The sequence below is a fragment of the Phalangium opilio genome, unplaced genomic scaffold (genome assembly GCF_054372755.1).
Source record: "Phalangium opilio isolate 3A_F unplaced genomic scaffold, DU_Popi_V2 ptg000061l_1, whole genome shotgun sequence".
NCBI classification, from domain to species: Eukaryota; Metazoa; Arthropoda; class Arachnida; order Opiliones; family Phalangiidae; genus Phalangium; species Phalangium opilio.
Window position 1 is genome coordinate 4,040,604 of NW_028324178.1, and position 131,267 is coordinate 4,171,870.

Sequence of the window (131,267 nt, forward strand, 5' to 3'; positions counted from 1 at the left end):
GACGTTTTATAAATTACATCTCTTCCAGTTAATTTCATAAAACATATCGTGTCAGAAGTGGGATTCGAACCCACGCTCTCATACGAGGACCAGAATACACAGATTCACGTTGCGAACGATGGAAACTGAGTCCCTTGAGTCTGGCGCCTTAGACTGCTCGGCCACCCCGACTAGGATTCATTCTATTGGGACGTTTTATAAATTACATCTCTTCCAGTTAATTTCATAAAACATATCGTGTCAGAAGTGGGATTCGAACCCATGCCCTCATACGAGGACCAGAATACACAGATTCACGTTGCGAACGAAGGAAACTGAGCCCCTTGAGTCTGGCGCCTTAGACCGCACGGCCACCCTGACTTGGATTCATTCAATTGGGACGTTTTATAAATTACATCTCATCCAGTTAATTTCATAAAACATAACGTGTCAGAAGTGAGATCGAACCCAGGCCCTCATACGAGGACCAGAATACACAGATTCACGTTGTGAACGAAGGAAACTTAGCCCCTTGAGTCTGGCGCCTTAGACCGCTCGGCCACCCTGACTTGGATTCATTCAATTGGGACGTTTTATAAATTACATCTATTCTAGTTAATTTCATAAAACATATCGTGTCAGAAGTGGGATTCGAACCCACGCTCTCATACGAGGACCAGAATACACAGATTCACGTTGCGAACGATGGAAACTGAGTCCCTTGTGTCTGGCGCCTTAGACCGCTCGGCCACCCCGACTAGGATTCATTCTATTGGGACGTTTTATAAATTACATCTCTTCCAGTTAATTTCATAAAACATAACGTGTCAGAAGTGGGATTCGAACCCAGGCCCTCATACGAGGACCAGAATACACAGATTCACGTTGTGAACGAAGGAAACTGAGCCCCTTGAGTCTGGCGCCTTAGACCGCTCGGCCACCCTGACTTGGATTCATTCAATTGGGACGTTTTATAAATTACATCTCTTCCAGTTAATTTCGTAAAACATATCGTGTCAGAAGCGGGATTCGAACCCAGGCCCTCATACGAGGACCAGAATACACAGATTCACGTTGTGAACGAAGGAAACTGAGCCCCTTGAGTCTGGCGCCTTAGACCGCTCGGCCACCCCGACTTGGCTTCATTCAATTGGGACGTTTTATAAATTACATCTGTTCCAGTTAATTTCATAAAACATATCGTGTCAGAAGTGGGATTCGAACCCAGGCCCTCATACGAGGACCAGAATACACAGATTCACGTTGTGAACGAAGGAAACTGAGCCATTTGAGTCTGGCGCCTTAGACCGCTCGGCCACCCTGACTTGGATTCATTCAATTGGGACGTTTTATAAATTACATCTATTCTAGTTAATTTCATAAAACATATCGTGTCAGAAGTGGGATTCGAACCCACGCTCTCATACGAGGACCAGAATACACAGATTCACGTTGCGAACGATGGAATCTGAGTCCCTTGAGTCTGGCGCCTTAGACCGCTCGGCCACCCCGACTAGGATTCATTCTATTGGGACGTTTTATAAATTACATCTCTTCCAGTTAATTTCATATAACATATCGTGTCAGAAGTGGGATTCGCACCCAGGCTCTCAAACGAGGACCAGAATACACAGATTCACGTTGTGAACGAAGGAAACTTAGCCCCTTGAGTCTGGCGCCTTAGACCGCTCGGCCACCCTAACTTGGATTCAATCAATTGGGATGTTTTATAAATTACATCTCTTCCAGTTAATTTCATAAAACATATCGTGTCAGAAGTGGGATTCGAACCCACGCCCTCATACGAGGAGCGGAATACACAGATTCACGTTAAGAACGAAGGAAACTGAGCCCCTTGAGTCTGGCGCCTTAGACCGCTCGGCCACCCTGACTTGGATTCATTCAATTGGGACGTTTTATAAATTACATCTCTTCCAGTTAATTTCATAAAACATATCGTGTCAGAAGTGGGATTCGAACCCAGGCCCTCATACGAGGACCAGAATACACAGATTCACGTTGTGAACGAAGGAAACTGAGCCATTTGAGTCTGGCGCCTTAGACCGCTCGGCCACCCTGACTTGGATTCATTCAATTGGGACGTTTTATAAATTACATCTATTCTAGTTAATTTCATAAAACATATCGTGTCAGAAGTGGGATTCGAACCCATGCCCTCATACGAGGACCTGAATACACAGAATTACGTTGCGAACGAAGGAAACTGAGCCCTTTGAGTCTGGCGCCTTAGACCGCACGGCCACCCTGACTTGGATTCATTCAATTGGGACGTTTTATAAATTACATCTCTTCCAGTTAATTTCATAAAACATAACGTGTCAGAAGTGGGATTCGAACCCAGGCCCTCATACGAGGACCAGAATACACAGATTCACGTTGTGAACGAAGGAAACTGAGCCCCTTGAGTCTGGCGCCTTAGACCGCTCGGCCACCCTGACTTGGATTCATTCAATTGGGACGTTTTATAAATTACATCTCTTCCAGTTAATTTCATAAAACATATCGTGTCAGAAGTGGGATTCGAACCCACGCTCTCATACGAGGACCAGAATACACAGATTCACGTTGCGAACGATGGAAACTGAGTCCCTTGAGTCTGGCGCCTTAGACTGCTCGGCCACCCCGTCTAGGATTCATTCTATTGGGACGTTTTATAAATTACATCTCTTCCAGTTAATTTCATAAAACATATCGTGTCAGAAGTGGGATTCGAACCCATGCCCTCATACGAGGACCAGAATACACAGATTCACGTTGCGAACGAAGGAAACTGAGCCCCTTGAGTCTGGCGCCTTAGACCGCACGGCCACCCTGACTTGGATTCATTCAATTGGGACGTTTTATAAATTACATCTCATCCAGTTAATTTCATAAAACATAACGTGTCAGAAGTGAGATCGAACCCAGGCCCTCATACGAGGACCAGAATACACAGATTCACGTTGTGAACGAAGGAAACTGAGCCCCTTGAGTCTGGCGCCTTAGACCGCTCGGCCACCCTGACTTGGATTCATTCAATTGGGACGTTTTATAAATTACATCTATTCTAGTTAATTTCATAAAACATATCGTGTCAGAAGTGGGATTCGAACCCACGCTCTCATACGAGGACCAGAATACACAGATTCACGTTGCGAACGATGGAAACTGAGTCCCTTGTGTCTGGCGCCTTAGACCGCTCGGCCACCCCGACTAGGATTCATTCTATTGGGACGTTTTATAAATTACATCTCTTCCAGTTAATTTCATAAAACATATCGTGTCAGAAGTGGGATTCGCACCCAGGCTCTCAAACGAGGACCAGAATACACAGATTCACGTTGTGAACGAAGGAAACTTAGCCCCTTGAGTCTGGCGCCTTAGACCGCTCGGCCACCCTAACTTGGATTCAATCAATTGGGATGTTTTATAAATTACATCTCTTCCAGTTAATTTCATAAAACATATCGTGTCAGAAGTGGGATTCGAACCCACGCCCTCATACGAGGAGCAGAATACACAGATTCACGTTAAGAACGAAGGAAACTGAGCCCCTTGAGTCTGGCGCCTTAGACCGCTCGGCCACCCTGACTTGGATTCATTCAATTGGGACGTTTTATAAATTACATCTCTTCCAGTTAATTTCATAAAACATATCGTGTCAGAAGTGGGATTCGAACCCAGGCCCTTATACGAGGACCAGAATTCACAGATTCACGTTGTGAACGAAGGAAACTGAGCCATTTGAGTCTGGCGCCTTAGACCGCTCGGCCACTCTGACTTGGATTCATTCAATTGGGACGTTTTATAAATTACATCTATTCTAGTTAATTTCATAAAACATATCGTGTCAGAAGTGGGATTCGAACCCATGCCCTCATACGAGGACCAGAATACACAGATTCACGTTGCGAACGAAGGAAACTGAGCCCCTTGAGACTGGCGCCTTAGACCGCACGGCCACCCTGACTTGGATTCATTCAATTGGGACGTTTTATAAATTACATCTCTTCCAGTTAATTTCATAAAACATAACGTGTCAGAAGTGGGATTCGAACCCAGGCCCTCATACGAGGACCAGAATACACAGATTCACGTTGTGAACGAAGGAAACTGAGCCCCTTGAGTCTGGCGCCTTAGACCGCTCGGCCACCCTGACTTGGATTCATTCAATTGGGACGTTTTATAAATTACATCTCTTCCAGTTAATTTCATAAAACATATCGTGTCAGAAGCGGGATCCGAACCCAGGCCCTCATACGAGGACCAGAATACACAGATTCACGTTGTGAACGAAGGAAACTGAGCCCCTTGAGTCTGGCGCCTTAGACCGCTCGGCCACCCCAACTTGGCTTCATTCAATTGGGACGTTTTATAAATTACATCTGTTCCAGTTAATTTCATAAAACATATCGTGTCAGAAGTGGGATTCGAACCCAGGCCCTCATACGAGGACCAGAATACACAGATTCACGTTGTGAACGAAGGAAACTGAGCCATTTGAGTCTGGCGCCTTAGACCGCTCGGCCACCCTGACTTGGATTCATTCAATTGGGACGTTTTATAAATTACATCTATTCTAGTTAATTTCATAAAACATATCGTGTCAGAAGTGGGATTCGAACCCACGCTCTCATACGAGGACCAGAATACACAGATTCACGTTGCGAACGATGGAAACTGAGTCCCTTGAGTCTGGCGCCTTAGACCGCTCGGCCACCCCGACTAGGATTCATTCTATTGGGACGTTTTATAAATTACATCTCTTCCAGTTAATTTCATAAAACATATCGTGTCAGAAGTGGGATTCGCACCCAGGCTCTCAAACGAGGACCAGAATACACAGATTCACGTTGTGAACGAAGGAAACTTAGCCCCTTGAGTCTGGCGCCTTAGACCGCTCGGCCACCCTAACTTGGATTCAATCAATTAGGATGTTTTATAAATTACATCTCTTCCAGTTAATTTCATAAAACATATCGTGTCAGAAGTGGGATTCGAACCCACGCCCTCATACGAGGAGCAGAATACACAGATTCACGTTAAGAACGAAGGAAACTGAGCCCTAGAGTCTGGTGCCTTAGACCGCTCGGCCACCCTGACTTGAATTCATTCAATTGGGACGTTTTATAAATTACATCTCTTCCAGTTAATTTCATAAAACATATCGTGTCAGAAGTGGGATTCGAACCCAGGCCCTCAAACGAGGACCAGAATACACAGATTCACGTTGTGAACGAGGGAAACTGAGCCATTTGAGTCTGCCACCTTAGACCGCTCGGCCACCCTGACTTGGATTCATTCAATTGAGACGTTTTATAAATTACATCTATTCTAGTTAATTTCATAAAACATATCGTGTCAGAAGTGGGATTCGAACCCATGCCCTCATACGAGGACCAGAATACACAGATTCACGTTGCGAACGATGGAAACTGAGTCCCTTGAGTCTGGCGCCTTAGACCGCTCGGCCACACCGACTAGGATTCATTCTATTGGGACGTTTTATAAATTACATCTCTTCCAGTTAATTTCATAAAACATATCGTGTCAGAAGTGGGATTCGAACCCAGGCCCTTATACGAGGACCAGAATTCACAGATTCACGTTGTGAACGAAGGAAACTTAGCCCCTTGAGTCTGGCGCCTTAGACCGCTCGGCCACCCTAACTTGGATTCAATCAATTGGGATGTTTTATAAATTTCATCTCTTCCAGTTAATTTCATAAAACATATCGTGTCAGAAGTGGGATTCGAACCCACGCCCTCATACGAGGAGCAGAATACACAGATTCACGTTAAGAACGAAGGAAACTGAGCCCCTTGAGTCTGGCGCCTTAGACCGCGGGGACGTTTTATAAATTACATCTCTTCCAGTTAATTTCATAAAACATATCGTGTCAGAAGTGGGATTCGAACCCAGGCCCTCAAACGAGGACCAGAATACACAGATTCACGTTGTGAACGAAGGAAACTGAGCCATTTGAGTCTGCCACCTTAGACCGCTCGGCCACCCTGACTTGGATTCATTCAATTGGGACGTTTTATAAATTACATCTCTTCCAGTTAATTTCATAAAACATATCGTCTCAGAAGTGGGATTCGAACCCAGGCCCTCATACGAGGACCAGAATACACAGATTCACATTGTGAACGAAGGAAACTGAGCCCCTTGAGTCTGGCGCCTTAGACCGCTCGGCCACCCTGACTTGGATTCATTCAATTGGGACGTTTTATAAATTACATCTCTTCCAGTTAATTTCATAAAACATATCGTGTCAGAAGCGGGATTCGAACCCAGGCCCTCATACGAGGACCAGAATACACAGATTCACGTTGTGAACGAAGGAAACTGAGCCCCTTGAGTCTGGCGCCTTAGACCGCTCGGCCACCCTGACTTGGATTCATTCAATTGGGTCGTTTTATAAATTACATCTGTTCCAGTTAATTTCATAAAACATATCGTGTCAGAAGTGGGATTCGAACCCAGGCCCTCAAACGAGGACCAGAATACACAGATTCACGTTGTGAACGAAGGAAACTGAGCCATTTGAGTCTGCCACCTTAGACCGCTCGGCCACCCTGACTTGGATTCATTCAATTGGGACGTTTTATAAATTACATCTATTCTAGTTAATTTCATAAAACATATCGTGTCAGAAGTGGGATTCGAACCCATGCCCTCATACGAGGACCAGAATACACAGATTCACGTTGCGAACGAAGGAAACTGAGCCCCTTGAGTCTGGCGCCTTAGACCGCACGGCCACCCTGTCTTGGATTCATTCAATTGGGACGTTTTATAAATTACATCTCTTCCAGTTAATTTCATAAAACATATCTTGTCAGAAGTGGGATTCGAACCCAGGCCCTCATACGAGGACCAGAATACACAGATTAACGTTGTGAACGAAGGAAACTAGGTCCCTTGAGTCTGGCGCCTTAGACCGCTCCGCCATCCTGACGTGGTCACTTCTAATTTGGACCTTTTATAAATTAAATCTCTTCCAGTTAATTTCATAAAACATATCGTGTCAGAAGTGGGATTCGAACCCAGGCCCTCATACGAGGACCAGAATACACAGATTCACATTGTGAACGAAGGAAACTGAGCCCCTTGAGTCTGGCGCCTTAGACCGCTCGGCCACCCTGACTTGGATTCATTCAATTGGGACGTTTTATAAATTACATCTCTTCCAGTTAATTTCATAAAACATATCGTGTCAGAAGTGGGATTCGAACCCAGGCCCTCAAACGAGGACCAGAATACACAGATTCACGTTGTGAACGAGGGAAACTGAGATATTTGAGTCTGCCACCTTAGACCGCTCGGCCACCCTGACTTGGATTCATTCAATTGGGACGTTTTATAAATTACATCTATTCTAGTTAATTTCATAAAACATATCGTGTCAGAAGTGGGATTCGAACCCATGCCCTCATACGAGGACCAGAATACACAGATTCACGTTGCGAACGAAGGAAACTGAGCCCCTTGAGTCTGGCGCCTTAGACCGCACGGCCACCCTGACTTGGATTCATTCAATTGGGACGTTTTATAAATTACATCTCTTCCAGTTAATTTCATAAAACATAACGTGTCAGAAGTGGGATTCGAACCCAGGCCCTCATACGAGGACCAGAATACACAGATTAACGTTGTGAACGAAGGAAACTTAGCCCCTTGAGTCTGGCGCCTTAGACCGCTCGGCCACCCTGACTTGGATTCATTCAATTGGGACGTTTTATAAATTACATCTCTTCCAGTTAATTTCATAAAACATATCGTGTCAGAAGCGGGATTCGAACCCAGGCCCTCATACGAGGACTAGAATACACAGATTCACGTTGTGAACGAAGGAAACTGAGCCCCTTGAGTCTGGCGCCTTAAACCGCTCCGCCATCCTGGCGTGGTCACTTCTAATTTGGACGTTTTATAAATTACATCTCTTCCAGTTAATTTCATAAAACATATCTTGTCAGAAGTGGGATTCGAACCCACGCCCTCATATGAGGAGCAGAATACACTGATTCACGTTGAGAATGAAAGAAACTAGGTCCCTTGAGTCTGGCGCCTTAGACCGCTCCGCCATCCTGACGTGGTCACTTCTAATTTGGACCTTTTATAAATTAAATCTCTTCCAGTTAATTTCATAAAACATATCGTGTCAGAAGTGGGATTCGAACCCAGGCCCTCATACGAGGACCAGAATACACAGATTCACATTGTGAACGAAGGAAACTGAGCCCCTTGAGTCTGGCGCCTTAGACCGCTCGGCCACCCTGACTTGGATTCATTCAATTGGGACGTTTTATAAATTACATCTCTTCCAGTTAATTTCATAAAACATATCGTGTCAGAAGTGGGATTCGAACCCAGGCCCTCATACGAGGACCAGAATACACAGATTCACGTTGCGAACGAAGGAAACTGAGCCCCTTGAGTCTGGCGCCTTAGACCGCACGGCCACCCTGACTTGGATTCATTCAATTGGGACGTTTTATAAATTACATCTCTTCCAGTTAATTTCATAAAACATAACGTGTCAGAAGTGGGATTCGAACCCAGGCCCTCATACGAGGACCAGAATACAGAAGATTAACGTTGTGAACGAAGGAAACTTAGCCCCTTGAGTCTGGCGCCTTAGACCGCTCGGCCACCCTGACTTGGATTCATTCAATTGGGACGTTTTATAAATTACATCTCTTCCAGTTAATTTCATAAAACATATCGTGTCAGAAGCGGGATTCGAACCCAGGCCCTCATACGAGGACTAGAATACACAGATTCACGTTGTGAACGAAGGAAACTGAGCCCCTTGAGTCTGGCGCCTTAAACCGCTCCGCCATCCTGGCGTGGTCACTTCTAATTTGGACGTTTTATAAATTACATCTCTTCCAGTTAATTTCATAAAACATATCTTGTCAGAAGTGGGATTCGAACCCACGCCCTCATATGAGGAGCAGAATACACTGATTCACGTTGAGAATGAAAGAAACTAGGTCCCTTGAGTCTGGCGCCTTAGACCGCTCCGCCATCCTGACGTGGTCACTTCTAATTTGGACCTTTTATAAATTAAATCTCTTCCAGTTAATTTCATAAAACATATCGTGTCAGAAGTGGGATTCGAACCCAGGCCCTCATACGAGGACCAGAATACACAGATTCACATTGTGAACGAAGGAAACTGAGCCCCTTGAGTCTGGCGCCTTAGACCGCTCGGCCACCCTGACTTGGATTCATTCAATTGGGACGTTTTATAAATTACATCTCTTCCAGTTAATTTCATAAAACATATCGTGTCAGAAGTGGGATTCGAACCCAGGCCCTCATACGAGGACCAGAATACACAGATTCACGTTGCGAACGAAGGAAACTGAGCCCCTTGAGTCTGGCGCCTTAGACCGCACGGCCACCCTGACTTGGATTCATTCAATTGGGACGTTTTATAAATTACATCTCTTCCAGTTAATTTCATAAAACATAACGTGTCAGAAGTGGGATTCGAACCCAGGCCCTCATACGAGGACCAGAATACACAGATTAACGTTGTGAACGAAGGAAACTTAGCCCCTTGAGTCTGGCGCCTTAGACCGCTCGGCCACCCTGACTTGGATTCATTCAATTGGGACGTTTTATAAATTACATCTCTTCCAGTTAATTTCATAAAACATATCGTGTCAGAAGCGGGATTCGAACCCAGGCCCTCATACGAGGACTAGAATAAACAGATTCACGTTGTGAACGAAGGAAACTGAGCCCCTTGAGTCTGGCGCCTTAAACCGCTCCGCCATCCTGGCGTGGTCACTTCTAATTTGGACGTTTTATAAATTACATCTCTTCCAGTTAATTTCATAAAACATAGCTTGTCAGAAGTGGGATTCGAACCCACGCCCTCATATGAGGAGCAGAATACACTGATTCACGTTGAGAATGATAGAAACTAGGTCCCTTGAGTCTGGCGCCTTAGACCGCTCCGCCATCCTGACGTGGTCACTTCTAATTTGGACCTTTTATAAATTAAATCTCTTCCAGTTAATTTCATAAAACATATCGTGTCAGAAGTGGGATTCGAACCCAGGCCCTCATACGAGGACCAGAATACAAAGATTCACATTGTGAACGAAGGAAACTGAGCCCCTTTAGTCTGGCGCCTTAGACCGCTCGGCCACCCTGACTTGGATTCATTCAATTGGGACGTTTTATAAATTACATCTCTTCCAGTTAATTTCATAAAACATATCGTGTCAGAAGTGGGATTCGAACCCAGGCCCTCATACGAGGACCAGAATACACAGATTCACGTTGCGAACGAAGGAAACTGAGCCCCTTGAGTCTGGCGCTTTAGACCGCACGGCCACCCTGACTTGGATTCATTCAATTGGGACGTTTTATAAATTACATCTCTTCCAGTTAATTTCATAAAACATAACGTGTCAGAAGTGGGATTCGAACCCAGGCCCTCATACGAAGACCAGAATGCACAGATTCACGTTGTGAACGAAGGAAACAGAGCCCCTTGAGTCTGGCGCCTTAGACCGCTCGGCCACCCTGACTTGGATTCATTCAATTGGGACGTTTTATAAATTACATCTCTTCCAGTTAATTTCATAAAACATATCGTGTCAGAAGCGGGATTCGAACCCAGGCCCTCATATGAGGAGCAGAATACACTGATTCACGTTGAGAATGAAAGAAACTAGGTCCCTTGAGTCTGGCTTCTTAGACCGCTCCGCCATCCTGACGTGGTCACTTCTAATTTGGACCTTTTATAAATTAAATCTCTTCCAGTTAATTTCATAAAACATATCGTGTCAGAAGTGGGATTCGAACCCAGGCCCTCATACGAGGACCAGAATACACAGATTCACATTGTGAACGAAGGAAACTGAGCCCCTTGAGTCTGGCGCCTTAGACCGCTCGGCCACCCTGACTTGGATTCGTTCAATTGGGACGTTTTATAAATTACATCTCTTCCAGTTAATTTCATAAAACATATCGTGTCAGAAGCGGGATTCGAACCCAGGCCCTCATACGAGGACCAGAATACACAGATTCACGTTGTGAACGAAGGAAACTGAGCCCCTTGAATCTGGCGCCTTATACCGCTCGGCCACCCTGACTTGGATTCATTCAATTGGGTCGTTTTATAAATTACATCTCTTCCAGTTAATTTCATAAAACATATCATGTCAGAAGTGGGATTCGAACCCAGACCCTCATACGAGGACCAGAATGCACAGATTCACGTTGTGAACGAAGGAAACTGAGCCATTTGAGTCTGGCGCCTTAGACCGCTCGGCCACCCTGACTTGGATTCATTCAATTGGGACGTTTTATAAATTACATCTATTCTAGTTAATTTCATAAAACATATCGTGTCAGAAGTGGGATTCGAACCCACGCTCTCATACGAGGACCAGAATACACAAATTCACGTTGCAAACGATGGAAACTGAGTCCCTTGAGTCTGGCGCCTTAGACCGCTCGGCCACCCCGACTAGGATTCAATCTATTGGGACGTTTTATAAATTACATCTCTTCCAGTTAATTTCATAAAACATATCGTGTCAGAAGTGGGATTCGCACCCAGGCTCTCAAACGAGGACCAGAATACACAGATTCACGTTGTGAACGAAGGAAACTTAGCCCCTTGAGTCTGGCGCCTTAGACCGCTCGGCCACCCTAACTTGGATTCAATCAATTGGGATGTTTTATAAATTACATCTCTTCCAGTTAATTTCATAAAACATATCGTGTCAGAAGTGGGAATCGAACCCACGCCCTCATACGAGGACCAGAATACACATATTCACGTTGTGAACGAAGGAAACTGAGCCCCTTGAGTCTGGCGCCTTAGACCGCTCGGCCACCCTGACATGGATTCTTTCAATAGGGACGTTTTATAAATTACATCTATTCTAGTTAATTTCATAAAACATTTCGTGTCAGAAGTGGGATTCGAACCCACGCCCTCATACGAGGACCAAAATACACAGATTCACATTGCGAACGAAGGAAACTGAGCCCCTTGAGTCTGGCGCCTTAGACCGCTCGGCCACCCCGACTTGGATTCATTCAATTGGGACGTTTTATAAATTACATCTCTTCCAGTTAATTTCATAAAACATATCGTGTCACAAGTGGTATTCGAACCCAGGCCCTCATACGAGGACCAGAATACACAGATTCACGTTGCGAAGGAAGGAAACTGAGCCCCTTAGACCGCTCGGCAATCCTGACTTGGATTCATTCAATTGGGATGTTTTATAAATTACATCTCTTCCAGTTATTTTCATAAAACATATCGTGTCAGAAGTGGGATTCGAACCCAGGCCCTCATCCGAGGACCAGAATACACAGATTCACATTGTGAACGAAGGAAACTGAGCCCCTTGAGTCTGGCGCCTTAGACCGCTCGGCCACCCTGACTTGGATTCATTCAATTGGGACGTTTTATAAATTACATCTCTTCCAGTCAATTTCATAAAACATAACGTGTCAGAAGTGGGATTCGAACCCAGGCCCTCATACGAGGACCAGAATACACAGATTCACGTTGTGAACGAAGGAAACAGAGCCCCTTGAGTCTGGCGCCTTAGACCGCTCGGCCACCCTGACTTGGATTCATTCAATTGGGACGTTTTATAAATTACATCTCTTCCAGTTAATTTCATAAAACATATCGTGTCAGAAGCGGGATTCGAACCTAGGCCCTCATACGAGGACCAGAATACACAGATTCACGTTGTGAACGAAGGAAACTGAGCCCCTTGAGTCTGGCGCCTTAGACCGCTCGGCCACCCCGACTTGGCTTCATTCAATTGGGACGTTTTATAAATTACATCTGTTCCAGTTAATTTCATAAAACATATCGTGTCAGAAGTGGGATTCGAACCCAGGCCCTCATACGAGGACCAGAATACACAGATTCACGTTGTGAACGAAGGAAACTGAGCCCCTTGAGTCTGGCGCCTTATACCGCTCGGCCACCCTGACTTGGATTCATTCAATTGGGTCGTTTTATAAATTACATCTCTTCCAGTTAATTTCATAAAACATATCATGTCAGAAGTGGGATTCGAACCCAGACCCTCATACGAGGACCAGAATGCACAGATTCACGTTGTGAACGAAGGAAACTGAGCCATTTGAGTCTGGCGCCTTAGACCGCTCGGCCACCCTGACTTGGATTCATTCAATTGGGACGTTTTATAAATTACATCTATTCTAGTTAATTTCATAAAACATATCGTGTCAGAAGTGGGATTCGAACCCACGCTCTCATACGAGGACCAGAATACACAAATTCACGTTGCAAACGATGGAAACTGAGTCCCTTGAGTCTAGCGCCTTAGACCGCTCGGCCACCCCGACTAGGATTCAATCTATTGGGACGTTTTATAAATTACATCTCTTCCAGTTAATTTCATAAAACATATCGTGTCAGAAGTGGGATTCGCACCCAGGCTCTCAAACGAGGACCAGAATACACAGATTCACGTTGTGAACGAAGGAAACAGAGCCCCTTGAGTCTGGCGCCTTAGACCGCTCGGCCACCCTGACTTGGATTCATTCAATTGGGACGTTTTATAAATTACATCTCTTCCAGTTAATTTCATAAAACATATCGTGTCAGAAGCGGGATTCGAACCTAGGCCCTCATACGAGGACCAGAATACACAGATTCACGTTGTGAACGAAGGAAACTGAGCCCCTTGAGTCTGGCGCCTTAGACCGCTCGGCCACCCCGACTTGGCTTCATTCAATTGGGACGTTTTATAAATTACATCTGTTCCAGTTAATTTCATAAAACATATCGTGTCAGAAGTGGGATTCGAACCCAGGCCCTCATACGAGGACCAGAATACACAGATTCACGTTGTGAACGAAGGAAACTGAGCCCCTTGAGTCTGGCGCCTTATACCGCTCGGCCACCCTGACTTGGATTCATTCAATTGGGTCGTTTTATAAATTACATCTCTTCCAGTTAATTTCATAAAACATATCATGTCAGAAGTGGGATTCGAACCCAGACCCTCATACGAGGACCAGAATGCACAGATTCACGTTGTGAACGAAGGAAACTGAGCCATTTGAGTCTGGCGCCTTAGACCGCTCGGCCACCCTGACTTGGATTCATTCAATTGGGACGTTTTATAAATTACATCTATTCTAGTTAATTTCATAAAACATATCGTGTCAGAAGTGGGATTCGAACCCACGCTCTCATACGAGGACCAGAATACACAAATTCACGTTGCAAACGATGGAAACTGAGTCCCTTGAGTCTAGCGCCTTAGACCGCTCGGCCACCCCGACTAGGATTCAATCTATTGGGACGTTTTATAAATTACATCTCTTCCAGTTAATTTCATAAAACATATCGTGTCAGAAGTGGGATTCGCACCCAGGCTCTCAAACGAGGACCAGAATACACAGATTCACGTTGTGAACGAAGGAAACTTAGCCCCTTGAGTCTGGCGCCTTAGACCGCTTGGCCACCCTAACTTGGATTCAATCAATTGGGATGTTTTATAAATTACATCTCTTCCAGTTAATTTCATAAAACATATCGTGTCAGAAGTGGGAATCGAACCCACGCCCTCATACGAGGACCAGAATACACATATTCACGTTGTGAACGAAGGAAACTGAGCCCCTTGAGTCTGGCGCCTTAGACCACTCGGCCACCCCGACTTGGATTCATTCAATTGGAACGTTTTATAAATTACATCTCTTCCAGTTAATTTCATAAAACAAATCGTGTCAGAAGTGGGATTCGAACCCACGCTCTCATACGAGGACCAGAATACACAGATTCACGTTGCGAAGGAAGGAAACTGAGCCCCTTAGACCGCTCGGCAATCCTGACTTGGATTCATTCAATTGGGATGTTTTATAAATTACATCTCTTCCAGTTATTTTCAAAAAACATATCGTATCAGAAGTGGGATTCGAACCCACGCCCTCATACGAGGAGCAGAATACACAGATTCACGTCGTGAACGAAAGAAACTAAGCCCCTTGAGTCTTGCGCCTTAGACCGCTCGGCCATCCTGACTTGGATTTATTCAATTGGAACGTTTTATAAATTACATCTCTTCCAGTTAATTTCTTAAAACATATCGTGTCAGAAGTTGGATTCGAACCCACGCCCTCATACGAGGACCAGCATACACAGATTCACGTTGCGAACGATGGAAACTGAGTCCCTTGAGTCTCGCGCCCTAGACCGCTCGGCCACCCAGACCTGGATTCATTTAATTGGGATGTTTTATAAATTACATCTCTTCCAGTTAATTTCATAAAACATATCGTGTCAGAAGTGGGATTCGAACCCAGGCCCTCATACGAGGACCAGAATACACAGATTCACATTGCGAACGAAGGAATCTGAGCCCCTTGAGTCTGGCGCCTTAGACCGCTCGGCCACCCCGACTTAGATTCATTCAATTGGGACGTTTTATAAATTACATCTCTTCCAGTTAATTTCATAAAACATATCGTGTCAGAAGTGGGATTCGAACCCAGGCCCTCATACGAGGACCAGAATACACAGATTCACGTTGTGAACGAATGAAACTGAGCGCCTTGAGTTGGCGACTTAGACCGCTCAGCCACCCTGACTTGGATTCATAAAATTGGGACGTTTTATAAATTAAATCTCTTCCAGTTAATTTCATAAAACATATCGTGACAGAAGTGGGATTCGAACCCACGCCCTCATACTAGGACCAGCATACACATATTCACGTTGTGAACGAAGGAAACTTAGCCCTTTGAGTCTGGCGCCTTAGACCGCTCGGCCACCCTAACTTGGATTCATTCAATTGGGATGTTTTCTAAATTACATCTCTTCCAGTTAATTTCATAAAACATATCGTGTCAGAAGTGGGATTCGAACCCACGCCCTCATACGAGGAGCAGAATACACAGATTCACGTTAAGAACGAAGGAAACTGAGCCCCTTGAGTCTGGCGCCGTAGACCGTTCGGCCACCCCGACTTGGATTCATTCAATTGGGACGTTTTATAAATTACATCTCTTCCAGTTAATTTCATAAAACATATCGTGTCAGAAGTGGGATTCGAACCCAGGCCCTCATACGAGGACCAGAATACACAGATTCACGTTGTGAACGAAGGAAACTGAGCCTCTTGAGTCTGGCGCCTTAGACCACTCGGCCACCCCGACTTGGATTCATTCAATTGGAACGTTTTATAAATTACATCTCTTCCAGTTAATTTCATTAAACAAATCGTGTCAGAAGTGGGATTCGAACCCACGCTCTCATACGAGGACCAGAATACACAGATTCACGTTGCGAAGGAAGGAAACTGAGCCCCTTAGACCGCTCGGCAATCCTGACTTGGATTCATTCAATTGGGATGTTTTATAAATTACATCTCTTCCAGTTATTTTCAAAAAACATATCGTATCAGAAGTGGGATTCGAACCCACGCCCTCATACGAGGAGCAGAATACACAGATTCACGTCGTGAACGAAAGAAACTAAGCCCCTTGAGTCTTGCGCCTTAGACCGCTCGGCCATCCTGACTTGGATTTATTCAATTGGAACGTTTTATAAATTACATCTCTTCCAGTTAATTTCTTAAAACATATCGTGTCAGAAGTTGGATTCGAACCCACGCCCTCATACGAGGACCAGCATACACAGATTCACGTTGCGAACGATGGAAACTGAGTCCCTTGAGTCTCGCGCCCTAGACCGCTCGGCCACCCAGACCTGGATTCATTTAATTGGGATGTTTTATAAATTACATCTCTTCCAGTTAATTTCATAAAACATATCGTGTCAGAAGTGGGATTCGAACCCAGGCCCTCATACGAGGACCAGAATACACAGATTCACATTGCGAACGAAGGAATCTGAGCCCCTTGAGTCTGGCGCCTTAGACCGCTCGGCCACCCCGACTTAGATTCATTCAATTGGGACGTTTTATAAATTACATCTCTTCCAGTTAATTTCATAAAACATATCGTGTCAGAAGTGGGATTCGAACCCAGGCCCTCATACGAGGACCAGAATACACAGATTCACGTTGTGAACGAATGAAACTGAGCGCCTTGAGTTGGCGACTTAGACCGCTCGGCCACCCTGACTTGGATTCATAAAATTGGGACGTTTTATAAATTAAATCTCTTCCAGTTAATTTCATAAAACATATCGTGACAGAAGTGGGATTCGAACCCACGCCCTCATACTAGGACCAGCATACACATATTCACGTTGTGAACGAAGGAAACTTAGCCCTTTGAGTCTGGCGCCTTAGACCGCTCGGCCACCCTAACTTGGATTCATTCAATTGGGATGTTTTCTAAATTACATCTCTTCCAGTTAATTTCATAAAACATATCGTGTCAGAAGTGGGATTCGAACCCACGCCCTCATACGAGGAGCAGAATACACAGATTCACGTTAAGAACGAAGGAAACTGAGCCCCTTGAGTCTGGCGCCGTAGACCGTTCGGCCACCCCGACTTGGATTCATTCAATTGGGACGTTTTATAAATTACATCTCTTCCAGTTAATTTCATAAAACATATCGTGTCAGAAGTGGGATTCGAACCCAGGCCCTCATACGAGGACCAGAATACACAGATTCACGTTGTGAACGAAGGAAACTGAGCCTCTTGAGTCTGGCGCCTTAGACCACTCGGCCACCCCGACTTGGATTCATTCAATTGGAACGTTTTATAAATTACATCTCTTCCAGTTAATTTCATTAAACAAATCGTGTCAGAAGTGGGATTCGAACCCACGCCCTCAAAAGAGGACCAGAATACACAGATTCACGTTGTGAACGAAGGAAACTGAGCCCCTTGTGTCTGGCGCCTTAGACCGCTCGGCCATCCTGACATGGATTCTTTCAATTGGGACGTTTTATAAATTACATTTATTCTAGTTAATTTCATAAAACATATCGTGTCAGAAGTGGGATTCGAACCCACGCCCTCAAACGAGGAGCAGAATACACAGATTCACGTTAAGAACGAAGGAAACTGAGCCCCTTGAGTCTGGCGCCTTAGACCATTCGGCCACCCCGACTTGGATTCATTCAATTGGGACGTTTCATAAATTACATCTCTTCCAGTTAATTTCATAAAACATCGTGTCAGAAGTGGGATTCGAACCCACGCCCTCATACGAGGACCAGCATACACATATTCACGTTGTGAACGAAGGAAACTGAGCCCCTTGAGTCTGGCGCCTTAGACCACTCGGCCACCCCGACTTGGATTCATTCAATTGGGACGTTTTATAAATTACATCTCTTCCAGTTAATTTCATAAAACAAATCGTGTCAGAAGTGGGATTCGAACCCACGCCCTCAAACGAGGACCAGAATACACAGATTCACGTTGTGAACGAAGGAAACTGAGCCCCTTGTGTCTGGCGCCTTAGACCGCTCGGCCATCCTGACATGGATTCTTTCAATTGGGACGTTTTATAAATTACATTTATTCTAGTTAATTTCATAAAACATATCGTGTCAGAAGTGGGATTCGAACCCACGCCCTCATACGAGGACCAGAATACATAGATTCACATTGCGAACGAAGGAATCTGAGCCCCTTGAGTCTGGCGCCTTAGACCACTCGGCCACCCCGACTTGGATTCATTCAATTGGGACGTTTTATAAATTACATCTCTTCCAGTTAATTTCATAAAACATATCGTGTCAGAAGTGGGATTCGAACCCAGGCCCTCATTCGAGGGCCAGAATACACAGATTCACGTTAAGAACGAAGGAAACTGAGCCCCTTGAGTCTGACGCCGTAGACCGTTCGGCCACCCCGACTTGGTTTCATTCAATTGGGACGTTTTATAAATTACATCTCTTCCAGTTAATTTCATAAAACATATCGTGTCAGAAGTGGGATTCGAACCCACACCCTCAAACGAGGACCAGAATACACAGATTCACGTTGTGAACGAAGGAAACTGAGCCCCTTGAGTCTGGCGCCTTAGACCACTCGGCCACCCCGACTTGGATTCATTCAATTGGGACGTTTTATAAATTACATCTCTTCCAGTTAATTTCATAAAACATATCGTGTCAGAAGTGGGATTCGAACCCAGGCCCTCATTCGAGGGCCAGAATACACAGATTCACGTTGTGAACGATGGAAACTGAGCCCCTTAAGTCTGGCGCCTTAGACCACTCGGCCACCCTAACTTGGATTCGTTCAATTGGGATGTTTTATAAATTACATCTCTTCCAGTTAATTTCATAAAACATATCGTGTGAGAAGTGGGATTCGAACCCACGCCCTCATACGAGGACCAGCATACACATATTCACGTTGTGAACGAAGGAAACTTAGCTCTTTGAGTCTGGCGCCTTAGACCGCTCGGCCACCCTAACTTGGATTCATTCAATTGGGATGTTTTCTAAATTACATCTCTTCCAGTTAATTTCATAAAACATATCGTGTCAGAAGTGGGATTCGAACCCACGCCCTCATACGAGGAGCAGAATACACAGATTCACGTTAAGAACGAAGGACACTGAGCCCCTTGAGTCTGACGCCGTAGACCGTTCGGCCACCCCGACTTGGATTCATTCAATTGGGACGTTTTATAAATTACATCTCTTCCAGTTAATTTCATAAAACATATCGTGTCAGAAGTGGGATTCGAACCCACGCCCTCAAACGAGGACCAGAATACACAGATTCACGTTGTGAACGAAGGAAACTGAGCCCCTTGAGTCTGGCGCCTTAGACCACTCGGCCACCCCGACTTGGATTCGTCCAATTGGGACGTTTCATAAATTACATCTATTCTAGTTAATTTCATAAAACATATCGTGTCAGAAGTGGGATTCGAACCCACGCCCTCATACGAGGACCAGCATACACATATTCACGTTGTGAACGAAGGAAACTTAGCCCTTTGAGTCTGGCGCCTTAGACCGCTCGGCCACCCTAACTTGGATTCATTCAATTGGGATGTTTTCTAAATTACATCTCTTCCAATTAATTTCATAAAACATATCGTGTCAGTAGTGGGATTCGAACCCACGCCCTCATACGAGGACCAGAATACACAGATTCACGTTGTGAACGAAGGAAACTGAGCCCCTTGTGTCTGGCGCCTTAGACCGCTCGGCCATCCTGACATGGATTCTTTCAATTGGGACGTTTCATAAATTACATCTATTCTAGTTAATTTCATAAAACATATCGTGTCAGAAGTGGGATTCGAACCCACGCCCTCATACGAGGACCAGCATACACATATTCACGTTGTGAACGAAGGAAACTTAGCCCTTTGAGTCTGGCGCCTTAGACCGCTCGGCCACCCTAACTTGGATTCTTTCAATTGGGACGTTTTATAAATTACATCTCTTCCAGTTAATTTCATAAAACATATCGTGTCAGAAGTGGGATTCGAACCCACGCCCTCATACGAGGACCAGCATACACATATTCACGTTGTGAACGAAGGAAACTTAGCCCTTTGAGTCTGGCGCCTTAGACCGCTCGGCCACCCTAACTTGGATTCATTCAATTGGGATGTTTTCTAAATTACATCTCTTCCAGTTAATTTCATAAAACATATCGTGTCAGAAGTGGGATTCGAACCCACGCCCTCATACGAGGAGCAGAATACACAGATTCACATTGCGAACGAAGGAAACTGAGCCCCTTGTGTCTGGCGCCTTAGACCGCTCGGCCATCCTGACATGGATTCTTTCAATTGGGACGTTTTATAAATTACATTTATTCTAGTTAATTTCATAAAACATATCGTGTCAGAAGTGGGATTCGAACCCACGCCCTCATACGAGGACCAGAATACATAGATTCACATTGCGAACGAAGGAATCTGAGCCCCTTGAGTCTGGCGCCTTAGACCACTCGGCCACCCCGACTTGGATTCATTCAATTGGGACGTTTTATAAATTACATCTCTTCCAGTTAATTTCATAAAACATATCGTGTCAGAAGTGGGATTCGAACCCAGGCCCTCATTCGAGGGCCAGAATACACAGATTCACGTTGTGAACGATGGAAACTGAGCCCCTTAAGTCTGGCGCCTTAGACCACTCGGCCACCCTAACTTGGATTCGTTCAATTGGGATGTTTTATAAATTACATCTCTTCCAGTTAATTTCATAAAACATATCGTGTGAGAAGTGGGATTCGAACCCACGCCCTCATACGAGGACCAGCATACACATATTCACGTTGTGAACGAAGGAAACTTAGCCCTTTGAGTCTGGCGCCTTAGACCGCTCGGCCACCCTAACTTGGATTCATTCAATTGGGATGTTTTCTAAATTACATCTCTTCCAGTTAATTTCATAAAACATATCGTGTCAGAAGTGGGATTCGAACCCACGCCCTCATACGAGGAGCAGAATACACAGATTCACGTTAAGAACGAAGGACACTGAGCCCCTTGAGTCTGACGCCGTAGACCGTTCGGCCACCCCGACTTGGATTCATTCAATTGGGACGTTTTATAAATTACATCTCTTCCAGTTAATTTCATAAAACATATCGTGTCAGAAGTGGGATTCGAACCCACGCCCTCAAACGAGGACCAGAATACACAGATTCACGTTGTGAACGAAGGAAACTGAGCCCCTTGAGTCTGGCGCCTTAGACCACTCGGCCACCCCGACTTGGATTCGTCCAATTGGGATGTTTTATAAATTACATCTCTTCCAGTTAATTTCATAAAACATATCGTGTCAGAAGTGGGATTCGAACCCACGCCCTCATACGAGGACCAGAATACACAGATTCACGTTGTGAACGAAGGAAACTGAGCCCCTTGAGTCTGGTGCCTTAGACCGCTCGGGCATCCTGACATGGATTCTTTCAATTGGGACGTTTCATAAATTACATCTATTCTAGTTAATTTCATAAAACATATCGTGTCAGAAGTGGGATTCGAACCCACGCCCTCATACGAGGACCAGCATACACATATTCACGTTGTGAACGAAGGAAACTTAGCCCTTTGAGTCTGGCGCCTTAGACCGCTCGGCCACCCTAACTTGGATTCATTCAATTGGGATGTTTTCTAAATTACATCTCTTCCAGTTAATTTCATAAAACATATCGTGTCAGTAGTGGGATTCGAACCCACGCCCTCATACGAGGACCAGAATACACAGATTCACGTTGTGAACGAAGGAAACTGAGCCCCTTGTGTCTGGCGCCTTAGACCGCTCGGCCATCCTGACATGGATTCTTTCAATTGGGACGTTTCATAAATTACATCTATTCTAGTTAATTTCATAAAACATATCGTGTCAGAAGTGGGATTCGAACCCACGCCCTCATACGAGGACCAGCATACACATATTCACGTTGTGAACGAAGGAAACTTAGCCCTTTGAGTCTGGCGCCTTAGACCGCTCGGCCACCCTAACTTGGATTCTCTCAATTGGGACGTTTTATAAATTACATCTCTTCCAGTTAATTTCATAAAACATATCGTGTCAGAAGTGGGATTCGAACCCACGCCCTCATACGAGGACCAGCATACACATATTCACGTTGTGAACGAAGGAAACTTAGCCCTTTGAGTCTGGCGCCTTAGACCGCTCGGCCACCCTAACTTGGATTCATTCAATTGGGATGTTTTCTAAATTACATCTCTTCCAGTTAATTTCATAAAACATATCGTGTCAGAAGTGGGATTCGAACCCACGCCCTCATACGAGGAGCAGAATACACAGATTCACGTTAAGAACGAAGGACACTGAGCCCCTTGAGTCTGACGCCGTAGACCGTTCGGCCACCCCGACTTGGATTCATTCAATTGGGACGTTTTATAAATTACATCTCTTCCAGTTAATTTCATAAAACATATCGTGTCAGAAGTGGGATTCGAACCCACGCCCTCAAACGAGGACCAGAATACACAGATTCACGTTGTGAACGAAGGAAACTGAGCCCCTTGAGTCTGGCGCCTTAGACCACTCGGCCACCCCGACTCGGATTCGTCCAATTGGGATGTTTTATAAATTACATCTCTTCCAGTTAATTTCATAAAACATATCGTGTCAGAAGTGGGATTCGATCCCACGCCCTCATACGAGGACCAGAATACACAGATTCACGTTGTGAACGAAGGAAACTGAGCCCCTTGAGTCTGGTGCCTTAGACCGCTCGGGCATCCTGACATGGATTCTTTCAATTGGGACGTTTCATAAATTACATCTATTCTAGTTAATTTCATAAAACATATCGTGTCAGAAGTGGGATTCGAACCCACGCCCTCATACGAGGACCAGCATACACATATTCACGTTGTGAACGAAGGAAACTTAGCCCTTTGAGTCTGGCGCCTTAGACCGCTCGGCCACCCTAACTTGGATTCATTCAATTGGGATGTTTTCTAAATTACATCTCTTCCAGTTAATTTCATAAAACATATCGTGTCAGTAGTGGGATTCGAACCCACGCCCTCATACGAGGACCAGAATACACAGATTCACGTTGTGAACGAAGGAAACTGAGCCCCTTGTGTCTGGCGCCTTAGACCGCTCGGCCATCCTGACATGGATTCTTTCAATTGGGACGTTTCATAAATTACATCTATTCTAGTTAATTTCATAAAACATATCGTGTCAGAAGTGGGATTCGAACCCACGCCCTCATACGAGGACCAGCATACACATATTCACGTTGTGAACGAAGGAAACTTAGCCCTTTGAGTCTGGCGCCTTAGACCGCTCGGCCACCCTAACTTGGATTCTTTCAATTGGGACGTTTTATAAATTACATCTCTTCCAGTTAATTTCATAAAACATATCGTGTCAGAAGTGGGATTCGAACCCACGCCCTCATACGAGGACCAGCATACACATATTCACGTTGTGAACGAAGGAAACTTAGCCCTTTGAGTCTGGCGCCTTAGACCGCTCGGCCACCCTAACTTGGATTCATTCAATTGGGATGTTTTCTAAATTACATCTCTTCCAGTTAATTTCATAAAACATATCGTGTCAGAAGTGGGATTCGAACCCACGCCCTCATACGAGGAGCAGAATACACAGATTCACGTTAAGAACGAAGGACACTGAGCCCCTTGAGTCTGACGCCGTAGACCGTTCGGCCACCCCGACTTGGATTCATTCAATTGGGACGTTTTATAAATTACATCTCTTCCAGTTAATTTCATAAAACATATCGTGTCAGAAGTGGGATTCGAACCCACGCCCTCAAACGAGGACCAGAATACACAGATTCACGTTGTGAACGAAGGAAACTGAGCCCCTTGAGTCTGGCGCCTTAGACCACTCGGCCACCCCGACTTGGATTCGTCCAATTGGGATGTTTTATAAATTACATCTCTTCCAGTTAATTTCATAAAACATATCGTGTCAGAAGTGGGATTCGAACCCACGCCCTCATACGAGGACCAGAATACACAGATTCACGTTGTGAACGAAGGAAACTGAGCCCCTTGAGTCTGGTGCCTTAGACCGCTCGGGCATCCTGACATGGATTCTTTCAATTGGGACGTTTCATAAATTACATCTATTCTAGTTAATTTCATAAAACATATCGTGTCAGAAGTGGGATTCGAACCCACGCCCTCATACGAGGACCAGCATACACATATTCACGTTGTGAACGAAGGAAACTTAGCCCTTTGAGTCTGGCGCCTTAGACCGCTCGGCCACCCTAACTTGGATTCATTCAATTGGGATGTTTTCTAAATTACATCTCTTCCAGTTAATTTCATAAAACATATCGTGTCAGTAGTGGGATTCGAACCCACGCCCTCATACGAGGACCAGAATACACAGATTCTCGTTGTGAACGAAGGAAACTGAGCCCCTTGTGTCTGGCGCCTTAGACCGCTCGGCCATCCTGACATGGATTCTTTCAATTGGGACGTTTCATAAATTACATCTATTCTAGTTAATTTCATAAAACATATCGTGTCAGAAGTGGGATTCGAACCCACGCCCTCATACGAGGACCAGCATACACATATTCACGTTGTGAACGAAGGAAACTTAGCCCTTTGAGTCTGGCGCCTTAGACCGCTCGGCCACCCTAACTTGGATTCGTTCAATTGGGATGTTTTATAAATTACATCTCTTCCAGTTAATTTCATAAAACATATCGTGTCAGAAGTGGGATTCGAACCCACGCCCTCGTACGAGGACCAGAATACACAGATTCACGTTGTGAACGAAGGAAACTGAGCCCCTTGAGTCTGGTGCCTTAGACCGCTCGGGCATCCTGACATGGATTCTTTCAATTGGGACGTTTCATAAATTACATCTATTCTAGTTAATTTCATAAAACATATCGTGTCAGAAGTGGGATTCGAACCCACGCCCTCATACGAGGACCAGCATACACATATTCACGTTGTGAACGAAGGAAACTTAGCCCTTTGAGTCTGGCGCCTTAGACCGCTCGGCCACCCTAACTTGGATTCATTCAATTGGGATGTTTTCTAAATTACATCTCTTCCAGTTAATTTCATAAAACATATCGTGTCAGAAGTGGGATTCGAACCCACGCCCTCATACGAGGAGCAGAATACACAGATTCACGTTAAGAACGAAGGACACTGAGCCCCTTGAGTCTGACGCCGTAGACCGTTCGGCCACCCCGACTTGCATTCATTCAATTGGGACGTTTTATAAATTACATCTCTTCCAGTTAATTTCATAAAACATATCGTGTCAGAAGTGGGATTCGAACCCACGCCCTCAAACGAGGACCAGAATACACAGATTCACGTTGTGAACGAAGGAAACTGAGCCCCTTGAGTCTGGCGCCTTAGACCACTCGGCCACCCCGACTTGGATTCGTTCAATTGGGATGTTTTATAAATTACATCTCTTCCAGTTAATTTCATAAAACATATCGTGTCAGAAGTGGGATTCGAACCCACGCCCTCGTACGAGGACCAGAATACACAGATTCACGTTGTGAACGAAGGAAACTGAGCCCCTTGAGTCTGGTGCCTTAGACCGCTCGGGCATCCTGACATGGATTCTTTCAATAAGGTGGGGTGGCGTAGCGGTTAGCGCTTTCGCCTCGCAGCAAGAGGATCCCGGGTTCGATCCCGGACTGTGGCACCGGGTGAAAATCTGGGAGCAAATCCTTCTGCGTAGAGTTTGCAAGTTCTCTCCCCGCTTGTTAAAAGGAGTTTTCCTCCGCGGTCTAACCCGGTTTCTCCTTTCCATCAAAACTTGCAGAGGTTAACGGTAATAGTTAGTATAGGGCGCTGTAGGTTAGCTGTGGCATAGGGGCTAGCCACCACCCCTCTATGCATTGTAAAGGGACCCACCTGTAAATAAGCCACTGGCTTAGTGTGGAAATCCCTTCGTAGACAAAGCTTAGATTATTATTATTATTATTATAATTGGGACGTTTCATAAATTACATCTATTCTAGTTAATTTCATAAAACATATCGTGTCAGAAGTGGGATTCGAACCCACGCCCTCATACGAGGACCAGCATACACATATTCACGTTGTGAACGAAGGAAACTTAGCCCTTTGAGTCTGGCGCCTTAGACCGCTCGGCCACCCTAACTTGGATTCATTCAATTGGGATGTTTTCTAAATTACATCTCTTCCAGTTAATTTCATAAAACATATCGTGTCAGTAGTGGGATTCGAACCCACGCCCTCATACGAGGACCAGAATACACAGATTCTCGTTGTGAACGAAGGAAACTGAGCCCCTTGTGTCTGGCGCCTTAGACCGCTCGGCCATCCTGACATGGATTCTTTCAATTGGGACGTTTCATAAATTACATCTATTCTAGTTAATTTCATAAAACATATCGTGTCAGAAGTGGGATTCGAACCCACGCCCTCATACGAGGACCAGCATACACATATTCACGTTGTGAACGAAGGAAACTTAGCCCTTTGAGTCTGGCGCCTTAGACCGCTCGGCCACCCTAACTTGGATTCGTTCAATTGGGATGTTTTATAAATTACATCTCTTCCAGTTAATTTCATAAAACATATCGTGTCAGAAGTGGGATTCGAACCCACGCCCTCGTACGAGGACCAGAATACACAGATTCACGTTGTGAACGAAGGAAACTGAGCCCCTTGAGTCTGGTGCCTTAGACCGCTCGGGCATCCTGACATGGATTCTTTCAATTGGGACGTTTCATAAATTACATCTATTCTAGTTAATTTCATAAAACATATCGTGTCAGAAGTGGGATTCGAACCCACGCCCTCATACGAGGACCAGCATACACATATTCACGTTGTGAACGAAGGAAACTTAGCCCTTTGAGTCTGGCGCCTTAGACCGCTCGGCCACCCTAACTTGGATTCATTCAATTGGGATGTTTTCTAAATTACATCTCTTCCAGTTAATTTCATAAAACATATCGTGTCAGTAGTGGGATTCGAACCCACGCCCTCATACGAGGACCAGAATACACAGATTCACGTTGTGAACGAAGGAAACTGAGCCCCTTGTGTCTGGCGCCTTAGACCGCTCGGCCATCCTGACATGGATTCTTTCAATTGGGACGTTTCATAAATTACATCTATTCTAGTTAATTTCATAAAACATATCGTGTCAGAAGTGGGATTCGAACCCACGCCCTCATACGAGGACCAGCATACACATATTCACGTTGTGAACGAAGGAAACTTAGCCCTTTGAGTCTGGCGCCTTAGACCGCTCGGCCACCCTAACTTGGATTCATTCAATTGGGATGTTTTCTAAATTACATCTCTTCCAGTTAATTTCATAAAACATATCGTGTCAGTAGTGGGATTCGAACCCACGCCCTCATACGAGGACCAGAATACACAGATTCTCGTTGTGAACGAAGGAAACTGAGCCCCTTGTGTCTGGCGCCTTAGACCGCTCGGCCATCCTGACATGGATTCTTTCAATTGGGACGTTTCATAAATTACATCTATTCTAGTTAATTTCATAAAACATATCGTGTCAGAAGTGGGATTCGAACCCACGCCCTCATACGAGGACCAGCATACACATATTCACGTTGTGAACGAAGGAAACTTAGCCCTTTGAGTCTGGCGCCTTAGACCGCTCGGCCACCCTAACTTGGATTCGTTCAATTGGGATGTTTTATAAATTACATCTCTTCCAGTTAATTTCATAAAACATATCGTGTCAGAAGTGGGATTCGAACCCACGCCCTCGTACGAGGACCAGAATACACAGATTCACGTTGTGAACGAAGGAAACTGAGCCCCTTGAGTCTGGTGCCTTAGACCGCTCGGGCATCCTGACATGGATTCTTTCAATTGGGACGTTTCATAAATTACATCTATTCTAGTTAATTTCATAAAACATATCGTGTCAGAAGTGGGATTCGAACCCACGCCCTCATACGAGGACCAGCATACACATATTCACGTTGTGAACGAAGGAAACTTAGCCCTTTGAGTCTGGCGCCTTAGACCGCTCGGCCACCCTAACTTGGATTCATTCAATTGGGATGTTTTCTAAATTACATCTCTTCCAGTTAATTTCATAAAACATATCGTGTCAGTAGTGGGATTCGAACCCACGCCCTCATACGAGGACCAGAATACACAGATTCACGTTGTGAACGAAGGAAACTGAGCCCCTTGTGTCTGGCGCCTTAGACCGCTCGGCCATCCTGACATGGATTCTTTCAATTGGGACGTTTCATAAATTACATCTATTCTAGTTAATTTCATAAAACATATCGTGTCAGAAGTGGGATTCGAACCCACGCCCTCATACGAGGACCAGCATACACATATTCACGTTGTGAACGAAGGAAACTTAGCCCTTTGAGTCTGGCGCCTTAGACCGCTCGGCCACCCTAACTTGGATTCTTTCAATTGGGACGTTTTATAAATTACATCTCTTCCAGTTAATTTCATAAAACAAATCGTGTCAGAAGTGGGATTCGAACCCACGCCCTCAAACGAGGACCAGAATACACAGATTCACGTTGTGAACGAAGGAAACTGAGCCCCTTGTGTCTGGCGCCTTAGACCGCTCGGCCATCCTGACATGGATTCTTTCAATTGGGACGTTTTATAAATTACATTTATTCTAGTTAATTTCATAAAACATATCGTGTCAGAAGTGGGATTCGAACCCACGCCCTCATACGAGGACCAGAATACATAGATTCACATTGCGAACGAAGGAATCTGAGCCCCTTGAGTCTGGCGCCTTAGACCACTCGGCCACCCCGACTTGGATTCATTCAATTGGGACGTTTTATAAATTACATCTCTTCCAGTTAATTTCATAAAACATATCGTGTCAGAAGTGGGATTCGAACCCAGGCCCTCATTCGAGGGCCAGAATACACAGATTCACGTTGTGAACGATGGAAACTGAGCCCCTTAAGTCTGGCGCCTTAGACCACTCGGCCACCCTAACTTGGATTCGTTCAATTGGGATGTTTTATAAATTACATCTCTTCCAGTTAATTTCATAAAACATATCGTGTCAGAAGTGGGATTCTAACCCACGCCCTCATACGAGGACCAGCATACACATATTCACGTTGTGAACGAAGGAAACTTAGCCCTTTGAGTCTGGCGCCTTAGACCGCTCGGCCACCCTAACTTGGATTCATTCAATTGGGATGTTTTCTAAATTACATCTCTTCCAGTTAATTTCATAAAACATATCGTGTCAGAAGTGGGATTCGAACCCACGCCCTCATACGAGGAGCAGAATACACAGATTCACGTTAAGAACGAAGGACACTGAGCCCCTTGAGTCTGACGCCGTAGACCGTTCGGCCACCCCGACTTGGATTCATTCAATTGGGACGTTTTATAAATTACATCTCTTCCAGTTAATTTCATAAAACATATCGTGTCAGAAGTGGGATTCGAACCCACGCCCTCAAACGAGGACCAGAATACACAGATTCACGTTGTGAACGAAGGAAACTGAGCCCCTTGAGTCTGGCGCCTTAGACCACTCGGCCACCCCGACTTGGATTCGTCCAATTGGGATGTTTTATAAATTACATCTCTTCCAGTTAATTTCATAAAACATATCGTGTCAGAAGTGGGATTCGAACCCACGCCCTCATACGAGGACCAGAATACACAGATTCACGTTGTGAACGAAGGAAACTGAGCCCCTTGAGTCTGGTGCCTTAGACCGCTCGGGCATCCTGACATGGATTCTTTCAATTGGGACGTTTCATAAATTACATCTATTCTAGTTAATTTCATAAAACATATCGTGTCAGAAGTGGGATTCGAACCCACGCCCTCATACGAGGACCAGCATACACATATTCACGTTGTGAACGAAGGAAACTTAGCCCTTTGAGTCTGGCGCCTTAGACCGCTCGGCCACCCTAACTTGGATTCATTCAATTGGGATGTTTTCTAAATTACATCTCTTCCAGTTAATTTCATAAAACATATCGTGTCAGAAGTGGGATTCGAACCCACGCCCTCATACGAGGAGCAGAATACACAGATTCACGTTAAGAACGAAGGACACTGAGCCCCTTGAGTCTGACGCCGTAGACCGTTCGGCCACCCCGACTTGGATTCATTCAATTGGGACGTTTTATAAATTACATCTCTTCCAGTTAATTTCATAAAACATATCGTGTCAGAAGTGGGATTCGAACCCACGCCCTCAAACGAGGACCAGAATACACAGATTCACGTTGTGAACGAAGGAAACTGAGCCCCTTGAGTCTGGCGCCTTAGACCACTCGGCCACCCCGACTTGGATTCGTCCAATTGGGATGTTTTATAAATTACATCTCTTCCAGTTAATTTCATAAAACATATCGTGTCAGAAGTGGGATTCGAACCCACGCCCTCATACGAGGACCAGAATACACAGATTCACGTTGTGAACGAAGGAAACTGATCCCCTTGAGTCTGGTGCCTTAGACCGCTCGGGCATCCTGACATGGATTCTTTCAATTGGGACGTTTCATAAATTACATCTATTCTAGTTAATTTCATAAAACATATCGTGTCAGAAGTGGGATTCGAACCCACGCCCTCATACGAGGACCAGCATACACATATTCACGTTGTGAACGAAGGAAACTTAGCCCTTTGAGTCTGGCGCCTTAGACCGCTCGGCCACCCTAACTTGGATTCATTCAATTGGGATGTTTTCTAAATTACATCTCTTCCAGTTAATTTCATAAAACATATCGTGTCAGTAGTGGGATTCGAACCCACGCCCTCATACGAGGACCAGAATACACAGATTCACGTTGTGAACGAAGGAAACTGAGCCCCTTGTGTCTGGCGCCTTAGACCGCTCGGCCATCCTGACATGGATTCTTTCAATTGGGACGTTTCATAAATTACATCTATTCTAGTTAATTTCATAAAACATATCGTGTCAGAAGTGGGATTCGAACCCACGCCCTCATACGAGGACCAGCATACACATATTCACGTTGTGAACGAAGGAAACTTAGCCCTTTGAGTCTGGCGCCTTAGACCGCTCGGCCACCCTAACTTGGATTCTTTCAATTGGGACGTTTTATAAATTACATCTCTTCCAGTTAATTTCATAAAACATATCGTGTCAGAAGTGGGATTCGAACCCACGCCCTCATACGAGGACCAGCATACACATATTCACGTTGTGAACGAAGGAAACTTAGCCCTTTGAGTCTGGCGCCTTAGACCGCTCGGCCACCCTAACTTGGATTCATTCAATTGGGATGTTTTCTAAATTACATCTCTCCCAGTTAATTTCATAAAACATATCGTGTCAGAAGTGGGATTCGAACCCACGCCCTCATACGAGGAGCAGAATACACAGATTCACGTTAAGAACGAAGGACACTGAGCCCCTTGAGTCTGACGCCGTAGACCGTTCGGCCACCCCGACTTGCATTCATTCAATTGGGACGTTTTATAAATTACATCTCTTCCAGTTAATTTCATAAAACATATCGTGTCAGAAGTGGGATTCGAACCCACGCCCTCAAACGAGGACCAGAATACACAGATTCACGTTGTGAACGAAGGAAACTGAGCCCCTTGAGTCTGGCGCCTTAGACCACTCGGCCACCCCGACTTGGATTCGTTCAATTGGGATGTTTTATAAATTACATCTCTTCCAGTTAATTTCATAAAACATATCGTGTCAGAAGTGGGATTCGAACCCACGCCCTCATACGAGGACCAGAATACACAGATTCACGTTGTGAACGAAGGAAACTGAGCCCCTTGAGTCTGGTGCCTTAGACCGCTCGGGCATCCTGACATGGATTCTTTCAATTGGGACGTTTCATAAATTACATCTATTCTAGTTAATTTCATAAAACATATCGTGTCAGAAGTGGGATTCGAACCCACGCCCTCATACGAGGACCAGCATACACATATTCACGTTGTGAACGAAGGAAACTTAGCCCTTTGAGTCTGGCGCCTTAGACCGCTCGGCCACCCTAACTTGGATTCATTCAATTGGGATGTTTTCTAAATTACATCTCTTCCAGTTAATTTCATAAAACATATCGTGTCAGTAGTGGGATTCGAACCCACGCCCTCATACGAGGACCAGAATACACAGATTCACGTTGTGAACGAAGGAAACTGAGCCCCTTGTGTCTGGCGCCTTAGACCGCTCGGCCATCCTGACATGGATTCTTTCAATTGGGACGTTTCATAAATTACATCTATTCTAGTTAATTTCATAAAACATATCGTGTCAGAAGTGGGATTCGAACCCACGCCCTCATACGAGGACCAGCATACACATATTCACGTTGTGAACGAAGGAAACTTAGCCCTTTGAGTCTGGCGCCTTAGACCGCTCGGCCACCCTAACTTGGATTCTTTCAATTGGGACGTTTTATAAATTACATCTCTTCCAGTTAATTTCATAAAACATATCGTGTCAGAAGTGGGATTCGAACCCACGCCCTCATACGAGGACCAGCATACACATATTCACGTTGTGAACGAAGGAAACTTAGCCCTTTGAGTCTGGCGCCTTAGACCGCTCGGCCACCCTAACTTGGATTCATTCAATTGGGATGTTTTCTAAATTACATCTCTCCCAGTTAATTTCATAAAACATATCGTGTCAGAAGTGGGATTCGAACCCACGCCCTCATACGAGGAGCAGAATACACAGATTCACGTTAAGAACGAAGGACACTGAGCCCCTTGAGTCTGACGCCGTAGACCGTTCGGCCACCCCGACTTGCATTCATTCAATTGGGACGTTTTATAAATTACATCTCTTCCAGTTAATTTCATAAAACATATCGTGTCAGAAGTGGGATTCGAACCCACGCCCTCAAACGAGGACCAGAATACACAGATTCACGTTGTGAACGAAGGAAACTGAGCCCCTTGAGTCTGGCGCCTTAGACCACTCGGCCACCCCGACTTGGATTCGTTCAATTGGGATGTTTTATAAATTACATCTCTTCCAGTTAATTTCATAAAACATATCGTGTCAGAAGTGGGATTCGAACCCACGCCCTCATACGAGGACCAGAATACACAGATTCACGTTGTGAACGAAGGAAACTGAGCCCCTTGAGTCTGGTGCCTTAGACCGCTCGGGCATCCTGACATGGATTCTTTCAATTGGGACGTTTCATAAATTACATCTATTCTAGTTAATTTCATAAAACATATCGTGTCAGAAGTGGGATTCGAACCCACGCCCTCATACGAGGACCAGCATACACATATTCACGTTGTGAACGAAGGAAACTTAGCCCTTTGAGTCTGGCGCCTTAGACCGCTCGGCCACCCTAACTTGGATTCATTCAATTGGGATGTTTTCTAAATTACATCTCTTCCAGTTAATTTCATAAAACATATCGTGTCAGTAGTGGGATTCGAACCCACGCCCTCATACGAGGACCAGAATACACAGATTCACGTTGTGAACGAAGGAAACTGAGCCCCTTGTGTCTGGCGCCTTAGACCGCTCGGCCATCCTGACATGGATTCTTTCAATTGGGACGTTTCATAAATTACATCTATTCTAGTTAATTTCATAAAACATATCGTGTCAGAAGTGGGATTCGAACCCACGCCCTCATACGAGGACCAGCATACACATATTCACGTTGTGAACGAAGGAAACTTAGCCCTTTGAGTCTGGCGCCTTAGACCGCTCGGCCACCCTAACTTGGATTCTTTCAATTGGGACGTTTTATAAATTACATCTCTTCCAGTTAATTTCATAAAACAAATCGTGTCAGAAGTGGGATTCGAACCCACGCCCTCAAACGAGGACCAGAATACACAGATTCACGTTGTGAACGAAGGAAACTGAGCCCCTTGTGTCTGGCGCCTTAGACCGCTCGGCCATCCTGACATGGATTCTTTCAATTGGGACGTTTTATAAATTACATTTATTCTAGTTAATTTCATAAAACATATCGTGTCAGAAGTGGGATTCGAACCCACGCCCTCATACGAGGACCAGAATACATAGATTCACATTGCGAACGAAGGAATCTGAGCCCCTTGAGTCTGGCGCCTTAGACCACTCGGCCACCCCGACTTGGATTCATTCAATTGGGACGTTTTATAAATTACATCTCTTCCAGTTAATTTCATAAAACACATCGTGTCAGAAGTGGGATTCGAACCCAGGCCCTCATTCGAGGGCCAGAATACACAGATTCACGTTGTGAACGATGGAAACTGAGCCCCTTAAGTCTGGCGCCTTAGACCACTCGGCCACCCTAACTTGGATTCGTTCAATTGGGATGTTTTATAAATTACATCTCTTCCAGTTAATTTCATAAAACATATCGTGTCAGTAGTGGGATTCGAACCCACGCCCTCATACGAGGAGCAGAATACACAGATTCACGTTAAGAACGAAGGAAACTGAGCCCCTTGAGTCTGGCGCCGTAGACCGTTCGGCCACCCCGACTTGGATTCATTCAATTGGGACGTTTTATAAATTACATCTCTTCCAGTTAATTTCATAAAACATATCGTGTCAGAAGTGGGATTCGAACCGAGGCCCTCATACGAGGACCAGAATACACAGATTCACGTTGTGAACGAAGGAAACTGAGCTCCTTGAGTCTGGCGCCTTAGACCACTCGGCCACCCCGACTTGGATTCAATCAATTGGGACGTTTTTTAAATTACATCTCTTCCAGTTAATTTCATAAAACAAATCGTGTCAGAAGTGGGATTCGAACCCACGCCCTCAAACGAGGACCAGAATACACAGATTCACGTTGTGAACGAAGGAAACTGAGCCCCTTGTGCCTGGCGCCTTAGACCGCTCGGCCATCCTGACATGGATTCTTTCAATTGGGACGTTTTATAAATTACATTTATTCTAGTTAATTTCATAAAACATATCGTGTCAGAAGTGGGATTCGAACCCACGCCCTCATACGAGGACCAGAATACACAGATTCACATTGCGAACGAAGGAATCTGAGCCCCTTGAGTCTGGCGCCTTAGACCACTCGGCCACCCCGACTTGGATTCATTCAATTGGGACGTTTTATAAATTACATCTCTTCCAGTTAATTTCATAAAACATATCGTGTCAGAAGTGGGATTCGAACCCAGGCCCTCATTCGAGGGCCAGAATACACAGATTCACGTTGTGAACGATGGAAACTGAGCCCCTTGAGTCTGGCGCCTTAGACCACTCGGCCACCCTAACTTGGATTCGTTCAATTGGGATGTTTTATAAATTACATCTCTTCCAGTTAATTTCATAAAACATATCGTGTCAGAAGTGGGATTCGAACCCACGCCCTCATACGAGGACCAGAATACACAGATTCACGTTGTGAACGAAGGAAACTGAGCCCCTTGAGTCTGGTGCCTTAGACCGCTCGGGCATCCTGACATGGATTCTTTCAATTGGGACGTTTTATAAATTACATCTATTCTAGTTAATTTCATAAAACATATCGTGTCAGAAGTGGGATTCGAACCCACGCTCTCATACGAGGACCAGAATACACATATTCACGTTGCGAACGATGGAAACTGAGTCCCTTGAGTCTGGCGCCTTAGACCGCTCGGCCACCCCGACTTGGATTCATTCTATTGGGACGTTTTATAAATTACATCTCTTCCAGTTTATTTCATAAAACATATCGTGTCAGAAGTGGGATTCGAACCCAGGCCCTCATTCGAGGGCCAGAATACACAGATTCACGTTGTGAACGAAGGAAACTGAGCCCCTTGAGTCTGGCGCCTTAGACCATTCGGCCACCCTAACTTGGATTCATTCAATTGGGATGTTTTATAAATTACATCTCTTCCGGTTAATTTCATAAAACATATCGTGTCAGAAGTGGGATTCGAACCCAGGCCCTCATTCGAGGGCCAGAATACACAGATACACATCGAGAAGGAATGAAATTAAGCCTTTCGAGTCTGGCGCATTAGACCACTCGGCCATCCTGACATAGTTATATCTAGTTAGGACGTTTTAAATTACATCTCTTCCAGATATTTTCATAAAACATATCGTGTCAGAAGTGGGATTCGAACCCACGCCCTCATACGAGGAGCAGAATACACAGATTCACGTTAAGAACGAAGGAAACTGAGCCCCTTGAGTCTGGCGCCTTAGACCACTCGGCCACCCCGACTTGGATTCATTCAATTGGGACGTTTTATAAATTACATCTCTTCCAGTTAATTTCATAAAACATATCGTGTCAGAAGTGGGATTCGAACCCACGCTCTAATACGAGGACAAGAATACACAGATTCACGTTGCGAACGATGGAAACTGAGCCCCTTGAGTCTGGCGCCTTAGACCGCTCGGCCATCCTGACATGGATTCTTTCAATTGGGACGTTTTATAAATTAAATCTATTCTAGTTAATTTCATAAAACATATCGTGTCAGAAGTGGGATTTGAACCCACGCTCTCATACGAGAACCAGAATACACAGATACACATCGGGAAGGAGTGAAACTAAGCCTTTCGAGTCTGGCGCATTAGACCACTCGGCCATCCTGACATGGTTATATCTAGTTAGGACGTTTTAAATTACATCTCTTCCAGTTATTTTCATAAAACATATCGTGTCAGAAATGGGATTCGAACCCACGCCCTCATACGAGGACCAGAATACACAGATTCACGTTGTGAACGAAGGAAACAGAGCCCCTTGAGTCTGGCGTCTTAGACCGCTCGGCCATCCTGACATGGATTCTTTCAATTGGGACGTTTTATAAATTACATCTATTCTAGTTAATTTCATAAAACATATCGTGTCAGAAGTAGTATTCGAACCCACGCTCTCATACGAGGACCAGAATACACAGATTCACGTTGCGAACGATGGAAACTGAGTCCCTTGAGTCTGGCGACTTAGACCGCTCGGCCACTCCGACTTGGATTCATTCTATTGGGACGTTTTATAAATTACATCTCTTCCAGTTAATTTCATAAAACATATCGTGTCAGAAGTGGGACTCGAACCCACGCCCTCATTCGAGGGCCAGAATACACAGATTCACGTTGTGAACGATGGAAACTGAGCCCCTTGAGTCTGGCGCCTTAGACCACTCGGCCATCCTGACATGGTTATATCTAGTTAGGACGTTTTAAATTACATCTCTTCCAGTTATTTTCATAAAACATATCGTGTCAGAAATGGGATTCGAACCCACGCCCTCATACGAGGACCAGAATACACAGATTCACGTTGTGAACGAAGGAAACAGAGCCCCTTGAGTCTGGCGTCTTAGACCGCTCGGCCATCCTGACATGGATTCTTTCAATTGGGACGTTTTATAAATAACATCTATTCTAGTTAATTTCATAAAACATATCGTGTCAGAAGTGGGATTCGAACCCACGCTCTCATACGAGGACCAGAATACACAGATTCACGTTGCGAACGATGGAAACTGAGTCCCTTGAGTCTGGCGACTTAGACCGCTCGGCCACTCCGACTTGGATTCGTTCAATTGGGATGTTTTATAAATTACATTTCTTCCAGTTAATTTCATAAAACATATCGTATCAGAAGTGGGACTCGAACCCACGCCCTCATACGAGGACCAGAATACACAGATACACATCGGGAAGGAATGAAACTAAGCCTTTCGAGTCTGGCGCATTAGACCACTCGGCCATCCTGACATGGTTATATCTAGTTAGGACGTTTTAAATTACATCTCTTCCAGTTATTTTCATAAAACATATCGTGTCAGAAATGGGATTCGAACCCACGCCCTCATACGAGGACCAGAATACACAGATTCACGTTGTGAACGAAGGAAACAGAGCCCCTTGAGTCTGGCGTCTTAGACCGCTCGGCCATCCTGACATGGATTCTTTCAATTGGGACGTTTTATAAATAACATCTATTCTAGTTAATTTCATAAAACATATCGTGTCAGAAGTGGGATTCGAACCCACGCTCTCATACGAGGACCAGAATACACAGATTCACGTTGCGAACGATGGAAACTGAGTCCCTTGAGTCTGGCGACTTAGACCGCTCGGCCACTCCGACTTGGATTCATTCTATTGGGACGTTTTATAAATTACATCTCTTCCAGTTAATTTCATAAAACATATCGTGTCAGAAGCGGGATTCGAACCCAGACCCTCATTCGAGGTCCAGAATACACAGATACACATCGGGAAGGAATGAAACTAAGCCCCTTGAGTCTGGCGCCTTAGACCGCTCGGCCACCCTGACTTGGATTCATTCAATTGGGACGTTTTACAAATTACATCTCTTCCAGTTAATTTCATAAAACTTATCGTGTCAGAAGTGGGATTCGAACCCACGCCCTCATACGAGGACTAGAATACACAGACTCACGTTGTGAACGAAGGAAACTGAGCCCCTTGAGTCTGGCGCCTTAGACCGCCCGGCCACCCTGACTTGGATTCATTCAATTGGGACGTTTTATAAATTACATCTCTTCCAGTTAATTTCATAAAACATATCGTGTCAGAAGTGGGATTCGAACCCACGCTCTAATACGAGGACAAGAATACACAGATTCACGTTGCGAACGATGGAAACTGAGCCCCTTGAGTCTGGCGCCTTAGACCGCTCGGCCATCCTGACATGGATTCTTTCAATTGGGACGTTTTATAAATTAAATCTATTCTAGTTAATTTCATAAAACATATCGTGCCAGAAGTGGGATTTGAACCCACGCTCTCATACGAGGACCAGAATACACAGATACACATCGGGAAGGAGTGAAACTAAGCCTTTCGAGTCTGGCGCATTAGACCACTCGGCCATCCTGACATGGTTATATCTAGTTAGGACGTTTTAAATTACATCTCTTCCAGTTATTTTCATAAAACATATCGTGTCAGAAATGGGATTCGAACCCACGCCCTCATACGAGGACCAGAATACACAGATTCACGTTGTGAACGAAGGAAACAGAGCCCCTTGAGTCTGGCGTCTTAGACCGCTCGGCCATCCTGACATGGATTCTTTCAATTGGGACGTTTTATAAATTACATCTATTCTAGTTAATTTCATAAAACATATCGTGTCAGAAGTAGTATTCGAACCCACGCTCTCATACGAGGACCAGAATACACAGATTCACGTTGCGAACGATGGAAACTGAGTCCCTTTAGTCTGGCGACTTAGACCGCTCGGCCACTCCGACTTGGATTCATTCTATTGGGACGTTTTATAAATTACATCTCTTCCAGTTAATTTCATAAAACATATCGTGTCAGAAGTGGGACTCGAACCCACGCCCTCATTCGAGGGCCAGAATACACAGATTCACGTTGTGAACGATGGAAACTGAGCCCCTTGAGTCTGGCGCCTTAGACCACTCGGCCACCCTAACTTGGATTCGTTCAATTGGGATGTTTTATAAATTACATTTCTTCCAGTTAATTTCATAAAACATATCGTATCAGAAGTGGGACTCGAACCCACGCCCTCATACGAGGACCAGAATACACAGATACACATCGGGAAGGAATGAAACTAAGCCTTTCGAGTCTGGCGCATTAGACCACTCGGCCATCCTGACATGGTTATATCTAGTTAGGACGTTTTAAATTACATCTCTTCCAGTTATTTTCATAAAACATATCGTGTCAGAAATGGGATTCGAACCCACGCCCTCATACGAGGACCAGAATACACAGATTCACGTTGTGAACGAAGGAAACAGAGCCCCTTGAGTCTGGCGTCTTAGACCGCTCGGCCACTCCGACTTGGATTCATTCTATTGGGACGTTTTATAAATTACATCTCTTCCAGTTAATTTCATAAAACATATCGTGTCAGAAGCGGGATTCGAACCCAGACCCTCATTCAAGGTCCAGTATACACAGATACACATCGGGAAGGAATGAAACTAAGCCCCTTGAGTCTGGCGCCTTAGACCGCTCGGCCACCCTGACTTGGATTCATTCAATTGGGACGTTTTACAAATTACATCTCTTCCAGTTAATTTCATAAAACTTATCGTGTCAGAAGTGGGATTCGAACCCACGCCCTCATACGAGGACTAGAATACACAGACTCACGTTGTGAACGAAGGAAACTGAGCCCCTTGAGTCTGGCGCCTTAGACCGCTCGGCCAACCCGACTTGGATTCATTCTATTGGGACGTTTTATAAATTACATCTCTTCCAGTTAATTTCATAAAACATATCGTGTCAGAAGTGGGATTCGAACCCAGGCCTTCATTCAAGGACCAGAATACACAGATTCACGTTGCGAACGATGGAAACTGAGTCCCTTGAGTCTGGCGCCTTAGACCGCTCGGCCACCCCGACTTGGATTCATTCAATTGGAACGTTTTATAAATTACATCTCTTCCAGTTAATTTCATAAAACATATCGTGTCAGAAGTGGAATTCGAACCCAGGCCCTCATTCGAGGGCCAGAATACACAGATTCACGTTGTGAACGAAGGAAACTTAGCCCTTTGAGTCTGGCGCCTTAGACCGCTCGGCCACCCTAACTTGGATTCATTCAATTGGGATGTTTTATAAATTACATTTCTTCCAGTTAATTTCATAAAACATATCGTGTCAGAAGTGGGACTCGAACCCACGCCCTCATACGAGGACCAGAATACACAGATTCACGTTGTGAACGAAGGAAACTGAGCCCCTTGAGTCTGGCGCCTTAGACCGCTCGGCCATCCTGACATGGATTCTTTCAATTGGGACGTTTTATAAATTAAATCTATTCTAGTTAATTTCATAAAACATATCGTGTCAGAAGTGGGATTCGAACCCACGCTCTCATACGAGGACCAGAATACACAGATACACATCGGGAAGGAATGAAACTAAGCCTTTCGAGTCTGGCGCATTAGACCACTCGGCCATCCTGACATGGTTATATCTAGTTAGGACGTTTTAAATTACATCTCTTCCAGTTATTTTCATAAAACATATCGTGTCAGAAATGGGATTCGAACCCACGCCCTCATACGAGGACCAGAATACACAGATTCACGTTGTGAACGAAGGAAACAGAGCCCCTTGAGTCTGGCGTCTTAGACCGCTCGGCCATCCTGACATGGATTCTTTCAATTGGGACGTTTTATAAATTACATCTATTCTTGTTAATTTCATAAAACATATAGTGTCAGAAGTGGGATTCGAACCCACGCTCTCATACGAGGACCAGAATACACAGATTCACGTTGCGAACGATGGAAACTGAGTCCCTTGAGTCTGGCGACTTAGACCGCTCGGCCACTCCGACTTGCATTCATTCTATTGGGACGTTTTATAAATTACATCTCTTCCAGTTAATTTCATAAAACATATCGTGTCAGAAGCGGGATTCGAACCCAGACCCTCATTCGAGGTCCAGAATACACAGATACACATCGGGAAGGAATGAAACTAATCCCCTTGAGTCTGGCGCCTTAGACCGCTCGGCCACCCTGACTTGGATTCATTCAATTGGGACGTTTTACAAATTACATCTCTTCCAGCTAATTTCATAAAACCTATCGTGTCAGAAGTGGGATTCAAACCCACGCCCTCATACGAGAACTAGAATACACAGACTCACGTTGTGAACGAAGGAAACTGAGCCCCTTGAGTCTGGCGCCTTAGACCGCTCGGCCAACCCGACTTGGATTCATTCTATTGGGACGTTTTATAAATTACATCTCTTCCAGTTAATTTCATAAAACATATCGTGTCAGAAGTGGGATTCGAACCCAGGCCCTCATTCAAGGACCAGAATACACAGATTCACGTTGCGAACGATGGAAACTGAGTCCCTTGAGTCTGGCGCCTTAGACCGCTCGGCCACCCCGACTTGGATTCATTCAATTGGGACGTTTTATAAATTACATCTCTTCCAGTTAATTTCATAAAACATATCGTGTCAGAAGTGGGATTCGAACCCAGGCCCTCATTCGAGGGCCAGAATACACAGATTCACGTTGTGAACGAAGGAAACTTAGCCCTTTGAGTCTGGCGCCTTAGACCGCTCGGCCACCCTAACTTGGATTCATTCAATTGGGATGTTTTATAAATTACATTTCTTCCAGTTAATTTCATAAAACATATCGTGTCAGAAGTGGGACTCGAACCCACGCCCTCATACGAGGACCAGAATACACAGATTCACGTTGTGAACGAAGGAAACTGAGCCCCTTGAGTCTGGCGCCTTAGACCGCGGGGCCATCCTGACATGGATTCTTTCAATTGGGACGTTTTATAAATTAAATCTATTCTAGTTAATTTCATAAAACATGTCGTGTCAGAAGTGGGATTCGAACCCACGCCCTCATACGAGGACCAGAATACACAGATACACATCGGGAAGGAATGAAACTAAGCCTTTCGAGTCTGGCGCATTAGACCACTCGGCCATCCTGACATGGTTATATCTAGTTAGGACGTTTTAAATTACATCTCTTCAAGTTGTTTTCATAAAACATATCGTGTCAGAAATGGGATTCGAACCCACGCCCTCATACGAGGACCAGAATACACAGATTCACGTTGTGAACGAAGGAAACAGAGCCCCTTGAGTCTGGCGTCTTAGACCGCTCGGCCATCCTGACATGGATTCTTTCAATTGGGACGTTTTATAAATAACATCTATTCTAGTTAATTTCATAAAACATATCGTGTCAGAAGTGGGATTCGAACCCACGCTCTCATACGAGGACCACAATACACAGATTCACGTTGCGAACGATGGAAACTGAGTCCCTTGAGTCTGGCGACTTAGACCGCTCGGCCACTCCGACTTGGATTCATTCTATTGGGACGTTTTATAAATTACATCTCTTCCAGTTAATTTCATAAAACATATCGTGTCAGAAGTGGGATTCGAACCCAGGCCCTCATTCGAGGGCCAGAATACACAGATTCACGTTCTGAACGAAGGAAACTTAGCCCTTTGAGTCTGGCGCCTTAGACCGCTCGGCCACCCTAACTTGGATTCATTCAATTGGGATGTTTTATAAATTACATTTCTTCCAGTTAATTTCATAAAACATATCGTGTCAGAAGTGGGACTCGAACCCACGCCCTCATACGAGGACCAGAATACACAGATTCACGTTGTGAACGAAGGAAACTGAGCCCCTTGAGTCTGGCGCCTTAGACCGCTCGGCCATCCTGACATGGATTCTTTCAATTGGGACGTTTTATAAATTAAATCTATTCTAGTTAATTTCATAAAACATATCGTGTCAGAAGTGGGATTCGAACCCACGCTCTCATACGAGGACCAGAATACACAGATACACATCGGGAAGGAATGAAACTAAGCCTTTCGAGTCTGGCGCATTAGACCACTCGGCCATCCTGACATGGTTATATCTAGTTAGGACGTTTTAAATTACATCTCTTCCAGTTTATTTTCATAAAACATATCGTGTCAGAAATGGGATTCGAACCCACGCCCTCATACGAGGACCAGAATACACAGATTCACGTTGTGAACGAAGGAAACAGAGCCCCTTGAGTCTGGCGTCTTAGACCGCTCGGCCATCCTGACATGGATTCTTTCAATTGGGACGTTTTATAAATTACATCTATTCTTGTTAATTTCATAAAACATATAGTGTCAGAAGTGGGATTCGAACCCACGCTCTCATACGATGACCAGAATACACAGATTCACGTTGCGAACGATGGAAACTGAGTCCCTTGAGTCTGGCGACTTAGACCGCTCGGCCACTCCGACTTGCATTCATTCTATTGGGACGTTTTATAAATTACATCTCTTCCAGTTAATTTCATAAAACATATCGTGTCAGAAGCGGGATTCGAACCCAGACCCTCATTCGAGGTCCAGAATACACAGTTACACATCGGGAAGGAATGAAACTAAGCCCCTTGAGTCTGGCGCCTTAGACCGCTCGGCCACCCTGACTTGGATTCATTCAATTGGGACGTTTTACAAATTACATCTCTTCCAGCTAATTTCATAAAACTTATCGTGTCAGAAGTGGGATTCAAACCCACGCCCTCATACGAGATCTAGAATACACAGACTCACGTTGTGAACGAAGGAAACTGAGCCCCTTGAGTCTGGCGCCTTAGACCGCTCGGCCAACCCGACTTGGATTCATTCTATTGGGACGTTTTATAAATTACATCTCTTCCAGTTAATTTCATAAAACATATCGTGTCAGAAGTGGGATTCGAACCCAGGCCCTCATTCAAGGACCAGAATACACAGATTCACGTTGCGAACGATGGAAACTGAGTCCCTTGAGTCTGGCGCCTTAGACCGCTCGGCCACCCCGACTTGGATTCATTCAATTGGGACGTTTTATAAATTACATCTCTTCCAGTTAATTTCATAAAACATATCGTGTCAGAAGTGGGATTCGAACCCAGGCCCTCATTCGAGGGCCAGAATACACAGATTCACGTTGTGAACGAAGGAAACTTAGCCCTTTGAGTCTGGCGCCTTAGACCGCTCGGCCACCCTAACTTGGATTCATTCAATTGGGATGTTTTATAAATTACATTTCTTCCAGTTAATTTCATAAAACATATCGTGTCAGAAGTGGGACTCGAACCCACGCCCTCATACGAGGACCAGAATACACAGATTCACGTTGTGAACGAAGGAAACTGAGCCCCTTGAGTCTGGCGCCTTAGACCGCTCGGCCATCCTGACATGGATTCTTTCAATTGGGACGTTTTATAAATTAAATCTATTCTAGTTAATTTCATAAAACATATCGTGTCAGAAGTGGGATTCGAACCCACGCTCTCATACGAGGACCAGAATACACAGATACACATCGGGAAGGAATGAAACTAAGCCTTTCGAGTCTGGCGCATTAGACCACTCGGCCATCCTGACATGGTTATATCTAGTTAGGACGTTTTAAATTACATCTCTTCCAGTTATTTTCATAAAACATATCGTGTCAGAAATGGGATTCGAACCCACGCCCTCATACGAGGACCAGAATACACAGATTCACGTTGTGAACGAAGGAAACAGAGCCCCTTGAGTCTGGCGTCTTAGACCGCTCGGCCATCCTGACATGGATTCTTTCAATTGGGACGTTTTATAAATTACATCTATTCTTGTTAATTTCATAAAACATATAGTGTCAGAAGTGGGATTCGAACCCACGCTCTCATACGAGGACCAGAATACACAGATTCACGTTGCGAACGATGGAAACTGAGTCCCTTGAGTCTGGCGACTTAGACCGCTCGGCCACTCCGACTTGGATTCATTCTATTGGGACGTTTTATAAATTACATCTCTTCCAGTTAATTTCATAAAACATATCGTGTCAGAAGTGGGATTCGAACCCAGGCCCTCATTCGAGGGCCAGAATACACAGATTCACGTTCTGAACGAAGGAAACTTAGCCCTTTGAGTCTGGCGCCTTAGACCGCTCGGCCACCCTAACTTGGATTCATTCAATTGGGATGTTTTATAAATTACATTTCTTCCAGTTAATTTCATAAAACATATCGTGTCAGAAGTGGGACTCGAACCCACGCCCTCATACGAGGACCAGAATACACAGATTCACGTTGTGAACGAAGGAAACTGAGCCCCTTGAGTCTGGCGCCTTAGACCGCTCGGCCATCCTGACATGGATTCTTTCAATTGGGACGTTTTATAAATTAAATCTATTCTAGTTAATTTCATAAAACATATCGTGTCAGAAGTGGGATTCGAACCCACGCTCTCATACGAGGACCAGAATACACAGATACACATCGGGAAGGAATGAAACTAAGCCTTTCGAGTCTGGCGCATTAGACCACTCGGCCATCCTGACATGGTTATATCTAGTTAGGACGTTTTAAATTACATCTCTTCCAGTTTATTTTCATAAAACATATCGTGTCAGAAATGGGATTCGAACCCACGCCCTCATACGAGGACCAGAATACACAGATTCACGTTGTGAACGAAGGAAACAGAGCCCCTTGAGTCTGGCGTCTTAGACCGCTCGGCCATCCTGACATGGATTCTTTCAATTGGGACGTTTTATAAATTACATCTATTCTTGTTAATTTCATAAAACATATAGTGTCAGAAGTGGGATTCGAACCCACGCTCTCATACGATGACCAGAATACACAGATTCACGTTGCGAACGATGGAAACTGAGTCCCTTGAGTCTGGCGACTTAGACCGCTCGGCCACTCCGACTTGCATTCATTCTATTGGGACGTTTTATAAATTACATCTCTTCCAGTTAATTTCATAAAACATATCGTGTCAGAAGCGGGATTCGAACCCAGACCCTCATTCGAGGTCCAGAATACACAGTTACACATCGGGAAGGAATGAAACTAAGCCCCTTGAGTCTGGCGCCTTAGACCGCTCGGCCACCCTGACTTGGATTCATTCAATTGGGACGTTTTACAAATTACATCTCTTCCAGCTAATTTCATAAAACTTATCGTGTCAGAAGTGGGATTCAAACCCACGCCCTCATACGAGAACTAGAATACACAGACTCACGTTGTGAACGAAGGAAACTGAGCCCCTTGAGTCTGGCGCCTTAGACCGCTCGGCCAACCCGACTTGGATTCATTCTATTGGGACGTTTTATAAATTACATCTCTTCCAGTTAATTTCATAAAACATATCGTGTCAGAAGTGGGATTCGAACCCAGGCCCTCATTCAAGGACCAGAATACACAGATTCACGTTGCGAACGATGGAAACTGAGTCCCTTGAGTCTGGCGCCTTAGACCGCTCGGCCACCCCGACTTGGATTCATTCAATTGGGACGTTTTATAAATTACATCTCTTCCAGTTAATTTCATAAAACATATCGTGTCAGAAGTGGGATTCGAACCCAGGCCCTCATTCGAGGGCCAGAATACACAGATTCACGTTGTGAACGAAGGAAACTTAGCCCTTTGAGTCTGGCGCCTTAGACCGCTCGGCCACCCTAACTTGGATTCATTCAATTGGGATGTTTTATAAATTACATTTCTTCCAGTTAATTTCATAAAACATATCGTGTCAGAAGTGGGACTCGAACCCACGCCCTCATACGAGGACCAGAATACACAGATTCACGTTGTGAACAAAGGAAACTGAGCCCCTTGAGTCTGGCGCCTTAGACCGCTCGGCCATCCTGACATGGATTCTTTCAATTGGGACGTTTTATAAATTAAATCTATTCTAGTTAATTTCATAAAACATATCGTGTCAGAAGTGGGATTCGAACCCACGCTCTCATACGAGGACCAGAATACACAGATACACATCGGGAAGGAATGAAACTAAGCCTTTCGAGTCTGGCGCATTAGACCACTCGGCCATCCTGACATGGTTATATCTAGTTAGGACGTTTTAAATTACATCTCTTCCAGTTATTTTCATAAAACATATCGTGTCAGAAATGGGATTCGAACCCACGCCCTCATACGAGGACCAGAATACACAGATTCACGTTGTGAACGAAGGAAACAGAGCCCCTTGAGTCTGGCGTCTTAGACCGCTCGGCCATCCTGACATGGATTCTTTCAATTGGGACGTTTTATAAATTACATCTATTCTTGTTAATTTCATAAAACATATAGTGTCAGAAGTGGGATTCGAACCCACGCTCTCATACGAGGACCAGAATACACAGATTCACGTTGCGAACGATGGAAACTGAGTCCCTTGAGTCTGGCGACTTAGACCGCTCGGCCACTCCGACTTGCATTCATTCTATTGGGACGTTTTATAAATTACATCTCTTCCAGTTAATTTCATAAAACATATCGTGTCAGAAGCGGGATTCGAACCCAGACCCTCATTCGAGGTCCAGAATACACAGATACACATCGGGAAGGAATGAAACTAAGCCCCTTGAGTCTGGCGCCTTAGACCGCTCGGCCACCCTGACTTGGATTCATTCAATTGGGACGTTTTACAAATTACATCTCTTCCAGCTAATTTCATAAAACTTATCGTGTCAGAAGTGGGATTCGAACCCACGCCCTCATACGAGAACTAGAATACACAGTCTCACGTTGTGAACGAAGGAAACTGAGCCCCTTGAGTCTGGCGCCTTAGACCGCTCGGCCAGCCCGACTTGGATTCATTCTATTGGGACGTTTTATAAATTACATCTCTTCCAGTTAATTTCATAAAACATATCGTGTCAGAAGTGGGATTCGAATCCAGGCCCTCATTCAAGGACCAGAATACACAGATTCACGTTGCGAACGATGGAAACTGAGTCCCTTGAGTCTGGCGCCTTAGACCGCTCGGCCACCCCGACTTGGATTCATTCAATTGGGACGTTTTATAAATTACATCTCTTCCAGTTAATTTCATAAAACATATCGTGTCAGAAGTGGGATTCGAACCCACGCCCTCATACGAGGACTAGAATACACAGACTCACGTTGTGAACGAAGGTAACTGAGCCCCTTGAGTCTGGCGCCTTAGACCGCCCGGCCACCCTGACTTGGATTCATTCAATTGGGACGTTTTATAAATTACATCTCTTCCAGTTAATTTCATAAAACATATCGTGTCAGAAGTGGGATTCGAACCCACGCTCTAATACGAGGACAAGAATACACAGATTCACGTTGCGAACGATGGAAACTGAGTCCCTTGAGTCTGGCGCCTTAGACCGCTCGGCCACCCCGACTTGGATTCATTCTATTGGGACGTTTTATAAATTACATCTCTTCCAGTTAATTTCATAAAACATATCGTGTCAGAAGTGGGATTCGAACCCAGGCCCTCATTCGAGGACCAGAATACACAGATTCACGTTGCGAACGATGGAAACTGAGTCCCTTGAGTCTGGCGACTTAGACCGCTCGGCCACTCCGACTTGGATTCATTCTTTAGGGACGTTTTATAAATTACATCTCTTCCAGTTAATTTCATAAAACATATCGTGTCAGAAGCGGGGTTCGAACCCAGACCCTCATTCGAGGTCCAGAATACACAGATACACATCGGGAAGGAATGAAACTAAGCCCCTTGAGTCTGGCGCCTTAGACCGCTCGGCCACCCTGACTTGGATTCATTCAATTGGGACGTTTTACAAATTACATCTCTTCCAGTTAATTTCATAAAACTTATCGTGTCAGAAGTGGGATTCGAACCCACGCCCTCATACGAGGACTAGAATACACAGACTCACGTTGTGAACGAAGGAAACTGAGCCCCTTGAGTCTGGCGCCTTAGACCGCTCGGCCACCCCGACTTGGATTCATTCTATAGGGACGTGTTATAAATTACATCTCTTCCAGTTAATTTCATAAAACATATCGTGTCAGAAGTGGGATTCGAACCCAGGCCCTCATTCAAGGACCAGAATACACAGATTCACGTTGCGAACGATGGAAACTGAGTCCCTTGAGTCTGGCGCCTTAGACCGCTCGGCCACCCCGACTTGGATTCATTCAATTGGGACGTTTTATAAATTACATCTCTTCCAGTTAATTTCATAAAACATATCGTGTCAGAAGTGGGATTCGAACCCAGGCCCTCATTCGAGGGCCAGAATACACAGATTCACGTTGTGAACGAAGGAAACTTAGCCTTTTGAGTCTGGCGCCTTAGACCGCTCGGCCACACTAACTTGGATTCATTCAATTGGGATGTTTTATAAATTACATCTCTTCCAGTTAATTTCATAAAACATATCGTGTCAGAAGCGGGGTTCGAACCCAGACCCTCATTCGAGGTCCAGAATACACAGATACACATCGGGAAGGAATGAAACTAAGCCCCTTGAGTCTGGCGCCTTAGACCGCTCGGCCACCCTGACTTGGATTCATTCAATTGGGACGTTTTACAAATTACATCTCTTCCAGTTAATTTCATAAAACTTATCGTGTCAGAAGTGGGATTCGAACCCACGCCCTCATACGAGGACTAGAATACACAGACTCACGTTGTGAACGAAGGAAACTGAGCCCCTTGAGTCTGGCGCCTTAGACCGCTCGGCCACCCCGACTTGGATTCATTCTATTGGGACGTGTTATAAATTACATCTCTTCCAGTTAATTTCATAAAACATATCGTGTCAGAAGTGGGATTCGAACCCAGGCCCTCATTCAAGGACCAGAATACACAGATTCACGTTGCGAACGATGGAAACTGAGTCCCTTGAGTCTGGCGCCTTAGACCGCTCGGCCACCCCGACTTGGATTCATTCAATTGGGACGTTTTATAAATTACATCTCTTCCAGTTAATTTCATAAAACATATCGTGTCAGAAGCGGGATTCGAACCCAGACCCTCATTCGAGGTCCAGAATACACAGATACACATCGGGAAGGAATGAAACTAAGCCCCTTGAGTCTGGCGCCTTAGACCGCTCGGCCACCCTGACTTGGATTCATTCAATTGGGACGTTTTACAAATTACATCTCTTCCAGCTAATTTCATAAAACTTATCGTGTCAGAAGTGGGATTCGAACCCACGCCCTCATACGAGAACTAGAATACACAGACTCACGTTGTGAACGAAGGAAACTGAGCCCCTTGAGTCTGGCGCCTTAGACCGCTCGGCCAGCCCGACTTGGATTCATTCTATTGGGACGTTTTATAAATTACATCTCTTCCAGTTAATTTCATAAAACATATCGTGTCAGAAGTGGGATTCGAATCCAGGCCCTCATTCAAGGACCAGAATACACAGATTCACGTTGCGAACGATGGAAACTGAGTCCCTTGAGTCTGGCGCCTTAGACCGCTCGGCCACCCCGACTTGGATTCATTCAATTGGGACGTTTTATAAATTACATCTCTTCCAGTTAATTTCATAAAACATATCGTGTCAGAAGTGGGATTCGAACCCACGCCCTCATACGAGGACTAGAATACACAGACTCACGTTGTGAACGAAGGTAACTGAGCCCCTTGAGTCTGGCGCCTTAGACCGCCCGGCCACCCTGACTTGGATTCATTCAATTGGGACGTTTTATAAATTACATCTCTTCCAGTTAATTTCATAAAACATATCGTGTCAGAAGTGGGATTCGAACCCACGCTCTAATACGAGGACAAGAATACACAGATTCACGTTGCGAACGATGGAAACTGAGTCCCTTGAGTCTGGCGCCTTAGACCGCTCGGCCACCCCGACTTGGATTCATTCTATTGGGACGTTTTATAAATTACATCTCTTCCAGTTAATTTCATAAAACATATCGTGTCAGAAGTGGGATTCGAACCCAGGCCCTCATTCGAGGACCAGAATACACAGATTCACGTTGCGAACGATGGAAACTGAGTCCCTTGAGTCTGGCGACTTAGACCGCTCGGCCACTCCGACTTGGATTCATTCTTTAGGGACGTTTTATAAATTACATCTCTTCCAGTTAATTTCATAAAACATATCGTGTCAGAAGCGGGGTTCGAACCCAGACCCTCATTCGAGGTCCAGAATACACAGATACACATCGGGAAGGAATGAAACTAAGCCCCTTGAGTCTGGCGCCTTAGACCGCTCGGCCACCCTGACTTGGATTCATTCAATTGGGACGTTTTACAAATTACATCTCTTCCAGTTAATTTCATAAAACTTATCGTGTCAGAAGTGGGATTCGAACCCACGCCCTCATACGAGGACTAGAATACACAGACTCACGTTGTGAACGAAGGAAACTGAGCCCCTTGAGTCTGGCGCCTTAGACCGCTCGGCCACCCCGACTTGGATTCATTCTATAGGGACGTGTTATAAATTACATCTCTTCCAGTTAATTTCATAAAACATATCGTGTCAGAAGTGGGATTCGAACCCAGGCCCTCATTCAAGGACCAGAATACACAGATTCACGTTGCGAACGATGGAAACTGAGTCCCTTGAGTCTGGCGCCTTAGACCGCTCGGCCACCCCGACTTGGATTCATTCAATTGGGACGTTTTATAAATTACATCTCTTCCAGTTAATTTCATAAAACATATCGTGTCAGAAGTGGGATTCGAACCCAGGCCCTCATTCGAGGGCCAGAATACACAGATTCACGTTGTGAACGAAGGAAACTTAGCCTTTTGAGTCTGGCGCCTTAGACCGCTCGGCCACACTAACTTGGATTCATTCAATTGGGATGTTTTATAAATTACATCTCTTCCAGTTAATTTCATAAAACATATCGTGTCAGAAGCGGGGTTCGAACCCAGACCCTCATTCGAGGTCCAGAATACACAGATACACATCGGGAAGGAATGAAACTAAGCCCCTTGAGTCTGGCGCCTTAGACCGCTCGGCCACCCTGACTTGGATTCATTCAATTGGGACGTTTTACAAATTACATCTCTTCCAGTTAATTTCATAAAACTTATCGTGTCAGAAGTGGGATTCGAACCCACGCCCTCATACGAGGACTAGAATACACAGACTCACGTTGTGAACGAAGGAAACTGAGCCCCTTGAGTCTGGCGCCTTAGACCGCTCGGCCACCCCGACTTGGATTCATTCTATTGGGACGTGTTATAAATTACATCTCTTCCAGTTAATTTCATAAAACATATCGTGTCAGAAGTGGGATTCGAACCCAGGCCCTCATTCAAGGACCAGAATACACAGATTCACGTTGCGAACGATGGAAACTGAGTCCCTTGAGTCTGGCGCCTTAGACCGCTCGGCCACCCCGACTTGGATTCATTCAATTGGGACGTTTTATAAATTACATCTCTTCCAGTTAATTTCATAAAACATATCGTGTCAGAAGTGGGATTCGAACCCAGGCCCTCATTCGAGGGCCAGAATACACAGATTCACGTTGTGAACGAAGGAAACTTAGCCTTTTGAGTCTGGCGCCTTAGACCGCTCGGCCACACTAACTTGGATTCATTCAATTGGGATGTTTTATAAATTACATCTCTTCCAGTTAATTTCATAAAACATATCGTGTCAGAAGCGGGATTCGAACCCAGACCCTCATTCGAGGTCCAGAATACACAGATACACATCGGGAAGGAATGAAACTAAGCCCCTTGAGTCTGGCGCCTTAGACCGCTCGGCCACCCTGACTTGGATTCATTCAATTGGGACGTTTTACAAATTACATCTCTTCCAGCTAATTTCATAAAACTTATCGTGTCAGAAGTGGGATTCGAACCCACGCCCTCATACGAGAACTAGAATACACAGACTCACGTTGTGAACGAAGGAAACTGAGCCCCTTGAGTCTGGCGCCTTAGACCGCTCGGCCAGCCCGACTTGGATTCATTCTATTGGGACGTTTTATAAATTACATCTCTTCCAGTTAATTTCATAAAACATATCGTGTCAGAAGTGGGATTCGAATCCAGGCCCTCATTCAAGGACCAGAATACACAGATTCACGTTGCGAACGATGGAAACTGAGTCCCTTGAGTCTGGCGCCTTAGACCGCTCGGCCACCCCGACTTGGATTCATTCAATTGGGACGTTTTATAAATTACATCTCTTCCAGTTAATTTCATAAAACATATCGTGTCAGAAGTGGGATTCGAACCCACGCCCTCATACGAGGACTAGAATACACAGACTCACGTTGTGAACGAAGGTAACTGAGCCCCTTGAGTCTGGCGCCTTAGACCGCCCGGCCACCCTGACTTGGATTCATTCAATTGGGACGTTTTATAAATTACATCTCTTCCAGTTAATTTCATAAAACATATCGTGTCAGAAGTGGGATTCGAACCCACGCTCTAATACGAGGACAAGAATACACAGATTCACGTTGCGAACGATGGAAACTGAGTCCCTTGAGTCTGGCGCCTTAGACCGCTCGGCCACCCCGACTTGGATTCATTCTATTGGGACGTTTTATAAATTACATCTCTTCCAGTTAATTTCATAAAACATATCGTGTCAGAAGTGGGATTCGAACCCAGGCCCTCATTCGAGGACCAGAATACACAGATTCACGTTGCGAACGATGGAAACTGAGTCCCTTGAGTCTGGCGACTTAGACCGCTCGGCCACTCCGACTTGGATTCATTCTTTAGGGACGTTTTATAAATTACATCTCTTCCAGTTAATTTCATAAAACATATCGTGTCAGAAGCGGGGTTCGAACCCAGACCCTCATTCGAGGTCCAGAATACACAGATACACATCGGGAAGGAATGAAACTAAGCCCCTTGAGTCTGGCGCCTTAGACCGCTCGGCCACCCTGACTTGGATTCATTCAATTGGGACGTTTTACAAATTACATCTCTTCCAGTTAATTTCATAAAACTTATCGTGTCAGAAGTGGGATTCGAACCCACGCCCTCATACGAGGACTAGAATACACAGACTCACGTTGTGAACGAAGGAAACTGAGCCCCTTGAGTCTGGCGCCTTAGACCGCTCGGCCACCCCGACTTGGATTCATTCTATAGGGACGTGTTATAAATTACATCTCTTCCAGTTAATTTCATAAAACATATCGTGTCAGAAGTGGGATTCGAACCCAGGCCCTCATTCAAGGACCAGAATACACAGATTCACGTTGCGAACGATGGAAACTGAGTCCCTTGAGTCTGGCGCCTTAGACCGCTCGGCCACCCCGACTTGGATTCATTCAATTGGGACGTTTTATAAATTACATCTCTTCCAGTTAATTTCATAAAACATATCGTGTCAGAAGTGGGATTCGAACCCAGGCCCTCATTCGAGGGCCAGAATACACAGATTCACGTTGTGAACGAAGGAAACTTAGCCTTTTGAGTCTGGCGCCTTAGACCGCTCGGCCACACTAACTTGGATTCATTCAATTGGGATGTTTTATAAATTACATCTCTTCCAGTTAATTTCATAAAACATATCGTGTCAGAAGCGGGGTTCGAACCCAGACCCTCATTCGAGGTCCAGAATACACAGATACACATCGGGAAGGAATGAAACTAAGCCCCTTGAGTCTGGCGCCTTAGACCGCTCGGCCACCCTGACTTGGATTCATTCAATTGGGACGTTTTACAAATTACATCTCTTCCAGTTAATTTCATAAAACTTATCGTGTCAGAAGTGGGATTCGAACCCACGCCCTCATACGAGGACTAGAATACACAGACTCACGTTGTGAACGAAGGAAACTGAGCCCCTTGAGTCTGGCGCCTTAGACCGCTCGGCCACCCCGACTTGGATTCATTCTATTGGGACGTGTTATAAATTACATCTCTTCCAGTTAATTTCATAAAACATATCGTGTCAGAAGTGGGATTCGAACCCAGGCCCTCATTCAAGGACCAGAATACACAGATTCACGTTGCGAACGATGGAAACTGAGTCCCTTGAGTCTGGCGCCTTAGACCGCTCGGCCACCCCGACTTGGATTCATTCAATTGGGACGTTTTATAAATTACATCTCTTCCAGTTAATTTCATAAAACATATCGTGTCAGAAGTGGGATTCGAACCCAGGCCCTCATTCGAGGGCCAGAATACACAGATTCACGTTGTGAACGAAGGAAACTTAGCCTTTTGAGTCTGGCGCCTTAGACCGCTCGGCCACACTAACTTGGATTCATTCAATTGGGATGTTTTATAAATTACATCTCTTCCAGTTAATTTCATAAAACATATCGTGTCAGAAGCGGGGTTCGAACCCAGACCCTCATTCGAGGTCCAGAATACACAGATACACATCGGGAAGGAATGAAACTAAGCCCCTTGAGTCTGGCGCCTTAGACCGCTCGGCCACCCTGACTTGGATTCATTCAATTGGGACGTTTTACAAATTACATCTCTTCCAGTTAATTTCATAAAACTTATCGTGTCAGAAGTGGGATTCGAACCCACGCCCTCATACGAGGACTAGAATACACAGACTCACGTTGTGAACGAAGGAAACTGAGCCCCTTGAGTCTGGCGCCTTAGACCGCTCGGCCACCCCGACTTGGATTCATTCTATTGGGACGTGTTATAAATTACATCTCTTCCAGTTAATTTCATAAAACATATCGTGTCAGAAGTGGGATTCGAACCCAGGCCCTCATTCAAGGACCAGAATACACAGATTCACGTTGCGAACGATGGAAACTGAGTCCCTTGAGTCTGGCGCCTTAGACCGCTCGGCCACCCCGACTTGGATTCATTCAATTGGGACGTTTTATAAATTACATCTCTTCCAGTTAATTTCATAAAACATATCGTGTCAGAAGTGGGATTCGAACCCAGGCCCTCATTCGAGGGCCAGAATACACAGATTCACGTTGTGAACGAAGGAAACTTAGCCTTTTGAGTCTGGCGCCTTAGACCGCTCGGCCACACTAACTTGGATTCATTCAATTGGGATGTTTTATAAATTACATTTCTTCCAGTTAATTTCATAAAACATATCGTGTCAGAAGTGGGACTCGAACCCACGCCCTCATACGAGGACCAGAATAGTAGTGATAGCTACCTAGATATGCAGAGATCCAAGATGGCCGCCACCCCAAGATGGCCGCCCTCTCCCCATCCACCAGACTCAAACCAAACTTCCAAACAAAGATTAAGCTAAATTCCTACCTGATCAACCCTACCTTCCAGCATGCTATGACTCTTTAGAGGGGTTTTACCCACTTTTCCCCCAAAACAAGCTCGGCTAACCCTCGGAGGGTGAAGTTCTTTTTGCAAGATCCCCGTTTAAATTTAAGACCCAAGATTACGTTATTGTATGAGAAAATCTTACCTGACATACCCTGCCTTCCACCGTGCTATGTCACCGTCTATGAATATTAACGGGGGTCGGTTTTACCCCATTTTTCCCCAAACAAGCCCGGATTAACCCTCCAACCAAAGATTGAACCATAAAAATCCTACCTGACTTACCCTGCCTTCCACCATGCTATTAAGGGGGTTTTTACCCCCCTTTTAATAGCTCCAGACTACCACGAGTTCCTACCTTGTGTTATTTTCAACACCCATGACGTCATCTTCTTAATCAAAACAAAAACAAGCTATATTCAACCTTGGCGTCATCCTCCAATCTTACCCTGCCTGCTAGGGTGCTAGTAATGGGCGGTACTCCTTTAATAAACCCAAACCAGCCCGGACTTTAAAAAAGCTTACCTCCAGTCCTACCTTCCAGCGTGTTATTAAGGGTAAATGACCTATTTAATAACCCTCCAAACAAGCTCGGACTACCGGCCCTACCGGTAAAGCTGCTTTCAACCTGAACATCCATGACGTCATCCTTCCAACTCAAACTAATATGAAATTATTGGCGCCATATTTAAAAAACTTCTCTCCAGCCCCGCCTTCTAGCGGACTATTTTAGTAACCATTAATAGCCGTAACCCGTTCAATGGACATAAACAAGTTGGGACCATCCCTACTAGTAAAGGATGTTTTTTCCCTGGCCAACTATGATGTCATCCTCTCAACTAATATTAAATTATTGGTACCATATTTATTGGCCTTCTAGTGGGCTATTTTAGTAACTATTAAGGTAATTCATCCATAGAATCAATTAAAACAAGGCCGGACCAGACCTAGTCAGAGAGGGTGCTTTCAACCTGGGTGACTATGACGTCATCCTCCAGACTATGACTCAAACCAAAACTTAATTATACATGACCTCGAGCCCTGCCTTCTAGCGGGCTTTTTTAGTAACTATTAAGGGAATTTACCCATGGAACAAATCAAAACTAGCCCGGATCAGTCTAGGTTTGCCTATGTAGAGGTTGTTGCCCACGAAAAAAAACCAAAACAAACAATCCCTGCCAGCTTGCTATTTTACGCCTTTGACTGAACTTTAATTTAAGGGTTTCCAAACAAGTCAAAACACGCCCAAACTTGTCCGGGCCAACCAAGTTTTGTCCAGACAAGTTAAAACTAGCCTAAACTAGGCTGGGCCAACCAAGTTTCGTCCAAGTATAGATTTATCCCCCCGTTCATTGGACTAATAATGGGTGGATTACTAATGGTTCAGCTACCGTTTGATTACTTACCCATGTAGATGTTCCAACGATGATGTTTTAACTAGGATACCCCGTTGGCTTAGCGAAAATAAATGTTGTAAGAGGTTAGTTGGCAAAAAGCAAGGTTTTTTAATGCGATTAACGAAGAGGTAGCGGGTTCGAATCCCGGTGGAACAATAAATAAGCCCGGATTAACCTGAATTCGTATTCAGGGTGTTACTGTTTTATTAATTGTACTTAGATTGGATTATTTACCCTGACTACGCCATTAATACGGGTACCCAATTAACCAGTCTTAACTAACCGGGTTTACCTTGACTCGAACACGTACACAACGTCGCTGTTTAAATTTTCCCGCCATCAATTTAGTGTATTTTATTATTCGTCGGCAAAAAAACTTGATTTTGAGACAAATCAACTTTGTTTCCTTCTAAGTCAAAAGTTAATGAAAAAACAGACACACATTTTAAAAAAAACAAAAGATATTTACTCTTGCGTCTTGTACAAAAATTAAATACAAAATAAACAAATGAGTAGCCAAACAAAGGCGTTATTTGCGTTCTTAAAGTGTCCATATATTTATACAAAGGAATTCATTTCTAAATACCTAAATTTTCCATTTAGCCGTTAAGAGAGAGAAATTTGGAGTGGCGCGAGTTTTATTCGCCTCAATATAGCCAGGGGCAAAAAAAAGAGATTCTAAAGAAAGAAGGTCATTCTTCGCGTCTTCAGTGAGAGATATTTCCGGAAGCGTTTTACCAATTTTAACGAGACTAGAGTTTTAAACTAGATACAGAATAAATCTTAATACATTTTTTAGCTTTAACAACGACAAATAAGACGGGAAAACTAATATTTTCATCCTTTTGTCAGGCGAAAAAAAAACCTCAAATATTAGCCAATTAGTACGATCTTTAAGGGAAGATCCTGCTCCACATTCCGAAAACTCAAAACATTTAATCTGCATCAAGAATGCGTAAGGCAGAGCAGGAACCCCCCTTATTTTAGCATTCCTTAACTACTTTACTTTACGAGAGCCACCAAATAACCCTCATCAGACCCACCTGGATTATGAATCTCGACAAGTAAACAAGCGGGTTTTTTGTCGCATATAAAAAGATTTCCTGTAAAGCTTTTACAGAAAAACCCCATTATGTGACAAGAAACTCGCTTCCTTGCCTATTGAAACTCATAGATTAAAGGTAAATGATAACCCATTGGGGGGCCCGCGTAATTCCCGGAGAAAAAATCCGAGCCACATCTCGACAAAATATTAATAATCCTCAAAAAGCGGGCTGCAACAAAAAGAAGAAATTAGCTAGTCTGGTACGTACCAAGTGGCTGTACATACCTAGTCACGCTTCGGAACTTAGCCATCAAAAAATCCCTGTTTTTTTGAAAACTGTTAATATAGAAAACATTTGGCTGCGAATCCATAATTTTGGAAGTGACGAGCCCCTCTTTATCGCTTTTTACGGGCTAACGATGGTATTAAAGTATCGCCAACAAGATTCGCGATACCGCCGTCGAATTCAACTTAAATATTCAAGAAACTTTTCTCACAAATATATATTGCTAAGCCTAAATATATTTCTATAGTTTACGCGCCAAAAAATAAGAGATTCTACCCCGTTACTCACCGATTGTAAAGAGAGACGCATTCAGGGTTTCAAAAAGTTTAAATTGTTAACATTTAAAAAACCCGTATATATACCGGCAAAAAAATTAGGTTACCCCACCCTTTTTTACGTCTAGTCTTGTACTCGCCTTGATTTTCTTTTTTTCCCCACTACAGAAAGCCAGTTTTTTTTCGGAGTAATTTACTTTCTCTTTTAGCGGCGAAAGACTCGCAAATAACCCTGAAGGAAGGAGTGAAATATTTTCGTAAACGTTTACCTTACTACAAAATACCTAGGAATGGTTTAAAGTTACATGTTGGGTGGGTCAAAGAAATGGATAAAATAAGGGAAGGATGTGTCTCGATTTAAAAAAAATCACCCATAGATTGCTTACCTGTCCAATTTTTTCTATTACAAGGAATCCCAGTTGGATATTATGCTAGAGGCAAACCTCTGAAATTGATGCCAATGATAATTACGTCAATCATAGAGGTGATTAAATTGAATATACTTTAGAGAGTGGAGGGGGGTTTAAAAAAACTTTTGCTTAGTAACTCATTTTTTAAGCTGTAAAATTAACGTGTTGAATAAATTTGTTTCCTTTTCTATTTTTATACTAGAGCTATCTTTGGAGTCTGTAATAAGTATACATGTCTCTAAGTAAAAAATATTATAGATATTATAGGATAATTCATTTAATCTTTTGTGACTTAATTATAGTCCTTCTAGAGATTATGTTTATAAATATATCGAAATAAGCAACCGTTACTCTTCCAAACAAATAAGAAACATGACTAGAAGCGTAGATAAATATTAAAATAAGCTAGCCAATCATTTTTGACAAGTTATGTACTTTGAAATATAACTCTAAGGTAACGCAAAAGAAAAAATCCTAATGTATTTATGGCTGAAAGGTGAAAAAAAACAAAGCGACTATAATAGAGAAAATTCTTGACATGTCCTATATGACAAATTAATTGTAACACTGTTTCGTGTGTTTCTCAGGTTTTCGAGTATTAACTCGCACATTTTGATTTATGGCAAGCGAAAAAACACCTTGTATAATGGGAGGAGTAGATGTTAAACTTTCCGCTAATAAATTCATAATTGACTTTTACATATATATTTATAAAGTTAGAAATCTCTATTTAGCTCAAGGTCCTAGTTTTTTGTATGCAGAAGCTTGTTTGGGCGTGTTTTGAATAATTAAATTTGAATAAGCCAATACTTTCAAGATTTTAAAATTCAATAAATAGGAAAAAGTTAATTAGGCATAAAATTAGAAATCTCTCCGAGGTCTAAGATTTTTTCGTATGCAAATAATTCAAAGAGATCGTGTTATATAAAAGGTTAAAAAGGAGTTACTTTGATAGAAGCCCGAGGGGACAAATATTATTCGTATGCAAAAGCTTGTTTGGGTGTGTTCTAAATAATTTAATTTGAATAATTCACATAAGATCGCATTATATAAAGAAAAAATTTTAATGAAGGTTAAAAGTAATTATTTTGGGAGGGAGAAAAAGGGTTTTTTAATATGATATAAATCTAAATAATTGTATATTAATATTAAACTATAGGAGTATTTTTTATATAGGCAGGTATGGCATCATCCTTTATAATTTTTAGTATCAACTCCACAATAAATAAAAATGTATTTTTGGGGGGCATAAATAATATCGATTTTTTGGAGTATTTAAGACCAGTCTCGATACTTTCTTCATTCGAAAATTTTCTAGACGCTTTCTGTCGCTTTACAAGCTCTTAAACACTTGTAAGTAATGTTTAGTTTAATTCCTTGCGGTCGCTCTATGATATGGAGGGTGAATAGAAAGCTCTATGACAATCCTGATTTAAAGGATTTTACTTGGGATGATTTATTTAGAGATGTTTGGGATAAAAATACTTTAACGGACGCGCAGAAAAGGAATATTTGGCGTAAAATGACAGGGGCATACAATGCTTCTTTCTTAGTGTTTACGATTCAAGACGTCTATAATCACCATTATAGACCTGACGCGAATTTACTCCACGCTCTCGTTAGAGGTTGTTCCAATTACACGGACCATATGTTTTTTAAAGTCGAAAACGATGGTATCTTTACTAGCTGGTGGTTCAGCCCCAACGCGAACAAATTTTGGTTTTCAAACCCATTTTGCATACAGGAGCGAAAAGAACGCGATAGAATAGAAAGCTACGAAATACAATACGATATGGCAGTTGATTATACCTTCAATGCTCTGGAGGATTTATGCTGGTTGAGACTATTTCGCCAACACAGAATCCTGGAAAAACCCCATGTCCAGTTTGCATTGCGGCTCATTTCTAAACACCTTTTCCAAGCTCGCGTTTTTGTCAGCGTAACCCAATTTTTTACGACTATTAACAACCCCCAAAACAATAGCTCGGTCCGAATAAGTAGATTTACAACGTGGATAGTTCCCCCGCAAACCTTTTCTAAAATAGAGTGTCCGTACGGACCCATACATCACGCTTCGGTGAAATGTACAGCGCGTTATTGGTATTACGGAGGCTATTGTTTTCACGAAGAAGCGTTCTATAGACGTGTCTTAGACATGTGTTTTAAATTATGCTTGCTGCAACTCACGAGGATAAATAGACCGTGCCCTAAAGAAAAGACTCACTTTCGACAGTCCTTAGCTAGATGGTATTTAAAGAAAGCCATGTATATAGCGGGCGTAGCTCGCCTATATTGCAATACCACCTGGTGTTTAACATTATCAGACATTATGCAAGGACTGATAGACAGCGACGCGTTACCCTTTTTAGTAACGTTGATTTAAAATAATTGAATGGTCAAGCGACGGTGAAGATTTAAAACGGCCGGCGGATAAAGACAAACAGTGAGCTCAAGAATTACAATAACAAACTGGTCCTTAGATTTGATAATTACCCGAATTATATGTTTTTTAATATTAAGGCTGTTAATTTATTCTGTAGTATATTAGAATAGGGTTATAATTAACTTTGCGTAGTTATATATAAGTTCCAGTTTAAATAGTACAGAGACTAGTTGCGATAATACAATTGTGGTGAAATTTTTTTTTATTAGAAATTCTAATCCATCTTTAAAGCGCCTTTATTCTCCAAAAAAAAATGTAAGTAATATATTTGATATAAATATATTTGATATAAATATATTTGTATGTATTTCTTTTCAAAACTTTGGTGATAATTTAGGGCCAGCGTCGAGAGCTTTGTGGACGTTATTAAGAAGCAAGGCTATGCCCTCATGCCCCGTAACGGGCATCTTTATTGTCCACATTGCGAAGGGACATTAAAGGATATGCCCGACTATGGCCAATTAAATTACTATTGCACGACGCGCGAATGTAATTATTTTAGAAAATGCGTTTTAGTCCAGTGCAAACAATATATCAGTTTTGCCAAGCGTAGCGACCAGCGGCATTTGCTTAGCACACGGAACTTTTGTTCACTTTGCGGTGAATTTAAGTACCGTGTAAAAGACATATGCCCGTGTTACGAGTGGTCCTGTGATTGACAGGTAATTCTCAATTGGTACTATTATTTGTTTTAAAAAGTGTAAATTTTTGACTGAATGTTACTGTATAAAATTTAGGTTAAGTCTCAACACAAGGATGCTGTTGTTTTTTATTTTTTAATTAATTTTATATTTTTTATGTTAATTATTTTAGTTATTTAAATTCTATTTTTCTATGTTAATTTTTTCAGTTATTGAATATTTTATTTTTCTATGTTAATTTTTTAGTTATTTAATATATTATTTTTGTTAGTGATTAAAATATATTAGTTTTAAAATAAATTATTTATAAAAATATGGTTTTATCATTTTAATTATTGTATTTTGACATGCAAATGTATACATAAAAAAAAAGGTTCATATTGATACAAGACGTATTAATTCTCATCTAAATTACCTTTATAACCTCAAAAAAAATAATCGCACTAAAGTTTACTTTAAAATTAGACAGATCTTAATGTCTGGAAGTTTTAAAAAACCTTTAATAATCTCTGAATAGCGGGAACAGGCAAGAGGTCTTTAAAAAACCTGTTCTCATTTTTTAAAGAAATGTCTGGAAATTAGTTTAGCCTAAAGTGTTTAAGAGAGTAGTAATGCGGTAAAATGTTGTGTCTCGTGTGATGATTTCATAAGCGAATAATATTACAGCCATTTATAAATACTGGACGACATAACACAGCGATGCATCAGCAATTTGACCCATCATATTAGAAGACGTTTAAAAAATCTCCAGTTTAAGCAACAAAATAAGCAATTAAAACAAGCCTAATGATTCTCTTTCGGGGACAAACAACTTGGAACTATTTTCTGTAACGAATTGCCTTCAATAATTTAAGCGAGGTCAACTTGGTCTAGATTATTTCGATGCTGGAAAAATTAAATATTAACATTGGATTTCATTTAGAAAGCTTTTCACGCTTCAAAATTTGAATTTAGTTCACAATTGGTCAGTTATCTAGGGTAAAAGTTAAGTAATACTTCAGGCCTTTTCACGCCAGCGAATGTTTGTAAATTTGTTCTAGTTTAGACCGTGCTGCTGACTTGGGTGTAACAATTTTTTCAAATATATTAGTACTTCTTCCGCCACTTAGATGTACAAAAACAACTAAATTCAATTTGATAAAATACGTTTTATGTTAACGGAACATTTATATTCAACAGGGCTCGTTCGTTAAGGTGTTAAAAATTTAATAATAAATGCATGCATGTTTTAAAAAATTGAAAATAGGCAGAGATTTTGCATGACTTTTTTTCCTTCATTACATTTGCAAGTGTATTTGGAACTATCTTGAGACACAGAACAAAAAATATCCGTACATTCGCAACTAATATCCAGAACACAATGCGCGTTATTTTTGGCTCAAATTTCCTTCCCCTCTCACTCGCAACCATCCTCGCATTTTTCCGTTTTCACTTAAGACCAATCCCGGGTAACACTCGCATTTATAAGTACTGTTATCGGAAGAATTGGGGTTGCAAACGGTTTTGATGTCGGAAAAATTATCATTTCCCTCGATTTCGCATATATCGACGCACTACAAATCGGAATCAGGGATCAAACCAATGGAACATTGGCAATAATACGTGGCGTTATTAGATTCATTAACGTGACATTCTGCATTAAGATTCTGACATTCAATATCCCCTTTTGCTTCGCCAATGTCAACGCAAATGCTAGCCTGACTATCATAGTGACCAGCTGAGCATTCGCAGTAAAATGTAGTATTTTCATGACTCGATACGACGCATTCGGCTTTAAGCTCTGAGCAGGCATTATCTCCCATAGTTTTACAAATATTTTCGCATGTTTGGGTATTATCCTCGAACAGTCCAGCATGACATTCGCAGTAATACGTTGAGTTATTAGTTTCATCAACACGGCATTCGACTTTAAAATCCTGGCATTCACTGTCACCTTTTACTCGGTAGATATCACCTCAAATTAGGTTTTTTTCATCTTCGAATAGCCCGGCGGGACATTCACAGTAATAGGTTGATGTGTCAGTTTGATTAACGGCATTTTGCTCTACGATTTTGCCACTCACTTTCTTTTAAAAACATTAAAAATCCCCAGCGATTTTTAAAATGCATGAATTTTTTAGCGTGACATTCGGTATTAAGATTATGACATTCAAAAGCTGCTAAAAATTTTATAACAAAGGCATGAATTTTTTTAAGAAAAATTTTAAATTTTAAAATTTTTTAAAATTTTAAAAATCACCGGGGATTTTTAAAATTTTTCTTAAAAAAATTCATGCCTTTGTTATAAAATTTTTAGCAGCTTTTGAATGTCATAATCTTAATACCGAATGTCACGCTAAAAAATTCATGCATTTTAAAAATCGCTGGGGATTTTTAATGTTTTTAAAAGAGAGTGAGTGGCAAAATCGTAGAGCAAAATGCCGTTAATCAAACTGACACATCAACCTATTACTGTGAATGTCCCGCCGGGCTATTCGAAGATGAAAAAAACCTAATTTGAGGTGATATCTACCGAGTAAAAGGTGACAGTGAATGCCAGGATTTTAAAGTCGAATGCCGTGTTGATGAAACTAATAACTCAACGTATTACTGCGAATGTCATGCTGGACTGTTCGAGGATAATACCCAAACATGCGAAAATATTTGTAAAACTATGGGAGATAATGCCTGCTCAGAGCTTAAAGCCGAATGCGTCGTATCGAGTCATGAAAATACTACATTTTACTGCGAATGCTCAGCTGGTCACTATGATAGTCAGGCTAGCATTTGCGTTGACATTGGCGAAGCAAAAGGGGATATTGAATGTCAGAATCTTAATGCAGAATGTCACGTTAATGAATCTAATAACGCCACGTATTATTGCCAATGTTCCATTGGTTTGATCCCTGATTCCGATTTGTAGTGCGTCGATATATGCGAAATCGAGGGAAATGATAATTTTTCCGACATCAAAACCGTTTGCAACCCCAATTCTTCCGATAACAGTACTTATAAATGCGAGTGTTACCCGGGATTGGTCTTAAGTGAAAACGGAAAAATGCGAGGATGGTTGCGAGTGAGAGGGGAAGGAAATTTGAGCCAAAAATAACGCGCATTGTGTTCTGGATATTAGTTGCGAATGTACGGATATTTTTTGTTCTGTGTCTCAAGATAGTTCCAAATACACTTGCAAATGTAATGAAGGAAAAAAAAGTCATGCAAAATCTCTGCCTATTTTCAATTTTTTAAAAAATGCATGCATTTATTATTAAATTTTTAACACCTTAACGAACGAGCCCTGTTGAATATAAATGTTCCGTTAACATAAAACGTATTTTATCAAATTGAATTTAGTTGTTTTTGTACATCTAAGTGGCGGAAGAAGTACTAATATATTTGAAAAAATTGTTACACCCAAGTCAGCAGCACGGTCTAAACTAGAACAAATTTACAAACATTCGCTGGCGTGAAAAGGCCTGAAGTATTACTTAACTTTTACCCTAGATAACTGACCAATTGTGAACTAAATTCAAATTTTGAAGCGTGAAAAGCTTTCTAAATGAAATCCAATGTTAATATTTAATTTTTCCAGCATCGAAATAATTTAGACCAAGTTGACCTCGCTTAAATTATTGAAGGCAATTCGTTACAGAAAATAGTTCCAAGTTGTTTGTCCCCGAAAGAGAATCATTAGGCTTGTTTTAATTGCTTATTTTGTTGCTTAAACTGGAGATTTTTTTAAACGTCTTCTAATATGATGGGTCAAATTGCTGATGCATCGCTGTGTTATGTCGTCCAGTATTTATAAATGGCTGTAATATTATTCGCTTATGAAATCATCACACGAGACACAACATTTTACCGCATTACTACTCTCTTAAACACTTTAGGCTAAACTAATTTCCAGACAATTCTTTAAAAAATGAGAACAGGTTTTTTAAAGACCTCTTGCCTGTTCCCGCTATTCAGAGATTATTAAAGGTTTTTTAAAACTTCCAGACATTAAGATCTGTCTAATTTTAAAGTAAACTTTAGTGCGATTATTTTTTTTTGAGGTTATAAAGGTAATTTAGATGAGAATTAATACGTCTTGTATCAATATGAACCTTTTTTTTTATGTATACATTTGCATGTCAAAATACAATAATTAAAATGATAAAACCATATTTTTATAAATAATTTATTTTAAAACTAATATATTTTAATCACTAACAAAAATAATATATTAAATAACTAAAAAATTAACATAGAAAAATAAAATATTCAATAACTGAAAAAATTAACATAGAAAAATAGAATTTAAATAACTAAAATAATTAACATAAAAAATATAAAATTAATTAAAAAATAAAAAACAACAGCATCCTTGTGTTGAGACTTAACCTAAATTTTATACAGTAACATTCAGTCAAAAATTTACACTTTTTAAAACAAATAATAGTACCAATTGAGAATTACCTGTCAATCACAGGACCACTCGTAACACGGGCATATGTCTTTTACACGGTACTTAAATTCACCGCAAAGTGAACAAAAGTTCCGTGTGCTAAGCAAATGCCGCTGGTCGCTACGCTTGGCAAAACTGATATATTGTTTGCACTGGACTAAAACGCATTTTCTAAAATAATTACATTCGCGCGTCGTGCAATAGTAATTTAATTGGCCATAGTCGGGCATATCCTTTAATGTCCCTTCGCAATGTGGACAATAAAGATGCCCGTTACGGGGCATGAGGGCAGAGCCTTGCTTCTTAATAACGTCCACAAAGCTCTCGACGCTGGCCCTAAATTATCACCAAAGTTTTAAAAAGAAATACATACAAATATATTTATATCAAATATATTTATATCAAATATATTACTTACATTTTTTTTGGAGAATAAAGGCGCTTTAAAGATGGATTAGAATTTCTAATAAAAAAAAAATTTCACCACAATTGTATTATCGCAACTAGTCTCTGTACTATTTAAACTGGAACTTATATATAACTACGCAAAGTTAATTATAACCCTATTCTAATATACTACAGAATAAATTAACAGCCTTAATATTAAAAAACATATAATTCGGGTAATTATCAAATCTAAGGACCAGTTTGTTATTGTAATTCTTGAGCTCACTGTTTGTCTTTATCCGCCGGCCGTTTTAAATCTTCACCGTCGCTTGACCATTCAATTATTTTAAATCAACGTTACTAAAAAGGGTAACGCGTCGCTGTCTATCAGTCCTTGCATAATGTCTGATAATGTTAAACACCAGGTGGTATTGCAATATAGGCGAGCTACGCCCGCTATATACATGGCTTTCTTTAAATACCATCTAGCTAAGGACTGTCGAAAGTGAGTCTTTTCTTTAGGGCACGGTCTATTTATCCTCGTGAGTTGCAGCAAGCATAATTTAAAACACATGTCTAAGACACGTCTATAGAACGCTTCTTCGTGAAAACAATAGCCTCCGTAATACCAATAACGCGCTGTACATTTCACCGAAGCGTGATGTATGGGTCCGTACGGACACTCTATTTTAGAAAAGGTTTGCGGGGGAACTATCCACGTTGTAAATCTACTTATTCGGACCGAGCTATTGTTTTGGGGGTTGTTAATAGTCGTAAAAAATTGGGTTACGCTGACAAAAACGCGAGCTTGGAAAAGGTGTTTAGAAATGAGCCGCAATGCAAACTGGACATGGGGTTTTTCCAGGATTCTGTGTTGGCGAAATAGTCTCAACCAGCATAAATCCTCCAGAGCATTGAAGGTATAATCAACTGCCATATCGTATTGTATTTCGTAGCTTTCTATTCTATCGCGTTCTTTTCGCTCCTGTATGCAAAATGGGTTTGAAAACCAAAATTTGTTCGCGTTGGGGCTGAACCACCAGCTAGTAAAGATACCATCGTTTTCGACTTTAAAAAACATATGGTCCGTGTAATTGGAACAACCTCTAACGAGAGCGTGGAGTAAATTCGCGTCAGGTCTATAATGGTGATTATAGACGTCTTGAATCGTAAACACTAAGAAAGAAGCATTGTATGCCCCTGTCATTTTACGCCAAATATTCCTTTTCTGCGCGTCCGTTAAAGTATTTTTATCCCAAACATCTCTAAATAAATCATCCCAAGTAAAATCCTTTAAATCAGGATTGTCATAGAGCTTTCTATTCACCCTCCATATCATAGAGCGACCGCAAGGAATTAAACTAAACATTACTTACAAGTGTTTAAGAGCTTGTAAAGCGACAGAAAGCGTCTAGAAAATTTTCGAATGAAGAAAGTATCGAGACTGGTCTTAAATACTCCAAAAAATCGATATTATTTATGCCCCCCAAAAATACATTTTTATTTATTGTGGAGTTGATACTAAAAATTATAAAGGATGATGCCATACCTGCCTATATAAAAAATACTCCTATAGTTTAATATTAATATACAATTATTTAGATTTATATCATATTAAAAAACCCTTTTTCTCCCTCCCAAAATAATTACTTTTAACCTTCATTAAAATTTTTTCTTTATATAATGCGATCTTATGTGAATTATTCAAATTAAATTATTTAGAACACACCCAAACAAGCTTTTGCATACGAATAATATTTGTCCCCTCGGGCTTCTATCAAAGTAACTCCTTTTTAACCTTTTATATAACACGATCTCTTTGAATTATTTGCATACGAAAAAATCTTAGACCTCGGAGAGATTTCTAATTTTATGCCTAATTAACTTTTTCCTATTTATTGAATTTTAAAATCTTGAAAGTATTGGCTTATTCAAATTTAATTATTCAAAACACGCCCAAACAAGCTTCTGCATACAAAAAACTAGGACCTTGAGCTAAATAGAGATTTCTAACTTTATAAATATATATGTAAAAGTCAATTATGAATTTATTAGCGGAAAGTTTAACATCTACTCCTCCCATTATACAAGGTGTTTTTTCGCTTGCCATAAATCAAAATGTGCGAGTTAATACTCGAAAACCTGAGAAACACACGAAACAGTGTTACAATTAATTTGTCATATAGGACATGTCAAGAATTTTCTCTATTATAGTCGCTTTGTTTTTTTTCACCTTTCAGCCATAAATACATTAGGATTTTTTCTTTTGCGTTACCTTAGAGTTATATTTCAAAGTACATAACTTGTCAAAAATGATTGGCTAGCTTATTTTAATATTTATCTACGCTTCTAGTCATGTTTCTTATTTGTTTGGAAGAGTAACGGTTGCTTATTTCGATATATTTATAAACATAATCTCTAGAAGGACTATAATTAAGTCACAAAAGATTAAATGAATTATCCTATAATATCTATAATATTTTTTACTTAGAGACATGTATACTTATTACAGACTCCAAAGATAGCTCTAGTATAAAAATAGAAAAGGAAACAAATTTATTCAACACGTTAATTTTACAGCTTAAAAAATGAGTTACTAAGCAACAGTTTTTTTAAACCCCCCTCCACTCTCTAAAGTATATTCAATTTAATCACCTCTATGATTGACGTAATTATCATTGGCATCAATTTCAGAGGTTTGCCTCTAGCATAATATCCAACTGGGATTCCTTGTAATAGAAAAAATTGGACAGGTAAGCAATCTATGGGTGATTTTTTTTAAATCGAGACACATCCTTCCCTTATTTTATCCATTTCTTTGACCCACCCAACATGTAACTTTAAACCATTCCTAGGTATTTTGTAGTAAGGTAAACGTTTACGAAAATATTTCACTCCTCCCTTCAGGGTTATTTGCGAGTCTTTCGCCGCTAAAAGAGAAAGTAAATTACTCCGAAAAAAAACTGGCTTTCTGTAGTGGGGAAAAAAAGAAAATCAAGGCGAGTACAAGACTAGACGTAAAAAAGGGTGGGGTAACCTAATTTTTTTGCCGGTATATATACGGGTTTTTTAAATGTTAACAATTTAAACTTTTTGAAACCCTGAATGCGTCTCTCTTTACAATCGGTGAGTAACGGGGTAGAATCTCTTATTTTTTGGCGCGTAAACTATGGAAATATATTTAGGCTTAGCAATATATATTTGTGAGAAAATTTTCTTGAATATTTAAGTTGAATTCGACGGCGGTATCGCGAATCTTGTTGGCGATACTTTAATACCATCGTTAGCCCGTAAAAAGCGATAAAGAGGGGCTCGTCACTTCCAAAATTATGGATTCGCAGCCAAATGTTTTCTATATTAACAGTTTTCAAAAAAACAGGGATTTTTTGATGGCTAAGTTCCGAAGCGTGACTAGGTATGTACAGCCACTTGGTACGTACCAGACTCTAGCTAATTTCTTCTTTTTGTTGCAGCCCGCTTTTTGAGGATTATTAATATTTTGTCGAGATGTGGCTCGGATTTTTTCTCCGGGAATTACGCGGGCCCCCCAATGGGTTATCATTTACCTTTAATCTATGAGTTTCAATAGGCAAGGAAGCGAGTTTCTTGTCACATAATGGGGTTTTTCTGTAAAAGCTTTAGAGGAAATCTTTTTATATGCGACAAAAAACCCGCTTGTTTACTTGTCGAGATTCATAATCCAGGGGGGTCTGATGAGGGTTCTTTGGTGGCTCTCGTAAAGTAAAGTAGTTAAGGAATGCTAAAATAAGGGGGGATCCTGCTCTGCCTTACGCATTCTTGATGCAGATTAAATGTTTTGAGTTTTCGGAATGTGGAGCAGGATCTTCCCTTAAAGATCGTACTAATTGGCTAATATTTGAGGTTTTTTTTTCGCCTGACAAAAGGATGAAAATATTAGTTTTCCCGTCTTATTTGTCGTTGTTAAAGCTAAAAAATGTATAAAGATTTATTCTGTATCTAGTTTAAAACTCTAGTCTCGTTAAAATTGGTAAAACGCTTCCGGAAATATCTCTCACTGAAGACGCGAAGAATGACCTTCTTTTTTTAGAATCTCTTTTTTTTGCCCCTGGCTATATTGAGGCGAATAAAACTCGCGCCACTCCAAATTTCTCTCTCTTAACGGCTAAATGGAAAATTTAGGTATTTAGAAATGAATTCCTTTGTATAAATATATGGACACTTTAAGAACGCAAATAACGCCTTTGTTTGGCTACTCATTTGTTTATTTTGTATTTAATTTTTGTACAAGACGCAAGAGTAAATATCTTTTGTTTTTTTTAAAATGTGTGTCTGTTTTTTCATTAACTTTTGACTTAGAAGGAAACAAAGTTGATTTGTCTCAAAATCAAGTTTTTTTGCCGACGAATAATAAAAGACACTAAATTGATGGCGGGAAAATTTAAACAGCGACGTTGTGTACGTGTTCGAGTCAAGGTAAACCCGGTTAGTTAAGACTGGTTAATTGGGTACCCGTATTAATGGCGTAGTCAGGGTAAATAATCCAATCTAAGTACAATTAATAAAACAGTAACACCCTGAATACGAATTCAGGTTAATCCGGGCTTATTTATTGTTCCACCGGGATTCGAACCCGCTACCTCTTCGTTAATCGCATTAAAAAACCTTGCTTTTTGCCAACTAACCTCTTACAACATTTATTTTCGCTAAGCCAACGAGGTATCCTAGTTAAAACATCATCGTTGGAACATCTACATGGGTAAGTAATCAAACGGTAGCTGAACCATTAGTAATCCACCCATTATTAGTCCAATCAACGGGGGGATAAATCTATACTTGGACGAAACTTGGTTGGCCCAGCCTAGTTTAGGCTAGTTTTAACTTGTCTGGACAAAACTTGGTTGGCCCGGACAAGTTTGGGCGTGTTTTGACTTGTTTGGAAACCCTTAAATTAAAGTACAGTCAAAGGCGTAAAATAGCAAGCTGGCAGGGATTGTTTGTTTTGGTTTTTTTTCGTGGGCAACAACCTCTACATAGGCAAACCTAGACTGATCCGGGCTAGTTTTGATTTGTTCCATGGGTAAATTCCCTTAATAGTTACTAAAAAAGCCCGCTAGAAGGCAGGGCTCGAGGTCATGTATAATTAAGTTTTGGTTTGAGTCATAGTCTGGAGGATGACGTCATAGTCACCCAGGTTGAAAGCACCCTCTCTGACTAGGTCTGGTCCGGCCTTGTTTTAATTGATTCTATGGATGAATTACCTTAATAGTTACTAAAATAGCCCACTAGAAGGCCAATAAATATGGTACCAATAATTTAATATTAGTTGAGAGGATGACATCATAGTTGGCCAGGGAAAAAACATCCTTTACTAGTAGGGATGGTCCCAACTTGTTTATGTCCATTGAACGGGTTACGGCTATTAATGGTTACTAAAATAGTCCGCTAGAAGGCGGGGCTGGAGAGAAGTTTTTTAAATATGGCGCCAATAATTTCATATTAGTTTGAGTTGGAAGGATGACGTCATGGATGTTCAGGTTGAAAGCACCTTTACCGGTAGGGCCGGTAGTCCGAGCTTGTTTGGAGGGTTATTAAATAGGTCATTTACCCTTAATAACACGCTGGAAGGTAGGACTGGAGGTAAGCTTTTTTAAAGTCCGGGCTGGTTTGGGTTTATTAAAGGGGTACCGCCCATTACTAGCACCCTAGCAGGCAGGGTAAGATTGGAGGATGACGCCAAGGTTGAATATAGCTTGTTTTTGTTTTGATTAAGAAGATGACGTCATGGGTGTTGAAAATAACACAAGGTAGGAACTCGTGGTAGTCTGGAGCTATTAAAAGGGGGGTAAAAACCCCCTTAATAGCATGGTGGAAGGCAGGGTAAGTCAGGTAGGATTTTTATGGTTCAATCTTTGGTTGGAGGGTTAATCCGGGCTTGTTTGGGGAAAAATGGGGTAAAACCGACCCCCGTTAATATTCATAGACGGTGACATAGCACGGTGGAAGGCAGGGTATGTCAGGTAAGATTTTCTCATACAATAACGTAATCTTGGGTCTTAAATTTAAACGGGGATCTTGCAAAAAGAACTTCACCCTCCGAGGGTTAGCCGAGCTTGTTTTGGGGGAAAAGTGGGTAAAACCCCTCTAAAGAGTCATAGCATGCTGGAAGGTAGGGTTGATCAGGTAGGAATTTAGCTTAATCTTTGTTTGGAAGTTTGGTTTGAGTCTGGTGGATGGGGAGAGGGCGGCCATCTTGGGGTGGCGGCCATCTTGGATCTCTGCATATCTAGGTAGCTATCACTACTCAGAATACACAGATTCACGTTGTGAACGAAGGAAACTGAGCCCCTTGAGTCTGGCGCCTTAGACCGCTCGGCCATCCTGACATGGATTCTTTCAATTGGGACGTTTTATAAATTAAATCTATTCTAGTTAATTTCATAAAACATATCGTGTCAGAAGTGGGATTCGAACCCACGCTCTCATACGAGGACCAGAATACACAGATACACATCGGGAAGGAATGAAACTAAGCCTTTCGAGTCTGGCGCATTAGACCACTCGGCCATCCTGACATGGTTATATCTAGTTAGGACGTTTTAAATTACATCTCTTCCAGTTATTTTCATAAAACATATCGTGTCAGAAATGGGATTCGAAACCACGCCCTCATACGAGGACCAGAATACACAGATTCACGTTGTGAACGAAGGAAACAGAGCCCCTTGAGTCTGGCGTCTTAGACCGCTCGGCCATCCTGACATGGATTCTTTCAATTGGGACGTTTTATAAATTACATCTATTCTAGTTAATTTCATAAAACATATCGTGTCAGAAGTGGGATTCGAACCCACGCTCTCATACGAGGACCAGAATACACAGATTCACGTTGCGAACGATGGAAACTGAGTCCCTTGAGTCTGGCGACTTAGACCGCTCGGCCACTCCGACTTGTATTCATTCTATTGGGACGTTTTATAAATTACATCTCTTCCAGTTAATTTCATAAAACATATCGTGTCAGAAGCGGGATTCGAACCCAGACCCTCATTCGAGGTCCAGAATACACAGATACACATCGGGAAGGAATGAAACTAAGCCCCTTGAGTCTGGCGCCTTAGACCGCTCGGCCACCCTGACTTGGATTCATTCAATTGGGACGTTTTACAAATTACATCTCTTCCAGTTAATTTCATAAAACTTATCGTGTCAGAAGTGGGATTCGAACCCACGCCCTCATACGAGGACTAGAATACACAGACTCACGTTGTGAAATAAGGAAACTGAGCCCCTTGAGTCTGGCGCCTTAGACCGCCCGGCCACCCTGACTTGGATTCATTCAATTGGGACGTTTTATAAATTACATCTCTTCCAGTTAATTTCATAAAACATATCGTGTCAGAAGTGGGATTCGAACCCACGCTCTAATACGAGGACAAGAATACACAGATTCACGTTGCGAACGATGGAAACTGAGTCCCTTGAGTCTGGCGCCTTAGACCGCTCGGCCACCCCGACTTGGATTCATTCTATTGGGACGTTTTATAAATTACATCTCTTCCAGTTAATTTCATAAAACATATCGTGTCAGAAGTGGGATTCGAACCCAGGCTCTCATTCGAGGACCAGAATACACAGATTCACGTTGTGAACGAAGGAAACTGAGCCCCTTGAGTCTGGCGCCTTAGACCACTCGGCCACCCCGACTTGGATTCGTCCAATTGGGATGTTTTATAAATTACATCTCTTCCAGTTAATTTCATAAAACATATCGTGTCAGAAGTGGGATTCGAACCCACGCCCTCATTCGAGGGCCAGAATACACAGATTCACGTTGTGAACGAAGGAAACTTAGCCCTTTGAGTCTGGCGCCTTAGACCGCTCGGCCACCCTAACTTGGATTCATTCAATTGGGATGTTTTATAAATTACATCTCTTCCAGTTAATTTCATAAAACATATCGTGTCAGAAGTGGGATTCGAACCCACGCCCTCATACGAAGAGCAGAATACACAGATTCACGTTAAGAACGAAGGAAACTGAGCCCCTTGAGTCTGGCGCCGTAGACCGTTCGGCCACCCCGACTTGGATTCGTTCAATTGGGACGTTTTATAAATTATATCTCTTCCAGTTAATTTCATAAAACATATCGTGTCAGAAGTGGGATTCGAACCCAGGCCCTCATACGAGGACCAGTATACACAGATTCACGTTGTGAACGAAGGAAACTTAGCCCCTTGAGTCTGGCGCCTTAGACCACTCGGCCACCCCGACTTGGATTCATTCAACTGGGACGTTTTATACATTACATCTCTTCCAGTTAATTTCATAAAACAAATCGTGTCAGAAGTGGGATTCGAACCCACGCCCTCATACGAGGACCAGAATACACAGATTCACGTTGTGAACGAAGGAAACTGAGCCCCTTGAGTCTGGCGCCTTAGACCGCTCGGCCATCCTGACATGGATTGTTTCAATTGGGACGTTTTATAAATTACATTTATTCTAGTTAATTTCATAAAACATATCGTGTCAGAAGTGGGATTCGAACCCACGCCCTCATACGATGACCAGAATACACAAATTCACATTGCGAACGAAGGAATCTGAGCCCCTTGAGTCTGGCGCCTTAGACCACTCGGCCACCCTAACTTGGATTCGTTCAATTGGGACGTTTTATAAATTACATCTCTTCCAGTTAATTTCATAAAACATATCGTGTCAGAAGTGGGACTCGAACCCACGCCCTCATACGAGGACCAGAATACACAGATTCACGTTGTGAACGAAGGAAACTGAGCCCCTTGAGTCTGGCGCCTTAGACCGCTCGGCCATCCTGACATGGATTCTTTCAATTGGGACGTTTTATAAATTAAATCTATTCTTGTTAATTTCATAAAACATATCGTGTCAGAAGTGGGATTCGAACCCACGCTCTCATACGAGGACCAGAATACACAGATACACATCGGGAAGGAATGAAACTAAGCCTTTCGAGTCTGGCGCATTAGACCACTCGGCCATCCTGACATGGTTATATATAGTTAGGACGTTTTAAATTACATCTCTTCCAGTTATTTTCATAAAACATATCGTGTCAGAAATGGGATTCGAACCCACGCCCTCATACGAGGACCAGAATACACAGACTCACGTTGTGAACGAAGGAAACAGAGCCCCTTGAGTCTGGCGCCTTAGACCGCTCGGCCACCCCGACTTGGATTCATTCAATTGGGACGTTTTATAAATTACATCTATTCTAGTTAATTTCATAAAACATATCCTGTCAGAAGTGGGATTCGAACCCACGCTCTCATACGAGGACCAGAATACACAGATTCACGTTGCGAACGATGGAAATTGAGTCCCTTGAGTCTGGCGACTTAGACCGCTCGGCCACTCCGACTTGGATTCATTCTATTGGGACGTTTTATAAATTACATCTCTTCCAGTTAATTTCATAAAACATATCGTGTCAGAAGCGGGATTCGAACCCAGACCCTCATTCGAGGTCCAGAATACACAGATACACATCGGGAAGGAATGAAACTAAGCCCCTTGAGTCTGGCGCCTTAGACCGCTCGGCCACCCTGACTTGGATTCATTCAATTGGGACGTTTTACAAATTACATCTCTTCCAGTTAATTTCATAAAACTTATCGTGTCAGAAGTGGGATTCGAACCCACGCCCTCATACGAGGACTAGAATACACAGACTCACGTTGTGAACGAAGGAAACTGAGCCCCTTGAGTCTGGCGCCTTAGACCGCCCGGCCACCCTGACTTAGATTCATTCAATTGGGACGTTTTATAAATTACATCTCTTCCAGTTAATTTCATAAAACATATCGTGTCAGAAGTGGGACTCGAACCCACGCCCTCATACGAGGACCAGAATACACAGATTCACGTTGTGAACGAAGGAAACTGAGCCCCTTGAGTCTGGCGCCTTAGACCGCTCGGCCATCCTGACATGGATTCTTTCAATTGGGACGTTTTATAAATTAAATCTATTCTTGTTAATTTCATAAAACATATCGTGTCAGAAGTGGGATTCGAACCCACGCTCTCATACGAGGACCAGAATACACAGATACACATCGGGAAGGAATGAAACTAAGCCTTTCGAGTCTGGCGCATTAGACCACTCGGCCATCCTGACATGGTTATATATAGTTAGGACGTTTTAAATTACATCTCTTCCAGTTATTTTCATAAAACATATCGTGTCAGAAATGGGATTCGAACCCACGCCCTCATACGAGGACCAGAATACACAGACTCACGTTGTGAACGAAGGAAACAGAGCCCCTTGAGTCTGGCGCCTTAGACCGCTCGGCCACCCCGACTTGGATTCATTCAATTGGGACGTTTTATAAATTACATCTATTCTAGTTAATTTCATAAAACATATCCTGTCAGAAGTGGGATTCGAACCCACGCTCTCATACGAGGACCAGAATACACAGATTCACGTTGCGAACGATGGAAATTGAGTCCCTTGAGTCTGGCGACTTAGACCGCTCGGCCACTCCGACTTGGATTCATTCTATTGGGACGTTTTATAAATTACATCTCTTCCAGTTAATTTCATAAAACATATCGTGTCAGAAGCGGGATTCGAACCCAGACCCTCATTCGAGGTCCAGAATACACAGATACACATCGGGAAGGAATGAAACTAAGCCCCTTGAGTCTGGCGCCTTAGACCGCTCGGCCACCCTGACTTGGATTCATTCAATTGGGACGTTTTACAAATTACATCTCTTCCAGTTAATTTCATAAAACTTATCGTGTCAGAAGTGGGATTCGAACCCACGCCCTCATACGAGGACTAGAATACACAGACTCACGTTGTGAACGAAGGAAACTGAGCCCCTTGAGTCTGGCGCCTTAGACCGCCCGGCCACCCTGACTTAGATTCATTCAATTGGGACGTTTTATAAATTACATCTCTTCCAGTTAATTTCATAAAACATATCGTGTCAGAAGTGGGATTCGAACCCATGCTCTAATACGAGGACAAGAATACACAGATTCACGTTGCGAACGATGGAAACTGAGTCCCTTGAGTCTGGCGCCTTAGACCGCTCGGCCACCCCGACTTGGATTCATTCTATTGGGACGTTTTATAAATTACATCTCTTCCAGTTAATTTCATAAAACATATCGTGTCAGAAGTGGGATTCGAACCCAGGCCCTCATTCGAGGGCCAGAATACACAGATTCACGTTGTGAACGAAGGAAACTTAGCCCTTTGAGTCTGGCGCCTTAGACCGCTCGGCCACGCTAACTTGGATTCATTCAATTGGGATGTTTTATAAATTACATTTCTTCCAGTTAATTTCATAAAACATATCGTGTCAGAAGTGGGACTCGAACCCACGCCCTCATACGAGGACCAGAATACACAGATTCACGTTGTGAACGAAGGAAACTGAGCCCCTTGAGTCTGGCGCCTTAGACCGCTCGGCCATCCTGACATGGATTCTTTCAATTGGGACGTTTTATAAATTAAATCTATTCTAGTTAATTTCATAAAACATATCGTGTCAGAAGTGGGATTCGAACCCACGCTCTCATACGAGGACCAGAATACACAGATACACATCGGGAAGGAATGAAACTAAGCCTTTCGAGTCTGGCGCATTAGACCACTCGGCCATCCTGACATGGTTATATCTAGTTAGGACGTTTTAAATTACATCTCTTCCAGTTATTTTCATAAAACATATCGTGTCAGAAATGGGATTCGAAACCACGCCCTCATACGAGGACCAGAATACACAGATTCACGTTGTGAACGAAGGAAACAGAGCCCCTTGAGTCTGGCGTCTTAGACCGCTCGGCCATCCTGACATGGATTCTTTCAATTGGGACGTTTTATAAATTACATCTATTCTAGTTAATTTCATAAAACATATCGTGTAAGAAGTGGGATTCGAACCCACGCTCTCATACGAAGACCAGAATACACAGATTCACGTTGCGAACGATGGAAACTGAGTCCCTTGAGTCTGGCGACTTAGACCGCTCGGCCACTCCGACTTGGATTCATTCTATTGGGACGTTTTATAAATTACATCTCTTCCAGTTAATTTCATAAAACATATCGTGTCAGAAGCGGGATTCGAACCCAGACCCTCATTCGAGGTCCAGAATACACAGATACACATCGGGAAGGAATGAAACTAAGCCCCTTGAGTCTGGCGCCTTAGACCGCTCGGCCATCCTGACATGGATTCTTTCAATTGGGACGTTTTATAAATTAAATCTATTCTAGTTAATTTCATAAAACATATCGTGTCAGAAGTGGGATTCGAACCCACGCTCTCATACGAGGACCAGAATACACAGATACACATCGGGAAGGAATGAAACTAAGCCTTTCGAGTCTGGCGCATTAGACCACTCGGCCATCCTGACATGGTTATATCTAGTTAGGACGTTTTAAATTACATCTCTTCCAGTTATTTTCATAAAACATATCGTGTCAGAAGTGGGATTCGAACCCACGCCCTCATACGAGGACTAGAATACACAGACTCACGTTGTGAACGAAGGAAACTGAGCCCCTTGAGTCTGGCGCCTTAGACCGCCCGGCCACCCTGACTTGGATTCATTCAATTGGGACGTTTTATAAATTACATCTCTTCCAGTTAATTTCATAAAACATATCGTGTCAGAAGTGGGATTCGAACCCACGCTCTAATACGACGACAAGAATACACAGATTCACGTTGCGAACGATGGAAACTGAGTCCCTTGAGTCTGGCGCCTTAGACCGCTCGGCCACCCCGACTTGGATTCATTCTATTGGGACGTTTTATAAATTACATCTCTTCCAGTTAATTTCATAAAACATATCGTGTCAGAAGTGGGATTCGAACCCAGGCCCTCATTCGAGGACCAGAATACACAGATTCACGTTGCGAACGATGGAAACTGTGACCCTTGAGTCTGGCGCCTTAGACCGCTCGGCCATCCCGACTTGGATTCATTCAATTGGGACGTTTTATAAATTACATCTCTTCCAGTTAAAATCATAAAACATATCGTGTCAGAAGTGGGATTCGAACCCACGCCCTCATACGAGGACCAGAATACACAGATTCACGTTGTGAACGAAGGAAACTGAGCCCCTTGAGTCTGGCGCCTTAGACCGCTCGGCCATCCTGACATGGATTGTTTCAATTGGGACGTTTTATAAATTACATTTATTCTAGTTAATTTCATAAAACATATCGTGTCAGAAGTGGGATTCGAACCCACGCCCTCATACGATGACCAGAATACACAAATTCACATTGCGAACGAAGGAATCTGAGCCCCTTGAGTCTGGCGCCTTAGACCACTCGGCCACCCTAACTTGGATTCGTTCAATTGGGACGTTTTATAAATTACATCTCTTCCAGTTAATTTCATAAAACATATCGTGTCAGAAGTGGGACTCGAACCCACGCCCTCATTCGAGGGCCAGAATACACAGATTCACAATGTGAACGATGGAAACTGAGCCCCTTGAGTCTGGCGCCTTAGACCACTCGGCCACCATAACTTGGATTCGTTCAATTGGGATGTTTTATAAATTACATCTCTTCCAGTTAATTTCATAAAACATATCGTGTCAAAAGTGGGACTCGAACCCACGCCCTCATACGAGGACCAGAATACACAGATTCACGTTGTGAACGAAGGAAACTGAGCCCCTTGAGTCTGGCGCCTTAGACCGCTCGGCCATCCTGACATGGATTCTTTCAATTGGGACGTTTTATAAATTAAATCTATTCTTGTTAATTTCATAAAACATATCGTGTCAGAAGTGGGATTCGAACCCACGCTCTCATACGAGGACCAGAATACACAGATACACATCGGGAAGGAATGAAACTAAGCCTTTCGAGTCTGGCGCATTAGACCACTCGGCCATCCTGACATGGTTATATCTAGTTAGGACGTTTTAAATTACATCTCTTCCAGTTATTTTCATAAAACATATCGTGTCAGAAATGGGATTCGAACCCACGCCCTCATACGAGGACCAGAATACACAGATTCACGTTGTGAACGAAGGAAACAGAGCCCCTTGAGTCTGGCGCCTTAGACCGCTCGGCCACCCCGACTTGCATTGATTCAATTGGGACGTTTTATAAATTACATCTATTCTAGTTAATTTCATAAAACATATCCTGTCAGAAGTGGGATTCGAACCTCGCCCTCATACGAGGACTAGAATACACAGACTCACGTTGTGAACGATGGAAACTGAGTCCCTTGAGTCTGGCGCCTTAGACCGCTCGGCCACCCCGACTTGGATTCATTCTATTGGGACGTTTTATAAATTACATCTCTTCCAGTTAATTTCATAAAATATATCGTGTCAGAAGTGGGATTCGAACCCACGCTCTAATACGAGGACAAGAATACACAGATTCACGTTGCGAACGATGGAAACTGAGTCCCTCGAGTCTGGCGCCTTAGACCGCTCGGCCACCCCGACTTGGATTCATTCAATTGGGACGTTTTATAAATTACATCTCTTCCAGTTAATTTCATAAAACATATCGTGTCAGAAGCGGGATTCGAACCCAGACCCTCATTCGAGGTCCAGAATACACAGATACACATCGGGAAGGAATGAAACTAAGCCCCTTGAGTCTGGCGCCTTAGACCGCTCGGCCACCCTGACTTGGATTCATTCAATTGGGACGTTTTACAAATTACATCTCTTCCAGTTAATTTCATAAAACTTATCGTGTCAGAAGTGGGATTCGAACCCACGCCCTCATACGAGGACTAGAATACACAGACTCACGTTGTGAACGAAGGAAACTGAGCCCCTTGAGTCTGGCGCCTTAGACCGCCCGGCCACCCTGACTTGGATTCATTCAATTGGGACGTTTTATAAATTACATCTCTTCCAGTTAATTTCATAAAACATATCGTGTCAGAAGTGGGATTCGAACCCACGCTCTAATACGAGGACAAGAATACACAGATTCACGTTGCGAACGATGGAAACTGAGTCCCTTGAGTCTGGCGCCTTAGACCGCCCGGCCACCCTGACTTGGATTCATTCAATTGGGACGTTTTATAAATTACATCTTTTCCAGTTAATTTCATAAAATATATCGTGTCAGAAGTGGGATTCGAACCCACGCTCTAATACGAGGACAAGAATACACAGATTCACGTTGCGAACGATGGAAACTGAGTCCCTTGAGTCTGGCGCCTTAGACCGCTCGGCCACCCCGACTTGGATTCATTCTATTGGGACGTTTTATAAATTACATCTCTTCCAGTTAATTTCATAAAACATATCTTGTCAGAAGTGGGATTCGAACCCAGGCCCTCATTCGAGGACCAGAATACACAGATTCACGTTGCGAACGATGGAAACTGAGTCCCTTGAGTCTGGCGCCTTAGACCGCTCGGCCACCCCGACTTGGATTCATTCAATTGGGACGTTTTATAAATTACATCTCTTCCAGTTAATTTCATAAAACATATCGTGTCAGAAGCGGGATTCGAACCCAGACCCTCATTCGAGGTCCAGAATACACAGATACACATCGGGAAGGAATGAAACTAAGCCCCTTGAGTCTGGCGCCTTAGACCGCTCGGCCACCCTGACTTGGATTCATTCAATTGGGACGTTTTACAAATTACATCTCTTCCAGTTAATTTCATAAAACTTATCGTGTCAGAAGTGGGATTCGAACCCACGCCCTCATACGAGGACTAGAATACACAGACTCACGTTGTGAACGAAGGAAACTGAGCCCCTTGAGTCTGGCGCCTTAGACCGCCCGGCCACCCTGACTTGGATTCATTCAATTGGGACGTTTTATAAATTACATCTCTTCCAGTTAATTTCATAAAACATATCGTGTCAGAAGTGGGATTCGAACCCACGCTCTAATAGGAGGACAAGAATACACAGATTCACGTTGCGAACGATGGAAACTGAGTCCCTTGAGTCTGGCGCCTTAGACTGCTCGGCCACCCCGACTTGGATTCGTTCTATTGGGACGTTTTATAAATTACATCTCTTCCAGTTAATTTCATAAAACATATCGTGTCAGAAGTGGGATTCGAACCCAGGCCCTCATTCGAGGACCAGAATACACAGATTCACGTTGCGAACGATGGAAACTGAGTCCCTTGAGTCTGGCGCCTTAGACCGCTCGGCCACCCCGACTTGGATTCATTCAATTGGGACGTTTTATAAATTACATCTCTTCCAGTTAATTTCATAAAACATATCGTGTCAGAAGTGGGATTCGAACCCAGGCCCTCATTCGAGGGCCAGAATACACAGATTCACGTTGTGAACGAAGGAAACTTAGCCCTCTGAGTCTGGCGCCTTAGACCGCTCGGCCACCCTAACTTGGATTCATTCAATTGGGATGTTTTATAAATTAGATCTCTTCCAGTTAATTTCATAAAACATATCGTGTCAGAAGTGGGATTCGAACCCACGCCCTCATACGAGGAGCAGAATACACAGATTCACGTTAAGAACGAAGGAAACTGAGCCCCTTGAGTCTGGCGCCGTAGACCGTTCGGCCACCCCGACTTGGATTCGTTCAATTGGGACGTTTTATAAATTACATCTCTTCCAGTTAATTTCATAAAACATATCGTGTCAGAAGTGGGATTCGAACCCAGGCCCTCATACGAGGACCAGAATACACAGATTCACGTTGTGAACGAAGGAAACTGAGCCCCTTGAGTCTGGCGCCTTAGACCACTCGGCCACCCCGACTTGGATTCATTCAATTGGGACGTTTTATAAATTACATCTCTTCCAGTTAATTTCATAAAACAAATCGTGTCAGAAGTGGAATTCGAACCCACGCCCTCATACGAGGACCAGAATACACAGATTCACGTTGTGAACGAAGGAAACTGAGCCCCTTGAGTCTGGCGCCTTAGACCGCTCGGCCATCCTGACATGGATTATTTCAATTGGGACGTTTTATAAATTACATCTATTCTAGTTAATTTCATAAAACATATCGTGTCAGAAGTGGGATTCGAACCCACGCTCTCATACGAGCACCAGAATACACATATTCACGTTGCGAACGATGGAAACTGAGTCCCTTGAGTCTGGCGCCTTAGACCGCTCGGCCACTCCGACTTGGATTCATTCTATTGGGACGTTTTATAAATTACATCTCTTCCAGTTAATTTCATAAAACATATCGTGTCAGAAGCGGGATTGGAACCCACGCCCTCATTCGAGGACCAGAATACTCAGATTCACGTTGTGAACGAAAGAAACTGAGGCCCTTGAGTCTGGCGCCTTAGACCGCTCGGCCACCCCGACTTGGATTCATTCAATTGGGACGTTTTATAAATTACATCTCTTCCAGTTAATTTCATAAAACATATCGTGTCAGAAGTAGGATTCGAACCCAGGCCCTAATACGAGGACCAGAATACACAGATTCACGTTGTGAACGAAGGAAACTGAGCCCCTTGAGTCTGGCGCCTTAGACCGCTCGGCCATCCTGACATGGATTCTTTCAATTGGGACGTTTTATAAATGACATCTATTCTAGTTAATTTCATAAAACATATCGTGTCAGATGTGGGATTCGAACCCACGCCCTCATACGAGGACCAGAAGACACAGATTCACGTTGTGAACGAAGGAAACTGAGCCCCTTGAGTCTGGCGCCTTAGACCGCTCGGCCACCCCGACTTGGATTCATTCAATTGGGACGTTTTATAAATTACATCTCTTCCAGTTAATTTCATAAATCATATCGTGTCAGAAGTGGGATTCGAGCCCAGGCCCTCATTCGAGGGCCAGAATACACAGATACACATCGGGAAGGAATGAAACTAAGCCTTTCGAGTCTGGCGCATTAGACCACTCGGCCATCCTGACATGGTTATATCTAGTTAGGACGTTTTAAATTACATCTCTTCCAGTTATTTTCATAAAACATATCGTGTCAGAAGTGGGATTCGAACCCACGCCCTCATACGAGGAGCAGAATACACAGATTCACGTTAAGAACGAAGGAAACTGAGCCCCTTGAGTCTGGCGCCGTAGACCGTTCGGCCACCCCGACTTGGATTCGTTCAATTGGGACGTTTTATAAATTACATCTCTTCCAGTTAATTTCATAAAACATATCGTGTCAGAAGTGGGATTCGAACCCAGGCCCTCATACGAGGACCAGAATACACAGATTCACGTTGTGAACGAAGGAAACTGAGCCCCTTGAGTCTGGCGCCTTAGACCACTCGGCCACCCCGACTTGGATTCATTCAATTGGGACGTTTTATAAATTACATCTCTTCCAGTTAATTTCATAAAACAAATCCTGTCAGAAGTGGAATTCGAACCCACGCCCTCATACGAGGACCAGAATACACAGATTCACGTTGTGAACGAAGGAAACTGAGCCCCTTGAGTCTGGCGCCTTAGACCGCTCGGCCATCCTGACATGGATTATTTCAATTGGGACGTTTTATAAATTACATCTATTCTAGTTAATTTCATAAAACATATCGTGTCAGAAGTGGGATTCGAACCCACGCTCTCATACGAGCACCAGAATACACATATTCACGTTGCGAACGATGGAAACTGAGTCCCTTGAGTCTGGCGCCTTAGACCGCTCGGCCACTCCGACTTGGATTCATTCTATTGGGACGTTTTATAAATTACATCTCTTCCAGTTAATTTCATAAAACATATCGTGTCAGAAGCGGGATTGGAACCCACGCCCTCATTCGAGGACCAGAATACTCAGATTCACGTTGTGAACGAAAGAAACTGAGGCCCTTGAGTCTGGCGCCTTAGACCGCTCGGCCACCCCGACTTGGATTCATTCAATTGGGACGTTTTATAAATTACATCTCTTCCAGTTAATTTCATAAAACATATCGTGTCAGAAGTAGGATTCGAACCCAGGCCCTAATACGAGGACCAGAATACACAGATTCACGTTGTGAACGAAGGAAACTGAGCCCCTTGAGTCTGGCGCCTTAGACCGCTCGGCCATCCTGACATGGATTCTTTCAATTGGGACGTTTTATAAATGACATCTATTCTAGTTAATTTCATAAAACATATCGTGTCAGATGTGGGATTCGAACCCACGCCCTCATACGAGGACCAGAAGACACAGATTCACGTTGTGAACGAAGGAAACTGAGCCCCTTGAGTCTGGCGCCTTAGACCGCTCGGCCACCCCGACTTGGATTCATTCAATTGGGACGTTTTATAAATTACATCTCTTCCAGTTAATTTCATAAATCATATCGTGTCAGAAGTGGGATTCGAGCCCAGGCCCTCATTCGAGGGCCAGAATACACAGATACACATCGGGAAGGAATGAAACTAAGCCTTTCGAGTCTGGCGCATTAGACCACTCGGCCATCCTGACATGGTTATATCTAGTTAGGACGTTTTAAATTACATCTCTTCCAGTTATTTTCATAAAACATATCGTGTCAGAAGTGGGATTCGAACCCACGCCCTCATACGAGGAGCAGAATACACAGATTCACGTTAAGAACGAAGGAAACTGAGCCCCTTGAGTCTGGCGCCGTAGACCGTTCGGCCACCCCGACTTGGATTCGTTCAATTGGGACGTTTTATAAATTACATCTCTTCCAGTTAATTTCATAAAACATATCGTGTCAGAAGTGGGATTCGAACCCAGGCCCTTATACGAGGACCAGAATACACAGATTCACGTTGTGAACGAAGGAAACTGAGCCCCTTGAGTCTGGCGCCTTAGACCACTCGGCCACCCCGACTTGGATTCATTCAATTGGGACGTTTTATAAATTACATCTCTTCCAGTTAATTTCATAAAACAAATCCTGTCAGAAGTGGAATTCGAACCCACGCCCTCATACGAGGACCAGAATACACAGATTCACGTTGTGAACGAAGGAAACTGAGCCCCTTGAGTCTGGCGCCTTAGACCGCTCGGCCATCCTGACATGGATTATTTCAATTGGGACGTTTTATAAATTACATCTATTCTAGTTAATTTCATAAAACATATCGTGTCAGAAGTGGGATTCGAACCCACGCTCTCATACGAGCACCAGAATACACATATTCACGTTGCGAACGATGGAAACTGAGTCCCTTGAGTCTGGCGCCTTAGACCGCTCGGCCACTCCGACTTGGATTCATTCTATTGGGACGTTTTATAAATTACATCTCTTCCAGTTAATTTCATAAAACATATCGTGTCAGAAGCGGGATTGGAACCCACGCCCTCATTCGAGGACCAGAATACTCAGATTCACGTTGTGAACGAAAGAAACTGAGGCCCTTGAGTCTGGCGCCTTAGACCGCTCGGCCACCCCGACTTGGATTCATTCAATTGGGACGTTTTATAAATTACATCTCTTCCAGTTAATTTCATAAAACATATCGTGTCAGAAGTAGGATTCGAACCCAGGCCCTAATACGAGGACCAGAATACACAGATTCACGTTGTGAACGAAGGAAACTGAGCCCCTTGAGTCTGGCGCCTTAGACCGCTCGGCCATCCTGACATGGATTCTTTCAATTGGGACGTTTTATAAATGACATCTATTCTAGTTAATTTCATAAAACATATCGTGTCAGATGTGGGATTCGAACCCACGCCCTCATACGAGGACCAGAAGACACAGATTCACGTTGTGAACGAAGGAAACTGAGCCCCTTGAGTCTGGCGCCTTAGACCGCTCGGCCACCCCGACTTGGATTCATTCAATTGGGACGTTTTATAAATTACATCTCTTCCAGTTAATTTCATAAATCATATCGTGTCAGAAGTGGGATTCGAGCCCAGGCCCTCATTCGAGGGCCAGAATACACAGATACACATCGGGAAGGAATGAAACTAAGCCTTTCGAGTCTGGCGCATTAGACCACTCGGCCATCCTGACATGGTTATATCTAGTTAGGACGTTTTAAATTACATCTCTTCCAGTTATTTTCATAAAACATATCGTGTCAGAAATGGGATTCGAACCCACGCCCTCATACGAGGACCAGAAAACACAGATTCACGTTGTGAACGAAGGAAACAGAGCCCCTTGAGTCTGGCGCCTTAGACCGCTCGGCCACCCCGACTTGGATTCATTCAATTGGGACGTTTTATAAATTACATCTCTTCCAGTTAATTTCATAAAACATGTCGTGTCAGAAGTGGGATTCGAACCCAGGCCCTCATTCGAGGGCCAGAATACACAGATTCACGTTGTGAACGAAGGAAACTGAGCCCCTTGAGTCTGGCGCCTTAGACCACTCGGCCACCCTAACTTGGATTCATTCAATTGGGACGTTTTATAAATGACATCTATTCTAGTTAATTTCATAAAACATATCGTGTCAGATGTGGGATTCGAACCCACGCCCTCATACGACGACCAGAATACACAGATTCACGTCGTGAACGAAAGAAACTAAGCCCCTTGCATCTTGCGCCTTAGACCGCTCGGCCATCCTGACTTGGATTCATTCAATTGGGACGTTTTATAGATTCCATCTCTTCCAGTTAATTTCATACAAGTTGGGAAAGCCAAAATATTACCTCTCCGAGTGGAGATGACTATCACTACCCCTTAAACAACCTAAATAAATGCATCTATCGCTTTTTTTAATTCTTTGCAAGTGCAGGAATTGAATTTTAAAATAGTCTATTGTTCAAGCCTTTTCAATATCTCTCAATTGCTGTGGAAACTCTACTCTCTCGCTATACCTCAACCGCATTCTTAGTCTACCAGTATGATTTGTAACATTTGTCCATATCAAAGCTGAATCATACCTCGCCACACAAAAAGCAAATGTGCCCAAATCATGGAAGCCACAACCCAATCACACATAAGCTAGGCTCCCACTTAACCAAAATAATTATTAAACAGTTAAATACTCACAAAGGTTGGCAAAATCAATCTCCTTCAGTAATACGTAAGGCTTAATTATATTATTTGCCGAACAAAATTAATCGAGCAAATCTAACACTTAACTTCTTCCTTCGAAATTCTATCAAAGAATGATTCAACTGTTTAAAAAAAGGTTTTTTTCGCAAATTGGGCGCTATCATATCAACCGCAATTCCGTCATATTTAAAAAATATACATTGCCAACACTTTTTTAGACACAATAGTGGAAGTTTTAGTCTCATTTAAAACATGTAAAACAATTATCTCATCTACAAATAGCTTACACATGTCTTTTTTTACCAATATCTAGCCGTTTGGATTTTTCTAAAGCAATCTTACCACCAAAATATTTTTTGATATAGAATAAATGTTCTATGTTCTTCATTTTTGAAAATATATTTTTTAGCGTTTGTAATGATTACTCTCTACACCTACACTAATCTAACAAGGAGTATAAATCCACTAGTGGAAGCGGTGTTTTTATTGAAAACATATTTTTAAGCATTAAATCTAACTGGGAGTAATATGAAAGGAGTAGAAGCTTATCTGTCTTAGGAAATATGAAATTTTATCTTAACAGTTCGTTAAATCATAAGTTTATAACGAAAAAACGCGGAAGGGGAAAACGAGCAGACAACAACGATTTTTGGGGGTAGAAGGTTAAGAGCGCCATCTGTCGTCCGTGCCAAAGTTGAACTTCCACTCGAAAGGCAATGAGAAAGTGGATAAAATAATGCCATCAGCTATTTAACTGCGTCGATATATTTAACGACTTGACCCATGACATGCCCATAACACTGGCTTCTATGAATCCTATTTATTCTTGGATGCTAGGAAACTTGGTAGACGTAACAGTCTGTACCAAGTACCCAAGCATCCTTCAATAAACGCCTGGCAACATTGTGGTACGCATGGTACAACTAAAAAATAGGATGTGTATCTATCTTTCGACTCACTCCAAGCCTTTAAGCCCTCAATACAGAGGATTTGAAACACTATCGTAATTCCTAGTGTCTCGAATCTCTACGTTCCTGTCCATTATGAACAGTGCTGAGAGAATGATACATCAGAAAGAGCCATTCAAATCGAATTGCCGAAAATATTATCCATATTTTCATTTCATATAACTAAGAAAATAAATTATTATGGATACAGAAGGCAATGTAGGAAATATAACGCAATTCACGGGCCTAAATAGATATAGGAGGATATGTAGGAAATATAACGCAATGCACGGGCCTTGATAGATATAGGAGGCAATGATTTATCGACTTCAGTACTTGAGAGGTTTATCTTTAATATTTAAATAAATAAAATTATTTTTAATTATTTTAATCGCCAGTAAATAACTTTTAAAATAGTTACATCGTTTAAAATAAAGTTGTTCCTATTATCTTTCGAAACTTTGCTAATATTGACGTTTAAAGTGAAGGGTACCCCTCTTGCCTGCTTTTTTCAAATTTTGGGGTATATATACCAATTGTTTCCATTATAATAATAGATAAAAACGCATTCGCGTGAACCGATGGTGGAAGCCCTGCCATTGGGAGGCTAGACGTTTCTCGTAACCCTAGCCGCTCGCCGCGTATATCTTAAAACCAAATAAAAACGCATTCGCGTGAACCGATGGTGGAAGCCCTGCCATTGGGAGGCTAGACGTTTCTCGTAACCCTAGCCGATCGCCGCGTATATCTTGAAACCAAACGATGACGGAGGAAAAGAAGCCAGAATGTACTGACTGGCGTCCATGTGGAATGGACAAAAGACCTGAAGATGGTGGTGCATTGAAGCTGGTGTCAATGTGGAATAGACGGAGAACAGAAGATGGTGGTGCATAGAAGCTGGTGTCAATGTGGAATTGACGAAGAACAGAAGATGGTGGTGCATAGAAGCTGGTGTCAAGGTGAAATTGACGAAGAACAGAAGATGGTTGTGCTTGGAAGCTAGAAGTACAGACTAGTGTCCATGTGGAGTGGACGAAAACCAAAGCTGGTGGTGTTGGAACTCAAGTAGAATAGCCAGAGGAGACAAACCCAAATTTCTGTGAACTGTCAATGCAGTCCGGAAATTGGGAACACGTTTGCTCCGATACGCAAACTGCGAACGCGGTCACGTGGGGCGTGACAGACACACACACAGACACACACGCACGTCCGGTGTAATACCTCTCCGTGACATACGTCACTCGGAGAGGTAAAAACATATCGTGTCAGAAGTGGGATTCGAACCCACGCCCTCATACGAGGACCAGAATACACAGATTCACGTTGTGAACGAAGGTAACTGAGCCCCTTGAGTCTGGCGCCTTAGACCGCTCGGCCATCCTGATTTGGATTCATTCAATTGGGTCGTTTTATAAATTACATCTCTTCCAGTTAATTTCATAAAACATATCGTGTCAGAAGTGGGATTCGAACCCACGCTCTCACACGAGGACCAGAATACACAGATTCACGTTGCGAACGATGGAAACTGAGTCCCTTGAGTCTGGCGCCTTAGACCGCTCGGCCACCCCGACTTGGATTCATTCAATTGGGACGTTTTATAAATTACATCTCTTCCAGTTAATTTCATAAAACATATCGTGTCAGAAGTGGGATTCGAACCCAGGCCCTCATTCGAGGGCCAGAATACACAGATTCAAGTTGTGAACGAATGAAACTGAGCCCCTTGAGTCTGGCGCCTTAGACCACTCGGCCACCCCGACTTGGATTCATTCAATTGGGACGTTTTATAAATTACATCTCTTCCAGTTAATTTCATAAAACATATCGTGTCAGAATTGGGATTCAAATTCAGACCCTCATTCGAGGGCCAGAATACACAGATACACATCGGGAAGGAATGAAACTAAGCCTTTCGAGTCTGACGCATAAGACCACTCGGCCATCCTGACATGGTTTTATCTAGTTAGGACGATTTAAATTACATCTCTTCCAGTTTTTTTCATAAAACATATCGTATCAGAAGTGGGATTCGAACCCAGGCCCTCATACGAGGACCAGAATACACAGATTCACGTTGTGAACGAAGGAAACTGAGCCCCTTGAGTCTGGCGCCTTAGACCATTCGGCCACCCTAACTTGGCTTCATTCAATTGGGATGTTTTATAAATTACATCTCTTCCAGGTTATTTCATAAAACATATCGTGTCAGAAGTGGGATTCGAACCCACGCCCTCATACGAGGACCAGAATACACAGATTCACGTTGTGAACGAAGGAAACTGAGCCCCTTGAGTCTGGCGCCTTAGACCGCTCGGCCATCCTGACATGGATTCTTCAATTGGGACGTTTTATAAATTACATCTATTCTAGTTAATTTCATAAAACATATCGTGTCAGAAGTGGGATTCGAACCCACGCCCTCACACGAGGACCAGAATACACAGATTCACGTTGTGAACGAAGGAAACTGAGCCCCTTGAGTCTGGCGCCTTAGACCGCTCGGCCACCCCGACTTGGATTCATTCAATTGGGACGTTTTATAAATTACATCTCTTCCAGTTAATTTCATAAATCATATCGTGTCAGAAGTGGGATTCGAACCCAGGCCCTCATTCGAGGGCCAGAATACACAGATACACATCGGGAAGGAATGAAACTAAGCCTTTCGAGTCTGGCGCATTAGACCACTCGGCCATCCTGACATGGTTATATCTAGTTAGGACGTTTTAAATTACATCTCTTCCAGTTATTTTCATAAAACATATCGTGTCAGAAATGGGATTCGAACCCACGCCCTCATACGAGGACCAGAATACACAGATTCACGTTGTGAACGAAGGAAACAGAGCCCCTTGAGTCTGGCGCCTTAGACCGCTCGGCCACCCCGACTTGGATTCATTCAATTGGGACGTTTTATAAATTACATCTCTTCCAGTTAATTTCATAAAACATATCGTGTCAGAAGTGGGATTCGAACCCAGGCCCTCATTCGAGGGCCAGAATACACAGATTCACGTTGTGAACGAAGGAAACTGAGCTCCTTGAGTCTGGCGCCTTAGACCACTCGGCCACCCTAACTTGGATTCATTCAATTGGGACGTTTTATAAATGACATCTATTCTAGTTAATTTCATAAAACATATCGTGTCAGATGTGGGATTCGAACCCACGCCCTCATACGACGACCAGAACACACAGATTCACGTCGTGAACGAAAGAAACTAAGCCCCTTGCATCTTGCGCCTTAGACCGCTCGGCCATCCTGACTTGGATTCATTCAATTGGGACGTTTTATGGATTCCATCTCTTCCAGTTAATTTCATAAAACATATCGTGTCAGAAGTGGGATTCGAACCCACGCCCTCATACGAGGACCAGAATACACAGATTCACGTTGTGAACGAAGGAAACTGAGCCCCTTGAGTCTGGCGCCTTAGACCGCTCGGCCATCCTGATTTGGATTCATTCAATTGGGTCGTTTTATAAATTACATCTCTTCCAGTTAATTTCATAAAACATATCGTGTCAGAAGTGGGATTCGAACCCACGCTCTCATACGAGGACCAGAATACACAGATTCACGTTGCGAACGATGGAAACTGAGTCCCTTGAGTCTGGCGCCTTAGACCGCTCGGCCACCCCGACTTGGATTCATTCAATTGCGACGTTTTATAAATTACATCTCTTCCAGTTAATTTCATAAAACATATCGTGTCAGAAGTGGGATTCGAACCCAGGCCCTCATTCGAGGGCCAGAATACACAGATTCACGTTGTGAACGAATGAAACTGAGCCCCTTGAGTCTGGCGCCTTAGACCGCTCGGCCCCCCCGACTTGGATTCATTCAATTGGGACGTTTTATAAATTACATCTCTTCCAGTTAATTTCATAAAACATATCGTGTCAGAAGTGGGATTCGAACCCAGGCCCTCATTCGAGGGCCAGAATACACAGATTCACGTTGTGAACGAAGGAAACTGAGCTCCTTGAGTCTGGCGCCTTAGACCACTCGGCCACCCTAACTTGGATTCATTCAATTGGGACGTTTTATAAATGACATCTATTCTAGTTAATTTCATAAAACATATCGTGTCAGATGTGGGATTCGAACCCACGCCCTCATACGACGACCAGAACACACAGATTCACGTCGTGAACGAAAGAAACTAAGCCCCTTGCATCTTGCGCCTTAGACCGCTCGGCCATCCTGACTTGGATTCATTCAATTGGGACGTTTTATGGATTCCATCTCTTCCAGTTAATTTCATAAAACATATCGTGTCAGAAGTGGGATTCGAACCCACGCCCTCATACGAGGACCAGAATACACAGATTCACGTTGTGAACGAAGGAAACTGAGCCCCTTGAGTCTGGCGCCTTAGACCGCTCGGCCATCCTGATTTGGATTCATTCAATTGGGTCGTTTTATAAATTACATCTCTTCCAGTTAATTTCATAAAACATATCGTGTCAGAAGTGGGATTCGAACCCACGCTCTCATACGAGGACCAGAATACACAGATTCACGTTGCGAACGATGGAAACTGAGTCCCTTGAGTCTGGCGCCTTAGACCGCTCGGCCACCCCGACTTGGATTCATTCAATTGCGACGTTTTATAAATTACATCTCTTCCAGTTAATTTCATAAAACATATCGTGTCAGAAGTGGGATTCGAACCCAGGCCCTCATTCGAGGGCCAGAATACACAGATTCACGTTGTGAACGAATGAAACTGAGCCCCTTGAGTCAGGCGCCTTAGACCACTCGGCCACCCCGACTTGGATTCATTCAATTGGGACGTTTTATAAATTACATCTCTTCCAGTTAATTTCATAAAACATATCGTGTCAGAATTGGGATTCGAATTCAGACCCTCATTCGAGGGCCAGAATACATAGATACACATCGGGAAGGAATGAAACTAAGCCTTTCGAGTCTGGCGCATAAGACCACTCGGCCATCCTGACATGGTTTTATCTAGTTAGGACGATTTGAATTACATCTCTTCCAGTTATTTTCATAAAACATATCGTATCAGAAGTGGGATTCAAACCCATGCCCTCATACGAGGACCAGAATACACAGATTCACGTTGTGAACGAAGGAAACAGAGCCCCTTGAGTCTGGCGCCTTAGACCGCTCGGCCACCCCGACTTGGATTCATTCAATTGGGACGTTTTATAAATTACATCTCTTCCAGTTAATTTCATAAAACATATCGTGTCAGAAGTGGGATTCGAACCCAGGCCCTCATTCGAGGGCCAGAATACACAGATTCACGTTGTGAACGAAGGAAACTGAGCCCCTTGAGTCTGGCGCCTTAGACCACTCGGCCACCCTAACTTGGATTCGTTCAATTGGGATGTTTTATAAATTACATCTATTCTAGTTAATTTCATAAAACATATCGTGTCAGAAGTGGGATTCGAACCCACGCCCTCATACGAGGACCAGAATACACAGATTCACATTGCGAACGAAGGAATCTGAGCCCCTTGAGTCTGGCGCCTTAGACCACTCGGCCACCCCGACTTGGATTCATTCAATTGGGACGTTTTATAAATTACATCTCTTCCAGTTAATTTCATAAAACATATCGTGTCAGAATTGGGATTCGAATTCAGACCCTCATTCGAGGGCCAGAATACACAGATACACATCGGGAAGGAATGAAACTAAGCCTTTCGAGTCTGGCGCATAAGACCACTCGGCCATCCTGACATGGTTTTTACCTCTCCGTGTGACGTAGTCCAGGAGAGGTTCTGTAACGGCCGTGTCTGTGTGTGTGTCTGTGTGTCTGTCCGTTGTTACACCCACGTGACCGCGTTCGCAGTTTGCGTATCGGAGCAAACGTGTTCCCAATTTCCGGACCGCATTGACAGGTCACAGAAATTTAGAAAATTGTATTTCTCTCCGTTGGCTACTCTTTACTTGAGTTCTCACACCACCATGTTTAGTCTTCGTCCATCCCACATGGACACCAGTCTTTACATACTGGCTTCTAATCACCACCATCTTTTGGTCTTCGTGCATTCCACTTGGACACCAGACTGTACATACTGGCTTCTAATCACCACCATCTTCTGGTCTTTGTCCATCCCACTTGGACACCAGTCTGTACATACTGGCTTCTAATCACCACCATCTTCTGGTCTTTGTCCATCCCACTTGGACACCAGTCTGTACATACTGGCTCCTAAACACCACCATCCACTGGTCTTCCGTCTACTCCACATAGACACCAATCTGTATCATTGGCTTCTACTCCATTATCATCGTTTGGTTTTAGGATATACGCGGCGATCAGCTAGGGTTACGAGAAACGTCTAGCCTCCCTAAGGTGGGATCGCCACCAAAGGTTTTCGCAATTGCGCTTTTTCCTTACTATTATACTGGAATCGAATCGTATATATACCCCAAAATTTGAAGAAAGCGGGAAGAGGGGTACCCTTCACTTTAAACTTCAATATTAGCAAAGTTTGAGATGATAATAGGTATAACTTTATTTTAAACGATTTAACTATTATTAATGTTAATTATTGAAGATTAAAATAATTAAAAATAATTATATTTATTTAAATATTAAAGATAAACCTCTCGTGCAAAGAGAGAGATTATCATCGCCTCCTATATCTACCTAGGCCCGTGCATGCGATATATTTCCTTCATTGCCTCCAATATCTATCAAGGCCCGTGCATTGTGAAATATTTCATTCATTGCCTCCTATATCCATCAAGGCCCGTGCATTGCGATATATTTTTCAAAACAACAACCAAAATGGGAAGCTCCTCTCAGAAACATAATAATTTCTTTTCTCTGTATATGAAATGAAAATATGGATAATATTGCGTTCCTTCTTTAATGGTATCAAAAGTGGATGAGAGGAAAAGTATGAAAATGGCCAAAAGTCGCGAGTCGTCTGAGTTTCGCCTTAGTTGACCGTTTTATTGGCGTAGCTATACTGGGCCTGTTCACTCCCTTAAAATAGGTCTTGTGTTAATTCGCGGTTACGCGGTTACTGCCGTCTGCTACTGTGTATGCTAGAATTTCCTCGACTTGTGTTAGTAGTCAGGACAGAGTAGCTGGTAATATTTTGAATGGTATTTGAAGGTATAATATGGATTTTAGTAAGGTTAGTGAAGCCCAAAAAAACAAATCTCGGTAATTTAGCTATAGCGCGAGCAGCTTGCGTCGTGATGCGCGTGATCAAGTGGGCTATGGTTAAACCAAGGAGCATTAATGTCTGAACTACTTTCAGTCGCGAGTTTGCAAGTCCATCAGTCACTAGTGGGCTAAATAGTTATTGGCGAAACTTTGATGTCCGCTTTTTTCAACACAGGCTCTATGGCCATTGTCATACTTTCCCTCTCATCCACATTTGATGGTATCAATCCTTGCCTGTCTATTAATATTTTACGTAGGAGTACTACGTTTTTAGCGAAGTCTAGAGAGGATAAACATAAGCGAGATTGTTTCGGAAAAAAAATACTGCTTCCATTAAAGGGTTTATACTCCTTGTTACTGTTAAATAGAGTAATCATGATAAAAGCTTAAAAAATTACGAGAGGACAGACCTTTTTTATCCTCTTTTTTTATTCTTAATAAGACTATAAAACATTTATTTTGTATCAAAAAATATTTTTTGGTGCTAAGATTGCTTTAAAAAAATCCAAATTGGTAAAATAGACAAATGATATTTTTCAAATCTAATGAGATAACGCCCACCTAGTTGAAAATTGCCATTTTTTATACGCGGCTGCCATTCTTATTGAGAATTTCGATGCTAGTAGGTTGTCAATTAAACTACCGGTATATTATTGTTGTTGGAAATTGGATATTAAGTCAAATTAAGTGGTTGTGTTTGCCGCTTCTTTTTGTGAGTATTTGATTTTTGTATGTAAAATGGAGGAAGATTATGTTGAGAGTAAAGATGAAATGCGGAAGCGCAAAGCGCGGGAAAGGATGAGGGCAAAAAGATCAGACCCTGAGTTTAAGAAGAGAGAAAATGAAAGGAGAAGAGTTCTAGCAGCTCAGAAAAAAGCTAAGGTTGAATGTACAGGTTCTAGTACGTCTAGTCCTTGTACTAGTTTGCCCATTACTTCTATTGCGCCGTCAGTTTGCCACGATGGTAGTAAGGTTGAAGGTACGGTTTCTAGTATTTCTAGTCCTAATTTGTTTGTTGGTTCTATTGCGCCGCCAGTTGGCCACAGTAGAATGAAGGTTAATGTATTAGACGGAAGTCGAAGTGAAGTTGCTGAAAACGTAGCGTTAATTACTGCCGACGAAGCGATGAATTTAGTTAGTAATATTTCAGATAGGTCTGTAATGGTAGCGAACGATGAACAAGTACCTTCTACGTCTCATGGTAATGTTTATCCGTTAGAGAGAATGAGAGTTTTGAGGCAGAATGAAGAGTATAGAATGAAGGAGGCGCGATCAATGGCGAAAAAGCGGGAGAATGAGGCTTATCGTGAAAGGGAAAATCAGGTTGGCATACTTACCAAGAGAGTTAAAAGGTTTAATGAGTGGTATAGAGCAAGCGAACGAGTAAAAGACCAGATGAGTAAGGCTAGTAAACGCCAAGATGCAGAGTACGTTGAAGCTGAACGTGTTAGAAATCAGTTGGGTATGGCTAGTAAACGCCAAGATTCAGAGTACGTTGAAGCTGAACACGTTTGAAATCAGTTGAGTAAGGCTAGTAAACGCCAAGATGCAGAGTACGTTGAAGCTGAACGTATTAGAAATCAGTTGGGTATGGCTAGTAAACGCCAAGATGCAGAGTACGTTGAAGCTGAACGTGTTAGAAATCAGTTGGGTATGGCTAGTAAACGCCAAGATGCAGAGTACGTTGAAGCTGAACGTGTTAGAAATCAGTTGGGTAAGGCTAGTAAACGCCAAGATGCAGAGTACGTTGAAGCTGAACGTGTGAGAAATCAGTTGGGTATGGCTAGTAAACGCCAAGATGCAGAGTACGTTGAAGCTGAACGTGTTAGAAATCAGTTGAGTAAGGCTAGTAAACGCCAAGATGCAGAGTACGTTGAAGCTGAACGTGTTAGAAATCAGTTGGGTATGGCTAGTAAATGCCAAGATGCAGAGTACGTTGAAGCTGAACGTGTTAGAAATCAGTTGAGTATGGCTGCCAGTCGTGCAAATGTGGAGTTTAGGAACCCTGAACGTTCTAGGAATAGATTGTCTGTGGCAGAAAGTAGAACAGATCCTGTGTTTATAGAGCAGACGTATTTTGAAAGCATAAAAGAAGGTCCAACGTGGCCATGTGAAGGGTGTTCAAATCTTTTTTTTTAAAGCATCGGGTAGCTTAGTTCAGTCTAGAGTGTTTTTGGCAGTTCCTGGGATTCACGGTCGTGAATTGGGTGACAAAGTATTTTTATGTAGTGCTTGTAATAAAGCTGTCAAGAAGAACGAAATCCCCAAGTTTTCCAGAGAAAATGGATTTGAATTTCCTGAAGTTCCGTCAGAACTAGTTAATTTGTCTAATTTGGAGGAAAGGATGATTTCACCACGAATACCTTTTATGCAAATAAGAAGGTTGGGTTGTGATCAACAAAGGGGGATTAAGGGAAACGTGGTCAACGTTCCTATAAATGTCGAGTCTAAAGTGTCAGTGTTACCACGGTTACCTCGTGAAACAGATACTGTTCAAATTGAGTTTATGAGGAGAATGCAATATAACACACCATATTTGTATGAAACTGTTAGGCCTAAAAAAATGCACGAAGCTCTTAAGGTTTTGGTGAAAACACCGTTGTATATTAAGCATGGAATATCTGTAAGAGTCGATATATTGGATCCAATTCCAGAAGAACTTGAATTTATTGTTGACGAAAATGACCGTCAGTTAAATCAAGATGATATATTAAGGGAAAACCCAGTAGGGTCAGTGAATTTAGCGAACGAAAATGATACCGAGGATATGTGGAATGAAGTCAATGAAGCTAACGAAGTTAATTTATTACCAGTTGGGAATCAAGACACGTTGTTAGTGTCATTGTCCGATTTCCTTCCGACTAACACCATGCATGTTAAGTTTGCTCCTGGTGAAGGTCAAACGCCAATGTCTTTGCTCTATGACGAGGACGCTGAGGAATTGTCATTCCCCAGTATTTATGTCGGTCAGAAGAGAAACCTTAAGGTGAAAGGCAGGTTTGGGGATATTGCCAAGTGGGAGTTTCGTAATGTTGATCGACGTTGTGCCGAGAATGTCTCAAAATTGTTTTACGCTTTTGTTAAGTTGGAAACAATGAAAGTTAGTGAATCTATACAAGTGTGTATGAGAAAAACCAAGAGAAAAGATGGTTCTAATTACACTGCTGGGTTTTTATCGTCTGCTGGTGCACTCGATTCAATTGTTAAGCAGGATGATGGTTTTAGAGTATTAGAAAATTTGCAGTCCTCGCCTTCATATTGGCAGCATAGGCAGAAAGAGTTAATGGCTATGATTAGGCAGCTTGGTACGGCTACCTTTTTTATAACGTTTTCAGCTGCGGAAGGCAAATGGCCTGAGCTTTTGAACATACTGAGAGTGACCTCAGGTCAAGAACGCTTAGCGGATGATGAAATTAGGAATTTAAGTTTTTCGGAAAAGGCCAAGTTGATTCAGAATGATCCTGTTACTTGTGCTAGATATTTTGACCACCGTTTTCGGGCTCTGCTTAAAGCTTTGCAAAAACTAGGTCCCCTTGGTGTTATTGAAGATTATTACTTTAGAGTTGAAATACAGCAAAGGGGGTCTCCCCATCAACATGGGTTGATATGGATTAAAGATGCCCCTAAGCTCAAAGATGATTTGTCGAATGTTAAAGAGGTAGAGGACTTTATTGATAAAGTTATTTCTTGCGCTGGTAAATTGAACGATGATAATGGGGATTTGTTAACGTCTTTGCAAATGCACAAGCATACGACAACGTGTAAGAAAAAGGTAAATAACAGTTCAGTTTGTCGTTTTGGAATTCCATTTCCTCCCATGCCTAGAACTATTGTTTATGATCCGAGTTTAAGAGAACCCGGTACTCTTGACGAAGAACTGAAATGTAAGAGGAATTCTAAAAAATTGAATGAACTTTTGCAATCGAAAGAAAAGGAATTTTGGGTAGATAGTTTCGAGGAGTTGTTGGCAAAGTTGCGAATGAGTGAAGAGGAGTATATTAAGGCAGTTACGTATGTCATAAAAAAGAAAGTTGTTTTATAGAAAAGACACCCTAAAGATACTAGGGTTAATCCGTACAACCCGTGCACTTTGCGCCTTTGGCAAGCGAATATGGACATTCAGTTTGTACTTGATCCTTACGCTCTGGTTATGTATATTGTGTCTTATATAGGAAAATCTCAGCGTGGCATGTCAATGCTTTTGCGTGAAGCTGCTAAACGAGCACAGTCAGATAAATGTACGGTAAAGCAAAAGTTGAAAGTGATAGCAAATCAGTTTTTGAATGCGCACGAGGTAAGCGCGCAAGAAGCAGCATATAGTGTTTTACAAATTCCAGTCTCTAGATGTAGTCGAGCCTGTATTTACGTTAATACAAATTTGCCCGAAAATCGAGTCCATATTCTCAAAAGCAAAAGTGAGCTTGAACAGTTGTCAGAAGATAGTATGGACGTTTTCGCTTCTGGAATGTTGGACCATTATGTTCAAAGGCCAGATGATTTAGAGGCAGTAACGTTAGCTCAATTTGCGACGTGGTACGAGTTTTCCAAAAGTCGTAGAGTTGCGAAAACCCAAAGTCATATTGATGACAGTGAAAACCTCGAAGTTGAATGTGGTAAATGGTTGAAACTGAAAAATGATTCAGGTTTTATTAGAAAACGTGGTCATTCTAAAATTATGCGGTATCGGAGATTCAATTTAGTGAAAGAACCCGAACAGTATTATCGTGAGCAAATAATGTTGTTCTCGCCTTGGCGTGATGAGAGTAGGGACATTTTGACAAAGGATCTGAAATCAGAGTATGAACTTAAACTTGAGATTATAAAGGAATGTAGAAAAGAATTTCATAACGAAATTGACGAAGCGGCCATTGAACAGGCTGTCCGAGATTTCGAAAGTGAAGCTATTGAAGCTGATCTTACTAATATTCAGCCTGAATTGGAACATCGAAATGAAATAGATAGATCTTTAATTGTTGAAGATTCTGAATTTCTAATTAATACGGTTCAGGAGTCTATAGGAAATATTACCCGTGATATTCTTGATGGTAATGCGCAAAGAACTATTGCTCCGTCAGTGACGTTAGTCAATGATTCTGAGTACAATGTACTTGTTAGAATGCTGAATGTGAAACAGAAAGAAATATTTTATGAAGTTCTGCATCATTTAAAATGCAAGGAAACGCCTTTACTGCTATTTGTTACAGGAGGCGCTGGTGTTGGAAAAAGCGTTTTGATAAGTGCCATATTTGAAGCTGTTACTAGATTTTACAATAAGCAGCCAGGGTCTAATCCCTCGGAAGTTAAAGTTTTGCGATGCGCACCTACGGGCAAGGCTGCCTTTAATATAGGTGGCGCTACTTTGCATAGTACCTTTTGTCTACCGGTTAGTCAATTTGCCGGGAATATTTCCAGGCTAGAAAGTGAAACTCTTCACAATTGTAGATTGATGTATGGTCAAGTGAAATTGGTAATTATTGACGAAATATCAATGGTTGGAGCCAAGGTTTTTAACCGAGTTAACGCGAGATTGCAAGAGATAATGGGTTGTCCAGATTATTTCGGTGGTGTATCTGTACTGTTAGTTGGAGATTTTAACCAACTTAGACCAGTGCGCGATCATTTCGCTTTTCAAGGTCAAAGTGATACTGACAATCCCTATGCGGCGTTAATTGGTAACCCAATATGGGAAGAATTCCAGTTTGCAGAGCTTGAAGAATTATGAGGCAAAAAGATGACAAAAGATTTGCGGAAGCTTTGAACAGAATGGCTGTGGGAAGTATGAATCAGGATGATATTGACTTTTTTGTAAGTTTAGAAGTGAATAGAGAGCGTGTACCGCCAAAAGAAGCGATACATCTTTTCCCTACTAACGTTGAAGTGAACCAATTTAACGAAGAGATGCTTTTAAACATGAATACGGAAAAGTCTATTTCCGTTTCAGTAGATGTTGTAAATGGTGATCTTACTAGCGAAGTTAGAAATAACATTCTTTCTCAAGTTCAAACGTTGGCAACGTCTGATACGTATGGTCTGCCTAAAGAATTAACGCTCGCTTGTGGCGCCAGATACATGATGACTAACAATGTTGATACGTCTAACGGACTTACAAATGGGGCAACAGGTTGGTTAAGAAAAATAGAGTACGGCAAAAATAGGCTGGGTGAACAAATTCCGTTTAGGGTATGGATTGAGTTTGCTGATGCTAATGTTGGAAAGTTGTTGAGACAAAAGAGTCATGGGTTGTACGAGCAGAATAACTTTAACAGGATTTGGACTCCTGTCGAGAAAGTTACTAAGGCATTCAGTAGAAAATGGAGGCAAAATAATGTTTCGGTCTCTAGGAAACAGTTTCCTTTGGTCATTTCTGAAGCTATTACGATACACAAGAGTCAAGGTGATACGTATTCGTCTGTACACTGTAAAAAATGAGCGTGCTTTTGGCATTCAAAAATGGTAGCGACCGTTCAATTTTGAACAAGCCTCTATTGACGCATTCAGATTTAACCAGAGATATTCAATTTTGAACGAGGAGTGTTTTACGCGTTCAAAACTAACCATTAGCATTCGTTTTTGAACAAACTACTGTCATATTGATTAGAACTTAACTATAGCATTCATTTTTGAATAACTAATGTATTACCATTCAAAAATTAATCTTTATCCCATTCAATTTTGAATAACCACCTTGCGCTAATGAAGCGTAACGGAAATTTTTTTAATTTGAACGTCTAAAACGCTCTTCTTTTAATACTTATATAACCTATAGAACGCCATAGTTATGGTAGTTATGGCGTTCTATAGGTTATATAAGTATTAAAAGAAGAGCGTTTTAGACGTTCAAATTAAAAATTTTTCCGCATTCAGACGAGGATGTTTATGGCGTTCCAACGAGATTGTTTTTGACGCTCAAATGAGAGCGTTATGGGCGTTCAAACGAGTGTGATATAGGCGTTCAAACGAGAGCGTTATGGGCGTACAAACGAGTGTGATATAGGCGTTCAAACGAGAGCGTTATGGACGTTCAAACGAGTGTGATATAGGCGTTCAAACGAGAGCGTTATGGGCGTTCACACGAGAGTTTTTGGGGTTTAAACGAGTGTTTTTGGCTAGAAAACAACACTATAAGAAAAACAGCGTTCAATGGGTATTCAAAAGTAGGATTGTTCACGAGCTCGAGCCAGCTCGGGTTCGTGACGAACGAGCCGAGTTCGAGCCGAGCCGAGCCGCCACTTTTGCGGCTCTATTAATTAACGAGCGAGCTTTTTTATGGTCGAGCCGAGCCGAGCCGACAGGCATCGAGCCACTACGACTCGCGAGCCGGCTCGCGAGCTTAGTCACTGATATAGTGCTTCCCTTTTAGTCTTTATTCTCTCCACCAATAGCTTTCCGATGTATTTTTACACGAAATATAGCGTGGGAAAAATCTCTCGTCTCTAACCTTGAGCACATTTTGCCGAGCGGGTTTTACTGAACCTCTACATTCCTAAACATGAGATGGCATTTCGTTCTCAAGTTTGACGTTGGTAGTAGCAATTTTTTTAAAAATGTATATATTAATCGAGCCAGCTTGGCTCGACTCGATCATTTTCGAGCCGAGCCGAGCTAGAGCCGAGCCAAGACCCAGCTCGACTCGAGTCGAGCCGAGCCGCCGGTTTTTTGACTCAAGCCGAGCCGCCGGTTTTTTGACTCAAGCCGAGCCGAGCTTTTAAAAAGCTCGCTCAGCTCGGCTCGTGAACAGTCCTATTCAAAAGTAAGCGCAATTGTTCATTATTGAACAGTTTGGAAATGTCAGGCGTTCAATCAGGAAAAATGTGCAGTATCATCCAAGATCTTGGGTATCAAAACAAAACTTTCAATAACAATCCAATAATATCTCAACAATTTACTGTGACTTGCTTATTTACCCTGAATTAAATATATATTTGTCTGTATAAACATCATTATATAATAATATCAAAGTAAAGGTTACGGATTATGGTGTATTTGACCAATCCCTTATATTTACATAGGCCTTCAAATCGGTTGATAATGTAAAACATACTCCTTTATAATTGAGGGGAACTTGATAATGAACACGTCCCTTAAAAGTGGAGTCTCTTCATATAATTGAATTATTATTCAACACAACGATTAATGTATATGTGTTTCAAGTCCACCCGCCCTGAGAAGATGTACTAGCTTTAAACACATTAGATTTCTTCCTTATCAGTGCCTACATTTAATATAGTTTGGCCTACCATAAGGAATACAATAATGAAATTTGAAATCGAACTTCTCTATTCAAAATTGAACGCTACAACTGTTAAGTTTCGATGCTTCATCAAACGCTTGTCCACCATGTATTGTTAAATGGTGAACTGCTCAATTTTGAACGTAAGCAATTGAATATGAACGCTCGATCAAACTATCCGATGTTGCTCAATAATGATTGCAAAAACATACAATATTAAACGTTTAATTTTCAATTTAAATTTGAACGGTTTCGTGCTTAAATTTACACGATATACTAACCTTTTACGCACCGTTCAAATTTGAATGCGTGAGCGGTTTATTTTGAACAATAGTGATCTGTTCAAATTTGAACGCAAAGAAACTATTCAAATTTGAACGCAAAGAAACTATTCAAATTTGAACGCAAAGAAACTATTCAAATTTGAACGTTAAAGCGTACCACCACAGTGTTGGGGCTATGCACGTCTAAGCATTCAAAGATGAATCTCACTTTTTTACAGTGTAGTAGTGCATTGTAATCAAAGAAAGAAATTAGAGAGAGCTCATTTATACGTTGCTTGTAGTAGAGCGAGAAACGCTTCTGGTTTGTATATTGAGGGTAAATTTCAAGTTCCAAATGCGCCTAAAAACAAACAAGTTGAATTGGAACTTAAAAGATTACGAGATACGAAGAGTATTGCGTTACCGTTCTTGAACGAACCGGTTTATATTTATGTTCACAATGTGCAGTCGTTAAACGCACATTTGGAAGATATTTTAGCAGACACCGTAATAAGAAATGCCCAGTTATTATGCTTTGTTGAAACGTGGAAGAAAGATACCGATGATTTTAGTGTGCCATCCTTTAGGGAAGTGGGTGGTATTTATCTGCCAACAACGGCACGTAGAATTGCATTTGGTTCTTCCATTTATTTAAAAGATACACCAGAAAATGTAGTTAACGATTTGAATAATAGGGTTTTACGAACCGATAGACCTTTCAGAAATTCGCATGTGGAACGTTGCTGGTTGGATGTTTCCATTGAAAATGAACCGATGACTGTTGTTTTGTTGTACAAATCGCCTGGAGCGAGTTTGAGATCAGTTTTTGAGGATTTTAATCCTTTATTCGATATTAGATACGATGCCTCTGTTCCGACAGTTGTAGTTGGAGATTTTAATATAAATTTTTTAAAAAGTAAAACGGCCCTGAAAATGTTCTTTGATTCTTTTAACATGTCTCTTCTGCCGGGTATTGAAGAAAAAATTTCAACTGATTATCATTGCCAGTTAGATTTAGCGTTCGGAAACAAACTATTCCGAGACAGATTCGAGGCCTGTTACAGAGAAACTTACTACTCGTATCATAAAGGTATATGTTTTGTTAAAAAGGAATAGGGGTGTCCGTTGTCCTAGCTTTGTTAATTAATAGTTGATGGAATTCCTGGCATTGTTACCTCGTCTCAAGTGAAAATACTCAACAGATTATCATTGCTAATTATATTTATGCTTTGAAAACAGAGCTTTATAGACCGATACTAAGCCTTTTATAGAGAAAACTATTATTCTTATCACAAAGAAATATGTTTTGTCGAAAAAAAAAAGAAGTTTAAAGCTGGCAAATCTTGGTGTCTAAAGATATGTTTATCAACCGGCTATTCATAATAAAACCAGTAGTAGATAAAAGTGGGTGGAGAGGGTGGCTGTATCTACTTGGCTTACCCGGGAGGGTCTTAGCCTGTAATTAATTAATTCGAGCGGTGGCGGTAGGGTAAGATGAAACGTCATACCCTTCTATCTCTTAGTCCGCCTACTGGGCTCTCACAAGAGCGCGACCAAAGGGGAAATACATAGTCTACTCCCCTCTCTACCGCCACTACTCGATTACACGTCATGCCTGTATAAAACTACGTACATGGCTTGCAAAAACGCCCTTTGACTCTGGGGTTCCATTAGCCAACTTGCTAAATGGCACGCAAAAACGCCCTTTGACTCTGGGGTTCCATTAGCCAACTTGCTAAATGGCACGCAAAAACGCCCTTTACCTCTGGGGTTCCATTAGCCAACTTGCTAAATGGCTCGCAAAAACGCCCTTTAACTCTGGGGTTCCATTAGCCAACTTGCTAAATGGCTTGCAAAAAAGCCCTTTAACTCTGGGGTTCCATTAGCCAACTTGCTAAATGGCTCGCAAAAACGCCCTTTAACTCTGGGGTTCCATTAGCCAACTTGCTAAATGGCTTGCAAAAACGCCCTTTAACTCTGGGGTTCCATTAGCCAACTTGCTAAATGGCTTGCAAAAACGCCCTTTAACTCTGGGGTTCCATTAGCCAACTTGCTAAATGGCTTGCGAAAACGCCCTTTAACTCTGCGGTTCCATTAGCCAACTTGCTAAATGGCTTGCAAAAACGCCCTTTAACTCTGGGGTTCCATTAGCCAACTTGCTAAATGGCTTGCAAAAACGCCCTTTAACTCTGGGGTTCCATTAGCCAACTTGCTAAATGGCTTGCAAAAAAGCCCTTTAACTCTGGGGTTCCATTAGCCAACTTGCTAAATGGCTTGCAAAAAAGCCCTTTAACTCTGGGGTTCCATTAGCCAACTTGCTAAATGGCTTGCAAAAAAGCCCTTTAACTCTGGGGTTCCATTAGCCAACTTGCTAAATGGTTTGCAAAAACGCCCTTTAACTCTGGGGTTCCATTAGCCAACTTGCTAAATGGCTTGCAAAAAAGCCCTTTAACTCTGGGGTTCCATTAGCCAACTTGCTAAATGGCTTGCAAAAACGCCCTTTAACTCTGGGGTTCCATTAGCCAACTTGCTAAATGGCTTGCAAAAAAGCCCTTTAACTCTGGGGTTCCATTAGCCAACTTGCTAAATGGCTTGCAAAAACGCCCTTTAACTCTGGGGTTCCATTAGCCAACTTGCTAAATGGCTTGCAAAAACGCCCTTTAACTCTGGGGTTCCATTAGCCAACTTGCTAAATGGCTTGCAAAAACGCCCTTTAACTCTGGGGTTCCATTAGCCAACCTGCTAAATGGCTTGCAAAAACGCCCTTTAACTCTGGGGTTCCATTAGCCAACTTGCTAAATGGCTTGCAAAAACGCCCTTTAACTCTGGGGTTCCATTAGCCAACCTGCTAAATGGCTTGCAAAAACGCCCTTTAACTCTGGGGTTCCATTAGCCGACTTGCTAATTCAAACAAGGACGATCCTTGATTCAAATTGCAATATTCCGGTGTGGAATAAGGAATTCTGTGTTAATTCAAACAAGGACGATCCTTGATTCAAATTGCAATATTCCTGTGTGGAATAAGGTATTCTGTGTTAACTCAAACAAGGACGATCCTTGATTCAAATTGCAATATTCCTGTGTGGAATAAGGAATTCTGTGTTAATTCAAACAAGGACGATCCTTGATTCAAATTGCAATATTCCTGTGTGGAATAAGGTATTCTGTGTTAATTCAAACAAGGACGATCCTTGATTCAAATTGCAATATTCCTGTGTGGAATAAGGAATTCTGTGTTAATTCAAACAAGGACGATCCTTGATTCAAATTGCAATATTCCTGTGGGGAATAAGGAATTCTGTGTTAATTCAAACAAGGACGATCCTTGATTCAAATTGCAATATTCCTGTGTGGAATAAGGAATTCTGTGTTAATTCAAACAAGGACGATCCTTGATTCAAATTGCAATATTCCTGTGTGGAATAAATAGTTTTGGGGCTGTTCACGAATAACGTGTCATGAGAAGGATTGGAGGAGGGGGGGGGGTCCAGGCAATGTTACGTAACAAATCATAATTTGACCTAAAAACCTTTTAGATAGTATATATTTATTATGGAAGACATTTCTTATTAGAATTACCACTAAAATGTCGACTTATTTCTTATGATTTAGAGAGAAATAGACCAGGAAATTTTTTGTCTCAAAATACTACTAAACAGGGGGTTAAAGCAGTTTGTTACGTAATTAAGAGGGTGAACACTCCCGATTGTTACTTTTTGTTGTGGGGGCTGGGGGTGGTTATGTAAAGTTGCTATTCAATTGTTTTCAGGTCTCATTTGGTTTCATGGCGCTCTAGCTACTGGGATTTCTGTATCAATGAACGTTGTTGTTGTCCATCAAGTTCTGTTGTCTAGATGTATGTTAATGTCAGGAATTTGAACTAATTGAGGATTTCTAGGCGACTGATAGTGGATTCAAAATTGATAAATTGCGTTTAATTGAAAATAATTTACTGCTTTAGTCGATGTGCGACAAAAATTACGTTCACAACCATTTCCCAAACGATCCCGTTTAGTAAGTCTTGGTCAAAAACCGAGCTTCGGGCAAAGTCACTGGATGTATGGTATAAAGTGACGTTCACAGCCATTTCCCAAACGATCCCGTTTAGTAAGTCTTGGCCAAAAACCGAGCATCGGGCAAAGTCACTGGATGTATGGTATAAAGTGACGTTCACAGCCATTTCCCAAACGATCCCGTTTAGTAAGTCTTGGCCAAAAATCGAGCATCGGGTGAGTCACTGGATGTGTGGCATAAATTCAAATCTGTTCCAAAAATGACGTTCGCTGCCATTTCCCAAACGATCCCGTTTAGTAAGTCTTGGCCAAAAACCGAGCTTCGGGCAAAGTCACTGGATGTATGGTATAAAGTCACGTTCACAGCCATTTCTCAAAAGATTGTGAGAGAGGAAATTATCTAAACGTAGTAACATTGGTGCGAGTGTAAAATCTAAATGGCATTTTGTCTCCAGGAATGTGTGCCAATTCTGGGATATTTTCATGATAGATGCACTATTGCAGTAAATTACTTGTGACGTCCTTTTACGATATGAAAGTATCTTTATTCAGTTAATATTGGGTTGGAAATCCCTATTTTTTTAAGTACCAACATTCATTCCTCTAGAGAACAGAACTTACAGGAAGCAACAATTATCGCCAGGGCTTCATTATTGGCTTCTTTAACATCTGAAGCCATGATATTAAATTTTGTTGTTGAATGTATTACTTTGTTACTAAATTATTGATGTTGCGCAATTAATGCCATTGTTACTAAATTATTGATGTTGCACAATTAATGAGTTTGTAGTATAATTGATAAGTTCGTTGTACTTGGTTCAGTTTAAATGGTTACGAAAAGAAAATATTAATATAAATAAATATAAATTGAAATATAAACTCATTGTCTTTCTATTGAGCTTTAAATGGTGGTACGAGTGGAATATTACAGCTTAATTTTGTGTGTCGGAAACTTGGTTATATAATCTTCTCGACACGGAGAGGTAATATTTTGGTTTTCCCAACTTGTTTCGCTTGCAACGACCCAGAAATTAATATAATTCTTCGAAATATTTTTTTAGAAAGATCGTATACTATAGTAAAAAAAGTTAATAACTTTTTACGAACACGCTTACATGTTTTTTTACCGAAAAAGACAAGAATATTCTAAAAAGATTATTACATACTTTGGTTTTACTGGATGGGATTCATGCGTATGCATCCCCTGATATTTTTTACCCTAATGACCATGGTTTACAAGTTATAATTGTAGTGTTTTACAAATAACCCCTTAAATTTAAGTAAGAAACCGAAAGACTACTTTAATTAAGGGTTCATCCGTAAAACACTAATCAAAACTTTTTCTTTGTGGCTTTTTAGAGAAAATGTCATGGAATAATATCAAACTCAAATTTGTAAATAGAACCCACTTCACTTCGGTCCTACTACCTTTTGGGGAGCAAGCTTGTAACATATGCATCATTAAATTGTGGGAAAAGGCATATTAGAATGTCTTTATTAAAACCATTAAAACACCAAATTAGTCTTTGTCCTAATAGGAACGAGAAGCGTAACTTCAATATTCTTAATTTCTCTTTGTACTCAGTTTAGGAGGGATTCCTCCGTCCTTAGATCCCGAAGAACTTTGTGTCCAATTTCGGCTAGAAATATTCTGCAAGTGTGGGATTTTTTCTATGTCCATTTGGGGGTAAATATTCTGCAAGTATGGGATTTTGTCTTGCCGTAGATTTGTCTATCAAAATATCGGCTGGAAATCTGCTTCTCAAATCCAGTAGATTAAGTGTATATCATCAATAATTCTATTTAAGGATCTGATTTATATCATTCAGATGTGTATTTAATTTTCGGCTCACTCTTAAGCTTGATTTCCACTAGAGCGCGTAACGACGCGCAAATGCCTACGCGCGACAAAAAGCGTCATATTTTCACGCGCTACGACACGCTAAAGTCGTTTACGCGCCGAGACATTCAATTTCTAAATTTTGCGCGACGCAACTTTAACGCAAAACTTTCGACCAGTCAAAAAGAAGGATCTTGCCCTCTGTTGGCGGCGGAGAGACGATGCCGTCGTCAAGTCGACTACAAATGAACAAAATGGCAGCATCAAAGACGAGTAGAAAAAGTATAAACAAATACATTGATAGCGAAACTTTTATAGAAGAAATCAGGCCGTATAAATTCATCTATGATAATTCGGATCGTCATTTTAAAGACTGCCGTAAGAAAGAAAACGCTTGGGGAGAAATTGGAAGAAAGTTTGGACTATCTCATAAGTACTAGTACTGCCTACGCTAACCCTTGGTCAATCCTGTCAATTTCAATAGAGTAATATCGGTAGAGAGGGGGAGTGAACTGTGTATCCCCTTCGTTGGAGGCAACTTTGTATTAGAGAATACTATTTGCCTTCGGAAGGGGGGATATCACTAAGGTAAGAGATAGAGGGTTATGACGTTGCCATATATGTGAAAGATATTACTCTATTGATTTTAGCTTTTACTAGCAATTGATATTTTAGGAAATGGAATTTAGAATATGATATGAAAATTCTATAATTCACGAATGGCTTAAAGCGCTCCTGTTTTTAGGGTAGAAAGAAACTATAATAACAATATTGTGGAAAAGATAGCTGTAATCAATGTTATTAGCAATAGTTTGGAATAGGTAGGAATATTTAGGGGTAAAAACATACCCAATTTAGTACTATTTTAGAAAAGGGGATAATTTATTTAGTTGAAAAAACTTGAACATTTAGCCGCTCATTACAATTTTGAATATACGAACTTCTGGAATTTGAGAAGTTAAATCTAGTTAAATCAAACTTCTTTTTTATTTCTGTTCATAAATCTAAACAAGAGCTGATATTAAAGTATTTTCCATTTTCTGTTATTATATTAGAAAATGAAGCTGCTACTAAATGGAAAGGTCTCAAAGACCGTTTTATTCGTTAACGAAAAGCATATAAACTCAGTTTAAAAAGTGGAGCTGGCAGTCGTGAAGTGGCTCCACCCAGATGGAAACTTTACGACATACTTAAAAATCTATTGGAGATTCACGTTTCTCATCGACAGTTAGTCAATACTTAAAAAAATCGGTTTATATAAAAAATTTAAAATAGTTTTTTTCTATCATCTATCACACAGAACTACAAGCAATGTATCTCATGATGACGCTGAATATACGGAGGAAAGAGGAAGACGAAATTAATGATGAAAAAACCAGAGATTTGGAGGCCACAAAACTTTTCCAAGAAATAACAAACCCTCGTCCTGATCTCGATGGAAATGCAGATACTGAGTAAATGACTGAGTTTAATTTTCACTTGGAATCTATACCCGACAGTTTCCTTCATTTAGGCACATTGACGAACCTAATAGTAGTAATGGTGGTGATGGACCTAGTCAATTAAACGAGGAGTCGGATTATCAATATAAACCCAAGCCCAAATGAAGCAAGTTTGACGCTACAGACATCAAATTAATGAAGTTGGTGGAAAAGGCCACTGACAGTGTGAAAGACTTCAATCCCATTCTCCTGGCTAAAACCATGAGGAGTGCATTTATGGAAAATAAACCAAAAGAGGAGACAGAAAAGCAAGATGAACTCTTTCACTACTTCAAGAGTGTTGAAGAAAGAGTGAGAAAGTTGTCTCCAGATAGCCAGGCAGAAGTCAGGTTTAACATTGAGAAACTACTTTTTGAGACTCAGAGAATTGAAAAGTACATACGTTAAGAGCTCTTCTCAAGCTATCTTTTCTCTGTAAAACAATGTACAAACAGAAATTGTACCAAGTCTAGTTTAAATATGGCCTGAGAACCATCCCGAGCATTAAGGCTCAATTTCATAGAAGCTAGAAAATTCGAAAACGCTCACGCTTCGCAAGTTTAAAGACGAGCGGGTGAAATAAAAAACGCGCTCTCGAAAGATGTCGCGCAAGCGTTGTCTTTCCTCTTTAGCCTATTTATTTTCATAGAAGCGTGAAATTGTTTTTGTCGGCTTTGTCTCTCCCGCCTCCACGGATTTGTTTATAAACAAACATGGCGAAGTCGAGAAGGGATCTTCTTTTGAGGAAGAAATTTATTTTGAACTGGCGGTATTTGAGAAATAAAAGAAAATACACATACAGAAAAAAAGATGGTGGGTTCACCCAATCTTGGTGAATAGAAAAAAAGACGGATACTTCGAAACATTGGTAAGAATTCACCATGATATGTTAATACACAAATAAAGGACCAGTATTAAATAAAATTATTATTTTAACCTTATAGATGGTTTGCATGAAGAAATATGGCCCTTTAAAGTTTGGAAATTTTTCAAGCATGTCACCAGAAAAATTTTAATAGTTTCTAAGCTTAGTTTCAAACTGTTTGCAAAAGTACACATTAGCGAGGCCAGCTCTATCCACAGCTCATCGCTTAGCTGTCACATTGAGGTACTTATGTTTTAACATGATATTTGTGTTTTTTATCAATTATCTATGATTTTGCTAAAGGTTTCTCGCAACTGGTGAGAGTTTGCAAAGCATTGCCTATGGATTTCACCTAGGCGTCACTACGTGTCACATTATTGTCAAGGAAACATGTCAAGTTTTGTGGTATGTCCTTCAGCCAATTTACATGCCTACACCCACAGTTGAGAAGTGGAAAGAGGTTGCTCGGAGTTTTGAGTCCTCTTGGAACTTTCCCATGTGCTGCGGGGCAGTCGATGGAAAACATGTTGCTGTTCAACAACCGGCAAAAAGTGGCAAACTTTATCGCTACTATAAGGTAATGTTTAGTTTTGATATAATTTAATTAGATTTGTGGTTAGGCATATTTATTATTTTATAGGGCTTTAACTCTATCGTCTTAATGGCTGCGGTGGATGCCAACTATCGGTTTTTAACTGTGGATGTAGGGGCTTACGGGTCGCATTCCGATGAGGGAATTTTTAACACCTCAAAATTTGGTCAAGATGTTCAAATTGGAAAAGTGGACTTTACAGAAGACCGCTACCTTCCAAACAGCGATACTAAAGTTCCTCACGTTTTGCTTGGTGATGAAGCATTTCAATTGCTACCAAATTTTATGATGCCGTTCCCAGGGCAAGGGCTTGACACTAAACGAAGGGTTTTTAACTATCGACTGAGTAGAGCAAGGTATATCTATTCTCAACTTACAAATCGCAAAATACTAAGTTCGAATAATTTAAAGGCGTTGTAGCGAGAATGCGTTTGGAATTTTGGCGTCGAGATGGAGGGTGTACCGGACCTTTACTTTTTAAGCCAGAAAATGTTGACATAATACAAATAATTTCACAAATATATCAATAGATTTAAGTAGAATTTAGTCTTTCTCTTCTTTCGCTTCAAGAACGAGAGAAATGATTTTAAATTATAGTTTTGTTCTTTTTTGGGGTGGAACTTCGTCGAGTATATCTGCTATATAGTCTGCGAAATTTGTGATTTTGATCGAGTTCCAAGCTCCCTAAAAAAACTTTATTTTATCTCTCAATGTTAATTTTTAACATTGAGCTGTACAAAGGTTTAGTTTTTGTTTCCAACAAATCACAATAAAGAATGGCTCGAGTATGAGGAGCCTTTCTGAATTAATATGTTAACTTAATTTGTAAGACTTAACTGCGCCAATGTACACCATAATGCGAGAATGAGCTGGGGCTGTAAAGCAAATCCTGAGAGCTCATTGTTCCTTGAATTCCATATCACTTGAGATATGACTCGAACCTCGTCAAAGATTAAGACACCTTCGCCAAGGGGTCTTTTCAGTCTTTTTTTTAACTTGTTCTTCTTGAATTTTTCTGTAAGCTTCTCTTTGATCAGCTAAATACTCATGGTTTACTCCAGGTTTCTGAATCCTTGCTCGAGTAAAATCTTTAAGGGACGATTCACTTGGTAATTTCAAAATTTTGAAGCTCTTTAGGGCTTTGAAGGCGGAAGGGCACCGTACATATATAGCTAGTGCTATTCGATATGTTACCATTGACCATGAATTTGCATGGCTGCCGGTTTCTGAGAAACAAGATAAACTTTTTATTTTACAATTTGTATTTTTGGTGCGAAGTTCCCTCATTTTAACATGTTTATATGAACCTCTATATCAATTTAAACATAACATTTTTCAATTGATCTTTGAAGAAGTCGGCCTTGTGGCGTTCGTGAATTTTCATCCTATCAGCCTTCCAAATATCTCTTAGCCTTTTAGAAGTTTTCTCATTCTGACACTCATTAATTGCTTCATCGAGTTTCTCGGGAGTATCTCGACTAATTGTTTCTACAAGTGTAGCTAATTCATCACTTTGTGATTTCTTTAAAGGAATAGTTAGTTTTTGGAGTTTCATCACCAGGACTTTATTTCTTTGGATAAGCCACTTCCGTTGTTTTCGTAAATTTGACAGTCTCCTCTTTGAACTCCGAGGTGTAAAAATCGATATCTTAGTTTTTGATGAAACATCAACTTTAGTCTTCTTAGCAGAAACATCTAGTGAAGCTGTATCATTTTTTTTCTTTTCAAGTATCTTCTTAAGTTTCCTAACCATTTTAAACATTCCTGACAGTTTTGACTTGACAGATTTTGGTTAGGCTTAATGAAAGTACATTTTGGAGACTCGTTGCGTAAAAATGGTGTTGTTCGTACAACTAAAGATGAGCTGTTCACCTTATTCCCAACATTCAAAATTAAAGAGGCTGGATCAATGCCTTCACAAATTTGATAATTTCCATTTGACGAAACGTAAGTCAATAATGTCAGCAAGTCCTTCGAAACTAGCCACATACATGTGTCCCGATTCCAAACAATAACACGGTCAGGGTGACCACAACAAAGCCTTGAAAAAAATATAGGAAAATAGGAAATTTACAATTGTTTTATAGGAAATTATAGGAGATGTTTCATTAAAAAAATAGGAAAATATAGAATATTTGCCATTAAAAAAATAGGAAAATATAGGTTTCAAATGATTTGGAATTAGTAAGACATGATTTTCAACACAAACTGAAACAGTATTAAACAGTTCAATTTAAAAAGATTAAATAAAATTCGATAGCCAGATACCTCATGGAAATGACGGAATACTAAACTCAGGGCCAGATTAAGCAATTTTGCACACGGGGGCCGAGATAATTTGCGCCCTTTAAGTCGAAAAAAAAGGAACAGCAAATGTTGCTAAGGGGGAATAGTTAAGCTCAATGCGCCCGCCACAAGCCTTGCGCCCGGGGCTAGCACTCACTCGCCCCCCTTTAATCCGGCCCTGACTATAACATACTCAAAGGGCATCTCCCTATCTCTGGAACAACCAGAGTTACGAGCCTCCAAAATAGTGTAATGCTATTCCTATGGAGGGGGCATGTTAGTGAACACTTTCCTCAATAACTTGGCTCCTGTTTACTCGATGCCCAAGTTTTTTGTATGGCATTGGTTGGATGGGGGGGGGGCAAATAGGACTATAACATAATCAATGGACATCCCCGTATCTCTAGTAGAACCAGAGTTATGAGCCTCCAAATTTTTGGTGCAATGCTATTCCTATGGATGGTATGTTTTGGCCATTGTTCTCAATTACTCGGCCCCTTTATACTCGATCCCCAAGTTTTTAGTATGGTTAGATGGGGAACTCAATGCGCCCCCAACAAGCCTTGTGCCCCCACCCACGGTATCCCCTTTAATCCGACCCTGACTAAACTAAAACTAAAAACACGATCTGAAGCAAACGACAAGTTTCTTAATTCTATTTTTTGCCGTTTCCTCATAACATTTTCCATGGAGTAATTTTATCGGAGTGAGAATCATGTTCCTTAAAAGTGCCTTACATTGCAGCTAAGTCTCCTAAATTATTGCTCCATGGTGGCAGGCTAGCAGCATTAAACAAGCTAAACGTTAGCTTGTATCATTAATCCTTGGTGACAGAAATGTAAAACTGCATTCATGTCTGTCACACTTCAAACAGTGAGGGCGCGCAAAATATGAGAAAATTTCGAAAAATAGGAAAATATAGGAAAATTGTCTAAATTATAGGAACTAATAGGAAGGTATCGAAAAAATAGGAAAAATTATAAAATATAGGAATTGTGGTCACTCTGCACGGTCTACAAAAATCTTTTCCACTCCAAACACTTGAAAACTTCCTCTTAAAGTTGATCCCGATATTACTATACGAAAGGGACTAGAAATGATGTTCACTTCACAACGCTCATTATGTTTCAATGCTGCGCATCGTGAGTAGCAATGATCCAGATTAATAACGTCGGCTGGACCTAATTAAAAATATATTTAGGCCTATTATCAATTTGGGTAGGGACAGATAAAAATAATGTGGATTTTATATTAAAATATGGCTAATTACCTGAAGTTTCAAACGTAAGCCTTGGTTGTTCCGGGACTTTAGGAAAATAATGATGGCCTTTCCTTGTTATAATAATAGAATAACTATGTTCTAATTCACTATTTACTATTCGGTCTATGTTTAAATCGCCATAGCCAGCACTATCAACTGTTGCTTTTATAAACATTTCAACAATTTCTGGAGTCAGCTCCCCTAAAATATCGTCTTGTACCGCCATTTTCACATCGAGATCGAAAACGTAAATTTCGAGTTTTTTCGGTGTTGGTGTATTGAAAAAATGACGGGATTTTATTTTAGGGAGGGGCCTAGGTAGTACTTGATGGAAGCACAGTTAAAGGTAAACTCGAACGTTCTCTCTTTACGTGAATGAGATCTTGCCAGCACCCATTTCGCCTGCCACCGGATCGCCAGCACCCATTTCGCCTGCCACCGGATCGCCAAGAACCCCTACAGTTACCGGACCGCCAGCATATAAAATCTCTCGAATTTCGGGACTATTAAAGCCTAAAATTAAACACCTGGGGAAAGGAGCGTGCGTGGACTACGTTCCAAACTTTGTGTTGCGCTTTAAATTTGAGGATCTAAAAATTGAGTTTTCAGGTCTTTATGACAGTTTAAAACTGTCAAGGAGGGCGTTTTATATATGCACAGGAAAGTATTACTTCATTATCTTTTATAGGGACAAGTGAGTTCCAATTGAGACCCAATAGAGAAGAGTCTTCTCAAAAATATATTTATTTGAGCCATGGACCCTTGCTTAAATGAGAGGAACCTGCCAACAAACTTGGCAACACTACGTGCCAAGAGTGGTAGGCCCGGGCAATTCGAAGGAAAGGTTAATATTACTTTCCGTAACATGGGGGATATACGACAAAATTGAACTGTCAGAAATCCCAGATTGTAGAAAGTTGCACTGTCAGAAGTCCCAGATGTGGCAAAATTAATAGAAAAATTCATTAATTGCTACATCCTTGGAATAAACAGTCATTTATATATTATTTTTTTATTATTACTTTCGGTACAATAATAACAATATATTTCGTAACAACCTTGTTATTGATTTTCTTAGCTAAAATAAAAGAATATTGGAAGTGTACGATTTATGACCTATTTTTATAGCACTTGCCGCAAGTAGTTTAAAATTATGAAATCTTTAAAATAAAATAGTGACATTCAAGAATATTTCCGAATGTAAAAATTTACTTAATTTTCCCGCTCAAATAAGAGAATAGATTAGGTTATAAAATTGGGTGTACCTCATATGAGCAGTTTCCTGTAGAGCGGTTCTCGAAATAGCAACCGCGATTCCAAAAAAACAGCGGAGTTTTTCAAAACTGCTGTTTTAGAAATAGCGGCTGCTATTTTGGGAAATAGCAGTGTTTGTCTTGAGTTTCGAGCATTTCTTAACAATACAGTTATGTTCGTTGGTTTCAAATACTACATTTTCAGTGATCATTTAATCAGGAATGTGACCTAATAAAACATCATGTTTTAGAATTTTTTACTTTAAAAAAAGCTACATTAAGGCCTCGGTATTAGCATTAAGTTTTGTGTAAAAGCTTGATTAAATTTGGATAACAATGCAGTTAAGTTTTCTGTGATCATTTAATCAGTAATGTGGCCTACTAACGGGTCGTGTTTTTGAAGTACACTTAAATATTGTACTTTTCTTCAGATTATTCTCATACCAGGATAGAAAAATAATTCGGGAAAGGTTATTTTATTTCGGAAGTAGATAATTGTAAATAGTATTTTTTTGGAAAAGGCGTTTCGAAAATAATACTAACCTAAGTCTAACCAAACGAAACCAAACCAAACCTAACCTGACCTAATACTATTTAGTTCAAATAATCAACTTTAACCTAACCAAATTATCCATATCTGACCTAGTTCTTTTTGAGTTCATATAACCCGGATGGGCCAGCTAACACCATAATAAAAAAACTATCGTTTTTCGCATATCTGTTTTTCCGCTCATTAGAGAACTGCTGTAACGGTACGCCGCGTTTACGAGAACCGCTGTATCGGTAATTGCTGTAATGGGTAAACTGCCATTTCGGGAACCGCTATTTAGAGAACTATTGTTATGAGGACCGCTATTATGAAATCCGCTCATAAGGGAACTGCTCATGTGAAGGCTTCCCATAAAATTAAGAGTAAATTTTACTAGTAAAGTCAAACCAATCTCAACAGCTGGAAACGAAATGAGATCTAAACAAGATGACGTAAGGGCTGGGCTCATAATAGTAGCCACATCCTACCGTTTTAACAGGTATAGAAAAAAATTTATGTGAATAGCGCCTCGATACACTTCCTTTAACTGCACTGAAATGGTTACATGTAATTCCAAATTCAATTGATTTACTTATGTCATAATTATTTTAGTGCGTCACAATCGGAAAACTTGAGTGAGTAGCCCTTGATTCAATACCTTAACTGCACTGAAATGGTTACTCTTAATCGAAATTTCAATTAATTTACTTATGTTATAATTATTTTAGCTTAGTCTTTATCAATGGTAAAACGATTACCCGTAGCGCATAGAAGTGCTTAAATGATTACCTCTACAGAAAATATTAGTCATAGAACCTTGATTTCCTACCCTACAAAAATGATTACCCGTAATCCTTAGTTCAAAAAATTTACTTAAGCTATAATTGTAATTTCCCTGGGCAAAAGCTACTAGACTCATTTTTCGGGGTTTAAAATTACCCACGATATCTTTAAATCTTTGAATAGGGGAGCGGTATTGAAAGCAAAGAGGAGAGAAAACGCGGGAGGACTGCACTTTAGCTAACTAACTCAACTAATAGCGGTTTCTGACTAATTCGACCACGAGAGTTCGGAAAAAATAGTAAAAAAATTCTAAACCCGACGCAAGTTGGTCAAAGAATGTTTTTAAAATTTTAAAATTGCATGTATTTACCATTTCCCCCGAGAATTCCAAAAAAACCTAACTCCGTCGTCTGCAGCCGAGCTCGATCTTACCAAATGGACTCGCGACGAAAATAGTGTTATAGCTTATTCTAGATCTTACTAAGAAAAGGTAAATCTACAAAAATTATGAGATTTATGCTAATAGTATTTGAAAAGGTGGATTGTAATTGAGAAAAAAAATTAGGACAAGGTCTCATTTTATTTGAGTTGTAAAAGAAGTAAGAATCAAAATTTAGCATTGGGTTGTAAATGAAGTAATCATTAAGTTTTTGCAAGAGGCTTCAAATAATTTGGGAAGCAAATGAAAGTAAAGGCCAAATTATGAAAAAATATGCGAATTATTTGGAAACAAATGGTAATATTTGGAAGAGGCGTCATATTTTACAGCAATATTTTGGAAAAGGCGTCATATTTTACAGAAATATTTTGGAAAAGGAGTCATATTTTACAGCCATATTTTGGAAAAGGAGTCATATTTTACAGCAATATTTTGGAAAAGGAGTCATATTTTACAGCAATATTTTGGAAAAGGAGTCATATTTTACAGCAATATTTTGGAAAAGGAGTCATATTTTACAGCAATATTTTGGAAAAGGAGTCATATTTTACAGTAATATTTTGGAAAAGGAGTCATATTTTACAGTAATATTTTGGAAAAGGAGTCATATTTTACAGCAATATTTTGGAAACGGAGTCATATTTTACAGCAATATTTTGCAAAAGGCGTGTTGTTGTTTTTTAATAATAATATCTAAACACAAACAGCGATACTTTGGAAAGGGTTTCAAATTACCAGGGAAGAACTAAATACAATTAGAAATTCCAAATATATTTATGGTTATATAGTAATGCGTGGCACTTAGCGTCACCCGAGAAACACCACTTGGAGGTGGCCACACTTCGTTTCTCATGGAGAGTTTATTATGGCAAGTCCCCTTGCCTACTTGTCTTCAATCGTTCCTGATTTCTCGTCATATAGTCATGCAAACTCGTCGAAAAGTAATGGAAAGTCTTCAATCGTTCCTGGGACCCTATTATCTAAGGTCCTTTTGGAGGAATTTCGATCCGAATCTTTTCATTCGGAGTCAATTTCTCCGAATGAAACTAAAACGTATTCTGTAAGCACCGTATCCTAATCATACGGTGATAACCTCTCTGAATCATTCGGCGGCCGTAATGGGCCGTCCACACTGAGCTATTTCGCGTCGCTTTGCGTTGCTTTGCTCGGTTTTGTGTTCGTAACGTTATCCACACTGGCAGCAAAAACATTTTTCTTCTCGTTGCACGTCGAACGCTACAGGGTGCGAAGGAATAGACTAGTAGCGAAAAACTTTCGCGTCGCGATTAGCAAGCACCAAGTGAAAACCAATCAGAGGAAAGGAAAGCCAACCTGTAGACTAGTTCAGGCATTTGAAATGTCGAACTGTCCTGAGACTTCTGATTTTGAAGGATATTTAATTACTCTGGAAAGAGACAATCCAAAGCTCTCTGAAATTTGAGGCGCACTTTTCAAGAAGAGGAGTAACCAATGGCAAAAACTCGAATTGAATTGGATACAGGCGCATATATTTCAGGAATAGAGTATCATGTTTGATTTCTTACGCCAAGAGCACTTTTGGGATCCAATTATGAAAATCTCCATCAACAAATCTATCCTGAAAACATCTCAAACCCAAATACTTCGTTTATGTTTCCTACGTCGTCTCCTTATGTTTCCTACGTCGTCTCCTAGTTAAAATTAGAGATGAACCGGTACCGACACCATATCGGTATCGGCACCGATACTCGGGGTTTCCCGATAGTATCGGATCGGTTGGTTCGATACCGATACTCGTTTAAAATGCGTTATATGGCGCTACATGACATTTTTAGGTCTTTTAGTAAAGTAATGATGGTGATAATATCTCATTTCTATGAATTTCAATCGTGACGAGTCCTCATTTATATAAAAAGTACCTGAATTCAGTTTATCTAACAACTAATAAGCGAAAATCTTGCTTAGTACGCGCTTACTACTCTAGGGATGAACCGATACTATATCGGTATCGGTTGAAGTATCGGGTTTTGGATCATAGTGAGTAAATATCGGTATCGATCGGTATCGGTTCATGTTAGTACCGGTATCGATCGGTATCGGGTTAAGCCTGGTATCGGCCATCTCTAGTTAAAATTAATGCTCCACTAGGCAATTTTACCAACCTACATGCCTTATTATCCGCCATGTTTGCTATGACGTCACAATTGCGCTTAGTATTGGGTTGCATTCAGTCGGAACAGCGAAGCAAATTGTTCGCGTTGCACTGAATCGCGGCGCGCTTGTCAAAAGCAACGCGAAGGGGCGCGTGGTAAAGCGAAGCTCAGTGTGGACGGACCTTAAGAGACGGCCGAATCGAGCATTCGGATATTTTACCGCCTCTCTTCCCTCCATCAATCTTTCGCCGGAGTTTTCTAGTATTTTTCCCCGTACTTTGGCTGCGGTTCATATTTTTATTTATAGCGATTTCCACTGACTGCACTAGAGCACTCTAAGTGCACTCTCGGCGCGTTTTCGTCCGCCACTGGGAACACGAGTGCAACACTCGCCCAGAATCGAGTTTTCCACTGACCCCAAAAACTGCCCGAGAATTGCTCTTTCGTGCTCTGAAAAATTCGACGGAGCGACGGTGCTCGAGTATGAAGTAATAAAATTAAAATGGCGGACCACCCGGTATCTCATAGAAGACAGGCTCTCGGTAATGCTTATTTATCTTCTGAAAGTTCTGAAGATGAAGAATACGAGGTTTTATCATTACGCCTCATCCTAAAACCAATAATTATATCAGAGACGTTGTCGATCATTACTCAAAATAGATTTTTTGTAAATTAATTGAAATGTTAAGTCTATTAATTGGTTTCAGCCCATTTGCGTCAAGATATACACACTTTATTACAATTTTGTCTCCGGCGCCAACTTTGATTATTCAGAGCGCGCTCGGACTTCTCGATCTTGTTCCACTGACGAAACTATTCTCTCCAAAACTCGCTGAGGGCAGTTACGTCATCCTAACCCTGTGAGCACTCTTTGGAGCAGTTAGTGGAAATCGCTATTAGTATGGCTGCATTGTTTTTTCAACTCAAGCTTCGTTTGCGATTTGAACATGGTAATCGCATTGCCCGTCGCGATTTACGAGTTCAAAGGGTTTTTCGAGACTTAAAATCAAGCGTGGGCAAAATTTTGAGTTAAAGCGGGAAATGGCCTTGGCGGGCCTTGGCGAAATCTACAAGGTAGATCGACGGCTTTTTGGTAGATTTAAAGGTAAAAAAACGTCGTTGAATTTATCCTACATTTAAGGGATAATTTCGCGAGATCCAATTACTTAACACAGATTTAATTGTTTATTTTAATATTTTTTCTACCGGGGCTTGTAAGTTAGAGCCACCTATTTTTGACCAATTGCATCAATTATTAATAATTGCTAGATTAAATTTGGTTATTTCGTTTAGCATCTATTTAAATTATTAAATTATGGTAGGTGTGTAAACATTGATAGAGGGCTAATGATCTACAATAATGAATTTATCATAATCTCACGAGATCCACACAATTGGATTATAATTTGCGATTAATTAACGTTGTTATTCTAGGTTCTCATTGCCTCATATTTAACCCTACAAAAACTTGCGCTAAGTTTCATTCAAAATTCGACGTATATTAACTGTTTTTTAGCGTGTTCTTTAATACCCATTTTAAAAGAATATTATGAAGCAATTTAAGAATAAATAATTTTTTTAATCAAAAATAAATAAATAAATAAATAAGAAAAAAAAGCACTTATTTCTATCTTAAGAAAAGAAATCGAAAAAGAGAAAATTTGCTTTGTATTGAATGTGTTCCCAATACAAAGACCACTTCCCAAAATTTCCACTCCTTGGGAAAAACCAAAGTTTCCATCCCTTCAATTTGAAAGCGCGCCAAATAAAATTGTCCAATAAAGAAAAAGTGGGCGTCAAAAAGTACCACTGGCTTAAGAGGATGTGACGTCCATTTGGATTGAGAGAAAATTTTCGAAGTATCCGAATGACGATAAGGATTGGGGTTAGAGAATACGGTTTGTTCGGTCCACTCCGAATGAGCCCGATCAGAATCATAAGGATTCGGAGTGATCCGAATGATTTTCGATTTTTAGAGAATAGCCTCCCAGAGAACACTTCTTTCATTTACATGCTGTAACTGGATGTGGTTATGGTAAGGCGGGGTTTAATGTAATGACAGATAATCAACATCTTACAAATATGTTGAGAGTTTTTAATGAAAATATTAAGTCAACAATAGCTAGGAAACGATTTAATCCAAAACAGTGGGGATGGGTTCGCTATCGCTATTTCGGACAAAGACACATTCACACCACTCTTGAGTCCTGCATCAGATATAGCTTCAGTGACTATTTTTAAAGATGGGGTCGATAACTTAGACTTGGAAATAGTTATTTTTATGTTGTTTAATACGTTCATAAAAATAATCTACTCAGTAAAGACTAAAGAAATATCAAAAAAAATTATATATCGGTGATATATTAGGCATTTCACGCAGTCATTTTCCAAGATGGCGCCCAAACTATCAGCACTTCTTCAATATTCAAGTATGATATGTAGACGGTCTTCAACAATAAATTTACCACTTATCATAATTTTTGAAAAGTATACTGTATCTAAATGACATTTCCAACATGGCGGCCAAACTATCTCATGAATGGCTTCAATATTTTACTATGAGGCTCACACAGCTTTCATTATAATATCTATAAATTTTCATAATTTTCCAACAACATTGTGAAATAAACCGTACCTAGCATTCACGGCGGCCATTTTCCAGTATGGCGACCAAACTATCAAACACAGAGCTGTGAAATTTTACTATGATGTTCATGTGGTTACATTCATAATATGCACCAATTTTCGTAATTTTTGAAGAATGTGGAATGCATTATAGCTGGCATTCCCGGCGGCCATTTTCCAAGATGGCGGCGAAAGCTCGCGCTCTACAGCAAGGGACTTTTAGTATATTTTTTGTTGGGTCAAAAACAACACATATACCAATTTTCATCTTTATGTTCAAATGTTCTAGGTCAAGCCCTTTTTTAGCCTATCTGTCCTGGCCTATTAAATATCATAAGATACTCGTCTTGTTTATGAAGTCATTTAAAGCGTCATAAGGGAAGGTGTCAGGTTTAAGCCATTTTTTTTCTCCCTCCTGCTTCTGCTGGAATAGGATCGTTGATGCAACGTTTGTGGAGGGTAAAACTTGGAAATGAATGGACATTAGTGACATGATTAATAACAGATTTCCACATTTCAAGTAAAACATCTGGGTTTCCATTGCAATTTTCAGCAGCGAACCAAACGTGGCGGCTAAGAGATCCTTATTGTCCTTTTTTGACTTATGGCAGAAATTATTTTGGCCACACTCTTAGCAAAATGCCATACGTCGAATTGATGGTCAATATTGGCATAACTATCCCTTAAAAAGGCTCGAATCTGAATGTGTCGATCAGTTGTGATTCTAAACACATAAAAGTCCGCATTTCTCCAATTTTGTCAGAAACCTTTTCTGTCCTTCCAATTCCATATTACTGGACTTGTATTGTACCTCAATTTTGTTTACGAGCTCAAAATGGACACATTTGTTTCTCTTGACCAAGGAAAGTGTACCCACAATATTTTGCAGAATGTCCTGGTGAATCATAACGCCCGTCAGAGGAAATGGTAACTTGGCTAGAACTTTCAATTTCTGCATAATATCATTTTGTTCATTTTTCCATGCAACCCGAATTTCTGGAATCACATAGTTTTTCTGAATAGTAATATGAAATTGAGAGAATGAGATAACGGGGGTTTGGGTTCCGTTTACCGAGACCCCAAATTGGCTACCGGCGTGTCAGTGGTCTTTTTACGGCGATACTCTCGAACCCCAAACAATTCACCGGAAAATCAAAAATTTCAACACCGTGATAATTCTTCGCAAATACCGATAACACTTTGTCAACTAAATACATAAAATCATCCCCTTGGGTTTCCCGCGAGTCGAAGGACTAAGCACTTGCGGGGATGTATTGACTTCCGTCGCATTTCGATAGACCGGGTGAACGGGGTGTAGAAATCCCGTAGAAATAACATGAGGTTATCACCCTGACGGCAGATTTCTACCGTCGATTTCAAGTGAACAGTTAACATGAGGATCAATGGAAGAACTTCGAAATTTCGTATTAATTCTTAGCAACAAGAGGTATAAAAGGAGTGTAAATTTTCGGGTTATATTCATTCTCTCGTGGTCTTTAAACGGATTCCAAATATGTAAGTATAGGGGAATTTCTTTGTAAGGATGGAACTTGCCCTAATTTTATTTCATTTAGGCTCGCCACCAAAATATTCCCGATTTCCTCCCGAAGATAACGGGGGTCTGGGGCTCGTTTACCGAGGCCCCAAAATGGCTACCGGCGTGTCAGTGGTCTTTTTACGGCGATACTCTCGAACCCCAAACCGTGCTTTTAGTCAAAACATGAACTCTTAAAAACTTCACCGGGGAGTCAAAAAAATTTCAACGCCGTGATTGTTCTTAACAAATACCGATAACACTTTTTCAGCCAAATACATAAAATAAAACCCCTTGGGTTTCCCGCGAGTCGGAGGCCTAAGCACGGGCGGAAATGTATTGACTTCCGTCGTATTTCGGTTGATGGGGTAGTTCATATTGTCCCGGTTTTGCGAACGCGAATACGTTGGTTGGAGTTTCCACCGTCGATTTCTAGTGGTGAGTTAACACGGGGTTCTATGGGAGTATAATAACGCGACGGGAGATTTTAGTGGTACTTTAAATTGGTGGGGATAGGAAAAGCAAGCAAGGCCGTGCGCTTCCAAATGCTTATCTCTCAAATATAACGTATATTTGCATGCTCAATTCCCACGATATTCTGAACGGGAAGGCTTTTTTCAAGATAAACCCATTAATAATTTAACGTTTAATATCTACAAATGAATTGAGGTGTTGGAAAAGATGAAACATTTTGTATAGGCCTACCCTATATGTATAATTTATATAAGTGGGCGAGCGGTACACCTATTTAAGCCAATGGTGTTCAAAACATAACTCTATTTTCACATTATTTGAACACCTTTTATTTGGGCCTTGCGAAGGTGTTATTTTATATCGTTTAGGAATCATTTGTGCGCCTTTTCATGAATGAGACTTTTTCAACCCTACACCGTTTAATTAAGAGATTGGTGTTTAAAAAATATCGCATTAATTCTATGCCATTAGACCACCTTTTAATGGGGTATTCGATGGGGTTATTTTATATAATTAAGGTATCATTTGGGCACCTTTAAAGAATTTTGTTTTATAAACACATTTCTACACCATTCGTTTAAGCTAATGGTGTTTTTAAAATATCGAACTAATTTGGTACTATTTCAGCACCTTGTTAAGGTGTACAAATAGTGCACATTGTTTTAACACCATTATGACACTATTTAGACAACACAATTTTTTACAGTGCAGGACTTTCTATAGAACCCTAAAATCAATCCATATTTGAATCCTCGATCGATTCCGAGGTATGCACTAACCGTAATATTTAGTCCGCCTCTCCTTTACCCTTAGATCGTCGAAACTAAAAACAAGCCCCATTTTCCCTTTTTCAGAAAAATTATAAACCCTGTAGTCAATGTTGTATGTACAATCGCTATGGAGAATTTATAATTCACACTCTTTTATACTAATTACTTTAAGCACACTGAAAACGTTCTCTCTATCAGAAGGGAAATTTGAGAACTCGTCGTTCTGTCTCGACACCAGACTCCCGTAATACGTCAGGGAAAGCACCGATGATTAGGCAGATAATTGTCGTACAATTAATTCGGTCTCACCCCGTACTCTGAAACGCCAACAATCCAATCCCCTCGTCGATTTGTGTAGGGACCCTCCGTACTACCTTTGACGGCCTCTGCCGTGCTATGAAACCCAAAATTTGAAAACAATCCCTATTTCCCCTTATCCAGAACTCTTATATACTATTGATACAAAATTTGCATTTTCAAATCTTGAATGTTATTAAGTTATTCCAGTTCTTGAAGATTAAATTGTACCAAAGTCTAAATTGTATAAATAAAAACTACCATCATTATTTTGCCAAATCAATATAAAGTTAGAAGCACACATTCGTTACCAACAGATGTCAGAAATTCCCAGGTTCTACCTTTACGATAACTGCAGAAAAGCGACGAAGCATTAGGCTGTTTCCAGCCTTAGAAGAAATAAAATTAGTTTAGAAAATCTGTTCGTATCTATATTTATCTCTACTCCTTCTAGCGTTGTAATAGCCTTTAGTTACTATACAAAAAGTTATATACCTTATTGATCATATTGTCTGGTTGCAAGTAAACATATGACATGAATTTACTTCTACATTGAGTGTAGCCACATTTCTCCAAATAGCATATCTTGATACATAATCCAGCAGACGCTTTTTAATGTTCGGAAAGAGAATGGTTAAGGGCAAACGCAGTTAGCAGGTTGTTAATGACGGATTACCCAAATTTGGAATATTACTTATGAAGAAATACACGATTCCTGCCTTCAAAAGCAAGTACAATTCTAACAGTTCTCTTCGATTATTATAGCTTAACTTCCAAGCTTGTTTATGTTTCTCTTTCCCTTATGGAATAAAATTCCCTAATTTTGCATAAGCTTCAATTTTCACACAGGATGGGTTCATAACTATTTGTTACATAATAGACCTTTTCGATATAAACTAAAACGTAGGCAACCCTCAGTATCGGGGCGTAATAGAGGGTTGATACATGGCCATCTGTCTATGCGCACCCTCATGATACCTCGCCGTCTATGTGCACTCCCATGATACAAAATGACTACAGCGAAGGCCCCAAAAAGCGAGATGAAAGGAAAAGTCTTACCCCTTTGTATTTCCCTCTTGGGGTCATAGAACCATGACTTGATTTTGCACAATTCTTCACTCACAGAAGCTAGTCAAGCCTTGGGTACTCAGTACTTTCCGGCAGACACACTTTGCGTGGCTGTTATTTGAGTTTCAAAACAAAAACAGTGAGGATTTATTTTTATTGATATTAGAACTTAGACAGTCAGAGGATTCTTATTTCAATATAGCAAGAACGGACAACAACTTCAGTTTTAACAACGCTTTTACCATATGTTCATAAGATATTTTCCATGAGTTTGTCACTGGTTATTGAGAGCTTGTTATGAAGTGACTTAGGTCATAGATTCTCGTAAAGCGACGCATGGTGAGACGCTGTCAAGGCTTAGTACAGACTAAATAGGAAGATGAACTA

General features: G+C 41.7%; 2 protein-coding genes and 56 non-coding genes across 59 annotated transcripts; 1 reads left to right on the forward strand and 57 right to left on the reverse strand.

The window, feature by feature from the left end:
- Positions 1-10,035: 10,035 nt before the first annotated feature.
- Positions 10,036-10,157, reverse strand: TRNAF-AAA (transfer RNA phenylalanine (anticodon AAA)). The gene is made up of 2 exons: positions 10,120-10,157; positions 10,036-10,081 (listed from the first exon to the last, which is right to left on the reverse strand). It is a non-coding gene; the product is annotated as a tRNA-Phe (tRNA).
- Positions 10,158-11,736: 1,579 nt separating this feature from the next.
- On the reverse strand, positions 11,737-11,858 carry TRNAL-CAA (transfer RNA leucine (anticodon CAA)). Its single transcript has 2 exons — positions 11,821-11,858; positions 11,737-11,782 (listed from the first exon to the last, which is right to left on the reverse strand). It is a non-coding gene; the product is annotated as a tRNA-Leu (tRNA).
- Positions 11,859-14,557: 2,699 nt separating this feature from the next.
- On the reverse strand, positions 14,558-14,679 carry TRNAL-CAA (transfer RNA leucine (anticodon CAA)). The gene is made up of 2 exons: positions 14,642-14,679; positions 14,558-14,603 (listed from the first exon to the last, which is right to left on the reverse strand). It is a non-coding gene; the product is annotated as a tRNA-Leu (tRNA).
- A 3,815-nt stretch (positions 14,680-18,494) lies between these two features.
- On the reverse strand, positions 18,495-18,616 carry TRNAL-CAA (transfer RNA leucine (anticodon CAA)). The gene is made up of 2 exons: positions 18,579-18,616; positions 18,495-18,540 (listed from the first exon to the last, which is right to left on the reverse strand). It is a non-coding gene; the product is annotated as a tRNA-Leu (tRNA).
- A 256-nt stretch (positions 18,617-18,872) lies between these two features.
- On the reverse strand, positions 18,873-18,994 carry TRNAL-CAA (transfer RNA leucine (anticodon CAA)). The gene is made up of 2 exons: positions 18,957-18,994; positions 18,873-18,918 (listed from the first exon to the last, which is right to left on the reverse strand). It is a non-coding gene; the product is annotated as a tRNA-Leu (tRNA).
- A 634-nt stretch (positions 18,995-19,628) lies between these two features.
- On the reverse strand, positions 19,629-19,750 carry TRNAL-CAA (transfer RNA leucine (anticodon CAA)). Its single transcript has 2 exons — positions 19,713-19,750; positions 19,629-19,674 (listed from the first exon to the last, which is right to left on the reverse strand). It is a non-coding gene; the product is annotated as a tRNA-Leu (tRNA).
- Positions 19,751-20,762: 1,012 nt separating this feature from the next.
- On the reverse strand, positions 20,763-20,884 carry TRNAL-CAA (transfer RNA leucine (anticodon CAA)). The gene is made up of 2 exons: positions 20,847-20,884; positions 20,763-20,808 (listed from the first exon to the last, which is right to left on the reverse strand). It is a non-coding gene; the product is annotated as a tRNA-Leu (tRNA).
- A 634-nt stretch (positions 20,885-21,518) lies between these two features.
- Positions 21,519-21,640, reverse strand: TRNAL-CAA (transfer RNA leucine (anticodon CAA)). Its single transcript has 2 exons — positions 21,603-21,640; positions 21,519-21,564 (listed from the first exon to the last, which is right to left on the reverse strand). It is a non-coding gene; the product is annotated as a tRNA-Leu (tRNA).
- A 1,201-nt stretch (positions 21,641-22,841) lies between these two features.
- Positions 22,842-22,963, reverse strand: TRNAL-CAA (transfer RNA leucine (anticodon CAA)). Its single transcript has 2 exons — positions 22,926-22,963; positions 22,842-22,887 (listed from the first exon to the last, which is right to left on the reverse strand). It is a non-coding gene; the product is annotated as a tRNA-Leu (tRNA).
- Positions 22,964-24,164: 1,201 nt separating this feature from the next.
- TRNAL-CAA (transfer RNA leucine (anticodon CAA)) lies at positions 24,165-24,286 on the reverse strand. The gene is made up of 2 exons: positions 24,249-24,286; positions 24,165-24,210 (listed from the first exon to the last, which is right to left on the reverse strand). It is a non-coding gene; the product is annotated as a tRNA-Leu (tRNA).
- A 1,390-nt stretch (positions 24,287-25,676) lies between these two features.
- TRNAL-CAA (transfer RNA leucine (anticodon CAA)) lies at positions 25,677-25,798 on the reverse strand. Its single transcript has 2 exons — positions 25,761-25,798; positions 25,677-25,722 (listed from the first exon to the last, which is right to left on the reverse strand). It is a non-coding gene; the product is annotated as a tRNA-Leu (tRNA).
- Positions 25,799-29,063: 3,265 nt separating this feature from the next.
- On the reverse strand, positions 29,064-29,185 carry TRNAL-CAA (transfer RNA leucine (anticodon CAA)). Its single transcript has 2 exons — positions 29,148-29,185; positions 29,064-29,109 (listed from the first exon to the last, which is right to left on the reverse strand). It is a non-coding gene; the product is annotated as a tRNA-Leu (tRNA).
- Positions 29,186-29,819: 634 nt separating this feature from the next.
- On the reverse strand, positions 29,820-29,941 carry TRNAL-CAA (transfer RNA leucine (anticodon CAA)). The gene is made up of 2 exons: positions 29,904-29,941; positions 29,820-29,865 (listed from the first exon to the last, which is right to left on the reverse strand). It is a non-coding gene; the product is annotated as a tRNA-Leu (tRNA).
- A 634-nt stretch (positions 29,942-30,575) lies between these two features.
- Positions 30,576-30,697, reverse strand: TRNAL-CAA (transfer RNA leucine (anticodon CAA)). Its single transcript has 2 exons — positions 30,660-30,697; positions 30,576-30,621 (listed from the first exon to the last, which is right to left on the reverse strand). It is a non-coding gene; the product is annotated as a tRNA-Leu (tRNA).
- Positions 30,698-31,898: 1,201 nt separating this feature from the next.
- Positions 31,899-32,020, reverse strand: TRNAL-CAA (transfer RNA leucine (anticodon CAA)). Its single transcript has 2 exons — positions 31,983-32,020; positions 31,899-31,944 (listed from the first exon to the last, which is right to left on the reverse strand). It is a non-coding gene; the product is annotated as a tRNA-Leu (tRNA).
- Positions 32,021-33,221: 1,201 nt separating this feature from the next.
- TRNAL-CAA (transfer RNA leucine (anticodon CAA)) lies at positions 33,222-33,343 on the reverse strand. The gene is made up of 2 exons: positions 33,306-33,343; positions 33,222-33,267 (listed from the first exon to the last, which is right to left on the reverse strand). It is a non-coding gene; the product is annotated as a tRNA-Leu (tRNA).
- A 1,012-nt stretch (positions 33,344-34,355) lies between these two features.
- On the reverse strand, positions 34,356-34,477 carry TRNAL-CAA (transfer RNA leucine (anticodon CAA)). Its single transcript has 2 exons — positions 34,440-34,477; positions 34,356-34,401 (listed from the first exon to the last, which is right to left on the reverse strand). It is a non-coding gene; the product is annotated as a tRNA-Leu (tRNA).
- Positions 34,478-35,300: 823 nt separating this feature from the next.
- TRNAL-CAA (transfer RNA leucine (anticodon CAA)) lies at positions 35,301-35,422 on the reverse strand. Its single transcript has 2 exons — positions 35,385-35,422; positions 35,301-35,346 (listed from the first exon to the last, which is right to left on the reverse strand). It is a non-coding gene; the product is annotated as a tRNA-Leu (tRNA).
- An 823-nt stretch (positions 35,423-36,245) lies between these two features.
- TRNAS-CGA (transfer RNA serine (anticodon CGA)) lies at positions 36,246-36,367 on the reverse strand. The gene is made up of 2 exons: positions 36,330-36,367; positions 36,246-36,291 (listed from the first exon to the last, which is right to left on the reverse strand). It is a non-coding gene; the product is annotated as a tRNA-Ser (tRNA).
- A 443-nt stretch (positions 36,368-36,810) lies between these two features.
- On the reverse strand, positions 36,811-36,932 carry TRNAS-CGA (transfer RNA serine (anticodon CGA)). Its single transcript has 2 exons — positions 36,895-36,932; positions 36,811-36,856 (listed from the first exon to the last, which is right to left on the reverse strand). It is a non-coding gene; the product is annotated as a tRNA-Ser (tRNA).
- A 443-nt stretch (positions 36,933-37,375) lies between these two features.
- On the reverse strand, positions 37,376-37,497 carry TRNAL-CAA (transfer RNA leucine (anticodon CAA)). The gene is made up of 2 exons: positions 37,460-37,497; positions 37,376-37,421 (listed from the first exon to the last, which is right to left on the reverse strand). It is a non-coding gene; the product is annotated as a tRNA-Leu (tRNA).
- Positions 37,498-37,940: 443 nt separating this feature from the next.
- TRNAS-CGA (transfer RNA serine (anticodon CGA)) lies at positions 37,941-38,062 on the reverse strand. The gene is made up of 2 exons: positions 38,025-38,062; positions 37,941-37,986 (listed from the first exon to the last, which is right to left on the reverse strand). It is a non-coding gene; the product is annotated as a tRNA-Ser (tRNA).
- Positions 38,063-39,072: 1,010 nt separating this feature from the next.
- On the reverse strand, positions 39,073-39,194 carry TRNAS-CGA (transfer RNA serine (anticodon CGA)). The gene is made up of 2 exons: positions 39,157-39,194; positions 39,073-39,118 (listed from the first exon to the last, which is right to left on the reverse strand). It is a non-coding gene; the product is annotated as a tRNA-Ser (tRNA).
- A 632-nt stretch (positions 39,195-39,826) lies between these two features.
- On the reverse strand, positions 39,827-39,948 carry TRNAS-CGA (transfer RNA serine (anticodon CGA)). The gene is made up of 2 exons: positions 39,911-39,948; positions 39,827-39,872 (listed from the first exon to the last, which is right to left on the reverse strand). It is a non-coding gene; the product is annotated as a tRNA-Ser (tRNA).
- A 1,010-nt stretch (positions 39,949-40,958) lies between these two features.
- On the reverse strand, positions 40,959-41,080 carry TRNAL-CAA (transfer RNA leucine (anticodon CAA)). The gene is made up of 2 exons: positions 41,043-41,080; positions 40,959-41,004 (listed from the first exon to the last, which is right to left on the reverse strand). It is a non-coding gene; the product is annotated as a tRNA-Leu (tRNA).
- A 67-nt stretch (positions 41,081-41,147) lies between these two features.
- TRNAS-CGA (transfer RNA serine (anticodon CGA)) lies at positions 41,148-41,269 on the reverse strand. The gene is made up of 2 exons: positions 41,232-41,269; positions 41,148-41,193 (listed from the first exon to the last, which is right to left on the reverse strand). It is a non-coding gene; the product is annotated as a tRNA-Ser (tRNA).
- Positions 41,270-42,657: 1,388 nt separating this feature from the next.
- On the reverse strand, positions 42,658-42,779 carry TRNAS-CGA (transfer RNA serine (anticodon CGA)). Its single transcript has 2 exons — positions 42,742-42,779; positions 42,658-42,703 (listed from the first exon to the last, which is right to left on the reverse strand). It is a non-coding gene; the product is annotated as a tRNA-Ser (tRNA).
- A 632-nt stretch (positions 42,780-43,411) lies between these two features.
- Positions 43,412-43,533, reverse strand: TRNAL-CAA (transfer RNA leucine (anticodon CAA)). Its single transcript has 2 exons — positions 43,496-43,533; positions 43,412-43,457 (listed from the first exon to the last, which is right to left on the reverse strand). It is a non-coding gene; the product is annotated as a tRNA-Leu (tRNA).
- Positions 43,534-43,600: 67 nt separating this feature from the next.
- On the reverse strand, positions 43,601-43,722 carry TRNAS-CGA (transfer RNA serine (anticodon CGA)). The gene is made up of 2 exons: positions 43,685-43,722; positions 43,601-43,646 (listed from the first exon to the last, which is right to left on the reverse strand). It is a non-coding gene; the product is annotated as a tRNA-Ser (tRNA).
- Positions 43,723-44,922: 1,200 nt separating this feature from the next.
- TRNAL-CAA (transfer RNA leucine (anticodon CAA)) lies at positions 44,923-45,044 on the reverse strand. Its single transcript has 2 exons — positions 45,007-45,044; positions 44,923-44,968 (listed from the first exon to the last, which is right to left on the reverse strand). It is a non-coding gene; the product is annotated as a tRNA-Leu (tRNA).
- A 67-nt stretch (positions 45,045-45,111) lies between these two features.
- On the reverse strand, positions 45,112-45,233 carry TRNAS-CGA (transfer RNA serine (anticodon CGA)). Its single transcript has 2 exons — positions 45,196-45,233; positions 45,112-45,157 (listed from the first exon to the last, which is right to left on the reverse strand). It is a non-coding gene; the product is annotated as a tRNA-Ser (tRNA).
- Positions 45,234-45,865: 632 nt separating this feature from the next.
- Positions 45,866-45,987, reverse strand: TRNAL-CAA (transfer RNA leucine (anticodon CAA)). The gene is made up of 2 exons: positions 45,950-45,987; positions 45,866-45,911 (listed from the first exon to the last, which is right to left on the reverse strand). It is a non-coding gene; the product is annotated as a tRNA-Leu (tRNA).
- Positions 45,988-46,054: 67 nt separating this feature from the next.
- On the reverse strand, positions 46,055-46,176 carry TRNAS-CGA (transfer RNA serine (anticodon CGA)). The gene is made up of 2 exons: positions 46,139-46,176; positions 46,055-46,100 (listed from the first exon to the last, which is right to left on the reverse strand). It is a non-coding gene; the product is annotated as a tRNA-Ser (tRNA).
- A 1,200-nt stretch (positions 46,177-47,376) lies between these two features.
- On the reverse strand, positions 47,377-47,498 carry TRNAL-CAA (transfer RNA leucine (anticodon CAA)). Its single transcript has 2 exons — positions 47,461-47,498; positions 47,377-47,422 (listed from the first exon to the last, which is right to left on the reverse strand). It is a non-coding gene; the product is annotated as a tRNA-Leu (tRNA).
- Positions 47,499-47,565: 67 nt separating this feature from the next.
- TRNAS-CGA (transfer RNA serine (anticodon CGA)) lies at positions 47,566-47,687 on the reverse strand. Its single transcript has 2 exons — positions 47,650-47,687; positions 47,566-47,611 (listed from the first exon to the last, which is right to left on the reverse strand). It is a non-coding gene; the product is annotated as a tRNA-Ser (tRNA).
- Positions 47,688-61,379: 13,692 nt separating this feature from the next.
- Positions 61,380-63,523, forward strand: LOC149663937 (uncharacterized). 2 transcript variants are annotated; one of them, XM_089842118.1, is made up of 3 exons: positions 61,380-62,678; positions 62,888-63,340; positions 63,416-63,523. In XM_089842118.1, the coding sequence occupies exon 1, from the start codon at positions 61,596-61,598 to the stop codon at positions 62,616-62,618; it is 1,023 nt and encodes a 340-aa protein (XP_089698244.1). In that variant the 5' UTR covers positions 61,380-61,595; the 3' UTR covers positions 62,619-62,678; positions 62,888-63,340; positions 63,416-63,523. The 2 variants fall into 2 exon arrangements, with proteins under 2 accessions (XP_089698244.1, XP_089698243.1); XM_089842117.1 differs by having other exon boundaries at positions 61,380-63,340.
- A 4,050-nt stretch (positions 63,524-67,573) lies between these two features.
- Positions 67,574-69,717, reverse strand: LOC149663938 (uncharacterized). The gene is made up of 2 exons (XM_089842119.1): positions 67,757-69,717; positions 67,574-67,681 (listed from the first exon to the last, which is right to left on the reverse strand). Exon 1 carries the CDS (start codon positions 69,499-69,501, stop codon positions 68,479-68,481), a length of 1,023 nt encoding a protein of 340 aa, XP_089698245.1. The 5' UTR covers positions 69,502-69,717; the 3' UTR covers positions 67,574-67,681; positions 67,757-68,478.
- A 4,847-nt stretch (positions 69,718-74,564) lies between these two features.
- Positions 74,565-74,686, reverse strand: TRNAS-CGA (transfer RNA serine (anticodon CGA)). The gene is made up of 2 exons: positions 74,649-74,686; positions 74,565-74,610 (listed from the first exon to the last, which is right to left on the reverse strand). It is a non-coding gene; the product is annotated as a tRNA-Ser (tRNA).
- Positions 74,687-76,452: 1,766 nt separating this feature from the next.
- Positions 76,453-76,574, reverse strand: TRNAL-CAA (transfer RNA leucine (anticodon CAA)). The gene is made up of 2 exons: positions 76,537-76,574; positions 76,453-76,498 (listed from the first exon to the last, which is right to left on the reverse strand). It is a non-coding gene; the product is annotated as a tRNA-Leu (tRNA).
- A 256-nt stretch (positions 76,575-76,830) lies between these two features.
- Positions 76,831-76,952, reverse strand: TRNAL-CAA (transfer RNA leucine (anticodon CAA)). The gene is made up of 2 exons: positions 76,915-76,952; positions 76,831-76,876 (listed from the first exon to the last, which is right to left on the reverse strand). It is a non-coding gene; the product is annotated as a tRNA-Leu (tRNA).
- A 67-nt stretch (positions 76,953-77,019) lies between these two features.
- Positions 77,020-77,141, reverse strand: TRNAS-CGA (transfer RNA serine (anticodon CGA)). Its single transcript has 2 exons — positions 77,104-77,141; positions 77,020-77,065 (listed from the first exon to the last, which is right to left on the reverse strand). It is a non-coding gene; the product is annotated as a tRNA-Ser (tRNA).
- Positions 77,142-77,962: 821 nt separating this feature from the next.
- Positions 77,963-78,084, reverse strand: TRNAL-CAA (transfer RNA leucine (anticodon CAA)). The gene is made up of 2 exons: positions 78,047-78,084; positions 77,963-78,008 (listed from the first exon to the last, which is right to left on the reverse strand). It is a non-coding gene; the product is annotated as a tRNA-Leu (tRNA).
- A 67-nt stretch (positions 78,085-78,151) lies between these two features.
- Positions 78,152-78,273, reverse strand: TRNAS-CGA (transfer RNA serine (anticodon CGA)). Its single transcript has 2 exons — positions 78,236-78,273; positions 78,152-78,197 (listed from the first exon to the last, which is right to left on the reverse strand). It is a non-coding gene; the product is annotated as a tRNA-Ser (tRNA).
- Positions 78,274-79,472: 1,199 nt separating this feature from the next.
- On the reverse strand, positions 79,473-79,594 carry TRNAL-CAA (transfer RNA leucine (anticodon CAA)). Its single transcript has 2 exons — positions 79,557-79,594; positions 79,473-79,518 (listed from the first exon to the last, which is right to left on the reverse strand). It is a non-coding gene; the product is annotated as a tRNA-Leu (tRNA).
- Positions 79,595-79,661: 67 nt separating this feature from the next.
- TRNAS-CGA (transfer RNA serine (anticodon CGA)) lies at positions 79,662-79,783 on the reverse strand. Its single transcript has 2 exons — positions 79,746-79,783; positions 79,662-79,707 (listed from the first exon to the last, which is right to left on the reverse strand). It is a non-coding gene; the product is annotated as a tRNA-Ser (tRNA).
- A 632-nt stretch (positions 79,784-80,415) lies between these two features.
- Positions 80,416-80,537, reverse strand: TRNAS-CGA (transfer RNA serine (anticodon CGA)). The gene is made up of 2 exons: positions 80,500-80,537; positions 80,416-80,461 (listed from the first exon to the last, which is right to left on the reverse strand). It is a non-coding gene; the product is annotated as a tRNA-Ser (tRNA).
- Positions 80,538-81,169: 632 nt separating this feature from the next.
- Positions 81,170-81,291, reverse strand: TRNAL-CAA (transfer RNA leucine (anticodon CAA)). Its single transcript has 2 exons — positions 81,254-81,291; positions 81,170-81,215 (listed from the first exon to the last, which is right to left on the reverse strand). It is a non-coding gene; the product is annotated as a tRNA-Leu (tRNA).
- Positions 81,292-81,736: 445 nt separating this feature from the next.
- On the reverse strand, positions 81,737-81,858 carry TRNAL-CAA (transfer RNA leucine (anticodon CAA)). The gene is made up of 2 exons: positions 81,821-81,858; positions 81,737-81,782 (listed from the first exon to the last, which is right to left on the reverse strand). It is a non-coding gene; the product is annotated as a tRNA-Leu (tRNA).
- A 67-nt stretch (positions 81,859-81,925) lies between these two features.
- TRNAS-CGA (transfer RNA serine (anticodon CGA)) lies at positions 81,926-82,047 on the reverse strand. Its single transcript has 2 exons — positions 82,010-82,047; positions 81,926-81,971 (listed from the first exon to the last, which is right to left on the reverse strand). It is a non-coding gene; the product is annotated as a tRNA-Ser (tRNA).
- A 442-nt stretch (positions 82,048-82,489) lies between these two features.
- Positions 82,490-82,611, reverse strand: TRNAS-CGA (transfer RNA serine (anticodon CGA)). The gene is made up of 2 exons: positions 82,574-82,611; positions 82,490-82,535 (listed from the first exon to the last, which is right to left on the reverse strand). It is a non-coding gene; the product is annotated as a tRNA-Ser (tRNA).
- Positions 82,612-84,379: 1,768 nt separating this feature from the next.
- On the reverse strand, positions 84,380-84,501 carry TRNAL-CAG (transfer RNA leucine (anticodon CAG)). The gene is made up of 2 exons: positions 84,464-84,501; positions 84,380-84,425 (listed from the first exon to the last, which is right to left on the reverse strand). It is a non-coding gene; the product is annotated as a tRNA-Leu (tRNA).
- A 634-nt stretch (positions 84,502-85,135) lies between these two features.
- TRNAL-CAA (transfer RNA leucine (anticodon CAA)) lies at positions 85,136-85,257 on the reverse strand. Its single transcript has 2 exons — positions 85,220-85,257; positions 85,136-85,181 (listed from the first exon to the last, which is right to left on the reverse strand). It is a non-coding gene; the product is annotated as a tRNA-Leu (tRNA).
- A 1,388-nt stretch (positions 85,258-86,645) lies between these two features.
- Positions 86,646-86,767, reverse strand: TRNAL-CAA (transfer RNA leucine (anticodon CAA)). Its single transcript has 2 exons — positions 86,730-86,767; positions 86,646-86,691 (listed from the first exon to the last, which is right to left on the reverse strand). It is a non-coding gene; the product is annotated as a tRNA-Leu (tRNA).
- A 1,388-nt stretch (positions 86,768-88,155) lies between these two features.
- TRNAL-CAA (transfer RNA leucine (anticodon CAA)) lies at positions 88,156-88,277 on the reverse strand. Its single transcript has 2 exons — positions 88,240-88,277; positions 88,156-88,201 (listed from the first exon to the last, which is right to left on the reverse strand). It is a non-coding gene; the product is annotated as a tRNA-Leu (tRNA).
- A 4,905-nt stretch (positions 88,278-93,182) lies between these two features.
- TRNAL-CAA (transfer RNA leucine (anticodon CAA)) lies at positions 93,183-93,304 on the reverse strand. The gene is made up of 2 exons: positions 93,267-93,304; positions 93,183-93,228 (listed from the first exon to the last, which is right to left on the reverse strand). It is a non-coding gene; the product is annotated as a tRNA-Leu (tRNA).
- A 66-nt stretch (positions 93,305-93,370) lies between these two features.
- Positions 93,371-93,492, reverse strand: TRNAL-CAA (transfer RNA leucine (anticodon CAA)). Its single transcript has 2 exons — positions 93,455-93,492; positions 93,371-93,416 (listed from the first exon to the last, which is right to left on the reverse strand). It is a non-coding gene; the product is annotated as a tRNA-Leu (tRNA).
- A 67-nt stretch (positions 93,493-93,559) lies between these two features.
- Positions 93,560-93,681, reverse strand: TRNAS-CGA (transfer RNA serine (anticodon CGA)). Its single transcript has 2 exons — positions 93,644-93,681; positions 93,560-93,605 (listed from the first exon to the last, which is right to left on the reverse strand). It is a non-coding gene; the product is annotated as a tRNA-Ser (tRNA).
- Positions 93,682-96,390: 2,709 nt separating this feature from the next.
- On the reverse strand, positions 96,391-96,512 carry TRNAL-CAA (transfer RNA leucine (anticodon CAA)). The gene is made up of 2 exons: positions 96,475-96,512; positions 96,391-96,436 (listed from the first exon to the last, which is right to left on the reverse strand). It is a non-coding gene; the product is annotated as a tRNA-Leu (tRNA).
- Positions 96,513-131,267: the final 34,755 nt, after the last annotated feature.

Excerpts from the sequence above, each read along its gene's own strand:
- LOC149663938 (XM_089842119.1), bottom strand. The coding sequence starts at position 69,501 with ATGTTTAGTTTAATTCCTTGCGGTCGCTCTATGATATGGAGGGTGAAT.
- LOC149663937 (XM_089842117.1), top strand. The coding sequence starts at position 61,596 with ATGTTTAGTTTAATTCCTTGCGGTCGCTCTATGATATGGAGGGTGAAT.